General features: G+C 41.5%; 1 protein-coding gene across 1 annotated transcript; it reads left to right on the forward strand.

The window, feature by feature from the left end:
- Positions 1-10263: 10263 nt before the first annotated feature.
- On the forward strand, positions 10264-102915 carry LOC133234712 (uncharacterized). Its single transcript, XM_061395604.1, has 5 exons — positions 10264-10483; positions 10724-10864; positions 101162-101331; positions 101811-102123; positions 102645-102915. Exons 1-5 carry the CDS (start codon positions 10264-10266, stop codon positions 102662-102664), a joined length of 864 nt encoding a protein of 287 aa, XP_061251588.1. The 3' UTR covers positions 102665-102915.
- Positions 102916-144179: the final 41264 nt, after the last annotated feature.

A 144179-nucleotide genomic window follows, 5' to 3' on the forward strand; every position in this document is an offset into this window, starting at 1 on the left:
TGGCAGACAGAGTACCTGAAAAATTATGGATAGATGTTTCAGACATTGTACAGGAAGCAGTGATCAAGATCATTCCCTAGAAACAGAAATGCAAAAAGGCAAACTAGCTATCTGAGGAGGACTTACGTATAGCTAGGAATAGAAAAGAAGCAAAAGACAAAGGAGAAAAAGAAAGCTATACCCATTTGATGCAGAGTTCCAAAGAATAGCAAGGAGAGATAAGAAGGCCTTCCTCAGTGATCAATGAAAAGAAATAGAGGAAAACGAGAATTCAAAAGAATATAGATAGCTCCAAAAAAATTAGAGATACTAAGGGAACTTTTCATACCGAGATAGGCACAATAAAAGACAGAAATTGTATGGACATAACAGAAGTAGAGGTATTAAGGAGAGGTGGAAAGAATACACAGAAGAATTATGCAAAAAAGATCTTCACAACCCCAGATAATCACCATGGTGTGATCACTCACCTATAGCCAGACATCCTGGAATTCGAAGTCAGGTGGGCCTTAGAAAGCATCACTATGAACAAAGCAAGTGGAGGTGATGGTATTCCAGTTGAGCCATTCAAATTCTAAAAGATGATGCTGTGAAAGTGCTGCACTCAATATGCCTGCAAATTTGGAAAACTCAGCAGGGGCCACAGGACTAGAAAAGGTGAGTATTCACTCCAATCCCAAAGACAGGCAATGCCAAAAATACTCAAACTACCACACAATTACACCCATCTCACACGTTAGCAATGCAATGCTAAAATTTCTCAAAGTCAGGTCAAAAGTAAATGAACTGTGAACTTCTAGATGTTCAAGCTGTATTTAGAAAAGGCAGAGGAACCATATCAAATTTCCAGCATCCCTTAGATCATCAGAAAAGCAAGAGATTTCCATAAAAACATCTACTTCTACTTAGTTGACTATACCAAAGCCTTTGACTGTGTGGAACACAACAAAGTGTCTAAAATTCTTCAAGAGATGGGAATACCAGAGCACCTGACCTGCCTCCTAAGAAATCTGTATGCAGGTCAAGAAGCAACAGTTAGACATGGACATGGAAAGACAGATGGTTCCAAATTGGAAAAGGAGTAAGTCAAGGCTATATATTATCATTTTCTTTATTTAACTGATATGAAGAGTACATCATGAGAAATGCTGGATTGGATGAAGCACAAGCTGGAATCAAGATTTCCAAGAAAATATCAATAACCTCAGCTTTGCAGAGGATACCAGCCTTATGACAGAAAGCAAAGAGGAATTGAAGACCTCTTAATGAAAGTAAAAGAGAGAGAAAATGCTGGCTTGAAACTGAACACTTAAAAAAATGAAGATCACGGTATATGGCCCCATCACTCCATGGCATATAAATAGGGAAACAGTGGAAACAGTGAGAAACATTATTATTTTGGACTCCAAAATCAGTGTAGATTGTGACTGCAGCCAGAAAATTAAAAGATGCTTGCTCCTAGCAAGAAAAGTTATGACCAACGTAAACAGCATATTAAAAAGCAGAGACATTACTTTGCCAACAAAGGTCCATCTAGTCAAAGCGATGGTTTTTCCAGTTGTCATGTATGGATGTGAGAGTTGGACTGTAAAGAAAGCTGAGCGCCAAAGAATTGATGCTTTTGAACTGTGGTGTTGGAGAAGACTCTTGAGAGTACCTTGGACAGCAAAAAGATCCAACCAGTCCATCCTAAAGGAAATCAGTCCTGATAATTCACTGGAAGGACTGATGCTGAAGCTGAAACTCCAATACTTTGGCCACCTGATGAGAAGAACTGACTCATTTGAATGACCCTGATGCTGGGAAAGACTGATGGTGGGAGGAGAGGGGGATGACAGAGGATGAGAGGCTGGATAGCATCATCGACTCAATGGAGATGACTTTGAGTAATCCCTGGGAGTTGGTGAAGGACTGGGAGGTCTGGTGTGCTACAGTCCATGGGTTCAAAAACAGATGGACACAACTGAGCAACTGTACTGAGCAAGTGTACTGAACCCTAATTTGTTAGGAAATTATTGTAACAGACAATATGAAGAGTGCTGAAATACATGTGCAGGTACAAAATGAACAATGAAAGCAACAAATTTGCACCACCCCCAACACTCTGATAGGCAGAACAGATAGTAGACATGTGAAACAGCAGATATATACAAATCTCTGTCATTCCTGAAGATGTGTTCATTAAGTGAAGCCCATGGAAGGGCTTGTGTTTGAAGATGCAAATTCGATGAAAAAGCTGCCTCTAGACATGCCTACCCTAAGAAAAATTTCTACCTTGCCCCTGTCTGGATTCCACCACAAAAAATGGGGTCAACTTCACCCTTCCTAACTAGACACTTGCAAACTGTAATAAAATGGAAGGAACACAAAGGCAGCCCTGGTGCACCCGCTTCCCAGGGTGTGATCTGAGCTCACCTGTCCTTAAGTCCAGCTCCCTTTCTTGCCAACAGGGATGTGACAGCTTATGACAGGGCCACAGAGCTGTATCTGCTCAAGTATGGGTCACCCAAATGACCCGCCTGAAAGGCTGAAGTCTGAGCCACAGACCTCAGATCCAGTGTATGTCGGGAACGTTTGGTGTCTAGGACAACACATTTCCCACCAGGACGGTGGAACCTTGGACTTTAGTCATAGCCTGCTCTATTCTCCCCTCCCATTCATTTGGCAACTCTCAACTGCCATCCCAAACTCGAGTCCAGCAGGCTGTTTCAGTCCCTGAGAGCCAGGCTGGCATTGGGAACCTCTCTTCATCAGCAAGCTCTGGATGACTCAATGCACCCCTACTGGCTATGCTGCATGTCGGGAAGTGGATGAGCACCCACCACATCAGGACGGTGAGAGGCTGGTCCAGACGATGCCCTGGTGCCCAGCAAGTCTTCTTGAATTTCAGTTTCCCCATCTCTCAAAGGCAATGACCAGTTTTCCCAACACAACTTATTTAAGAGACTCTCTTTATTTCTCTATTGTGTGTTCCTTTTATATTTAATACTTCATTTTAAGGAAAGATGGGATCCTAGCTGTTAGTCTAGTCCACCTTCACTGAAAACCTATCTATAACCCATATTGATGTCACTTTTTCTATTTTTTAAATGTATTTCCAGGGAGTGAAATTCATTACAAAATTTATTCTTATTACATACACCTTTTGGAGGGTGTTTGTTGTGTCTGCATTATGAACATATTTCCTCATTGCTATACAACTTCTGACACACGATACTTGACACATGTAATTATTATGTAGGAACAGAAAATTGTACACATGATAACAGGGGAAAGTAGTGAATGTGATCAGTCAAAGAAGCTGTCATAGAAATGAATTTACCCTAGATTTACTTGGGCCTGGAGTGCTAGGCTAAAAGGTAACACTCAGTTGTTGCCATTTTCATCCCATGAAATCCTTCTATGTTTCATTGCACATTAGGTCAAGTATTAAGCAAAGTACCACCACCAAAAAAAAAAGGTATGTAAGTCAGAGAAAGGCCAATATTGTATATTAATGCATGGGTATGGAATCTAGAAAGATGTTACTGATGAACCTATTTGTAAAGCAGAGATGGAGATACAGACATAGAGAACTGAATACAGACTTGTGGACACAGTAGGGTAAGAGAGGGTGGGACCAATAGAGAGAATAGCATGGAGACATACATATTACCTTATGTAAAACCAGAGCAAGTGGAATTTGCTCTGTGATAACCTGGAGGGGTGGGATGGGCAGGGAAAATGGAGGGAGTTAAAGGAGGAAGGGGGCATATGTATACCTGTGGCTGAGACATCTTGATATTATGGCTGAAACCAACACAAGATTGTAAAGTAATTATTCTCCAATTTAAAAAATGAAAAGAAACACGATGTAGTAAACACAAAATTAAAGACTATTGAGAAAGACAGACCAGATTGCCTTTCTATCATACAAAAACATTTCTGGTGTTAACAGAACTTTCACTGCTATGTCTACATCTGAACAAGCTTTAAATAATTTAGACTGATATTCATATAACAACATTATAGGATACAAAAATTTACCTTTTTTTTTCTTTGAAGATAGTAAAAACTGAAACTTTAAGGATATATTATTTAATGTCCATAAAAATGATCAACATCAGTTTCAATACTTTTTGCTTTATCAAAGAAGGTATAAAATACTCAATTATACATATTTAAACACTATTATTTTTAGAATCAGTAATCTCATCTCTTCATACTGACAGCATGTTGCCAATGCTTCCACAGTACCATAAATAACGATATCTCTGAAAAATCGTGAACTCTTAAAAAATAACACAAAAGAACACAATTTATGCAGTGTGCCATCCTAAAGAGGTATGGTGATCCTTGTCTCCCCTAGTGATTAATGAGGCTGAGCATCTAAAATTTGTTGGCCATTTGTGTGTCTTTGGAGAAATGTCATAAAGTTGAGTTTGTCAGAAACAAATCCAAGCACCCATGGTCAACTCATTTGTGACAAAGAAGGGGAGAATATACAAATGGGAACAAGAAAGTGTCTTTGCTAAATGTCCATGGAAAAACTGGAGAGCTACATCCAAAGAATTCTATTAGTTTTTATCTCATACCACCTGAATATCCGTGAAACACATCAACCCAAAGGCTGATGTTCTGAGATTTCTAGAAATAAGCATAGGTCGTAGGCTCCTTAACATCAGAGTCTCCATCACATTTGGTGAGCAGAAGCAGAAATGGGTCTCTCTTCAAGTAAGGAAACAATAAAACAAAGTACACCAACGGGTGTCCATCGAATTGAACAGCTTTGCAATGGAAAAGCTAAGCATCACTTAAGTTCAGTTCAGTTAGTCGCTTAGTCATGTCCGACTTTTTGCAACCCCATGAATCACAGCGCACCAGGCCTCCCTGTCCATCACCAACTAGCAGACTTCACTCAAACTCACGTGCATTGAGTTGGTGATGCCATCCAACAATCTCATCCTCTGTCGTACCCTTCTGCTCCTGCCCCCAATCCCTCCCAGCATCAGTCTTTTCCAATGAGTCAACACTTTGCATGAGGTGGCCAAAGTATTGGAGTTTCAGCTTTAGCATCAGTCCTTCCAATGAACACCCAGGACTGATCTCCTTTAGAATGGAATGGTTGGACCTCCTTACAGTCCACGGGACTCTCAAGAGTCTTCTCCAACACCACAGTTTAAAAGCATCAATTATTCGGTGTTCAGCTTTTTTAATTCCAACTCTCACATCCATACATGACCACTGGAAAAACCATAGCCTTGACTAGACAGACCTTTTTGGGCAAAGTAATGTCTGTGCTTTTGAATATGCTATCTAGATTGGTCATAACTTTCCTTCCAAGGAGTAAGCACCTTTTAAATTAATGGCTGCAATCACCATCTGCAGTGATTTTGGAGCCAACAAAAATAAAGTCTGACACTTTTTCCACAGTTCCCCATCTATTTGCCATGACGTGATGGGACCAGATGCCATGATCTTAATTTTCTGAATGTTGAGCTTTAAGCCAACATTTTCACTCTCCTCTCAAGTTCATCATGAGGCTCTTTAGTTCCTCTTCACTTTCTGCCATAAGGGTGGTATCATCTGCATATCTGAAGTTATTGATATTTCTCCCGGCAATATTGATTCAAGCTTGTGCTCCTTCTAGCCCAGCGTTTCTCATGATGTACTCTGCATATAAGTTAAATAAGCAGGGTGACAATATACAGCCTTGACGTACTCCTTTTCCTATTTGGAACAAGGCTGTTGTTCCATGTCCAGTTCTAACTGTTGATTCCTGACCTGCATATACGTTTCTCAAGAGGCAGGTCAGATGCTCTGGTATTCCCATCTTTTGAACAATTTACCACAGTTTATTGTGATCCACACAGTCAAAGGCTTTGGCATAGTCAATAAACCAGAAATAGATGTTCTTCTGGAACTCTCTTGCTTTTTGTATGATCCAGTGGATGTTGGCAATTTGATCTCTGGTTCCTCTGCCTTTTCTAAAACCAGCTTGAATGTCAGGAAGTTCATGGTTCACATATTGCTGAAGCCTGGCTTGGAGAATCTTGGACATTACTTTACTAGCATGTGAGATGAGAGCATTTGTGCTGTAGTTTGAGCATTCTTAGGCCTTGCCTACCTTTGGGATTGGAATGAAAACTGAACTTTCCCAGTCTTATGGTCACGGCTGAGTTTTCCAATTTTGCTGGCATATTGAGTGCAGCACTTTCATACATCATCTTTTAGGATTTGAAATACCTCACCTAGAATTCCATCACCTCCACTAGCTTTGTTCATACTGATGCTTCCTAAGCCCCACTTGACTTCACATTCCAGGATGTCAGGCTCTAGGTGAGTGATCACAGCACCGTGATTATCTGGGTTATGAAGATCTTTTTAGTATAGTTCTTTTGTGTATTCTTGCTACCTCTTCTTAATGTCTTCTGCTTCTGTTAGGCCTATAGCATTTACGTCCTTTATTGAACCCATCTTTGCATGAAATGCTCCCCTGCTATCTCTCATTTTCTTGAAGAGATCTCTAGGCTTTCCCATTGTATTGTTTTCCTCTATATCTTTGCAATGATCACTGAGGAAGGCTTTCTTATCAATTCTTGCTATTCTTTGGAACTCTGAAGTCAAATGGGTATATCTTTCCTTTTCTCCTTTGCTTTTCTCTTCTCTTCTCAGCTATTTGTAAGGCCTCCTCAGACAACCCTTTTGCTTTTTTCATTTGTTTTTCTTGGGGATAATCTTTATACCTGTTACTGTACAATGTCACAAACCTCTGTCAATAATTCATCAGGCACTCTGTCAGAACTATTCCCTTAAATCTATTTGTCACATCCACTGTATAATCATAAGGGATTTGATTAAGTCATACCTGAATGGTCTAATGGTTTCCCCTACTTTCTTCCATTTAAGTCTGAATTTGGCAATAAGGAGTTCATGATCTGAGCCACAGTCAGCTCCCAGTCTTGTTTTTGCTGACTGTATAGAGCTTCTCCATCTTTGGCTACAAAGAATATAATCAGTCTGATTTCAGTGTTGACCATCTGGTGATGTCCATGTGTAGAGTCATCTCTTGTGTTGTTGGAAGAGGGTGTTTGCTATGACCAGTGTGTTCTCTTGGCAAAACTCTATTAGTCTTTGCCCTGCTTCATTCCGTACTCCAAGGCCAAATTTCCCTGTTACTCCAGGTGTTTCTTGACTTCCTACTTTTGCATTCCAGTCCCCTATAATGAAAAGGACATCTTTTTTTGGTATTAGTTCTCAAAGGTCTTGAAAGTCTTCATAGAACCGTTCAACTTCTTCAGCATTACTGGTTGGGGCATAGGCTTGGATTACCGTGATATTGAATGGTTTGCCTTGGAAATGAACAGAGATCATTCTATCGTTTTTGAGATTGCGTCCAAGTACTGCATTTCAGACTGTTTTGTTGACCATGATGGCTACCCCATATCTTCTAAGGGATTCCTGCCCACAGCAGTAGATATAATGCTCATCTGAGTTAAATTCACCCATTCCAGTCCATTTTAGTTCGCTGATTCCTAGAATGTTGATGTTCACTCTGGCCATCTCCTGTTTGACCACTTCCAATTTGGCTTGATTCATGGACCTAACATTCCAGGTTCCCATGCAATATTGCTCTTTACAGCATTGGACCTTGCTTTTATCACCAGTCACATCCACAGCTGGGTATTGTTTTTGCTTTGGCTCCATCCCTTCAGTCTTTCTGGAGTTATTTCTGCACTGATATCCAGTAGCATATTGGGCAGTTACCGACCTGGGAAGTTCCTCTTTCAGTATCCTATCATTTTGCCTTTTCATGGGGTTCTCAAGGCAAGAATAGTGAAGTGGTTTGCCATTCCTTTCTCCAGTGGGCCACATTCTGTCAGACCTCTTCATCATGACCCGTCTGTCTTGGGTGGCCCCTCATGGCATGGCCTAGTTTCATTCAGTTAGACAAGGCTGTGATCCATGTGATCAGATTGGCTAGTTTTCTGTGATTATGGTTTCAGTGTGTCTGCCCTCTGATGCCCTCTCGCAACACCTACTGTCTTACTTGGGTTTCTCTTACCTTGGTCGTGGGGTATCTATTCATGGCTGCTCCAGCAAAGCGCAGCAACTGCTCCTTACCTTGGACAAGGGGTACCTCTTCAGGGCCGCCTCTCCTGACTTGAATGTGGAGTAGCTCCTCTCGGCCCTCGTGCACCCTCAAACGACCTTTACTGGTGTTTAAAATACAAATCTGACTGTGCCAACCACAAGTAAAGTGAAGTCGCTCAGTCGTGTCTGACTCTTTGTGACTCCATGGACTGTAGCCCACCAAGTTCCTCCATCCGTGGAATTTTCTAGGCAAGATACAGGAGTGGGTTGCCATTTCCTTCTCCAGGGGATCTTCCCATGCCAGGGATCAAACCAGGGTCCCACATTACGGGCAGACGCTTTACCATCTGAGCCACCAAGGAATCAAGCTTTCGCAAATCAAAAAGATAGTAAACTGAACATAAGAGACTACTTGCAAGTGATGTATCTGATAAGCGGTTCATATGTAAAATAGACTAAGAACAAACATCATTCAAGTCTCCAAGAAAAAACACACAACCCTTGTCCCATCCCCCAATACCAACTCCAACCTAAACCCTTTATCTCACTCTAACCTATCCCTAAAATCTAACCCTAAGCTAACAATATACATGTGCATTCAAAGGCATCCATCCATCTACAGGAGAGACAGAAAGAGAAAAAGGAAGACAGAGACTGAATTTAGAAAGGAAAAGAAAGAGACATATCTAGAGAGAGACACTGAACAAAAGAGAGGAAATGAGTAGATTGTACAGATTTTTCATAAATCTATCTGGAAGTTAGAAGCAATGACAGTGCCCATCCACCCCAGAACGGGGAAAATGACCCAAGGTTTTGAGAGTAAAAGACAACAATGCAGGGACCCATTATAGGCTCAGCCACCCACAGAAGCCAAGATGGGGCACTTGAATCAGAATCTCAATGGAAAGAAAAGGACCAGAAAGTTGGGTCCTCTTTGATATAAGAGAAGGTGACCTTCGAGTCTTTGTTTCAGTCCTCCATTGGGGGGCGGGTTCTCAAAATCGGCAGGAAGGGGAGTGCCTTTTCCTAGGTCCCAGAGCCCATCCAGGCTGTTTCTGCCCCATTCTGTGCAAGGTCAGCCCTGTATTGAATTCTGCCTTTGGGAAGTCCCAGTGCACAAGTTCTATGTGATACCAGCCCCAGGTTGAAAGGCATATAAGTATTGCAGTTTGACAGACCTAGGCAGTAGATGCGAGACTGACCCCCACTCTGCAGATGGAGAGACTGGGGAAACCCTGAGGGGCATATGGCTTGTCCAGGGCCACATCACAGATGGGAAGAATGAGCCTGTGTGAAAGAGCTGTGTCCTCAGAGCTCAAGCCCTGGCTGCACCCAGGCCTGCCAAAGCTGTGGGGTGAGAGGTGTGGGTGTCACTGTGCCTATACATGGCCTAAGGGCATGGGTGAACAGTCAGAATCCCAAAGGTTCCCTTACAGAGCTTTGTGTAAAGGACCTCAGCAATGAACCCAGGAAATGATGTAATTCCTGGCAACAGAACCCAGCAGAACCCAGAACCCAGGTCTCCAGGCCTCACAGTGGACAGGAGCCCCAGTCAGATCACGTGCTGCCAAGAAGTTCTGATGTTTGCCCCTTCCCAGAGGCCAGGGCCTTGGGAAAGCGCACAGACAGAGTGTGTGGAAATGTGGCTGACGCTGGCTCAGGTTCCCGCCGAGAGGCCGCTGGCCCTTTGCCCGAAGGAAAAGAAAGGTAACACGGGAGCCCCAGGCCAAGCCACATCCCCTCTCCCATCCCACCCGGGTAAGCCTGAGTCCTTTCCCTATGTGTGTGGATGGGGGTTTCTCAGGGTATGTCTGCCTCAACCAAGCCCAGGCAGATGTGGGTCAAAAGTCTGTGGATCAGGTGTGTCCCCACCCCAGGGGAGAGCAGGCTGGGCGGGATGGGGAGAGTCCAGGCAGCACTGGCTGCCCAGGATGACCCCATGCCCTCAGGGGGGTCTCCTTCATCCTAGGTGGGTACCTGAGCAGACACATGTTTCTGCTGGGAACAGAAGTTCAAGCGGGCAGGAGCAGCAGCCATACTGGTCATGCTCAGCTCAGTAAACTCCAAGCGGGCCTGGCTGACGGTCACTGTCATTTCACAGCTTCCCACTGGATGTGGCCGATGAGAGGGGCACTCCGTTCACCTCCCCAAGGGGGTGTCGGACAACCACGCCCCTGCCCATGAGGCCCAATGCAGGCTCCAGGTGATCGTGCCCATGGAGGGATCAGCCCAACTGGACATGAAGAGGAAGCAGGGAAGGCCTGCTGCACAGACGCCAACCAGGACACAGCCAGGGCCCAGTCTCAGGCTGACACGGAGCTCAGCATACCCGGCTCTGACCCAGAGCCCCAAAAAATCCTGCCTCTGAGGCAGCAGGGGGACCTGGAGCCCAGCATGGTAGACCACAGAGGTAAGAAGGCTGGGGCAGTGCATGTCAGTATGTGGGGAGGGGGTGCTGAGCCACACAGGAGGAGTCCCCCAGACCTAGGGCTGGGCCTGGAGCAAAGGCTGGCCTCACATCACCCATCTTTGACACTGTAGTCAGCGTGAATCCTATGCTGAGTATTCTTCGGGATTCTCTGGGAAGCTTTCTGTCCCCGTATACGCACATCAGAAGACTGGCAATGTGTAACCTTCTCTTCTTTCACAGCTCTGGCCTCTAATTACAACCAGACTCGACTTTCAAGTCCTGTCCCTACAGCAATGGTTGCTACAGGTGCAGGATCCAGGGATAAACTGAGGGGAGATCGAGACCTGAGACTTTCCTTCCCAAAGACACCGGGCCAGCTGGGTACTGGCCACCACACTGGGCATATCGCACCTCTTTGCCTGCAGGACCCCAGACACAGGAAGCTATGTTCCACCCGCTCAACAAGAACATCCACCTCCAACTTCACCTGTACCTGCTGGGGCTTTGGCAGGAGAACCCAAGTCAGAGGATGAGTCACCACCTCTGCAGGGAGAGCCCTCCCTGGCTCCTGCCCAAGACCCAGCCACCCATGATGACTGACCCACCCCTGCAGGGAGAATGGGCCCCCGCTCTGAACAGAGACCCAGAGCCCTTTCTGGAAACACCTTGTCCAGGGGAGTGGTTGGCTCTGCAGCCTCCATCCCTGTCTGCTTCCAGTGGATGCCATCAACTTGCTCCCCACCCAGGGCAGATTGAGTTCCCTTCCCCTGAGCTTCTTTTCATCTGGTTTGTGTGTAGATTTCTTGTGATTTTTTTTTTTTTTTATGGCTTTATGTATTTTTTTCTGTTAAGTATTTGTTAATAAATTTTACTTTAATTGATGCAATTTTGGAATATTAAGGCCTTCACAATTCTGTGTAACCATCACCACTGTCTGCATTGGGACCCTCTCATTCTATCCCCCCCACTTCCCAGCAAAGCCTGGATTCATGTCAAGGATTCCCCATTCCTCCCTCCCCCGCCTGACAACATTTAGTCTTCTTCTTTCTCCATTTCTTCCCATTCTTTGGGTGTCCACAATCAAAGCCAATCACTGAAATGATAGAAAAATGGATTTTTTTCTGACTGATACTGAAAGTTATAGTCACTTAGTCTTGTTAGACTCTTTGAAACCCCATGAATTTTACAGTCCATGGAATTATCTAGGCCAGAATACTGGAGTGGGTAGCATTTCCATTCTCTAGGGTATTTTTCTGACTCTCCACATATTGAAAGACTAAACTTGAGAATTCTTGTTTTCATTTCATTTGAAGTAGCCTTTGGGTAACTGAAAGGACAGTGTAAGTACTTTCATGATATCATATGCAAAATGAAGCCCTTTGGGCAAATGTGGTCAGAACCTCCAGGTAGGCATTGATGTTGCAAGTGTGAAATCTCATCCTGAAGGGTGATGCTGAGCTCTTCCTCTTCCACAAGCAAATTCAGAGAATACGCCAAAAGAGAGAGCTGGAAAACGAACAACACCAATGACCAAAAGGTGTTCCTCATTGGACAAAGCTAGAGAAAACCCAACATCCTATGGCCCAAAAACCCTCTTGGAAATGAGTGTTCAGTAAGGAAGAGAAGAAATATGTGATGGTGGACAGGCCATGCCCATGACCAGTGTAGTTTAGAGATGGCATGACCTCTTATATGAAGACATACGCCAGTGTAAACCCTTTGCAGACAGCAGCGATGGTCATCACTGTGTAAGTGTTTACTCTGGTGACAACCTTCCCCGGGTACCACACGAGGGAACAGACCTGGGTCTCATCCTCTGCCCCACATCACTCCCTCAGGAAGGCAGCTCAGGTGCTTTCAGGACCTGCCTGCCTGTCTGGCTCATACATGAGCTGAGACCACATACAGGGTACACTTCACCTTCTCTTCTCTATGCACTGTGAACCTGCACAGTGGTCCTTCAGAACCTCAAGATGCTCTCCCAGTCCCACAATAGCCAGAAGCCACCCCAGGCATCAAAACACCTGTGGAGTCACTTTGGCCCAAGCCCTAGTTCTGGACCCCTGGAGCCTACTTCAGCCTTTACAGTGTGAATAATCAGGTCCTTTACGCAGATTCCCAGCTGTCAGATCTGAGCTTTGGATTCACAGTCAGCTCTGTCCCTCCCATGACAGCCAGGTGGGTCACAATGCAGGCAAAGGAGCACATGAGCTGAGTTTCAAGGGAGGCATTGAAAGGACAGCTGTGAATACAGCCTGTTGCAAACTGAGGGAGGGTCCAAACATGTCTAGGAAAGGCCTCTGCTGTGCAAGTGTGGAGGAGGGCCCTGATGGTGCAAAGGAAAGAGAGGTTCTCAGGGGCAAAGGCTCTTGGCCTCTCTTGTAGCAGCTCCAGTGGTAGCCTGTGAACATTGGACAGCCAATGTGGTCACATGAGCATGACTCTAATTTCCTCACAAAGCAAGAGAAAGGGGACAGGGTGTGGGAGTACCTGGAGGGTGTGGTGGGGTGGATGAAGGGAGGTGCCCTTCCTCTCTTCAGTGAAAACTGCTTTTGTGAGTCTCAGAGCTGCCAGACAGCAGTTACCACGTCAGGTCCCCACAGCACCCAGTGTGGGCTGGGTGCCTTAGACCCTGTCACACAGACAAGCCCCACCATGTGGCCTCCCTGAGTTCTAACAGCAGGAACCAGGGGTTTGTCTGGGTATGCACTTCCTTGCTATAGCTGAGTTATCCCCTTCTTAGAGCCCCAGTTTTGTCCTCTAGAATAAGGACATCGATTGCTACCTTAGCAGGTTGCTATTAATCCTGTGAAGACTCTTTAGGGTAATCCTACAATTAGTATCTGGTCTTAAGAGATATTGGGCTTCCCTGATACCTCAGCTCGTGAAGAATCCTCCTGCATTGCAGGAAACTCCAGTTTGATTCCTGGGTCAGGAATCCTGATCCGTCACAGAAGGGACAGGCTACCCAGTCCAATATTCTTGGGTCTCCTTTGTGGCACAGCCAGGAAAGAATCTGCCTGCAATGCGGGAGACCTGGGTTTGACCCCTGGGTTTGGAAGATCCCCTGGAGAAGGGAAAGGCTGCCCACTCCAGTATTCTTGCCTACAGAATTCCATGGATCATACAGTCTATGGGGTCGCAAAGAGTAGGACACAACTGAAGGACTTTTGACTTCACTTTTAAGAGATATCCCCTGAATCAAGAGTAGACTGGAGTCTCCCAGTGCCATCTGGCATGTCTTCCCTGAAGCCAGCCAAAACCCACACACTTGCATTTCCAGGGTCTCCACTTAGCCTGATGGACAGAAAACCCAGCGTGGTTCAAACTAACTCACAGAGAAGCAGGAGGACTCACAGGCAGACGACTTCCCTCAGGTCTCAGGTGGAGCTCCAGGACCACAGCAGGAACCAGTGCTCTCAATCCCTGGGCTCAGCAGCACCCTCAGTCTCAAGCCAGCGGCTCTGCCCTGATGGGAGCAGGAAGGTCACCAACTGCCGCAGGCTGGCCTCATGCCCCTCCCACTGCTGTAGACTGACCTCACCGACCCCGCCCCTTCCAGCAGAATGAGAGCTCCTCTTCCCCTTGATTCCAGCGTGAGTCCCGGCCCTGGGCCCCAATTGGTCACTGCCCCAGTCCTGAGCCCATCAAGGTGGCCAGGGAGGATGGAACACATCGATTGGACAGATCCAGGTCGTGTGACCATACTCTCCAGGACCCCTGTGAGCGCCTCACCATATGTCAGGGGTGGAGACAGTGCAATGTCCCAAGAGCAGGGCTGAGAATGCAGTCACTGTGTCCATGTGCTCAGTGTCCTGGAATGAGCTTGCACATAATCTCTACACACCACTTTGTTCTCTGCAGACAAAATATTCATGACACATCTCTTCCCTTCCCAACCGCAGTTTCACACAACTATATACAATGGAGCAAGGCCTCCTGTTTGAAGATAGGTTTGGAGATCCCCCTCCTAGCATCTAGGCTTCTTCTGTGTGTCATGTTAGAATAATTGATTCAGTCAAAAATACCCACGAGCACCACCACATGCTGCTCTGTGTTTTCAGGATTATTGCCTGTTCTGAGTAGAGGACATATCCCAGGGGCCCCTCCAATGGAGTGAATTTTGTCCAAGGAAGCACCTGAGACACTGAATCCCTGAATCATTTTGCTGTACACGTTAAACTAACAAATCTTTAAAAATCCATAATACCTGAATTAAGAAGAAAGGTATTCACTCATCAAAATTTTTTTTCAAAATTTCTTTTCAAGTTTGTTTGTTCTAAGTATGTGTCTTAATTGCTTTGGTGGTGTTTTGTGAGGCAGGGTTCCAGCTTACTTTCCCAATGGATGCAAAATAGCCCAATGGGCCTCCTCTCTCTGTTTACATATTAGTAAGCATTTTTCATAATCCCAAATAGCAAGGATTTCAGAGCTTTGGCAATTTGTGGAGCACCCTAGAAGCCAGTTTCCTTTTCTGTGTCTTCTCTTCGCATTTGGCCTTTGCCAGTTTCCAGTATACAGAAGTGCCTTCAGAAGGTTCTCTGTAGTGAACCATGCATGTTTCTTTGAGGACAGGGAATGTGAGCACAGAGGGGCTGAGTCTATAGTGGCCACTGACCATGCTGAGCAACCCAAAATTAAGTCTAGTGTGATAAAATCACATCTTATAAGGGATTTATAACTTTAACATTGAGAACTCCTGAAACAGAATATAAACAACCTGTTTAGAACATGCACAAAGAAGTTAAATAGCTGTATCTCCAAAGACACACAAATGTCCAGTAAGTTAAAGATATTCAGCCTCACTAGTCACTAGGAGAGACAAGGATCACCTTGACCTGTTATGATGGCACACTACATCAATTTGTGTTTTTTTGCGTTTATTTTTCACAGTTTACGATTTTATATATCTAAATAATATAGTAGTGGGGACAGCAATATAGGGGTGTGGGAGAAAAAAGCGTTATTATGGGAATATAGGAGATTAGGTGAAATCATGTGTGAACCTTTTGAAAATTGTAGAGCACCTTAGAATTTTAAAATCTTTCTATAAGAATATTAAAATTTTAAACACTCTTAGGTATGATATATCTTTTTTTAATTTTAAGTATTTGGTTTCGTCAAGTCTTAGTTGCTACCTGTTGGATCTTCACTACATTTTTCCAGGCCACTTGCTGTGGTGCACAGACTCCAGTTTTGCTGTACAGCCTCCAGAGTGTGCAAGCCTCAATAGTTCTGGGGCATAGACCCAGTTGCTTCATGGATGTAGGATTCCAGTTCCTGAGTCCCCTGAATTGCAAGGTGAACTCTCAATCACTGGGCCACCAGGGAAGTTCTCTGGTTTTCATCTTGAGGTGATGAAAGTTTCTGAAATTAAATACTGTAATGGCTATTTTTGAATAAAATAAAACCACTGATTTGTAAGCTCTAAATGGATGAATCACATGTTAGTATGAATTTTATCTCAATAGTGCTGTTACTTTAAGAGCCCCTTAAAAGATGAAGAGCTTGTAGGACATCAGGGGAGGCAGAGCACAGGCCAGCTCCAAGAGATTTTGATATTGAAATACTGGATAACCCTGTTGTGTGAGGTCAGTGGGTAGGGGGCACCAAGGCATCCTCCTAGGCTGCACTAAGCGCAGGCGTGTCTTGGTTTATTAAGTCTTGATTTATTGCCCTTCAAATATCATTTCCTTGAAAAAATATTTTTTAAAACAAATCTATCATTATGTTTTTTCCTATGGTCATGTATGGATGTGAGAGTTGGACTGTGAAGAAGGCTGAGCACCGAAGAATTGATGCTTTGAACTGTGGTGTTGGAAAAGGCACTTGAGAGTCCCTTGGATTGCAAGGAGATCCAACCAGTCCATTCTGAAGGAGATCAGCCCTGGGATTTCTTTGGAGGGGATGATGCTGCAGCTGAAACTCCAGTACTTTGGCCACCTCATGCGAAGAGTTGACTCATTGGAAAAGACTCTGATGCTGGCAGGGATTGGGGGCAGGAGGAGAAGGGGATGACAGAGGATGAGATGGCTGGATGGCATCACTGACTTGATGGATGTGAGTCTGAGTGAACTCCAGGAGTTGGTGATGGACAGGGAGGCCTGGTGTGCTGTGATTCATGGGGCCGCAAAGAGTCAGACACAACTGAGTGACTGAACTGAACTGAACTGATGGTTTGTAGCAACCCTTTGTGAAGCAAGTCTATTGATATCAAAGACCCTTTTCTCAGACAAGATCCCTTCACAGTTTCTGGAGCACAGATCTTTAGGGGACACCATTCAACCTGCTTTCTATAGAAAGTGACCCTCTTCTTCTAGGAACTGACTGAGTTCCCATATAAACTGGAACAACACCAGCCATGTGGGTGGGGTTCTGGGGAGAATGCGGACTCTGAAAACAAGATGGGTTGGGGCTAGGGGCTAGACTACCTCTAATCTTACCTTTTGGATTTTCACTTCAGTTCTGGGACAGGGTTGGCCTCACCACTTGGCTTCATTTTTATGCAGTCAGATTATCAGTTTGTGTGGCTTGTAGACTCTTCGCATATTTGGAAAGGCCTTCCTAGTCTAAGGATATAATAGTTGTTATCCCTTGGCTTCTACACAACTGTTTGTCTCTTGGCTTTTGGTTGCACATCTTTGGGCCAGCTGTAGGGTCTGTGTGTCTGTGTATAAAGTGTGAGACAAGAATATCTTTCCTAGATGACTACCTCGTTTTCTCACTATCAATCAAGAAAAGATATCCCTTTTCCCAACTATCTGAAATATTATGTTAATCTTCTACTAAAATTATGCATGTTTGGGAGTCTGTGTCTGGCTTTTTCATTATTTGCTTCATCTCTCTGAGAATCCATGCATCAAGGCCAGTCCAAGGCACACATGTCTTCACATTTCTGAGAAATCTGAATTGGGAGGCACCTAACAAGTCAGAACCTAAAAAATTGGCAGTATTTTTAGTGGTGGTTCATGAGGCAGTAATGCACCTTGTACTACACAGTGGCCTGAATTCTTCAACAAAATGATAATAATCATATCTTTAAAATCTGTCTCATCTCCTGGTAGGCCTTACCACACCTCATCACTTGACCTGATTTTTTCCCCTCAGGCGTTCCCTGAGGTATTCTTGCTCAGTTTTTCTGTGTGAAGCTTAGACTCAGTTTATCCTGAAAATCACTCTGAATGTTATTTAATTAGGATTGCATTAGATGTTAAACTAATAAGAAGTGACATTTCTCACATTCAATCTGATCATTAAGAACACTGTATATCTTCACAATGACTCAAGTAATTGCATGTGTATAGATTTCTCCAGAAGGTGCTGAAGTTTCCTTTATGTTCCTTCTGTTAATTCTGGGCATCTATACTGGAGATGCAGCATGAACAAAGTAGACACGATTTCCTGTCCTTGGACTTTTGCCTACCTGAGATTATAAAGATATTCCCCTATATCTTCTTCCAGGTTTTCTTACCTTCCCATTTAGATCCACTATTCACTTGGAACTGACTTTTGTGGACTGATTTTATTCCATCTACATGGGCAGTTCAGAGAAGGCAATGGCAACCCACTCCAGTACTCTTGCTTGAAAAATCCCATGGACAAAGGAGGCTGGTAGGCTGCAGTCCATGGGGTCGCTAGGAGTTGGACATGAATGAGCGACTTCACTTTCACTTTCATGCATTGGAGAAGGAAATGGCAACCCATGCCAGTATTCTTGCCTAGAGAATCCCAGGGACGCGGGAGCCTGGTGGGCTGCTGTCTATGGGGTCGTACAGAGTCGGACACGACTGAAGTGACTTAGCAGCAGCAGCAGCAGCACATGGGCAGTTAATAAAACACCATTGACTTAAAATCCACTTCACTGCTGACTGGTACTAGTAGTGTAATAAAGCAAGTACTCATATATGGGTAAGACTAGATATATTTGAAAGACAGAATCTCCTTTATTTTTCTTCAATTCATATCTTCGTATCTGGAGTTGGTGGAAAGGAAGTAGCCAATAATGACACCATTGTTTGGGCCTGAGAACAGGAAGCAGTGACAACTATGGGGGAGGCCCATGGTGGAACAGATGGGAAGTGACAAGTCATGGCTGTGGACTTGCCCGAGCTTGAGGCATCTCTTAGATATCAACATGAAGATGGGAGGTAGGCAGGTGGAGATGAAAGTAACAATTTATAACTCTGAGCCCTTTATAAAATTTTGTTATTTGAAAGCAAAAAAGTATTAAGACACCCATGGAGTCAAAAATAATGTGTACACTTTACAGTCAGCCCTCTGTAGCCTCAGTTTCACATCTGTGGATTCAAAAATCATGGGTCATGTCATAGTATGTATTTATCAAAAAACAATCCAGGTGTAACACCTGTGTTCACATCTGTGTTGGTTGAGGATTACCTATATATGTAATAGATACAGAATGCATCTATCACCCCAAATATTCTCTTGTCCTCTTCCCAACCACTTCAATCAACCCCAGGCAGCCAATAAAACTGCTGATCTCCGGAGAGTAGATCTACTTTTCTAGGATTTCATACAGATCGGATCAGGTATTTTCCTTTGTGTCTGACACCTATTGTTTGGCATAGTAAGTTTTTGGTTGCTTTTTGTTTGTTTATAAATTTCCTTAATTTATTTCTGTTAATGTTCAAGTCTTTTCCTTATAAGGAAATGTGCCCACTCTTTATAAAGTTCATTAGAAATATATGGATAACATTGTGTTTATTTATGCTGTTCGTGGTATTTGTATGTTTTAATTTAGCTTTTCATTTGGTTGCTCTGGGTATCAGTGTGGCATGTACTAGTTCCCTGAGTAGTACAGGAAACTGGGATCCCTGTATTGGGAGCATGGAATCTTCACCACTGGACCACCATGGGAGTCCTGGATATTCATCGTTTCATTTGCACTTTCTTTTTTCTTATTTCTAATTGAGTTATAGTTATTTTACAATGCTGAATTAGTCTCTGCTGTAAAATGAATGAATCATTTGTATGTGTACATATACACCCTCCCTGTTGATCTTCCACCCCTCATTCCCCTTTAGGTCATCCCAGAGCACCAAGCTGAGCTCTCTCTGCTGCCCAGCAGCTTCCCACTAGCTAGCATTTTACACATGGTAGTGTATATATGTCAATGTTACTCTATCAATTCGTCCCCTTCTTTCCCTCCCATGTTGTGTCCACGAGTTCATTTTTTAAAACTTACCTCTATTTCTGCTCTGTAAATAGACTCATCAGTACGATTTTCCTAGATTCCATAAACACACACACATACACACACACATATATATTATATATATGTATTATGTATATATGTATATTATATATATATGTATTATACATATGTGTGTATTTATATATATATATATATATATATATATATATATATATATATTCTGTTTTTAGTTGCTCAGTCCTGTCTGACTCCTAGCAACCCCATGAACAGTAGGGTCTCTCTCTCTCGCACCCCACTCCTGTACTCTTGCCTGGAAAATCCCATGGGCAGAGGAGCCTGGTAGGCTGCAGTCCATGGGGTCGCTAGGAGTCGGACATGACTGAACGACTTCACTTTCACTTTTCACTTCCATGCATTGGAGAAGGAAATGGCAAGCCAGTCCAGTGTTCCTGCCTGGGGAATCCCAGGGACGGGGGAGCCTGGTGGGCTGCAGTCTCTGGGGTCGCACAGAGTCAGACATGACTGAAGCAACTTAGCAGCCATATATATATTTATATATCCATTCTGTGGTTAGTTGTTCAGTCTTGTCTGAATCCTTGCAACCCAATGAACAGTAGGGTGCATGTATCTTTTCAAATTATGGTTTTCTAGGGTACTGCCAAGAAATGGGATTGCTGTGTCATAAGGTAGTCTTATTTTCAGAATTTTAAGGAACCTACATACTGCCCTCCATAGTGGCTATATCAATGTACATTCCCAGCAAGAGTACAAGAGGGTTCCCTTTTCTCTATAACCTCTTCTGCATTGTTTGTAGATTTTTTGATGATGTCAATTGTGACTGGTGTGAGGTAATACCACATTTGTAGTTTTGATTTGCATTTCTCTAGTACTGACAGAATAGTGAGTGATGTTGAACATCTTTTAATGGGTTTCTGGCCATCTATATGTCATCTTAAGAAGACATTAAAATCTTCTTCCATGTTCCAGCCTCCATTGATCTTTATTTCTGTTCTTGTGCTACTGCCGTAGTGTTTTGATTACTTCAGCTTTGTTGTATAGTCTGAAGTGAGGGAGGCTAATTGTTCCAGATTCATTTCTCATTCTTAAGATGATTTTAGCTATTTGGGTTCTTTTGTGTTTCCACACAAATTGTCAAAATTTTTGTTCTAATTCTGTGAAAAATGTCATTGGTAACTTGACAGATTGCATTGACTCTCTAGATCGCTTTGGGTAGTAGAGTCATTTTCAAAATATTGATTCACTCAATCCAACAACATGGTGTATCTCTCCATCTGTTTCTGTCATCTTTGATCTTTAAGCATAAGGTTTTGATATTCATGAATTTTAAAGGTGTCTGCAGTTCATTCCTTTATTAAGCTACTTCTGCATTGTTCACACGTTTATTGTTCATCTGTTGAACAATTGCTTCATTCTCCACCAAGTTTTGGCTATTTTAAGTAAAACTATTATAAACAGTTTAGTTCAGTGCATTTCAGTTTCTCAGTCATGTCTGACTCTTTGCGACCCCATGGACTACAGCACACCAGACTTCCCTATCCATCACCAACTCCTGGAGCCCGCTCAAACTTATGTTCATCACGTCGGTGATACCATCTCATCCAACCATTTCATTTTCTGTCATCCCCTTTTCCTCTCACCTTCAACCTTTCCCAGCATCAGGGTCTTTTCAAATGAGTCAGTTCTTCACAACAGGTGGCCAAAGTATTGGCGTTTCAGCTTTAGTGTCAGTCCTTCCAATGAATATTCAGTACTGATTTTCTTTAGGATGGACTGGTTGGATCTCCTTGCAGTCCAAGGGACTCTCAAGAGTATTCTCCAACACCACAGTTCAAAAGCATAAATTACTCAGAACTCAGCTTGATTTATAACCCAACTCTCATATCCATACATCACTACTGGAAAAACCATAGCCTTGACTAGACAGACCTTGTTGGCAAAGTAATGTCTCTGCTTTTTAATATGCTGTCTAGGTTGGTCATATATTTTCTTCCAAGGAGCAAATGCCTTTTAATTTCATGGCTGCAATCACGATCTGCAGTGATTTTGGAGCCCCCCAAAATAAAGTCTGACACTATTTCCACTGTTTCTGTATTGATTTGCCATGAAGTGATGGGACCAGATGCCATGATCTTAGTGTTCTGAATGTTGAGCTTTAAGCCAACTTTTTCTCTCTCCTCTTTCACTTTCATCAAGAGACTCTTTAGTTCTTCCTTGCTTTCTGGCATAAAGTTGGTGTCATCTGCATATCTGAGGTTATTGTTATTTTTCCTGGCCATCTTGATTCCAGCTTGTGCTTCATCCATCCCAGCATTTTTTATAATGTACTCTGAGAAATAGTGTCTTAGTTGCTGCTAAAAATTGACCTTTGGGGGGTGGCCAGAGGGACAGTTAAAATAAATGATGAGAGAGTTGCTTGGTAGCATAATGGTTAGGATTTTACCCTTTCTCTCTTGTGATCAGAGTTCAATCCCTGGTTGGGAAACTGATATTCAGCAAGCAGCATGGCCAAAACAAACCCCAAACAAACAAAAAACTGAAAGCTGAGTGTAAAAGTGCAGTTTGTAAGAAAAGCTCCTCATCTTTGAATTTCACTCCTCTCGCCCTCATTTTAGAAGGTTCTGAAGCATATACTCTTGTTCCTTGTAAAGATATTGTGTCAGAGTATGAGACTTCACCAGTTTTATGGGCCTAGCCCTTCATTAGCAGCATCAGAGGGGCTTGGGTTAAAAACAGAACCAAGGTAGCTATGACCGTGTCCACCCCGGGAATAAGTCCCATCAGGGCACCGTGGCTCACAAACTTAAGGGAATCTCTGCCCTCAGGACTGGCCCGCCTCCTTCTTTTCACCTGCTGATCGGAGGCCCAGACACCCCTATCATGGTTCCACCCCCTAGGGCCCGGATTTCAGATTGGCTTTGGGTAGCAGGGCTCTCTTACTTCTGTATCTGCCGGGACATGAGCATGTCTTAAAAGAGTGTGAGTGTTTCTGCTCTTGGGAAGCCTTGGCCAGCATTGCCTGAATTAGGACTTCTGTTCTGAGCCAGAGACAGAAGTCAGGCCATGGCAGTGAAAGAGTTGAATCCCAATAACTAGACCAGTGATCAGTGACAAGGCCCTGGCTGAGTGGCTTTGTAGAAATGAATTTCCACAAAGAAGCAGAAAGTTTTGAAAAAAGTAAAGTGCTTATTAGGATGAAAAACACTATGAGTGAATAAACTGTGCACTCTGAAAGAGGTTTCACCATTGTGGTGGCTTAAATCACTTATATGCAGTGTTTCTTACAGGTTTTCTGGCCAATCATCTTGCTCTGCCTGGTTCTGAGTTGGCATTTGGTTTATCTCAGGGTTCTTCCCGTGTGTGCATCTCTTAGCCAAGTCAGGTCCTAGCAAGGAAGCCTAAGGGTAGTTGATGTCACTTACTGACTGTAGGTTGGCACATTCTTGTCCTTTGACCCTTTGGAGCTTTTCTGCACATGTGTAGTGGAAAAGATCTCCTTGACCTTGAGAATGAGGATTCTGTGGTCTTTTATCTGCTATCTGAACAGAGATCAGCTCCTTTTCCCTCCTGCTATTGTCTTCATCTTGTAGTATCTGTCCACATAGGACAGCCTCTAGGTTCTCAGTCTGGGGCCTATCTCTCTTCTGCCTCATTTCCAGCTAGTGTGGGTGGAATGATGGGGTGTGAATTTACTACATCTGCATGGCATTCCAGGTATTGAGATCTGTGCATTTCCCCAGGTAGTCATCTCCCCACACCATCCTCCCAGGAAGCCTAGATACAGGATGTGGAGGGCTTATCTATATCTCTTATGTCCCCTTGCTTCTCTGTAACTTCCACTCCCACAGTGAGGAACAAGGCTCCCACCATCTGTCATTTATCTGTGCACTGTACCTTTCCAGATTATATAAACAGTGGTTTCAGAATTGTTAGCTACTTCTCTTCCCTTATGGCTCTGGTGGTAAAGAATCCACCTGCAGTGCAGGAGGCCAGGGTTTGATCCCTCGGTTGGGAAGATCCCCTGGAGAAGGGAAAGGCTACCAACTCCAGTATTCTGGCCTGGAGAATTCCATGGACTATACAGTCCACGGGGTCACCTAGAGTCAGACAGGACTGAGTGACTTTCACTTTCACACTCTGGAAAGAACTCCATAAAACAAACCTTACTGCTTATGTATAGTCCATTTTGCCTTTAATCTAGAGAGTCTGTTCATTTCAAAAGTTCACTTAGGTCAGCACCTTTTTCCCATCCCGTATAGTGAAGTTTTTCCATGCATTTCTAATACAGTTAGATTCTGTTGTATTTGGCATCCCATTCTATGTACTCCTATAGTCTGAAAAAATAAGTTTGAATAGATCATGATTGATCCCTTGAACTATATGAATTGATATGTTTAGCAAATGCATATTAACAGGTATCCATTTAAAGGATCACTTCAAATTCCCCACCCTAGGATCTGTTTTAACATCTTGTGTAGATTTGCCTTTCCAAGAATGTCATCAATGAGGTCATACTGTGCACAGCCTCTTCAGACTGGATTCTTTCACTTAGCCATATGCATCTAACACTTATCCCTGTCTTTCTTTTTTTTTTTTTTTCATTGCAGAAAGAAAGTTTTATTCAAGCTTTATCAAATGGACTGTTCAAAAAGCATATACAAGTGCAAAAAAATGTCACATGCAATCAAACTTGTCTTGCCTTTTATAGTCACTGGTTCTCTTTTGGAAAATAACACACATTTGAGTGACTTCTTCTAATTCAAACATTTCCCAACTGTTTCTATTTATTTCCTTCTTTAAAGCAAGCAACAATAGATACATTTTAAGTCACTGATCATCTTTCTCATCTTTATCCTACCTGTCTTTCAAGTGATACCTTTTCACTCCTATACACTGTTGAGTATTATTCCTTTGCATGTGTATAGGAGGGAAAACAATTTCCCTCTGCCCTTTTGGTTCTTGTTTGAGCCTTACTTCTCCAAAATTAAAGCCGAATTATCAGGAGAGAAACAGAAGTTTAATAACATATATACCTCTTGCATACATGGGAGATGCCAGGGAAAACTGAGTCACTTCCTGCAGTGACCAAAGCCATCACCTTAAATACCGTCTTCAGCTAAAAACATATGAAAGACTTTGGTGGAAAAGGGGAGACCAGTTATGGCAGGTTATCATGGAAAGCACAGTAAACAAGAATATGATTCTTTGCATATTTACGTCAGGACCTCTTCACTGATAAAGAGTTCCTTGAGATGTAACTATCCTGTTTCAGGTACAAAGAGGGACATCCCCTTACAAACAGAGACTTCCCTACTCAACGTAAATGTAACTCACAAAAGGGCAACTTCAGGCTCCCCTGGTGTTCTACTGGTTAAGGATTTGCCTGCTAATGCATGGGATAGGGTTTTATTTTTGGTCCAGGAGTATCTTACATGCCTCAGAGTAGCTAAACTCATCCAAAACAACTACTGAGCCAGCACTCTGGAGCCTGGGAGTCACAACTACTAAACACATGCACCATAACAGCTGAAGCCTGCACACCTTGATCCCGAGCTCTGCAACAAGAGTAACCCCTACTCACCAAAACTAGAGAAAGCCCTCTCAAAGCAATGAAGATCCAACATGGGAAAAAATAAATTAATAAATCTTAAAATTAAAAAGGGTAGCTTCTACTCAGCTTTTCTTTTTTCTTATTTTTTTGAATTAAATAGAGCAAAAAAAAAAAAACTATGTCAGAGACTTATCTTAGGGTGACATGTTCTGCCCCCTTGACTTTAATGTAACCCAATTTACCTACACATTCATCAACTGAAGGATATCACAATTTTTTTTTTAAATTTATAGCCATTTTGTATAGAAGTTCAGTGCAAAATTGCATCCTTGATTGCATTTGGACATAGATTTTCAGAGCAATTGCCTAAATACTGAAAGCACGATTGTCAGATCCCAAGGTGAGACTTATTTAACTTTGGGGAAAACTGCCAAACTGCCTCAGAATGTGACTATACATGCATTCCACCAGTAACGAAGGATAGGTCCTCTTGTTGCTCACCCTCCAGTGATTGGTTTTATCATATAGTTGGAGTTTAGTTGGAGTTAGTTTATCATATAGTTGGAGTTGCAGTCCTAATAGTTGTGGTGTGATATATCATGATTTTGATCTGTAATTTCCAGATCATACATGATGTTGAACTTAGGTGATATTATTAACAACTAAAGAAATTCCGAAATGTGCTGCAAAGTGAGTAAACTTTGAAGTCACTATGCTAAGTGAAACAAGCCAGGCACAAAAGGACAGACATTCTATGATTGCATTATGAAGTGTCCATGTAAGTCTACTGCAAAGACAAAGTAGAAAAAGGGTACCAGGGGCTGAGGAGAGTTAGACCTGTTGGTCTAGGACAAGGGCCAATGACCATGTATGATGGTGGTGGTGGTGGTAGTGGTGGTAGATGCTCCATCATATCTGACTCTTTGTGAACCCATGGACCATAGCCCACCAGGGTCCTCTTTCCATGGAGTTCTCTAGGCAAGAATCTGCAGTGGGTGGAATTCCCTTCTCTAGGGGATGAGCCTCTGGCAAACCTCCAACTTCACCTGGCAGAACTCTAAGCCAGATGTCATTGCCCCAGTTGAGTTCAGTTCAGTCACTTAGTGATGTCTGACTCTTCCCTCTCCAGTTGAGCCTGGACTACCTAGGAGAGATAGGACACAGCCAGTAGCAATACCTTCTCACAAAGCTTCCTGCTCAGCACCTACCACAATTTCTACACTCTTGGTCTGTCTCCTTTAGGTCTGAGAGCTCAATGCTTCTTGGAAGTTAGGTTTTTTTCTTTCCTTCTCAGAAGATGGAACCTAGCACATAGCCCCGTGCCTCATCCTGCCAGCCAAGGACATCAGCTCCTCTTACTGAAGAGCCATGTGTCACTTGTGTCCTACACAAGTCCTCAAATTAATAACAACAATGCCAAGGAGAAGACCTAGGGTCAGGGAGGGCTGAAGGTTAGTTAAATTATCACCAGATTCACCAGACTGCCAGCAGCCATGAGTGGCAGATACTTCCTACTGGCATGACATCTTGGGGATCATTTCCTCGACCTAGTGACAACGTACCTGGGTGACACTGTGAAAATATGATCAGTGGGTAGTCAGATATGGAGGGAAAAGTGGAAATGGACAGAAGGTGGATCCTGCAGCAAGAGCTGACTTTCTGGGTTGATGTGGTTGGCTTAGAATTTAAATGGAACTGTGTAGTGGTGAGGTTATTTAATCTTAGACCAAGCCCTTGGACTCCACATGCTCTTGAATGTTTATTTGTTTTGCTCTCATTAAGCTTTCTTGACTTTCCCAAAACTTCAGAAGATTAGGCAGTATGGAGCAGGAAGGGAGTGAATGATCAGAGATAATTTAAATCCTAGCTCTAAACTATGAGAGTCTAAGATATTGGCAGTTACAAAAAGATATCCCTCCTCCAAGAGTATAGTTCTGTAAATAGTTTTCAGAAGTCAGGAGGCTTTCAGAGATTGAACTTGGCTGATGAAGTAGTTGTTTGCCTATTCCATATTTCGTAGGGCACCCTCCTTACTTTTGGTCTTTAAAATCTAAATTAATGAGGAAATCTGCTCCTAGCAAACACAGTCAGTGTTGTCCTGCCACCACCAACATGCAATCTGAAAACCAAAGCGAGAAAAAGAAGAGCATGAAAGGACAACCCAGTACAGCTTACAGAAACCAGAACCTTTCTCAACTCACCCTCATTCCATCCCCATTCTGCCTCCACTGACGTGTCTCAATCTGCTGTCATAATTCAACAGCAAATATGCATGTGTGCTCAGTCGCTTCAGTCATGTCTGATGCTGTGTGACCCCATAAACTGTAGCCCACTAGGCTTCTATGTCCATGGATTCTCCAGGCAAGAATACTATAGTGGTTTGCCATGCCCTCCTCCAGAGGGTCTTCCCAACCAAGAGATCAAACCTGAGTCTCTTATGTCTCCTACATTGGCAGGTGGGTTCTTTACCACTAGAGTCACCTGGGAAGCCCCAGCTCAAAAACATTTAACAAGAAATGCGCTCCAGGCCTGTTTGTTCTGTCATCAATCAAAAACCACCAAGATTTGGTAAGAACCAAAACAAGCAAACAATGAAAATTTGTGAAGACAAACTACACTCAAGGATTCTCTATGCCCACAACCAGTTCAATCACACACAGCTCTAATGGGGAGAGTCTAACTCTGTCTGGGCAAAGGTGTGCCTCGCTCCCAGCCTGATGGTCATTAGGTCACCTTGACTTGGTTTCTGTTCTAGGCCAAAGCTGTCCATGGAATGTAATGTGGACTACAAATTCAAGCTCCATATAAAACTCCAATTTTCCATTATCCACATTTAAAAAGCAAAAATAAGCATTGGAAATTAATATTCAAATTATATTTTAATCCAACACACACAAAAAATATCACTTTAATATGTGATCAGTATGTCACAACTCATGGATGGCATGCAGATAAAGCTGTCCTTGTTTTTATGTCTAAATACGTTCCTTTTGAAGACAGTGCCTCTCTTGGGATGTGAAGTGGAAATTGGAACCCATTTTTCTTGAGAGTGAGCCTGTCACTAACACCCATCATAAGCTCTGTATATGGATAATTAATCACAGCCACTACTAACTGTGATCAAAAGTCTACAATGAACAAAAGCCCAGGGCTTCACAGGTGAATGCTATCAAAGGTTTCGTGATGAGCTAACACCCATCCTGATCAAAATTTTTCAAAAACTGCAAGCAGGAGGACACTCTGAAACCCATTCTGTGAAACTGCCATCACAGTGATACCAAAGCCAACAGAAATACCACACAGAAAAGAAAATAAAAAGCCAATATCATTGATGAACATAGATGTAAAAATCTTGAACAAAACACTAGAAGAAAAAAAATAAAACGACACACGATGCTACATAAAAGGATCACACACCAAGTTCAAGTGGAGTTTATCCCAGAGTGTGTAAATTTTTCTCTATATGCAAATCAAACTATTTTATACACTGTTAACAAATTGAAAGATAAAGATCATATGATAATCTCAATAGGTGCAGAAAAGTGTTTTGACAAAAGTCAACACCAACTTATGATTAAAAAAAAAAAAAAAACTCTCCAGAAAATGGGCACTTTCCAGAAAATAGGCTCCAGAAGGAGCCTACCTCAACATAATAAAGCTCATGTATGACAATCTCACAGCAAACATTATTCTTGATGGTGAAAACCTGAAAGCATTTCCTCCAAAATCAGGAACAACCAGGGTGACTACTCTCACTGTTATACAATATAGTTTTGTAAGTCATAGCCAGAGCAATTAGACAAGAAACACAAATTAAAACAATCCAGATTAAAAAAAAAAAAGAAGAAGTAAAACTCTCATTGTTTGCAGATGACCTGTTTCTATACATAGAAAACCCTAAAGATACAACCAGAGAATTACAAGAGTTAATCAATGAATTTAGTAAAGCACTGCTGCTACTGCTGCTAAGGCACTTCAGTTGTGTCCAACTGTACGACCCCATAGACAGCACCACCAGGCTCCACCATCCCTGGATTCTCCAGGCAAGAACACTGGAGTGGGTTGCCATTTCCTTCTCCAATGCATGAAAGTGAAAGTGAAGTCGTTCAGTTGTGTCTGACTCTTAGCGACCCCATGGACTGCAGCCCACCAGGCTCCTGCATCCATGGGATTTTCCAGGCAAGAGTACTGGAGTGGGTGCCAAGTAAAGCACAGGACACATAACATACAGAAATCCCTTGCATTCCTATACAACACCAATGAAAAATCAGAAAAAGAAATTAAGGAAACAGTATCATTCACAACTGCAAGAAGAATAAAATACCTAGGAATAAACCTACCTAAAGAGACAAAACATGTGTATGCAAGTAAGAAATTCTGTATTATGAAAGATATCAAAGATGACACAAAAGACAGGTATATGATGTTCTTGAAATGGAAGAATCAATATTGCGAAAATGACTGTAATACCCAAAGCAATCTGCAGATTCAATTCATCTCTATCAAATTACCAATGGCATTTTTCAAAGAACTAGAACATATAATTTTATAATTTGTATAAAATAAAACAAGACCCTTAATGGCCAAAGCAATCTTGAAAAAGAAAGGTGGAACTAGAGGTTTCAACTTTTCTGACATCACACGATACTACAAAGCAAGTGTCATCAAGACAGCACGCTATTGGCACAAGAACAGAAATATAAACCAATCGAAGAAGATACCAAGCTAAGAGATAAACTCATGCACCTATAGGTACCTTTTCTTTCGCAAAGGAGGCAAGAATATAATGTGGACAAAAGACAGAAAAGAGAGCCTCTTCAATAAGTGGTTCTGGAGAAACTGGACAGCTACATGTACAAGAATCAAATTAGAACACTTCTTAGCACTATACACAAAAGTAAATGCAAGATTGGTTAAAAGCCTGAATGTAAGGCCAGAAACTAAAACTTTAGAGGAAAACATAGGCAGAACCCTTTTTGATATATATCAAAGCAAGAGCCTTTTTGACCCACCTTTTAGAGTAATATAAAAACAAACCAAACACACACACACATGCACACACACACACACACGTGCGCACAGATGGTGTTTAGCTAAACTTCAAATTATTTAAGCAGCAAAGAAAACTATAAACAAGATGGAAAGACAACTGTCAGTATGGGAGAAAATAATTGCAAACAAAGCAACTGAAAAATTATTTCATTTCAAAGTTTACAGGTGGATCATACAGTTCGATATCAGAAAAAACAAACAACCAATTAAGAAATAAGCAGAAGACTTAAATAGACATTTCTCCAAGAAGACATTCAGGGGTCAACAAGTATATGTAAAGATGATCAACACTGCCCATTATTAAAGAAATGCAAATCAAAACCAAATGAGGTATCATGTCGCACCAGTCAGAATGGCCATCATCAAAAATTCTACAAACAATAAACACTGGACAAGAAATGGGAAAAAGAGAAGCCTCTAGCACTCTTGGAATAGAAATGGATATAGCCACTAAGGAGAACACTATAGAGGCTTCTTTATAAACTAGGACTAAAACTATTATATGACCAAACAATCCCCTCCTGGGCATATACTCTGAGACAATAATAATTGAAAAAAGACATATGTACCCCAATGTTCATTGCAGCACAATTTGCACACCCAGGGCATGGAAACACCAAGATGTTCATCAATAGATGCATAGACAAAGAAGTTGTGGAACATATACACAATGGAATATTCAGATCAGATCAGATCAGTCACTCAGTCGTGTCCGACTCTTTGTGACCCCATGATCGCAGCACGCCAGGACTCCCTGTCCATCACCAACTCCCAGAGTTCACTGAGACACACGTCCATCGAGTCAGTGATGCCATCCAGACATCTCATCCTCTGTCGTCCCCTTCTCCTCCTGCTCCCAATCCCTCCCAGCATCAGAGTCTTTCCAATGAGTCAACTCTTCGCATGAGGTGGCCAAAGTACTGGAGTTTCAGCTTTAGCATCGTTTCTTCCAAAGAAATCTCAGGGCTGATCTCCTTCAGAATGGACTGGTTGGATCTCCTTGCAGTCCAAGGGACTCTCAAGAGTCTTCTCCAACACCACGGTTCCAAAGCATCAATTCTTTGGTGCTCAGCCTTCTTCACAGTCCAACTCTCACATCCATACATGACCACAGGAAAAAACATAGCCTTGACTAGATGGACCTTTGTTGGCGAAGTAATGTCTCTGCTTTTGAATATGCTATCTAGGTTGGACATAACTTTCCTTCCAAGGAGTAAGCGTCTTTTAATTTCATGGCTGCAATCACCATCTGCAGTGATTTTTGACCCCCAAAAATAAAGTCTGACACTGTTTCCACTGTTCCCCCATCTATTTCCCATGAAGTGATGGGACCGGATGACATGATCTTCATTTTCTGAATGTTAACTTTTAGCCGACTTTTTCACTCTCCACTTTCACTTTCATCAAGAGGCTTTTTAGTTCCTCTTCACTTTCTGCCATAAGGGCGATGTCATCTGCATATCTGAGGTTATTGATATTTCTCCCGGCAATCTTGATTTCAGCTTGTTTTTTCCAGTCCAGTGTTTCTCATGATGTACTCTGCATAGAAGTTAAATAAACAGGATGACAATATACAGCCTTGACAAACTCCTTTTCCTATTTGGAACCAGTCTGTTGTTCCATGTCCAGTTCTAACTGCTGCTTCCTGACCTGCATACAAATTTCTCAAGAGGCAGATCATGTGTTCTGGTATTCACATCTCTTTCAGAATTTTCCACAGTTTATTGTGATCCACACAGTCAAAGGTTTTGGCATAGTCAATAAAGTGGAAATAGATGCTTTTCTGGAACTCTTTTGTTTTTCCATGATCCAGCAGATGTTGGCAATTTGATCTCTGGTTCCTCTGCCTTTTCTAAAAGCAGATTGAACATCAGAAAGTTCATGGTTCACATATTGCTGAAGCCTGGTTTGGAGAATTTTCTTTTTTTTTATTTAACTTTAAAATATTGTATTGGTTTTTCCATATATCAAATTGAATCTGCCACAGGTATACATGTGTTCCCCATCCTGAACCCTCCTCCATCCTCCCTCCCCATACCTTCCCTCTGGGTCGTCCCAGTGCACCAGCCCCAAGCATCCAGTATCGTGCATTGAACCTGGACTGGCGACTCATTTCATATATGATATTATACATATTTCAATGCCATTTTCCCAAATCATCCCATCATCTCCCTCTCCCTCTCCCACAGAGTCCAAAAGACTGTTCTATACATCAGTGTCTCTTTTGCTGTCTCGTATACAGGGTTATTGTTACCATCTTTCTAAATTCCATATATATGCGTTAGTATACTGTATTGGTGTTTTTCTTTCTGGCTTACTTCACTCTGTATAATAGGCTCCAGTTTCATCCACCTCATTAGAACTGATTCAAATGTATTCTTTTTAATGGCTGAGTAATACTCCATTGTGTATATGTATCACAGCTTTCTTATCCATAGGTCTGCTGATAGACATCTAGGTTGCTTCCATGTCCTGGCTATTATACACAGTGCTGTGATGAACATTGGGGTACACGTGTCTCTTTCCCTTCTGGTTTCCTCAGTGTGTATGCCCAGCAGTGGGATTGCTGGATCATAAGGCAGTTCTATTTCCAGTTTTTTAAAGAATCTCCACACTGTTCTCCATAGTGGCTGTACTGCCACCAACAAGTGTAAGAGGGTTCCCTTTTCTCCACACCCTCTCCAGCATTTATTGCTTGTAGACTTTTGGATCGCAGCCATTTTGACTGGAGTGAAATTGTATCTCATAGTGGTTTTGATTTGCATTTATCTGATAATGAGTGATGTTGAGCATCTTTTCATGTGTTTGTTAGTCAATGTGTTTGTTAGCCATCTGTACGTCTTCTTTGGAGAAATGTCTATTTAGTTCTTTGGCCCATTTTTTGATTGGGTCATTTATTTTTCTGGAATTGAGCTGTAGGAGTTGCTTGTATATTTTTGAGATTAGTTGTTTGTCTGTTGCTTCATTTGCTATTATTTTCTCCTATTCTGAAGGCTGCCTTTTCACCTTGCTAATAGTTTCCTTTGTTGTGCAGAAGCGTTTAAGTTTAATTAGGTCCCATTTGTTTATTTTTGCTTTTATTTCCAATATTCTGGGAGGTGGGTCATAGAGGATCCTGCTGTGATGTATGTCAGAGAGTGTTTTGCCTATGTTCTCCTCTAGGAGTTTTATAGTTTCTGGTCTTACATTGAGATCTTTAATCCATTTTGAGTTAATTTTGTGTATGGTGTTAGAAAGTGCTCTAGTTTCATTCTTTTACAAGTGGTTGACCAGTTTTCCCAGCACCACTTGTTAAAGAGATTGTCTTTAATCCATTGTATATTCTTGCCTCCTTTGTCAAAGATAAGGTGTCCATATGTTCGTGGATTTATCTCTGGGCTTTCTGTTTTGTTCCATTGATCTATATTTCTGTCTTTGTGCCAGTACCATACTGTCTTGATGACTGCGGCTTTGTAGTACAGCCTGAAGTCATGCAGGTTGATTCCTCCAGTTCCATTCTTCTTTCTCAAGATAGCTTTGGCTATTCGAGGCTTTTTGTATTTCCATACAAATTGTGAAATTATTTGTTCTAGCTCTGTGAAGAATACTGTTGGTAGCTTGATAGGGATCACATTGAATCTATAAATTGCTTTGGGTAGTATACTCATTTTCACTATATTGATTCTTCCAATCCATGAACATGGTATATTTCTCCATCTATTAGTGTCCTCTTTGATTTCTTTCACCAGTGTTTTATAGTTTTCTATATACAGGTCTTTAGTTTCTTTAGGTAGATATATTCCTAAGTATTTTATTCTTTTCATTGCAATGGTGAATGGAATTGTTTCCTTAATTTCTATTTCTATTTTCTCATTATTAGTGTATAGGAATGCAAGGGATTTCTGTGGTTGATTTTATATCCTGCAACTTTACTATAGTCATTGATTCGTTCTAGTAATTTTCTGGTGGAGTCTTTAGGGTTTTCTATGTAGAGGATCATGTCATCTGCAAACAGTGAGAGTTTTACTTCTTCTTTTCCAATTTGGATTCCTTTTATTTCTTTTTCTGCTCTGATTGCTGTGGCCAAAACTTCCAAACCTATGTTGAACAGTAATGGTGAAAGTGGGCACACTTATCTTGTTCCTGACTGAATTTTGAGCATTACTTTACTAGCATGTGAGATGAGTGCAATTGTGCAGTAGTTTGAGCATTCTTTGGCATTGCCTTTCTTTGGGATTGGAATGAAAACTGACCTTTTCCAGTCCTGTGGCCACTGCTGAGTTTTCCAAGTTTGCTGGCATATTGAGTGCAGCACTTTCACTGAGCCTCAAAAGGATCAAATACAAGTCAGTTTAACTGAGGTGGATGAATCTAGAGCCTTTGATACAGATTGAACTAAGTCAAAAAGAGATAAACAAATATCATATACCAGTGCATATATATGGAATCTTAGAAAATGGTACTGCTGAAGTTTTTTTCGAGGCAAAAATAGATACACAGATGCAGAGGAAAGACTTGTCTGCCTAGCTATGGTAGGAGAGGGTGGGCCAAATTGAGAGAATAGCATGGAAACATAGCCAGTAGCATATATAAAATAGCTAGCTAGTGGAAAGTTGCTATATTATATAGGGAGACCAACACAGTGCTCTGTGATGACCTAGAAGGGTGGGATGGTGGGAGGTGGGAGGGAGGCTCACCAAAGAGGGGATATATATATATACTTACAACTGATTCATGTTGTTGTATGAGGGAAAGCAACTAAACGTTGTAAAGCAGTTATTCCTCAATTAAAAATAAATACATTTGAAAAATTTCACTCAATATATCTGTACTGTCATCTAAACTATATGGGATCATTTTCTATTCATAGCTACTTCCCCAATATATTTTAGTGTTTATTCATTCCTTAATGATTTTGAAATATGATTTTAATAGCTACACCCTATTCCTCAATATCTTACATAAATTAGAAAATTTTCAGTCTCATCATAGAAATATAATACCAAAATAGTTTTATATTTAAAATTAAACCTTTCATGTTAAATTCAGTTTAAAGAGAATTCCTCCAAAGATCTAAAATTCTTATGAAAAGTCATTATTTGGAATTTTTTTCATCTGTTATGCTTTACTGTCATTTTTTCTAACGACTCTTTTACTCATGTAATTTTTCCTCTGACTGTACTTTTTCAGTGAATTAACATTTTAAATTTAAAGAATGTCAAGAGGGACCCTTGTGTGTGTTAGTCACTCAGCCATGTCCAATTCTTTGTGACCTATGGACTGTATCTTGACAAGCTCTTCTGTCCAAACAATTCTGCTGGCAAGAATATTGGAGCTGAATGACTTGCACAGAGTCCTGGACTCCGAGACAGGAATTCTGAGTTCAAATCCCAGCTCAAGCGATAACCTGCTGAGTGACCCTGGGCAAATCACACAATGATCTGAGGCTCAACCATTTCAACTGCAAAATGGACGCAAAACCAGTACCTCCTCCCAGGGTGGTGAAACCAAAGGAAATGCTTATTTAGACTAGGGTGTTGGAGGGTCTCCAGCAGCCTCTCCTTGTGTGAATCTTTTCTGGAACTGGGCTCTCCTTAACCTGTGGGTAAGGGTTCAGTGTGGAGCTGGGGAGCCAGATGGGGCTGGACGTGCACTGAGGCAAAAAAAAAAAAAAAAATGCTAGTTTTTTTTTTTTTTTCAGGGGGGAAGCCACATCGTTTTCAGATCGCAGAGTGGGGCCTCCACCAAGGACCCGGGAGGTGAACAATCAGAAATGAACTCCGAATACCCCACAGCAGGGATGAAGCCTTCCTGGTAAGAACCTTCTCTCCAGTCCAGGTTCTAGTGTGATATGGTGCTGGTCTCAGAGTTCTCCATGTCTCCACCAGGCAAAGAGCCCCTGGGAGCTGCTGCTGCTGCTAATTCACTTCAGTTGTGCCCGACTCTATGTGACCACATAGACGGCAGCCCACCAGGCTTCCCTGTCCCTGGGGTTCTCCAGGAAAGGACACTGGAGTGGGCTCTCATTTTCTTCTCCATTGCATGAAAGTAAAAAGTGAAAGTGAAGTCGCTCAGTAGTGTCCAACTCTTAGCAATCCCATGGACTGCAGCCTACCGGGCTCTTCCGGCCATGGATTTTCCAGGCAAGAGTAGTGTAATGGGTGCCACTGCCTTCTCCACTTCTGTATACTGGAAACTGGCAATGGTGACATGTTAGGAGAAGAGACAGAAAAGGATACCTGTCTCTTGGGTGCTCCACAAATTACCAAAGACCTGAAGTTCTTAATACTTGGGATTTTGAAAAATGTTTCTTAATATGTAAATGGAGAGGGAAACCCAGTGGGACTGTTTGGTATCCATTGGGAAAGTAAGTTGAATCCCTACCTCACAAAACACCACCAAAGCAATTAGAAACATGCCAACACTTGAAACCTTGACAAATTTTAGAACTAATTTTGATGAGCGAATATCGTGTTTTTTTTATTTGTTTGTTTGTTTTTAACTTGAGGTATTGTGTGAAGAAAGCTGAGCACAGAAGAATTGATGCTTTTGAACTGTGGTGTTGGAGAAGACTCTTGAGAGTCCCTTGGACTGCACGGAGACCCAACCAGTCCATTCTGAAGGAGATCAGCCCTGGGATTTCTTTGGAGGGAATGATGCTAAAGCTGAAACTCCAGTACTTTGGCCACCTCATGCGAAGAGCTGACTCATTGGAAAAGACTCTGATGCTGGGAGGGATTGGGGGAAGAAGGAGAAGGGGACGATAGAGGATGAGATGGCTGGATGGCATCACTGACTCCATGGACATGGGTCTGAGTGAACTCCGAGAGTTGGTGTTGGACAGAGAAGCCTGACGTGCTGCAGTTCATGGGATCACAAAGAGTCGGACACGACTCAGCGACTGAACTGAACTGAACTGATGTTCCTTCTACTCCTGCTTTGGAGAGTTTTTATCATAAATGGATGTTGAATTGTCAAAGGCTTTCTCTTCATCTACTGAGATAATCATATGGCTTTTGTTTTTCAATTTGTTAATGTGGTATATTATATTGATTGATTTGCAGATATTGAAGAATCCTTGCATCCCTGGGATAAAGCCCACTTGGTCATGGTGTATGATCTTTTTAATGTGTTGTTGGATTCTGATTGCTAGAATTTTGTTAAGGATTTTTGCATCTATGTTCATCAGTTATATTGGCCTGTAGTTTTCCTTTTTTGTGGCATCTTTGTCAAGTTTTGGTATTAGAGTGATGGTGGCTTCATAGAATGAGTTTGGAAGTCTACCTTCCTCTGCAATTTTCTGGAAGAGTTTGAGTATGATAGATGCTAGCTCCTCTCTAAATTTTTGGTAGAATTCAGCTGTGAAGTCATCTGGACCTGGGCTTTTGTTTGTTGGAAGATTTTGGATTACAGTTTCAATTTCTGTGCTTGTGATGGGTCTGTTAAGATTTTCTATTTCTTCCTGGTTCAGTTTTGGAAAGTTGTACTTTTCTAAGAATTTGTCCCTTTCTTCCAAGTTGTCAATTTAGTGGCATATAATTGCTGATAGTAGTCTCTTATGATTCTTTGTATTTCTGTGTTGTCTGTTGTTATCTCTCCATTTTCGTTTCTAACTTTATTGACTGGATTTTTGTCACTTTGTTTCTTGATGAGTCTGGCTAATGGTTTGTCAATTTTATGTATCCTTTCAAAGAACCAGCTTTTGTCTTTGTTGATTTTTGCTATGGTCTCTTTTGTTTCTTTTGCATTTATTTCTGCCCTAATTTTTAAGATTTCTTTCCTTCTACTAATCCTGAGGTTCTTCATTTCTTCCTTTTCTAGTTGCTTTAGGTGTACAGTTAGGTTATTTATCTTACTTTTTTCTTGTTTCTTGAGATATGCCTGTATTGCTATGAACTTTCCCCTTAGCACTGCTTTTACAATGTCCCAAAGGTTTTGGGTTGTTGTGTTTTCATTTTCATTCATTTCTATGCATATTTTGATTTCTTCTGTGACTTGCTGGTTATTCAGCAGTGTGTTGTTCAGCCTCCATATGTTTGGATTTTTTTTTTTTATGGAATTTTTTTTTAAATTTTATTTTATTTTTAAACTTTACAATATTGTATTAGTTTTGCCAAATATCAAAATGAATCCGCCACAGGTATACCCGCGTCCCCTATCCTGAACCCTCCTCCCTCCTCCCTCACCTACCCTCCCTCTGGGTCGTCCCAGTGCACCAGCCCCAAGCATCCAGTACCGTACATCGAACCTGGACTGGCGACTCGTTTCATAAATGATATTATACATGTTTCAATGCTATTCTCCCAAATCTCCCCACCCTCTCCCTCTCCCACAGAGTCCATGAGACTGATCTATACATCGGTGTCTCTTTTGCTGTCTCATACACAGAGTTATTGTTACCATCTTTCTAAATTCCATATATATGTGTTAATATACTGATATCCGCAAATCAATCAATGTTATACATCACATTAACAAATTGAAAAACAAAAACCATATGACTATCTCAATAGATGCAGAGAAAGCCTTTGACAAAATTCAACATCCATTTATGATAAGAACTCTCCAGAAAGCAGGAATAGAAGGAACATACCTCAACATAATAAAAGCTATATATGACAAACCCACAGCAAACATTATCCTCAATGGTGAAAAACTGAAAGCATTTCCTCTAAAGTCAGGAACAAGACAAGGGTGCCCACTTTCACCATTACTATTCAACATAGTTTTGGAAGTTTTGGCCACAGCAATCAGAGCAGAAAAAGAAATAAAAGGAATCCAAATTGGAAAAGAAGAAGTAAAACTCTCACTGTTTGCAGATGACATGATCCTCTACATAGAAAACCCTAAAGACTCCACCAGAAAATTACTAGAAATAATCAATGATTATAGTAAAGTTGCAGGATATAAAATCAACACACAGAAATCCCTTGCATTCCTATACACTAATAATGAGAAAACTGAAAGAGAAATTAAGGAAAAAACTCCATTCACCATTGCAATGGAAAGAATAAAATACTTAGGAATATATCTACCTAAAGAAACTAAAGACCTATATATAGAAAACTATAAAACACTGGTGAAAGAAATCAAAGAGGACACTAATAGATGGAGAAATATACCATGTTCATGGATTGGAAGAATCAATATAGTGAAAATGAGTATACTACCCAAAGCAATTTATAGATTCAATGCAATCCCTATCAAGCTACCAACGGTATTCTTCACAGAGCTAGAACAAATAATTTCACAATTTGTATGGAAATACAAAAAACCTTGAATAGCCAAAGCTATCTTGAGAGAGAAGAATGGATCTGGAGGAATCAACCTACCTGACTTCAGACTCTATTACAAAGCCACAGTTACCAAGACAGTATGGTACTGGAACAAAGACAGAAATATTGATCAATGGAACAAAATAGAAAGCCCAGAGATAAATCCACGAACATATGGACACCTTATCTTTGACAAAGGAGGCAAGAATATACAATGGATTAAAGACAATCTCTTTAACAAGTGGTGCTGGGAAAACTGGTCAACCATTTGTAAAAGAATGAAACTAGAACACTTTCTAACACCTTACACAAAAATGTTTGGATTTTTAATAGTTTTTCTCCTGTAATTGAGATCTAATCTTACTGCATTGTGGTCAGAAAAGATGCTTGGAGTGATTTCAATTTTTTTTAACTTACCAAGGCTAGATTTATGGCCCAGGATTTGATCTACCCTGGAGAAGGTTCTGTGTGTGCTTGAGAAAAAGGTGAAATTCATTGTTTCGGGGTGAAATGTCCTATAGATATCAATTAGGTCTAACTGGTCTATTGTATCATTTAAAGTTTGTCTTTCCTTGTTAATTTTCTGGTTAGTTGATCTATCCATTGGTGTGAATGGGGTATTAAAGTATCCCACTATTATTGTGTTATTGTTAATTTCCCCTTTTATAGTTGTTAACATTTATCTTACATATTGTGGTGCTCCTATGTTGGTTACATATATAATTGTTATATCTTCTTCTTGAATTGATCCTTTGATCATTATGTAGTGTCCTTCTTGTCTCTTTTCACAGCCTTTGTTTTAAAGTCTATTTTATCTGATATGAGTATTGCTAGTCCTGCTTTCTTTTGGTCTCTATTTGCATCAAATAACTTTTTCCAGCCCTTCACTTTCAGTCTGTGTGTGTCCCCTATTTTGAGGTGAGTCTCTTGTAGACAACATATATAGAGGTCTTGTTTTTGTATCCATTCTGCCAGTCTTTGTCTTTTGGTTGGGGCATTCAACCCATTTACTTTTAAGGTTTATTGATAAGTATGATCCCATTGCCATTTACTTTATTGTTTTGGGTTTGAGTTTATACACCCTTTTTGTATTTCCTGTCTAGAGAATATCCTTTAGCATTTGTTGGAGAGCTGGTTTTGTGGTTCTGAATTCTCCCAGCTTTTGCTTGTCTATAAACCTTTTGATTTCTCCTTCATATTTGAATGAGCTCCTTGCTGGGTACAGTAATCTGGGATGTAGGTTATTTTCTTTCATCACTTTAAGTATGTTTTGCCATTCCCTTCTGGCCTGAAGAGTTTCTATTGAAAGATCAGTTGTTATCCTTATGGGAATCCCCTTGTGTGTTATTTGTTGTTTTTCCCTTGCTGCTTATAATATTTGTTCTTTGTGTTTGATCTTTGTTAATTTGATTAATATGTGTCTTGGGGTTTTCCTCCTTGGGTTTATCCTGTTTGGGACTCTCTGGGTTTCTTGGACTTGGGTGATTATTTCCTTCCCCATTTTAGGGAAGTTTTCAACCATTATCTCCTCAAGTATTTTGTCATGGTCTTTCTTTTTGTCTTCTTTTTCTGGGACTCCTATGATTCGAATGTTGGGCATTTAATATTGTCCTGGAGGTCGCTGAGATTGTCTTTATTTCTTTTAATTAGTTTTTCTTTTTTCCTCTCTGATTCATTTATTTCTACCATTCTATCTTCTGTTTTACTAATCCTATCTTCTGCCTCTGTTATTCTACTATTTGTTGCCTCCAGAGTATTTTTTTATCTCATTTATTGCATTATTCATTATATATTGACTCTTTTTTATTTCTTCTAGGTCCTTGTTAAACCTTTCTTGCATATTTTCAATCCTTTTCTCCAGGCTATTTATCTGTGATTCGCTTTTAATTTCAAGATTTTGGATCATTTTCACTATCATTATTCAGAATTCTTTATCAGGTAGATTCTCTATCTCTTCCTCTTTTATTTGGTTCGGTGGGCATTTATCCTGTTCCTTTACCTGCTGGATATTCCTCTGCCTCTTCATCTTGTTTATACTGCTGAGTTTGGGGTGGCCTTTCCGTATTCTGGCAGTTTGTGGAGTTCTCTTTATTGTGGAGTCTCCTTGCTGTGGGTGGGGTTGTACAGGTGGCTTGTCAAGTTTTCCTGGTTAGGTAAGCTTGTGTCGGTGTTCTGGTGGGTAGAGCTGGATTTCTTCTCTCTGGAGTGCAATGAAGTGTCCAGTAATGAGTTATGAGATGTCAATGGGTTTGGAGTCACTTTGGACAGCCTATATATTGAAGCTCAGAACTGTGTTCCTGTGTTGCTGGAGAATTTGAGTGGTATGTTTTGCTCTAAAACTTGTTGGCCCTTGGGTGGTGCTTGTTTTTCAGTGTAGGTATGGAGGTGTTTGATGAGTTCCTGTTGGTTAATGTTCCCTGGAGTCAGGAGTTCTCTGGTGTTCTCAGGATTTGGACTTAAGCCTCCTGCTTCTGGTTTTCAGTCTTATTTTTACAGTAGTCTCAAGACTTCTCCATCTATACAGCACCACTGATAAAACTTCTAGGTTAAAGATGAAAAGTTTCTCCACAGTGAGGGACACCAGAAAGGTTCACAGAGTTACATAGAGAAGAGAAGAGGGAGGAGGAAGAAAGAGGTGACCAGGATGAGATGAGGTGGAATCAAAAGAGGAGAGAGCAAGTTAGCCAGCAATCACTTCCTTATGTGCGCTCCACAGTCTGAACTACTCAGAGATGTTCTCAGAGTTATACAGAGAAGAGAGGAGGGAGGAAGGAGACAGAGGTGGCTAGGAAGATAAAGGGGGGAATGAAAAGGAGAGAGACAGATCCAGCCAGTAATCAGTTTCCTAAATGTTATCCACAGTCTGGAACACACAAAGAGATTCACAGAGTTGGGTAGAGAAGAGAAGGGGAGGGAGGAGATAGAGGCGACCTGGTGGAGAAAAAGGAGAGTCCAAAGGGGGAGAGAGCAGTCAAGCCAGTAATCTTGCTCCCAAGTAAAAATGGGTACTGAAGATTGGGTTCTTAAAGGTACAAAATTGATAACAAATACCAAAAAGCAAAGATTAAAAATCTAGAGTAGAGGTTGGATTTTCAAAAATACAATATTTAAAAAAAAAGGCAATATATATATATATATATATATATATATATATATATATATATACACACACATACATATATATATATATAAAGTTTGACACTAGGACCACCCAGAGGGATGGTATGGGGAAGGGAGGAGCGAGGAGGATTCAGGATGGGGAACACATGTATACCTGTGGCAGATTCATGTTGGCATATGGCAGAACCAGTACAATATTGTAAATTAAAAAAAAAAATTAAAAGGGTCTTTTTTTTGAAAAGTAATAGTAGGTTATAAAAATGAAAATTAAAGGAGTAATAGAGGACTTAAAAATAAAATAATAATAACAATAATAAAGAATGATTGTAAAAATATATCTAGGACTTTCGCTGGTGTTGTTGGGAGCAGTGTGGGGTCAGTTCATTTTCAGATAGTTCCTTGGCCTGGCTTATATTTCTCAAGATCTATAGGCCCCTTCCTATGTAGTCGGTACTAACTACAGAGTTTTAATCTATTGCACCTGTCACTTCCAAGGCAGTTCCCTCTGTTTTAGCTTCTTGTTTGCTGGTCTATTCAGTGTCTGTTTTCCGCCCTGACTCAAGGCGGGTGGTGGTGGACACTTTTTAGGCTCACTTGTTCAGTCGTGCTGTGGGGAGGGAGGGATACTGCAAACAAATAACACCAGTGTGTGCTCACAGTGTCTCAGCCACACTGGGCCTGCCCCCGCTCATGGCGTGTGTGCCCTCCTTGCCCACACTTCTCAGTCTCTATGTTGCTCCACCGGGAACTGTCCAAGGTTGGCCCTGGGCTGCATGCACCTCCCAGTTTTAAGCCGCTCAGGTTCAGGCACTCAGGAAGCCCTCAGAGGTGCAGACTCGGTTGGGCCTGCGTTTTGTGCCCTTCCCAGGTCCGAGCAGCTCAGGTGATGAGGTGTTTGGCTAGTGTGGTAGCTGCGACTTATTGCCTCCCCCATCCATGCCACACGGTTTTCTGGGTGTACAACCAGCACACCTTCTCAGGTGGATGTTGACTGTCCAGAACATCAAGAAGTCTTAGCAAAGAAGCCTGTTTGCTGTTTTGTAGATAATGTCTCTCTGGGGCTGTGGTTGCCTCCTTCTGGCTCTGGCTGCCTGTCACCGGAGGGGAATGGTATGCAGGCGACTAGATCTGTACAGTCCTTTGTTCTGTGAGTGGGCCTGGTGGTATCTTAAATTAGGGCTTTTCTTGTGGTAGCTATCCCACAGTCTTGTTTGCTAGCCCAAGTTAGTTCCCTCAGATTGCCCTCAGGGCATTCAGGCCTGGTCCTTACTCTAAGCAATGCAGCCCATGCCTCCCTGCCCAGCCCCCGCTTGCTAGTGGTGGGTGCAGGCGTCTGCACTGCTTCTCCATTGGGGGAGTTACCATTGGGCACATAATCTGTGGGTTTTAATCATTTATTTTTCCTCCGAGTTATGTTGCCCTGTGTGGTTCCAAGGCTCACCACAGACTCAGCAGGGAGAGTGTTTCCTGGTGTTTGGAAACTTCTCTCTTTTTAAGACTCCCTTCCCAGGATGGAGCTCCATCCCTACCTCTTTTGTCTCTTTTTTTGTCTTTTATATTTTTTTCTACCTCCTTTCAAAGACAATGCGATGCTTTTCTGGGTGCCTGATGTCCTCTGCCATGATTCAGAAATTGTTTTGTGGAATGTATTCAGCGTTTAAATGTTCTTTTAATGAATTTGTTGGGGAGAAAGTGGTCTCCCCGTCCTATTACTCCGCCATCTTAGGACCGCCTCCGAGGCTCTGTCTTGAAAGCAGGACTCCATGTTGGGCCACACTGTGGACTTTGAGCTATATGCCTAGTGTCTATGGAGACAACATATCAACTGGAAAACCAGAACCCTCAGACAAAAGAGCCCAAGGGCTTGTACCTAGACTCTCCATTGCCTAAAAGAATATCCTAATTATCTGTGTAACCAAATAGAATTATAAATTCTACTATGCTTATTGATGTATGACCACAGGCCTATTGATGATTGTCCACTGTTAACTACCTAGGCTTAAGGCATATGAACCACGGGTTAACTTTGATTGTATCTTTTCCTTTGTTCAGGCTAGTTTCAGGGAATTTGGGGAGGTGGGTTACAGCGTGTACACTTAAGAGTAAATAAGACTTTCACAAAAACTGGTCAGGGTCCTTGGCTACAAGGAAACTCTGCCTTGGGATTACCAGTGTAATAAACTGCACTCCACTATCCGCATTGTCCCTCTGAGTGAGTCTGTTTCCTGGAATGCATGGCTACAACAACGAGAGAGAAGTATTGTGTCCAATTTATTAGATATCCCTTTGTCTATTCCAAGTGAGAGTGCTGAAATATGCCCCCACCAAATTCCTAAATATTTCAAAACAGTACCTGATTAAACTAAGGGGCATGGTGGTCACAGAACTCTGGGGGAGATGTGTTTCAGGTTGATTTAGTGTTGAGCACGTGTAAGGCATGGAGGAATTCTGATACATTAGATCAGGCTGGAAATTGAGAATCTCCATTTTTAACCACTTCCCAGGTGATGCTAACACTGCTGGTCCAGTGATGACACTTTGAGTACCACTGACTTACACAAGGAGAGAGCTTCCACAGAAATTGAAACAGTACTTTTTGAGACATTTACTCTATTCTTAGAGTTTCCTCACAAAGAAAACCCAGATGTCAACCTGAAAACTAGCAGAGTAACTCTTCCACAACTAAGGATGTAAAGATAAAACTACATGGAGATGCATGGGAAGGGCAGAGATGCAGTCTAGTCAGGACACATACTGGTGATGGGTAACCCAGAAGCAGGAGGGGACATTACAAACTTGGTATCTTCCCTGGGGAGGATATTTTGAACACCTGAGCCCTGGTAACCTGAATCAGGAAGATGAGCCCCCATAATATCTGGATTTGAAACCAGCAGAGCTATGTCTAGGAGAGAGCTGTGGTAAGTCAAAACCCCATGATTAATAGGTTTGTGCCAAACTTACTGATGCTGAATGCCAGCTCAGAGGCAGCAGCTTGAAAAGTGCATGCATCATATGGGAATCAGAATTATGGACTAATTTTAGGGCAAGTGCCAAAGGGGCAAGGAATTGTTGGAACTTTCTCTCCAACCTGCCCAAAACAACGTTCATACATCCAACAGGACACCACACTCAGCCTACATAGGAGACACCCTGGATTTCCTGTCTCTGCTTACTTGGAGGAACTGTTCTTCTTGGCCACACAGGAGACACTCTACAGAAGTCCACTCATTCAACATGGAGACATAGTTCATCTACCTAATATTAATGCATAGAGAAAAAATAAGATAGGCAAAATGAGACAAAGAATATATTCCAAATAAACACTCAAGACATAACCTCAGAAAAAGAACTAAACAAGATGGAGATTAATAATCTATATCAAATGAGTGCAAAGTAATGCTCATAGAGATATTTACTGGGTCTTTCCTGCTGGATCATTGGTTAAGATTTTCCTAACAATGTAGGGGACAAGGGTTCAATACTTGGCCTGGGAACTATGATCCCAGGCGGCAGGGAAACTAAACCTGCATGTCACAGCTATTGAACTCATGCACCCTAGAGCCTGTGCTCCACAATGAGAGAGGACAGAACTGTGGGAAGCCCACACACCAAAACTAGAGTGCAGCTCCCACTCTAGGCAACTAGAGAAAGCCAATGACACAACAAGATGCAGTGGACCCATGAAATAAGTAAATAAAAGGTATTTACTCATCTCAGGGGAAGAAGGAAAGAAAGGAGTGAGAACCTCCACAAAGAGGCAATAAGTATATAAAGGAACTGATTATAATTGAAGAATACAATAACTAACTTGAAAAATACAGCAGATGCATCAATAGATTAGATGATTCAGAAGGACACATCAGTAAGCTGAGATACATAGTAGTGGAAATCACCCAATGTCAACACCAAAAAGGAAAAATGAGCCAAAAATTTGACGATAGGTTAATGCATTTGGTGGATAATATCAAGCATACCACCATTCCCATTATAGGTATTCAAGGAGAAGAGAGAGAGAGAAAGATAAAAACTCACTTGAAGAAACAATGGTTGAAAATTTCCCTATCTTGGTGAAGGAAACACATGTTGGTCCAAGAAGCACAGAGAGTCCAATACAGGGTAAACCAAAGGAGAAACATGCCAAGGCACATATTAATCAAACTAAGAAAAAAATTAGAAAAAGAAAAAAATATTCAAAGCAGGAAGGGAAAAGCAACAAATAACAAGGGAATCCACATAAGTTTAACAGCTGATCTTTCAGAAGAAACTCTGCAGGCCAAAAGGGTGTGGCATGATATACTTAAATTTATGAAAGGGAAAAACATACCAGCATGATTACTGTGGCCAGCTAAGATCTCACTCAGATTCAAAGAAGAACTCATTAGTTTTACAGATAAGCAAAAGTTCAGAAATTCAGCACCCCCAAAGGAGCTTTACAACAAAAGTTAGAGGATGTTCTCTAGGCAGAAAATAGAAGGCAATGAATAGATCTGAAAAAAAAAAAAAGAACAATAAAGTAAATAATAATAATTTCATGCATATAAATAATTAACTTAAATGTAAATTGATTAAATGCTCCAACCGAAGCAAAGGTTGGTTGAATGGAAGCAAAAACAAGATCCATATAAATGCTGTCGATAATACCTGTACTTCAGACCTAGGGACACATACAGACTAAAAGTGAGGGCCTGGAACAAGATATTCCATGCAAATGGAAATTAAAAAAAAAAAAAAAAAGCTGCAGTATCAATTCTCATATCAGATAAAACAGACTTTTAAATAAAGACTATTACTAGAGACAAGGAAGGACACTAGATAATGATAAAGAGATAGATCCAGGAAGGAGATATTGCAATTATAAATACACAGGCATCCAACATAGGAGCACCTATATACATAAGACAAATACAAGTAACCATTCAAGGGAAATTGACAAAAAAAAAAATAATAATAATAATAATACTAGGGGACTTTAACACCCCACTTATAGCAATGGACTGATCATCCACAGAGAGAATTAATATTGAAACAGGCCATAAATCACACATTAGATTGACTGTACTGATAACTTTAGCATATTCCATCACCAAACAGAAGAATATAGCTTTCTTTTCAAGTGCACATGAAATACTCTCTGGAATGGAGCACACTTTGGGTCACAAATAAAACCTTGGTAAAATTAAGAAAATGGAAATCATAGCAAACATCTTTTCTGATCACCATGCGATGTGATTAGGGACCATTTAAAGGAAAAAAATGTAAAAAACACAAACACATGGAAAAATCAAACAGTTCACTGAAGAAATGAAAGAGGAAATTTTAAAATAACTAAAAAAAAAAAAAAAGGCAATGAAAAAATGTCAACCCAACATCTATGTGATGCAATAAAAGCAATGCTAAGAAGGAATTGTATAGCAATACAAGAAGCCTACCTCAAGACATGAAAAGAACATCAAATAAACAACCTAATCTTACACCTAAATAACCTAGAAAAGGAAGAAAAAGAGTCACAAAACTTCCAAAGCTAGCAGAAGGAAAGAAATTATAAAGATCACAGCAGAAATAAGTCAAAAATAAATGAAGGAAACACTAGCACAGATCAATAAACAATAAGACTTGGAGAAGATGAGAAAAATGCGTAAATCATTAGCCAGATTCATCAAGAAAAATAGGGAGAAGACTCAAATCGATTCGAAATGAAAAAGCACACATTACTACAGACAACACAGAAAGAGAAAGGATCATAAGAGACAATTGGAAATAACTGTATGCCAATAAAATGGACAACCTGCAAAAATGGACAAATTCTTAGAAAAGTACAATCTTCTAAGATTAAACCAGGAAGAAACAAAAAATATGAATAAATCAATCACCAATCATAAACTCTGAACAGATCAATCACACGGACTACTAACTGTGATCAAAAGTCTCCAACAAACAAAATCCCAGGACTTCACAGGTGAATGCTCTCAAATGATGGAGATGTGACAATCCCTATCCTGATCAAACGTTTCCAGAAACGTGAAGGGAGGGACATCCCCAGCTCATTCTGTGAGGCCACCATCACCATGAACCTAAATGAAGCAGAAATGCCACACAGAAAAGAAAATTAGAGGCTAACATCACTCATGAACATAAATGCAAAAATCTTGTGGAAAACACTAGCAGAAAACACACACACACACACACACACATTAAAAGGATCGTACACCAAGTTCAAGTGGGGTTTATCCCAGAGATGCAAAGATTCTTCACTATATGCAAATCAATCAATGTGATACACTATATTAACAAATTGAAAGATAGAAACCATATGATAGTCTCGATAGATGCAGAAGACGACTTTGAGAAAATTAAACACCAGTTTATGATTTTAAAACGCCCTGTAAATGGGCATAGAAGATACCTACCTCAACATGATAAAGGTCATACAGGAAAATCTCTCAGCAAACATTATTTAAGTGGTGTCAAAATTTAAGCATTTCCTCTAAGATTAGGATCAAGACCATGATGCTCATGCTCACTCCTATTATTCAATATAGTTTTGTAAGTCACAGACATAGCGATCAGAGAAGAAAATGAAAAAGAATGCCTATTGGAAAAGAAGAAGTACATCTCTCACTGATTGCAGATGAGCTGTTTATTCACAGAAAACCCTAAAGATAGAACCAGAATATTACTAGAGCTAATCAATGAATTTAGTAAAGCACAGGAAACAAAATTAATACACAGAAATCCTTTGCATTCCTATAGCACAACAAGAAAATCAGAGAAAATAAAGAAACAGTGTAATTTCCCACTGCAACGAGAGGAATAACATAGCTAGGAATAAACCTGCCTACACAGACAAAACACGTGGATGTGGAAAGATAGGCTGTATGATGAGAGATGTCAAAGATGAAACAAGCAGATAGAAAGACATGCCATGTTCTTGAATTGGAAGAAATCAATATTGTGAAAATGACTACACTACCCAAAGCAATCTGCAGGTTCAATTCATCCCTATCAAACAACCAACAACATCTTTTTAAAGAACTAGGAGTAATAATTTCACAATTTATATGGGGAAAAACAGACCTAGAATGGCCATAGCAATCTTGGAAAGAAATGTGGAACTGGAGGAATCAACCTTTCTGACTTCAGACTATACCACCAAGCTAGAGTCATCAAGACACTATGGTATAGGCACAAAAACAGAAACATAGAGCAATGGGCCAAGATAAAAAGCTGAGAGATAAACCGGTGCTCCTATAGGCACCTTTTCTTAGACAAGGAGAGCAAGAATGTACAATGGGAAAACAACAGAAAGAGAGCCTCTTCCATAATTGGTGCTGGGAAATGGGACAAAAACATGTAAAATAATGAAATTAGAACACTTCTTAACACTATACACAAAAATAAATTTAAAATGGATTGAAGACCAAATGTAAGGCCAGAAAGTTTAAATTCTTAGAGGAAAACAGAGGCAGAACACTCTTTGACATTTATCATAGCAAGATTCTTGTTGACCCATCTCCTAGAGTAACTGAAGTATAAACAAAAAATGGAATCTAGAGAAACTTCAAAGTATTTAAACGGCAAAGCAAACTATAAACAAGATGAAAACACAGCCCTCAGAATAAGAGAAAATATTTCTAAATGAAGCAACTGACAAAGGATTATCTGCAAAGTAATCAAGTAGATCATAAAGCCTAATATCAGGAAAAACACAACCAATTAAAAAATGAGCAGAAGACTTGAACTCATTTCTCCAAAAAAGACATTAAGAAGGCCACCAAACACATGAGAAGATGCTCAACATCACTCATTATTATGGACATGCAAATCAAAACTACATGAGGTATCACCTCACACCAGTCAGAATGGCCATCATCAACAATTCTACAAATAATAAATGCTGGACAGGACACGGAAGAAAGGGAACCCTCCTGCACTGTTGTTAGACATGTAAATAAGTACAACCACTATGGATAAGAGAATGTAGATTTCTTAAAACACTAGGAATAAAGCTGACATATGACCCAACAATCCCCTACTGAGCATATACCCTGAGAAAACCATAATTCTAAAAACACATATGGACCTGAATGTCCATTGAAGCACTATTTAAAATAGCCAGGGCATGGAAGCAACCTAATGTTCATCAGTAGAATAGTGGATAAAGAAGTTCTGGAACATATACACAATGGAATTTTACTCAGTCATGAAAAGGAAAAAAAAATATGAGTCACTTTAATTAGGTGGATGAACCTAGAACCTGTGATAAAGAGTGAAGTAAGTCAGAAAGAGAAAAACAAATATAGTATATCAATGAATACATCTTGAAAAATGGTACTGGTGAACATTTGAAGGGCAGAAATAGATATACAGATGTAGAGGAAGGACTTGTGAACTCAGCTGGAGAAGGTGAGGTTGGGGCGAATTGAGAGAGTACCAATGAAACATTGGAGAAGGCAATGGCAACCTACTCCAGTACTCTAGCCTGAAAATTCCTATGGATGGAGGAGCCTGGTAGGCTGCAGTCCATGGGGTCGCTAAGAGTTGGACACAACTGAGTGACTTCCCTTTCACTTTTCACTTTCATGCATTGGAGAAGGAAATGGCAACCCACTCCAGTGTTCTTTCCTGCAGAGTCCCAAAGACAGGGGAGCCTGGTGGGCTGCCGTCTACGGGGTCACACAGAGTCGGACATGACTGAAGTGATTTAGCAGCAGCAGCAGCAGCAGCATTGAAACATAGCCACTACCATATGTAAAATAACTAACTAGAGAGAAGTTGCTATATAACATAGGGAGCCCAGCATGGTGCTCTGTGATGACCTAGAGGGCGGGATGGCAGAAAGTGGGAGGCAGGCTCACCAAAGAAACAGTGGATAATATACTTATGGCTGATTCATGTTGTTGTATGAGGAAAAGCAACCAAACATTGTAAAGCAGATATTCTTCAATTAAAAATAAATAAATACAATCCAAAAACTATCATTCAATACATCTGTACTGTCATCTGATGCTATATGGGGTCATCTTCCATTCCTAGGACTTTTCCACTATATATTAATGCTTATAAATGTCATGAAAGGTTTTGAAAATATGATTTTAATAGCTACACAGTATTGCTTAGTATCTTATACATAAGTTATAAAAATCTCAGTCTCATCATAGAATCATAATACCAAAAAAGATTTACATTTTAAACTAAAGCTTGCATTTTCAATTCAGTTTAATGAGAATTCCTCTGAAGATCTAAATTCTCATGAAAAGTAAATTATTTGGACTCCTTCTTGATTTCATCTGATAGCCTTATTGTCCTTTACTTCTATGGACTCTTTGACTTTTAACATTTTTGGCTTTGACTGTACTGTTTCACTGAGATAAAATCTTAAATTTAGATATTAAGAATGCCAAGAAGAACCCTAGTTAAATATGAGTCACTCAGTCATGTCTAGTTATATTGAACCAAGGACTGTAGCCCACAAGGTCCTCTGTCCATAGAATTTTCCAGGCAAGAATACTGGAGTGGGTAGCCATTCCTTAATCGAGGGGATTTTCCTGACCCAGGGGTCAAACCCAGGTATCCCGCATTGCAGGCAGATTCTTTACCACATGAACCACCAGAGAACCCTAGTGTACATGCATGTACAAATCTTCAAAAGAATATTAGCATGAAGAATACATTAAAAGAATCAATGAAATATGTATAATATCATATATGAAACGAGTCGCCAGTCCAGGTTCGATGCACGATACTGGATGCTTGGGGCTGGTGCACTGGGATGACCCAGAGGGATCGTTTGGGGAGGGAGGAGGGAGGAGGGTTCAGGATGGGGAACATATATATACCTGTGGCAGATTCAATTTGATATATGGCAAAACCAATACAATATTGTAAAGTTAAATAAAATAAAATTTTTTTAAAAAAGAATCATACACTATGATCAAATGGAATTTATCCTATCCCTGCAACGATGATTTATTATCTGCACATCAATCAATGTGATACACAATATGAGCAAAATTAAGAAGAAAATCATGTGATCTTCTCAATAAATGCAGAAAAAGCTTTTGACAAAGTGTAACATCAATTTTGATACAATCTCTCAATACAGTGGTTATACAAGGAACATTCTAAAGGGTATATAACACAAGCCCACAGCTAACATCTGATCCAGTGGTAAAAAGGTGAAAGATTTTCTTAAAAGATCAGGAATAGTACAAGGATGCACACTCTCACCAATTTTGTTCAACATAGTAATGGAAGTGTCCTACCCAGAGTAACTAGGCAAAAAAAGGAAATAAAATGCATCACCAGTGGAACAGAAGAAGTAACACTGTCACTATTCGATTATGACAGGATTTATATGAAACACTTAAAACTTCACCAAGTAACAACTATTAAACTAATATCAGCAAGATAGCAGAATATGAACCATCAGAGAGAGAACAGTACCATGTACAAATGCATCAAAAAATACCTGTAATAAATATAACCAAGAAGCAGAAACACTTGTACAGTCACGGACTCCAAGACATACAGTCTGGGTTCAAATCCCAGCTCACCCGCTGACCTGCAGAGTGACCCAAGGCAAATCACACAATGGTCTGAGAAACAACATATTCAACTGTAAAATGGACACAGACCCAGTATCTCCTCTCAGGGTTGGGAAACTCCAAGGAAATGCTTATTTAGGACCCACTGGATGGAGTATCACCAGGAGTCTCTCGTTGTCTGAAACTCCTCTAGAACTGGGCTCTCCTGATCCTGTGGGTGAGGGTCCAGGATAGAGCCTGGGAGCCAAATGGGACTGGACAAGGACCAGGACAAAATATTCTAGTTTTGTGTAAGGAAGGGAAGCCACCTCCTTTCCACATCTCAGAGTGGGGCCTGCACCAAGGGCCTGGGGGGTGCACAATCATAGGTGATAACTCTGAGGCCCCCATAGCAGGGATGGAACCTTCCTGGCAAGAACCTTCTCTCTTGTGCAGGCTCCAGTGTGATGTGGTGCTGCTCCCAGAGTTCTCTATGTCTCCACCAGGCAAAGAGCTCTTGGGAGCTGGAGGTCTATTAAATCACAGGTGCTTGAGTGTCAGAATGACACAAGGACTAACAACACTGAAAATTTGCTATATTTTAAAAAAATGACCTAAGTACAGACAAGGCAAGGAATGGGAAGCAGAAGGATTGAGTATCTCTCAAGCCTTTAGCAGGAATATTTCCACACCAGCTCAGCAGAACCCAGAGGAGGAAAATACAATGGAAAAGCAGGCTATGGGTCTATCTCTACACCTCTGGACCCAGAGACCCAAGTCCCAAATTACCAACATTATTTTGCACATCCAGACACCAAGAGGAAGAAACACAGACCTTGCCTTAGGAAGTGTCAGTCAGATTTAATGTTGGGGTTGCTGAGCATGGTCAGTGGTACTATGGACTCAGCCCCTCCTCCGTGCTCATATACCCTGTACTCATGGAAACATGCATGGTTCACTACAGAGAACCCTCTGAGGGCACTTGTGTATAATAGATACTGGCAACGGCCAAATGCGACGAGAGGACACAGAAAAGGAAATCTGCCTCTGGGGTGCTCCACAAATTACCAAAGACCTTAAGTTCTTGATACTTGGTATTTTTTTAAGAGCTTCTTAATATGTAAATGGAGAAAGGACATTTACAGGAGAAAGGAAAAAGGAATCGTCCCATTGGGCCAATTTGGTACCCATACAGGAAAGTAACTTGGATCCCTACTTCACAAAACACCACCAAACCTATTAGACATGCACTAAGAACCAACACTAGAAGGAAAACTTTTACAAATTTTAGAACAATTTTTGATGAGGGAATATCCTTTTTTTTTAATTTTTAATTGAGGTATTGCTGATTTACAGCAATGTGTTAGTTTAAGGTGTACAGCAATGTGATTCAGTGTCTCAGGTGCTTCCTTGGAAAAAAATTCACTCCCTTTGGGAGGTCCCTGGGCCATGTCCTCTATTAAGAAAATCTAACTCTGTGAAGAATACTGTTGGTAGCTTGATAGGGATTGCATTGAATCTATAAATTGCTTTGGGTAGTATACTCATTTTCACTATATTGATTCTTCCAATCCATGAACATGGTATATTTCTCCATCTATTAGTGTCCTCTTTGATTTCTTTCACCAGTGTTTTATAGTTTTCTATATATAGGTCTTTAGTTTCTTTAGGTAGATATATTCCTAAGTATTTTATTCTTTCCGTTGCAATGGTGAATGGAATTGTTTCCTTAATTTCTCTTTCTGTTTTCTGTGGGAGAGGGAGAGGGTGGGAAGATTTGGGAGAATGGCATTGAAACATGTAAAATATCATGTAAGAAACGAGTTGCCAGTCCAGGTTCGATGCACGATACTGGATGCTTGGGGCTAGTGCACTGGGACGACCCAGAGGGACGGTATGGGGAGGGAGGAGGGAGGAGGGTTCAGGATGGGGAATACATGTATACCTGTGGCGGATTCATTTTGATATTTGGCAAAACTAATACAATTATGTAAAGTTTAAAAATAAAATAAAATTTAAAAAAAAATAAAGAAAGAAAATCTAAGAATCATGAAACGAAAAGCAGGATGTGGCGGTGCCCGTGGGTGTTTTTGACTAAATATAATATGACAAAAAACCACAAACCTAGATGCTAGGAGGAGATCTCCAAACCTATCTTCAAACAAGAGGCCTTGCTCCCTTGAATGTGGGTGCTTGAAACAGGGCTTGGGAAGGGAAGACATGTGTCATGAATATTTTGTCTGCAGAGGACAAAGTGGTGTGTAGAGAGGATGAGCAGGCACATCCCAGGATACTGAGCACACGGAAACAGTGACTGAATTCTCAGCCCTGCTCTTGGGGCATCGCACGGTCTCCACCCCTGACACATGGTGAGCTGCTCACAGGTGTCCTGGAGAGCATGGTCACATGACCTGGATCTGTCCAATCAGTGTGTTCCATCCTCCCTGGCCACTGTGATGGGCTCAGGACAGGGGCAGTGACAAATCGGAGCCCAGGGCCAGGACTCACGCTGGAATCAAGGGGAAGAGGAGCTCTTGACCCAATTGTGACATTCTTGGAAAGACAAAGCTACATAGATCATAAGCAGATCATGGGGTGGGGAATTGGAAGTGTCATTTAGGATGGATACCTGTCAATTTGCATTGGCCTAAGTGTATCGATTTGTGTAGCACAAGGGGTCAATCAGAATATATTCAAATATACTTATTTATTGTATAAGTTATAGGATGGAATACCAAACACAACAGAATCTTAACATAACTCACTATTCTTTCACCATTAGAGAAATGCAAATCAAAATTTCAAATGAGGTATTACCTTCAGTTCAGTTCAGTTGCTCAGTTGTGTCCAACTCTTTACGACCCCATGAACTGCAGCTCACCAGGCCTCCCTGTCTATCACCAACTCCCGGAGTTCACTCAGACTCATGTCCATCGAGTCAGTGATGCCATCCAGCCATCTCACCCTCTGTCGTCCCTTTTTCCTCCTGCCCTCAATCCCTCCCAGCATCAGAGTCTTTTCCAATGAGTCAACTCTTCTCATGAGGTGGCCAAAGTACTGGAGTTTCAGCTTTAGCATTATTCCTTCCAAAGAAATCCCAGGGCTGATCTCCTTCAGAATGGACTGGTTGGATCTCCTTGCAGTCCAAGGGACTCTCAAGAGTCTTCTCCAACACCACAGTTCAAAAGCATCAATTCTTCGGCACTCAGCTTTCTTCACAGTCCAACTCTCACATCCATAAATGACCACCAGAAGAATCATAGCCTTGACTAGACGGACCTTTGTTGGCAAAGTAATGTACATCAGTCACAATGCCCATCATCAAATAAACCTACAAACAATGCTGGAGAGGATGTAGAGAAGAGATCCCTCTTGCACTGTTGGTGGGAATGTAAACTGATATAGCCACTATGGAGGGCAGAATGCAGGGTCCTTAAAAATGGAAAACAGAACTACCATATAATTAAGTAATCCCACTGTGTATGTTGAGACTACCATAATTCAGAAAGACAAATGCACGTTTATATTCACTGCAGTGTCAACACCGAAATCAGATTGATTATGTTCTTTGCAGCCAAAGATGGAGAAGCTTTATACAGTCAACAAAAACAAGACCAGGAGCTGACTATGGCTCAGATCATGAACTCCTTATTACCAAATTCAGACTTAAATTGAAGAAAGTAGGGAAAATCACTAGACCATTCAGGTATGACCTAAATGAAATCCCTTATGATTATAAAGTAGAAGTGAGAAATAGATTTAAGGGCCTAGATCTGATAGATAGAGTGCCTGATGAACTATGGAATGAGATTCATGACATTGTACAAGAGACAGGGATCAAGACCATCCCCATGGAAAAGAAATGCAGAAAAGCAAAATGGCTGTCTGGAGAGGCCTTACAAATAGCTGTGAAAAGAAGAGAAGCGAAAAGTAAAGGAGAAAAAGAAAGATATAAGCATCTGAATGCAGAGTTTCAAAGAATAGCAAGAAGAGATAAGAAAGCCTTCCTCAGCGATCAATGCAAAGAAATAGAGGAAAACAGCAGAATGGGAAAGACTAGAGATCTCTTCAAGAAAATTAGAGATACCAAGGTAACATTTCATGCAAAGATGGGCTCGATAAAGGACAGAAATGGTATGGACCTAACAGAAGCAGAAGATATTAAGAACAGGTGGCAAGAATACACAGAATAACTGTACAAAAAAGATCTTCACGACCCAGATAATCACGATGCTGTGATCAATCACCTAGAGCCAGACATTCTGGAATGTGAAGTCAAATGGGCCTTAGAAAGGATCACTACGAACAAAGCTAATGGAGGTGATGGAATTCCAGTTGAGCTATTTCAAATCCTGAAAGATGATGCTGTGAAAGTGATGCACTCAATATGGCAGCAAATTTGGAAAACTTAGCAGTGACCACAGGACTGGAAAAGGTCAGTTTTCATTCCAATCCCGAAGAAAGGCAATGCCAAAGAATGCTCAAACTACCACACAATTGCACTCATCTCACATGCTAGTAAAGTAATGCTCAAAATTCTCCAAGCCAGGCTTCAGCAATATGCGAACCGTTAACTTCCTGACATTCAAGCTGCTTTTAGAAAAGGCAGAGGAACGAGAGATCAAATTGCCAACATCCGCTGGATCATGGAAAAAGCAAGAGAGTTTCAGAAAAAACATCTATTTCTGCTTTATTGACTATGCCAAAGCCTTTGACTGTGTGGATAACAATAAACTGTGGACAATTCTGAAAGAGATGGGAATACCAGACCACCTGACCTGCCTCTTGAGAAATCTGTGTGCAGGTCAGAAAGCAACAGTTAGAACTGGACATGGAACAGCAGACTGGTTCCAAATAGGAAAAGGAGTACATCAAGGCTGTATATTGTCACCTTGCTTATTTAACTTCTGTGTAGAGTACATCATGAGAAACACTGGAATGGAAGAAGCACAAGCTGGAATCAAGATTTCCAGGACAAATATCAATAACCTCAGATATGCAGATGACACCACCCTTATGACAGAAAATGAAGAGGAACTAAAAAGCCTCTTGATGAAAGTGAAAGTGGAGAGTGAAAAAGTTGGCTTAAAAAGTTAGCTTAGAAAACTAAGATCATGGCATCCAGTCCCATCATTTCATGGGAAATAGATGCGGAAACAGTGTCAGACTTTATTTTTGGGGGCTCCAAAATCACTGCAGATGGTGATTGCAGCCATGAAATTAAAAGACGCTTACTCCTTGGAAGGAAAGTTATGACCAACCTAGATAGCATATTGAAAAGCAGAGACATTACTTTGCCAACAAAGGTCCGTCTAGTCAAGGCTATGGTTTTTCCTGCGGTCATATATGGATGTGAGAGTTGGACTGTGAAGAAGGCTGAGCGCTGAAGAATTGATGCTTTTGAACTGTGGTGTTGGAGAAGACACTTGAGAGTCCCTTGGACTGCAAGGAGGTCCAACCAGTCCATTCTGAAGGACCGGCCCTGGGATTTCTTTGGAGGGGATGATGCTGAAGCTGAAACTCCAGTACTTTGGCCACCTCATGCGAAGAGCTGACTCACTGGAAAAGACTCTGTTGCTGGGAGGGATTGGGGTCAGAAGGAGAAGCGGACGCCAGAGGATGAGATGGCAGGATGGCATCACTGACTCGATGGACTTGAGTCTGAGTGAACTCTGGGAGTTTTTGATGGACAGGGAGGCCTGGCGTGCTGCAATTCATGGGATCACAGAGAATCGGACACAACTGAGCAACTGAACTGAACTGAACAGAACTGATTCATTTCAGCCCTGTTTACAATAACTAAGACATGGAATCAACCTAATGTTCATCAAGAGAGAAATGGATAAGGAAAAATGCTACATATGTGCTCTGTAACATTCAGTTCAGTTCAGTCGCTCAGTCATGTCCAACTGTTTGCTACCCCATGAACTGCAGCACGCCAGGCCTCCCTGTCCATCAGCAACTCCCAGAGCTTACCCAAACTCATGTTCATTGAGTCAGTGATGCCATCCAACCACGGCTTCCTCTGTCGACCCCTTCTCCTCCTGCCCTCAAGTTTTCACAGCACCAGGGTCTTTTCAACTGACTCAGCTCTTCGCATCAGGTGACCAAAGTACTGGAGTTTCAGCTTCAACATCAGTCCTTCCAATGAACACTCAGGACTGACCTCCTTTAGGATGGACTGGCTGGATCTCCTTGCAGTCCAAGGGACTCTCAAGAGTTTTCTCCAACATCACATTTCAAAAGCATCAATTCTTAGGTGCTCACCTTTCTTTAACTCCAACTCTCACATCCATACATGACTAATGGATAAATCATAATCTTGACAGGACGGACCTTTGTTGGAAAAGTAATGTTTCTGCTTTTTAATATGCTGTCTAGGTTGGTCATAATTCTGCTTCCAAGGAGTAAGTGTCTGTTAAGTTCATGGATACAGTCACCATCTGCAGTGATTTTGGAGCCCCGCCCCCACCAAAATAAAGTTTGACACTGTTTCCATTGTTCCCCCATCTATTTGCCAAGACGTGATGGGACCAGATGCCATGATCCTAGTTTTCTGAATGTTGAGTTTTAAGCCAACTTTCTCACTCTCCTCTTTCACTTTCATCAAGAGGCTCTTTAGCTCTTCTTCACTTTTTGCCACAAGGGTGGTGTCATCTGCATATCTGAGGTTATTGATATTTCTCCCGGTGATCTTGATTCCAGCTTGTGCTTCTTCCAGCCCAGCGTTTCTCATGATGTACTCTGCATAGAAGTTAAACAAGCAGGGTGACAATATACAGCCTTAACGTACTCCTTTTCCTATTTGGAACCAGTCTGTTGTTCCATGTCCAGTTCTAACTGTTGCTTCCTGACCTGCACATAGGTTTCTCAAGAGGCAAGTCAGGTGGTCTGGTATTCCCATCTCTTTCAGAATTTTCCACAGTTTATTGTGATCCACACAAAGGCTTTGGCATAGCCAATAAAGCAAAAATATATGTTTTTCTGGAACTATCTTGCCTTTTCCATGATCTAGCAGATTGCAATTTGATGTCTGGTTCCTCTGCCTTTTATAAAACCAGCTTGAATATTTGGAAGTTCACAGTTCATGTATTGCTGAAGCCTGGCTTGGAGAAGTTTGAACATTACTTTACTAGCATGTGAGATGAGCGCATTCTTCAGCGTTGCCTTTCTTTGGAATTCGAATGAAAACTAAATTTTTCCAGTCCTGTGCTCACTGCTGAGTTTTCCAAATTTGCTGGCATATTGAGTGCAGCACTTTCACAGCATCATCTTTTAGCATTTGAAATAGTTCAACTAGAATTCCATCACCTCCACTAGCTTTGTTCATACTGATGCTTCCTAAGCCCCACTTGAGTTCACATTCCAAGATGTCTGCCTCTAGGTGAGTGATCACAGCATCGTGATTATCTGGGTCATGAAGATCTGTTTGGTACAGTTCTTTTGTGTATTCTTGCCACCTCTTCTTAATATCTTCTGCTTCTTTCAGGTCCACACGATTTATGTCCTTTATTGAAATCATCTTTGCATGAAATGTTCCCCTGGTATCTCTAATTTTCTTGAAGAGATCTCTAGTCTTTCTCATTCTATTGTTTTCCTCTATATCTTTGCACTGATCACTGAGGAAGGCTTTCTTATTGATTCTTGCTATTCTTTGGAACTCTGCATTCAAATGGGTATATCTTTCCTTTTCTCCTTTGCTTTTCTCTTCTCTTCCTTTCACAGCTATTTATAAGGCCTCCTCAGACAACCATTTTGCTTTTTTGCATTTCTTTTCCTTGGGGATCATCTTGATCCCTGTCTCCTCTACAATGTCATGAACCTCTATGCATAGTTCATCAGGCACTCTGTCTATCAGATATAGTCCCTTAAATCTGTTTCTTACTCCCACTGTATAACCATAAGGGATTTGATTTAGGTCATACTTGAATGGTTTAGTGGTTTTCTGCACTTTCTTCAATTTAACTCTGAGTTTGGCAATAAGTGCAATATTACATAGCCATCAAAGTGGGTCCTTTGTAGAGATGTGGATGGACAAACAGTCAGTCACACAGTGAAATAAGACAGGGGAAAAAAAGCCTAAATATTGTATATTAACGTGTGTGTGTGTGTGTGTGTGTGTGTATGGGCTTCCATTGTAGTGAAAAGGAAAATTTAAAATTTTACATAACCACCTTGTCCTTCTGCCTGTGTAACTCAGCTGGCCCCTTGCAAAGTCTAGATCCTGTAGGTACATAGTCTCAGAAATTTGGTACTTCCAATACTAGGAACTGGAGTTTATCTCAGTCACCTTGTCCTGCTCTTTGCAACTGCTCAGCCACTGCAAACCTGCTTCATCATGCTTGTCTAAGCCAGGCATCTCCCTCCCTATCTTGACCACTGTTCTTGCCCATGTGAATCCCCTTAGTTTAAACCAGCCTATTAAGAGCTAGTGTCGCCCACTACAGTCTGTCTGTAAAAGCCCTGTAATCTCTTTGTTTGGGACTCAAAGCTTGGAGTGTTAACTCCTCTGGGCCCGCCAGTATAATAAACCTGAGTTCAACTCTCCGAATGTGGCACTTGGTCTCCCAAGTACTGGTTTCTGCAACATTTCTGGAGGCCCCAGCGAGATTACATCCACATTGGCCCCCGAGCTGCCGGACTGGTGCTTGGCCCGGCTGGAGTGAAGGAACCTGGAGATGAACGAGGAGGCACAAAACCTGATGGTATCCTGCATTCTATTTCCGATCACTGTTCCGAATCTCTGGACAGCCGAGCCCCAACTGGACTCACTGGAGGGATGGACCAACTCACCAGGAATGGCCACATGATAAGGTAAGGCTCTAGGGCCAGTCTCTAGGCAGGAACCTACCCCAACTGGTAGAAGAGGAGCCTGATGACCTCCTTGGGCTCCCAGGAAGGCAGCAAGTTAAGGAAACCTGGGGACTTGGAAGAAGGGAGGTATCATGATAGCCTCTGAATGACTGTGAGTATTTGACTGCTGATTGCTGATTTCTGGAGTGAGAGAATTTTTTCTTTTTGGAAACTACAAAACCAGTTATTTCTGCATATGCAATTAAAAACAACTAGCTTGTTAAAAAGACCTGTTGAGGGAAAAGCTTGAAGTTAACCCTTTCCATGTCCTTGAAATACACAGTCAGCTTTGCCCGAGACTTCAGCCTTGGGCAAATTAGAACTTCAAGGGAAGAAAAAAAGGGGTGGTGGTGGTTGGTGATCAAAGAGATATTTTAAATCTCAAACAGAAAACTATAAGATCACTGTCAGTCTGTCTGTCTGGATTTATGTATGTCTCAGTATATGTCTTTTTTCTTCTGATAATATTGATAAAGTTGTAAATGAATTCTAATTTAACTGGCCAAAAGAACAGCAAGTGCTTACAAATAAAACAATTCTAAATACAAGAAAAAGTAACTAAATAAATTTCAGACTCACATGATCTGTAAAATATTCAATATTAAATATCTAGCATTAATTTTTGTTTGCTAATCTAATAAGGAAATAGGATGTATTTTTTTTAATGAAGATATAAAAATTACATTTTATAAAGGGAAAAGAAAGTAGGTCTGACTTACAGGTGGCTGTAACAGAAAGTGATTAAAAGGTTTATTTAAGGTGGACCCTGAAAAAAAGCTTTGTGCATGGTTAGGACTAAGTTTAAAATAAATCACTGCAGATGGTGACTGCAGCCACGAAATCAAAAGACACTTACTCCTTGGAAGGAAAGTTATGTCCAACCTAGACAGCATATTCAAAAGCAGAGACATTACTTTGCCAACAAAGGTCCGTCTAGTCAAGGCTATGGTTTTTCCTGTGGTCCTGTATGGATGTGAGAGTTGGACTGTGAAGAAGGCTGAGCGCCGAAGAATTGATGCTTTTGAACTGTGGTGTTGGAGAAGACTCTTGAGAGTCCCTTGGACTGCAAAGAGATCCAACCAGTCCATTCTGAAGGAGATCAGCCCTGGGATTTCTTTGGAAGGAATGATGCTAAAGCTGAAACTCCAATACTGTGGCCACCTCATGAAAAGAGTTGACTCATTGGAAAAGACTCTGATGCTGGGAGGGATTGGGGGCAGGAGGAGAAGGGGATGACAGAGGATGAGATGGCTGGATGGCATCACTGACTCGATGGACGTGAGTCTGAGTGAACTCTGGGAGTTGGTGATGGACAGGGAGGCCTGGAGTGCTGCGATTCATGGGGTCGCAAAAAGTCGGACACGACTGAGCGAGTGAACTGAACTGAACTGAACTGAAGTGAGTTTAAAGTAAGCTGGTGCAAAAACTTAAATTTGGCCTTTCTCTCTGTTAAGAGTACATACTTTCTTCAGATGTTGAGCTGCTTTTAATAACAGATATGTGTTTTTTTTTCTCTCTTAGTTGATCTGTTCTATATTTACCTTTGAAATATTTTGTTAACTTTGGATAAGTAAATAATTATTATTTCACAATAACATATTATCCTACCTGACTGAATGTTATAAACCCTTTTATATTTATGACAAAACTTTCTAAATAACTGGACTTCTAGCTATCTTTGGGATGCTTCAGAGGGCCCCTGAGACATCCCAAAGAGCTATTAAGCTACTGGGGTTCATTGGAATATGTTAAATTATATGGGAAGTACTGTTAAAGTGGTAAGGAAAAAAATCTTTTCAGGTTATACTGTATGGCTGATGTTACTAATATAGATATCCTAAAATTATGTGAAATTCATATAGATCTGATATGGCCTGATAAAATATGGTCAACTATAATTCTAGTTATCATGTTTCTGTGTCAATTGCAATAGAATCAGATTTTAAACATGCCTTCTTTAGAAGAATACTGCTAGTTCTTCAAGATTTACAGAAAAGACTTTCTAAGATTTAACAAATAAACAAATTTGGTTATTAACAGTAAGCTGGAACCAGACTGGGATTTGGTCTTCTCTCTGTTTAGAGAACAAAGTTTTCTTAAAATGTAGCTTTCAATAACAGAGTATAAATTTCTTTCCATTTAAGCGATTTATGTTTGTTTTTAAAATTTTTTTTTTGTTGTTATTTTGGAGTTGGTGATGGACAGGGAGGCCTGGCGTGCTGCGATTCATGGGGTCACAAAGAGTCGAACACGACTGAGCGACTGATCTGATCTGATCTGAAGATTATAGTATGTGTAGACAAAGCTCATTCTGCTTCTACAAAAAATAATCCCTCATGGTTAGACTTTTGCTATCTTGATGTCCTTAAAACATGGCGAGAGTCTGCTCTTAAATCAGGAAATTAAAAATAAATAAACAACAGCTTAAAATCAAAGAGCCAGGGTGATGGGAAATGCAAGATGGCTGCCTGACAGACCTATTTTTATTTGATGGTTTAAAACCTTACCTGGCTACTGTGTTAATGCCTTCATAATGAGTTCTCCAAAAAGAAACAAAATCATGTTTCACTAAATATTAAGTTCTAATTTTGTTAATTAGGGTCTGTGCTTACTAAGATTCACTTCTGAGATAGTTCCTTGTTATATTTTTAAAAGGCTTAATTAAGTTATTAAAAAGGACACTTTTAAGATTGTTTCTAAAGCTTATCTCAGTAACCAGTCTTTGGATAAAAGCCAGATGCTCCATGATGTACAACCAGGAGATTAACACTTGGCTGCTGTTGCTGGTAAGTCACTTCAGTCGTGTCTGACTCTGTGCGACTCCATAAACGGCAGCCCACCAGGCTCCCCCGTCCCTGGGATTCTCCAGGTAAAAACACTGGAGTGGGTTGCTATTTCCTTCTCCAATGCATGAAAGTGAAAAGTGAAAGTGAAGTCCCTCAGTCGTGTCTGACTCTTAGCAACCCCATGGACTGCAGCCTACCAGGCTCCTCTGCCCATGGGATTTTCCAGGCAAGAATACTAGAGTGAGGTGCCATTGCCTTCTCTGTAACACTTGGCTATAATCATTTAACTGAGACAGATGACCTGGGGTATACCCAATGAAAGTTCTTGACTTGATTTCTTGCCTGTGACCTTACTAATAACTGCTAGGGATATAATTTTCTATGTACCTTGCTTCAGAAGATTATTTCTTATGTTACCATATGTGTGACTGAGCCTGTGATAAAATGCTGATACGGAGTTCCATATGAGATCAGTAATTGTAATAATGTAACTCTAGATATGGGAAGAAGCAACAAGAGGAAATATTTTCCTGGACCAAGAAGTTAGTAAGACAGATATGGTCCAGATACTTTTGCTACTTACAAGTCCTGGTCTAGTGACAACACATTAAGTGGCCTGTCAATGGAATTTTTGTTAGACTGGGAATGAGCCTTCCCAGCACCACGGGACACAATGACTGTGAAATGCCCCCAAAACATGGTCAAATATGACAATGAAGGGGCCCTGCTGACTGGAAGTTGGCCCTTGCCAGCTCCCTCTACAAAGGTTAAGTCATGACCACTAAAAGATGCTGTCCTTCAACACCCCCTTGAAAGGAGTTCAGGGTGGAGACAAAAAATAAGACACTCTGTGATCTGGAAAAACCCAGAAAAACAGGCCTTCAGATAGTCAGATGTTTTCAGGTAAAGATTTTTACGAATCCAAATTCTTGCATCTTCTCATACCTAGAGAAACACTAATGTCACAAACCAAGGTCTGGACCTGGTTCTCCTGGCTAGCCCCTCAGCAGCTTCCCTACATCTATTAATCTTTGAGCCAAATATCTTTAACTTTCTTGTTGAGTTTGTTTCTCCAAGTAGTAGTATGAGAAGAATATCCCCCAGCCAACATCCAGACAATGCTAGAACAAGCTGCCTTATCATTCTGTGCATTCTCATGTCCCTCTGTAAATGCACCCCAAGGTCCTCAGGCTATTCTCCCTTTGAGATCTTACATGGGAGAACCACCCCAGTGATAAAACAGCTCAAGGGAGACCACCAACAACTAGCTGACCTGGAGATGTCCCGACACCTCCAGGCCTGGGAAAGTCTTCCTCCATATCACCCCAGAAACCTAAGAAAGGACACCTATTCCACTGGGCAACTGGACTCATCCCTGTTAGCTGGGAGATGAGGTATGAGTTAAAGATTAGGAAAACAAAACCCCCACTTCAGCCAGTTTGGACAGGCCCTCACACAGTCGTCCTGGCAATCCCTACTGCTGTTGAAGATATAGGTGTCATCCCTTGGATCCACTACACCAGAGTCAAGAAGGCAGTGGCTTCCTGTGATGAGGACACCTGGAAAGCAGTTCAGGACCCCCAAGACCCCCTCAAGGTCTGGTTCCAAAAACAATGGGCCTCACCCACAAAGGACGCTGAGCCCTGCTCTTGTCACTCTGGAAGCTGACTAGTCCGTGCATGGCAGAAGCTTGAAGATTCTTCAGCCTTGCTCCAGCCACACTCTGGCAGCTGGCTGGTCAACACAAGGCAGAAGCTTGAGGGTCTGACTATCAAAATAGCAGTGGATTTTCATTGTCAACCCTGGCCTCTATCCATGATTGGTATTACTGCTCTGCTTTTTGCTACAGAACTAGCTTCAGTCGCATCCCAGGACACCCAGGATTTGGGTCAGAAGCTGCAGCTAACTGTTATCTCATTGTAGTGGGAAGCCTCATTCTTATTAGACGTCTCTTATGATTGATTCTCCCTACTACCTACATTGCTCCACAGTATGGCTGACCCCCCCCTTCACAACAGGCTCAGTTGCTACAGCCATGACAACCCAAAGACGGGGAGGAAACCTTTTGCCAGTGCTCAGTTATCTGCTACGTGCAGGCTGCTATGCAGCCTTTTGGTGTCCCTTGCTGTAATGAATGGTGCCACCCCCATCGAGGCCTTTTCTTTGTTCGTGGGACAGATGCTTACTCATGTCTACCAGTCAACTGGATGGGTATCTGCACCTTAGCCTTCCTCACTCCTCAGATGAATATTGTTCCTAACAGCCAGACTCTCACCATACCTCTGGCAGCACATACGTGTACAAAAATAGCCATCCAGTTTATACCCCTACTAGTTTGTCTGGGAATCGCGGCTGGGATAGGTATGACAGGAAAAATTGCTTCATCAACAACCTTTTAACATACACTATTCAAAGACTTCACAGACGACATTGAGAGAGTGGCCAAATCTTTAGTGGCCTTACAGGACCAACTAGACTCCCTGGCCAAGGTGCTTTTAGAAAATAGGAGGGGGCTAGACCTACTTTGGAAAACTCAGCAGTGGCCACAGGACTGGAAAATTAATTCACTGGTGATCTTCTAATTATTTCTAGTGATAAGGATAATAGATACCCTCGTACTCTTTCAAAGGGGAAAAGAACTTCAATTTAATTTGATTTATATTCATTATGGTTCAGCTAGCAAAATAGAATAAATACAGCAGCAGCAAAACCTCAACTCTGCCATTCAAACAGCAATTTGGAATCTAAATGATCCGCAGTTATTTAAACAGCATGTTTCAGGGGGTTTATGATCGCGCTCACAGGGAAAAAACGGTCCCCTTACATAGGCCAACTTTGACACTGGGTATAGCTAAATTGAGGCACTATAGAAATAAAGCCAAGAGTGGAATCGGAAACAGCTATATGCCACTAATCACAGAGGGGTCAGATGGTTCTGAAACAGGCCAGAAAGACAGGGATAACATAGCAAAGCAGGTTCTGGGGCAGCTAGAGAGTTGGCTCACTAATTCAGTAAAGAATCCACCTGCAATGAAGGAGATGCAGAGACACGAGTGATCCCTGGGCCAGAACGATCCCCTGGAAGAGGAAATGGCAACCCACACCAGTATTCTTGCCTAGGAAATCCCATGGACAGAGGAGCCTGGCAGGCTACGGTCCATGGGTTTGCAAAGTGTTGGAAACCACTGAACAACTTAAAATGAAAAAAAACAAGGTAAGAATAGTCACGAAAATGAAGAGCCAGTGTTAGCTCTTTTTGTGAGTAGCCTATGCTTACTTAACCTGCTCTTCCATTATGCACTATTCTGTGCACATATTCATCAGTGTTCCAGGGAAAATTGTAATTACGTATGTGTGACATTATGGACATCAAGACCACGAGATGCTAAATTTGTAGCAATCAGTATTTGCATTTTTCCCAAAGAGTAAAGTTAAAAAAATTTAGGCTCATTCTGGTAGAAACCAACCCAAGACATATCTGTTGGCTAATATCTAATCTGGTGAACTACTACTAATATTAAAACACTTAATGAAAATGGGATGTGATGGTTATAGTCTTCAATATTGTGCTGGCAAATTACAACACAATAGATACCACATTCAAATGGTCCTGGATCATCTGAACCATTCAAAGATATATGCCTTTCAGGTACATTAGGAGAATGTCTCCCACTGCCAACTATTACCTTAATATCCAAGTTTAAACATTAGCCTGAGATATTTCTCAAAATGTGATTAATATTCAGAACTCTAACATTTACAGTTCTTGGATCTGCAAATGAGGGCAGATCTCAGAAATGGATTCTATAAAATGTGCTATCACTCAGGCAAGCCCAGGCCTTATACAGTTTTAAACTGTAATATTGTATAACTGTAGCTGGTACAAAGTTTTTAAATATTCTCTGTTGATCAGTCTGTTCTCTGTAACCATGCAGAAACCACTGATAGACATGGATACCCAGGTTGCTTGATAAATGATCAGCCCTGAAGCAAAAGATAAAGTCAGAGATCTATGTATTTATTCTTTGTTTTTTTAAAATAAATAAATTTATTGATTTATTTTTGGTTTCACTGGGTCTTGGTTGCTGCGTGTGGGCTTTCTCTAGTTGAGGCAAATGGGGGTTACTTTTCCTTGTGGTGTGCAGGCTTCTCATTGCAGTGGCTTCTTGTGTTAAAGAGCACGGGCTCTAGGTGCATGGGCTTCAATAGCTGCAGCACATGAGCTCAGTAGGTGTGGCTTGGGAGCTTAGTTGGCCGGCGGTATGTGGGATCTTTCCAGGCCAGGGTTGGAACCCATGTCCCCTACATTGGCAGGTGGATTCTTAACCACTGGACCATGATGGAAGCCCCTGAGTGATTATTCTAATATCACCATCAAGTCATTAGTTTTACTTTCATTAGCAGGAGTCTGAAGTAACATATTGGGATATGAATTAAGAGTTTGGTTTTGGATATGTTAACTTAGAGATTCTTATGATATATTGAAATGAATATTGAGAACATAGTTGGATATGGGTTTAGAGATCAGAGGTTCCGTTTGGACTGCATGTAAATATAAATGGCATTGATGATGGATGAGACCATCTAGATAAGAGAGTGTAGATTCATTTCTCATTAATCAGTGGTCATTGATCATCTGATGTGCTAAGTGTTCTAGGTGTCTGAGATCTATTCTGCACCTTATAATCATGTAGGACAGACATGCTCTTAGTAACAAATGGAAAACAATTATCTTGTAAAGCAGAAAGCAGTAAGTGCTGTGGTGAAACATGAGAGGGTTCAGGCATGCTGTTTGTATAATACTCTCTGGGAACCGAGTTCCAGAGAAGATTCCAAGGAGACAATAGCTATCTTAAGCAGAGGAATACAGCTGGGAAGTCTTGGAGCTTGTCAGGGGTGATCAAACCATGCTTCTCTCACATCAATTGCTCTCTCTCTATATATATATATATAAAAGGAAGAACATTAAGCTCATGACCCTCTTACTTACTTATATTTTATGCACTAAAAAGTAAGCAGAACTCATTCCAGCTGTAAAACATCTGAAGACTAAAAAATAGTAATAGATTTGAAATATGATACATCTTGAATATCCAAACAATTTCTTAGAACACAATCTATGTTTCTTAAATAAACAAACCCAAGAATTTTTTAATTTATCCTTTTTCAGAACCTCAAGAAATAAATGCTGTTTTTAGATTTTGGCACAAACTTTTTCTTGAAAAACTCTGCAAAATTCTTTTGTTTCTAAGTTAGTTAGCTGCTGTAACAGATGTATACGAACATATTAGTTGAACTTTTTATAAACTTCTCTTTACTTCATATAACACACCTCAACAGAGGCTCTCAAATAACAAATGATTCTGCTTGTTGATTTCATTCAGGAAGAAAATTAGAGATACCAAGGGAATATTTTATGAGAAGATGGGCTCGATAAAGGGCAGAAATGATATGGACCTAAGGGAAGCAGAATATATTAAGAAGAAGTGGCAAGAATACACAGAATAACTATACCAAAAAGATCGTCATGACCCAGATAATCACGATGGTGTGATCACTCACCAAGGGCCAGACACCCTGGAATGTGAAGTCAAGTGCACCTTAGAAAGCCTCACTATGAACAAAGCTAGTGGAGGTGATGGAATTCCAGTGGAGCTATTTCAAATCCTGAAAGATGATATTGTGAAAGTGTTGCACTCAGTATGCCAGCAAATTTGGAAAAGTCAGCAGTGGCCACGGGACTGGAAAAGGTCAGTTTTCATTTCAATCCCAAAGAAAGGCAATGCCAATGTATGCTGAAACTGCTGCACGATTGCACTCATCTCACACGCTAGTAAAATAATGCTCAAAATTCTCCGAGCCAGGCTTCAGCAATACGTGAACCCTGAACTTCTGGATGTTCAAGCTGGTTTTAGAAAAGGCAGAGGAACCAGAGATCAAATTGCCAACATCTGCTGGATCATCGAAAAAGAAAGAGTTCTAGAAAACCATCTATTTCTGCTTTATTTACTATGCCAAAGCCTTTGACTGTGTGGATCACAATAAACTGTGGAAAATTCTTCAAGAGATGCAAATACCAGGCCATCTGACCTGCCTTTTGAGAAACCTATATGCGGGTCAGGAAGCAACATTTAGAACTGGACATGGAACAACAGACTGGTTCCAAATAGGAGAAGGAGTATGTCAAGGCTGTATATTGTCACCCTGCTTATTTAACTTATATGCAGAGTACATCATGAGAAACGCTGGGCTAGAAGGAGTACAAGCTGGAATCAAGATTTTCAGGAGAAATATCAAAACCTCAGATATGCAGATGACACCATACTTATGGCAGAAAGAGAAGAGGAACTAAAAAGCCTCTTGATGAAAGTGAAAGAAGAGAGTGAAAAAGTTGTCTTAACGCTCAACATTCAGAATACTAAGATCATGGCATCTGGTCCCGTCACTTCTTGGGAAAGAGATGGAGAAACAGTGGAAAGAGTGTCAGACTATTTTTCTGGGCTCCAAAATCACTGCAGATGGTGACTGCAGCCATGAAATTAAAAGACACTTACTCCTGAGAAGCAAAGTTATGACCAACCTAGGTAGCATATTCAAAAGCAGAGACGTTACTTTGCCAACAAAGGTCCGTCTAGTCAAGGCTATGGCTTTTCCAGTGGTCATGTATGGATGTGAGAGTTGGACTGTGAAGAAAGCTGAGCACTGAAGAATTGATGCTTTGGAACTGTGGTGTTGGAGAAGATTCTTGAGAGTCCATTGGCCTGCAAGGAGATCCAACCAGTCCATCCTAAAGGAGATCAGTCCTGGGTGTTCATTGGAAGGACTGATGCTGAAGCTGAAACTCTAATACTTTGGCCATCTCATCCAAAGAGTTGACTCATTGGAAAAGACCCTGATGCTGGGAGGGATTGGGGGCAGGAGGAGAAGGAGACAACAGAGGATAAGATGGCTGGATGGCATCACTGACTCGATGGGCATGAGTTTGGGTAAACTCTGGGAGTTGATGACGGACAGAGAGGCCTGGCCTGCTGCGATTCATGGGGTTGCAAAGAGTCGGACACGACTGAGCGACTGAACTGAACTGAACTGAGCCAGTGACCTTCAATGTTTGGATGCACATTAATCAACATGTGACTTCAACTCTTGTTGCATTGGTTGGGTTTATTCCACTTAGTCCTAAGGGGGAAATGAGCCTGTACATGGTTTCTACCCCCATTGCCTCACTGAGAACTACTTACATGTAAAATTATGTTTGCCCTCTGGAATCCAGAGGATATGAGATACTTAAGAGGCTGCATGCAGGAACACTGCAAAGAGTTTGCCTCCTGAGCAGAACAGAGCCCTTGGTCCAGGGTGCATGTCTGTGCAAGGAGGTAGGTTTCAGATGCACTCACTGTTGTGGGGTCCGCCCATGGCCACTTGTTTCAGCTGCGACCTCGGCAGGAGTCCTGGCCACTCCTGCTACAGATCTACCTGCATCTGCCCACTTTAGGAGGCCTGTGCACCTGTGTCTCCTGAGCCCACACACACACCAGCAACACATCCAGTGTTGATGGAGCCTAAGAATATGCCCACCCATGCATGTGCTTATGCAATTCTCTGTCCAAACACTCTGTATAATTGGGAAACTGAGATCTCCAAGAGGTATAGACTGGTTTAGGGCTCAGTATGTGGGCAGAGGGGGCTTCCCAGCTGGCTCAGTGATAAAGAATTTGCCTGCCAGTGCAGGAGATGCAGGAAATGCAGGTTCAGTCCCCGAGTTGGGAAGATTCCCCTGGATGAGGAAGGGGCAACCCATCCCAGTATTCTTGCCTGGAGAATCCCATGGACAGAAGATGCTGGCAGGCTGCAGTCCATGAGTTGCAAAGAGTTGGACACAACAGAGCGAGTGAGCATGCATACACGTGTGTGGGCAGAATCCAGAAGAAAAGTGATGATTCCAGCTTCATAGGCCACTACTCAATCTCTCCATCATATTTAGTTTAGAAATGAAAATCCTTAAGATCTTGGTGAACATGAGCCATCCCCTTACATTTCAGGCCATTTAACTCTCTGCATTACCATAACTGCAGAGGTGTGCACAAACAGAAACAGACTCTGCAGTTGGGGACCATGGGAGGGTAGTTAAGGAAGAACAGACACAATAGAAGTGACAAGTGAGAGAGGAGAGAGAAGTTGCAGACAGCTCTGCCATGGATCAGGCACACCTACTGCCCTGGCAATCCGTCTGGAGGTCCACAGCATGACAGGGATTCTCAAAATACTTATAGTCCTGCCTGTGCTTGGGCCATTTCCATAGTGTCCTCCAGGGGACAGGGCCTGGGGCTTTACAATCCACCACTTTCAAATCCAAGAGACTGAACACACACCCTATCTCCTAGGATAGACAAGCTACACGCAAGAGGGACTGTTTCGTTCCTTGGATGCTTATGTTGTCTGACCCCAAGGGTTCTGTGTGCTTGAAAGCTCTGTTAACCTTAGTTCTCCAACCATGACCCACTGTGCTGTGTGAGCTTGGGAAAAATGCTTTCCGCTCATGTAGGTCCCTCAGAGGAAAGAGAGCTTGGGGCCTGGGGAACCAAGAGTGTGCAAAAGCAGAAAGGAAGGCACACACATGGAGTGGTGGGACGGAAGTGGTCACCTGCCTTGTCAGCCAGGTCAACTTTGATGATCACTAGGGTGACTGGTGTGCCAGTCAGCTGGCCCTCACATCCGGAGGTAAGACTTTGAATTCATGGATATCATTGATAATAAAGGTTAGAAAGTGCTCCCTGGGGGTCACAGTAAGAGTCACATTGGGCAGAACCTAAAACTACATTAAAGATAATTTTAAGGCCCAAGGGCAACAGTGGAGTTTAATAATATGAAAGAAGACATACCTGGCTTTCTCTCCAAACTAAAGGTACTGTTCATGACATTTTATGTGTAGAGAAACTCACTTAAAGAATTCATATTATGGCTATACACATCTGGCTTCTAGATTCTACAAGGCTATATCTTAATAATTTTAAAACGTCTTTTTAATCAAGTGGGCAGTTGCTTATATGCCCACTGAATCTCAGAAGCACAAACTTTTGGAAAATATTTAGCATCCCTATCCACCTCAATTTTACAGATAATTAGTGCAGTCACCACTTTAAAAATGACACAAAGTTTCCTGACACAAGGATTATGTTCCTTGATCACTGAGGAAGGAAAAATGAAGAACTTTCCTTTTTCAAAGTTCAATGGACATATCCTTTAGTGAAAGGATATGTGTCTTATTTTAAAAAGACTGACATTCAGTAAATATTTGAAAGATACAAACATATTGTCTTAAAGAATAGTTAAGATTTGTGGGGTTTTTTTCCCCAAAACACAAAAACGCAAGACAATTTTATTCTTCCTATTAGCATTGAAACAAAATGGGTTATTTGAGATGTGGGAACTCTCACTAAATGTTGACATTTTCAGTTCAACCCTCAATAGGTGTTTTTGTTTATTTATTTTATAACTTTCTAATATTCTTTTGGTGTTTTCATTTATTTATTTATTTTATAACTTTCTAATATTCTATTAAGCTTTTTTTAACTTTAAACTTTTTATTTTGTATTGAGGTACAGCCAACTAACAATGTTGTGGTAGTTTCAGGTGAACAGAGAAGGGACTCAACCATATATGTATGTGTATCCACTCTCCCTCAAACACCCCTCCCATCCAGGCTGTCACACAACATTGAGCAGAGCACCACACGCTGTACAATAGGTCTTTGCTGGTTATCCATTTTAAACACAGCAGTGTGTACATGACCTTCCCAAAGTCCCTAACTATCCCTTCTCCCCCACAATCATGAGTTCGTTTTCTAAGTCTGTGAGTCTTTTTAATAGGCGTTTTTAAATGTCCTCAATTTCAACCCCCATGCCCTTTGTGTTAATTATGGGCATCATAATTGGATTGTGAGGCACTTCCCTGGCGGTCCAGTGGTTAAGATTCCATGCTTCCACTGCAGGGAGTGTTGGTTCCATTCCCGATCAGGGAAATAATGTCCTGTATGCCATATGGCCAAAACAAACAAAAAAATAACTGGGTTATAGCACAGTTTTTCCTTCAATATGAGTCACCTTACTACTACAGGTGTACACCTGATGCCACCTGTAAGTCTCTTCTCAGTTTCCCATTGCACGTGGCACAATCAGTGGTGGGAGGATGGTTTTACCTTTAGTGACACCGATCAGTTCTTTCACCTACAGGGTGATGGGGATCAGTGTCCATATCACATTCATAGAGGAGAAATGGCATGGTATCTCACCTTTACATATAAGTTCATCTCTCCCATGTACAAACTAGAAAAAATCAGTGAAAAAGAACAGGGGCTGATGAGCCAATGTCTCAAGTTCTCACCTGAGTCCAGCTTTGTTGTTGTTCAGTCACTCAGTTGTGCCCGACTCTTTGCAACCCCATGGAACGCAGCATGCCAGGCTTCCTGTCCATCACCATCTCCCAGAGTTTGCTCAAAGTCATGTCCATTGAGTCAGTGATGCCATCGAACCATCTGATCTTCTGTCATCCCCTTCTCGTTCTGCCTTCAATATTTCCCAGCATCAGGATCTTTTCCAATCAGTCAGTTCTTCACATCAGTTGGCCAAAGTATTGGAGCTTCAGCTTCAGCATCAGTCCTTCTAATGAATATTCAAGATTGATTTCCTTTAGGATTGACTGGTTGGATCTCCTTGCAGTCCAAGGGACTCTCAGGAGTCTTCTCCAACACCACAGCTCAAAAGCATCAATTCTTTGGTGTTCAGCCTTCTTTATAGTCCAACTCTCACATCCATACATGACTACTGGAAAAACCATAGTTTTGACTAGACGGACCTTTGTTGGCAGAGTAATGTCTCTGCTTTTTAATATACTGTCTAGGTTTGTCATAACTTTTCTTTCAAGGAGCAAGTGTTTTTTTTTAGTTTCATGGCTGCAGTCACCATCTGCAGTGATTTTGGAACCCAAGAAAATAAAGTCTCTCTCTGTTTCTATTGTTTCACCACCTATTTGTCATGAAGTAATGGGACCAGATGCCATGATCTTGGTTTTTTGAATGTTGAGTTTTAAGCCAGTTTTTTCACTCTCCTTAGCATGTGAATAACATGCAGTTCATCCTTTGGGCTTGAACTGGGTCTCTTCCAGTCATTCTAAACTCTTTTAAAATTGACTCCATACACTGGATACATCATACTGAGGAGGATCATGGGTTCTTGGATTTTAGGAGTCACCCCACATTCTCATTATTACCCTACAGTTAAGGGATAAGCCCCTTCTCATGGGATTAAGAAACTCTACGCATCAGTGTAATCAGTGAAATGAATGGCTAGCTTTGAAGATGAGCTGACTTGGGGACAATTCCAGCTGTGTCTCTCACAGCTCCCATCATTATGTAGAGAGTATAAACACTGGAGAAGCTACCATTCTCTGTGCACATCTCACACTTGCCCACCAAGCATATTCCTCTCACCATGCTGTCACAAGTCATGGCCCCATTCCTCATGCCACTGGCTCTAGAGGCTACTGTCATACTGCACCAACCAAACTTTTTTTTTTCTTTAATATCTGGAAATTAAGTTCAATAGTAATCATTTTTAGCAACTTGACAAAGTAGGCTTTAGTAATGATTTAATGGATAGGACACCCTAGACACAGGCCATAAAAAATTTTAAATGCACACACTGGACTTCATAAATATTCAAAAACTTTTGTGCCTAAAGACATTATCAACCAAGTGAAAATGCAACTGATAGAATGAGAGATCATATTTACAAGTCATAAATTTGATAAGGGCTTAATGTCTGGAACAGAGAACTTCTAAACTTAACTGAAAAAAATCAAACAATGTGAAAAGACATTTTCTTAAAGAAGATATATGCAGGGTTAATAAGTGTATGAGAAGATGTTCAACAGGACTTCTCTGGCAGTCTAGTGGTTATGACTCTGTGATTCCACTGCATGGGGTATGGATTTGATCGCTGGTCAGGCAACTAAGATCCAACATGCCATAAGGTGTGGCCAAAAAGAAAAAGAGTGAGAGAGAAAGAAGTATTGGCAAAGGTGTGGAGAAACTGGCACCCTTGTGCATGGTGGTGGAAACATAAAATGGTACAGTTTTGTGGAGATGAGTATGAACATTTCTAAAAAGAAATTTTAAAAATTGCCATATGATCAAGCAATTCCACTTATGGATAGTGTAGTGTTTAGTCACTCAGTCGTGTCCAACTCTTTGCAACCATATGAACTGTAGCCCACCGGGCTTCTCTGCCCATGGGATTTCCCAGGCAAGAATACTGGAGTGGGTTGCCATTTCCTTCTCCAGAAGATTTTCCAGACCCAGGGATTGAACCCTGATTTTCCACATAGGAGGCAGGTTCTTTACCATCTGAGCCACCATGGAAGCCCCAAACCTCATGTACGGATATACACCCCAAATAATTGAAAGCATAGTCTTGAAGACATAGCTGAACACCGTGTTTATAGCATCACTATCCATAATAGCTAATAGATGGAAGCAATCCAAGGATAAAACATGGAAGCAATCATCCAGGGATGAATGGATAAGTAAAACATGGTATATGCATACAAATAATGAAACATTATTCATCTTTACAAAGGAAGGAAATATTGACACATGCCACAACATGGATGAACCTTTAGGTCGTTATGCTAAGTGTGCTGAAGTCACAAAACACAAACTTGTGTGATTCCAATCGTAGGAGGAACCTAGATAGTCAAATTCACAGAATCAGAAAGTAGAATGCATGATGCTGGATGCTTGGGGCTGGTGCACTGGGACGGCCCAGAGGGATGGTATGGGGAGGGAGGAGGGAGGAGGGTTCGGGATGGGGAACACATGTATACCTGTGGCGGATTCATTTTGATATTTGGCAAAACTAATACAATTATGTAAAGTTTAAAAATAAAATAAAATTGGAAGAATAAAATAAAATAAAATAAATAAAAAAAAAAGAAAGAAAGTAGAATGGTATTTGCCAGGGGGCTGGGAGGAGAGTGTAATGGAAAGTTGCTGACTAAGTGGTATACAGTTTTAATTTTGCAAGATGAGAGTTTTGAAGATCGATAGTGGTGACGGCTGCACAGCAATATTGATGTATTTAGTAATTCTGGAGAAAACTCGTGAAAGTCCCCTGGACAGCAAGGAGATCAAACCATTCAATGCTAAAGGAAATCAAGCCTGAATATTCTTTGGAAGGACTGACGCTGAAGCTGAAGCTGAAGCTCCAATACTTTGGCCACCTGATGCGAAGAGCCAACTTATTGGAAAAGACCCTGATGCTGGGAAAGATTGAGGACAGGAGGAGAAGGGAACAACAGAGCATAAGATGGTTGGATGGCATCACTGACTCAATGGACATGAGTATGAGCAAATTCTGGGAGATAGTGAAGGACAGGGAAGCCTGACATGTTTCTGTCAATGGGGTTGCAAAAAGTTGGACACAAATTAGCAATTGAAAAACAACAATATACTTAAAATGTACGTAATGAATTGTACACATAAAATAAGATGATAAATTGTACATTATGTGTATTTTACATCAACAAATATATTATTTTAAAAGTACAAATACAGAGATATGAGGCTAGGAAAATTTAGTCTTGTCATTTTCATTCTTCTATTTTGACCCTGCTGTTTCACCTGAGCTTTTTTACTTGAGACAGCTTTGATCAAACAAAGTATTCCGATTCTGTACCTACTAAAATCTTAAAATTAGAATTATATAAAGGAGTAAAATATTTGTTGAAATTTTATTTTTCAAAGGTAACAATAAAACACTTTAATTCATGGATCAAATTTTTTCCCTAGCTAACATACACTATTTATGTCTTATACAGAATAAAACACAAGCTTAAGGAAATTGGCTTAGGTATTCAGTCATATGTTCAATATAAATTTCACACACTATCAAAGTAATGCTCAAAATTCTCCAAGCAAGGCTTCAACAGTATGTGAACTGAGAACTTCCAGATGTTCAAGCTGGATTTAGAAAAGGCAGAGGAAACAGAGATCAAGTTGCCAACATCCATTGGATCATAGAAAGAGCAAGAGTTCCAGAAAAACATCTACTTCTGCTTTACTGAATACACCAAAGCCTTTGACTGTGTGGATCACAACAAACTATGGAAAATTCTTCAAGAGATGGGAATACCAGACCACCTGACCTAACTCCTGAGAAATCTGTACACAGGTCAGGAAGCAACAGTTAGAAGCGGACTGGTTCCAAATTGGGAAAGGAGGATGTAAAGGCTATATATTGTCACCTTGCTCATTTAACTTATATGCAGAGTACATCTTGCAAAATGCCGGACTGGATGAAGCATAAGCTGGAATCAAGATTGCAGGGAGAAATATCAATAACCTCAGATATGCAGATGATACCACCCTATGACAGAAAATGAAGAGGAACTAAAGAGCCTCTTGAAGAAAGTGAAATAGGAGAATGAAAAAGCTGGCTTAAAACAACTCAACATTCAAAAAACCAAGATCACAGCTTCCAGTCCCATCACTTCATGGCAAATGGGGAAACAATGGAAACAATGACAGACTTTATTTTCTTGGGCTCCAAAATTGCTGCAGATAGTGACTGCAGCCATGAAATTAAAAGACACTTGCTCCATGGATGAAAAGCTATGACCAACCTAGATGGCATATTAAGAAGCAGAGACATTACTTTGCCAACAAAGTTCCGTCTAGTCAAAGCTGTGGTTTTTCCAGTAGTCATGTATGGATGTAAGAGTTGGACTGTGAAGAAAGCTAAGTGGTGAAGAATTGATGTTTCGAACTGTGGTGTTGGAGAAGACTCTTGAGAGTCCCTTTGACTGCAAGGAGATCCAATCAGTCAAACGTAAATGAAGTCAGTCCTGAATATTCATTGGAAGGACTGATGCTGAAGCTGAAGCTCCAATATTTTGGCCACCTGATCGAAGAACTCACTCATTGGAAAAGACCCTGATGCTGGGAAATATTGAAAGCAGGAAGAGAAGGGGACTACAGAGGATGAGATAGTTGGATGGCATCACCGACTCAATGGACATGAGTGTGAACAAGCTCTGGGAGTTGGTGATGGACAGGGAAGCCTGTTGTGCTGCAGTCCATGGGGTCTCAAAGAGTCGAACATGACTGAGCAACAGAACTGAACTGATACCAAAAAGTTAATATTAATAATAGATTATTCATTCTAAATTTGATACAATTTGTCCTCATTGTTAAAATGTATAATTCTGGCCAAAGTAGTTAGTTGATACTTGAGTACATTATATATTGCAGCAAATTCTAGATTAATAAGATAGTGTCTTTTTTGTATTACCTTTCAAATATGTTGAATAAATCTTTCCCTTACTATTTTTTGGTTTGGGGCATTTTGATTAACCATATCATAATGCTTGATTTATTATTAGCTTAAACTTTTCTAAAAACATTCTGTTGAAAGATGTAAATTCTGTTAAACTAAGACAGCATTAGAGAGAATACCCTGAGTGTTCAGTGGTTAGGACTCGAGGTTTTCACTGCTGGGACCCTGGTTTGATTTCTGGTCTGGGAAGTAAGATGCCTTAAGCCACACACAGAGATTTTAAATAAAAGGCATTAGAAATTTATAGAGCAGTCCCTAAATTTTGATGATAGACTTGCTTTTACAGTTATGGTTCAAATATATCATTAAGTCACTTTCAGTTACAGACAATGATATAATATACATTTCAATTTTGCATGGTTAGTGTACTATTTCTGAAAAAAAATTGCAGTTTATGACCATATCTAAATAAAAAACAATCTAGGAATCTTTGTAATAACTGATTCATTCTTTATTCACTTTGTTGTCTTAGAACAGATCTTAATAAGGTCAGTTTTCCTAGAAACAGACCATCTCATAAAGTGTTTGAAATAATGGTGAAATGAGCATGAGAATCAAATGATGCTCCTTTTGTTATATCTATTATTTCCCTTGTCTTTTTTTTTTTTTTTACAGAATATAATATAGTTGATTTACAATACTGTGTTAGTTTCAAGTGTAGCAAGAATGATTCAGTTATATATATTTCAGATTATTTTTCATTATAGGTTTTTATAAGATATTGAATATAGTTCCTTGAACTATAAAGTAATGCCTTGTTGCTTATTTTATATATGGTAGCTTGTATCTATTTATCCTATACTCCCAATTTATCCTTCCTCATAAGTTTGTTTTCTATGGTGGCCAATCTGTTTCTGTATATAGATTCACTGTATATATAATCATTTGCATTATTTCTTTAGATTTCATATATAAATTACATATATATATATATAATTTGCCTTTCTTTGTGTGACTTATTTCATCTAGTATAATAACCTCTAGATCCAATTTATTGATGAAAATAGCAATATTTCATTTTTTTATTGTGTGCATGTAAAGTCACTTCAGCCATGTCTGGCTCTTTGCTATGCTATGGACTACAGCCTTTCAGGCTCCTCTCTGTCCATGGGATTCTCCAGGCAAGAATACTGGAGTGGGTTGCCATTTCCTTCTCCAGGGAATCTTCCCAACCTAGGGATCCAACCTGAGTCTCTTATATACTTTTTATGCTGAGTAATATTCTATTTTGTGTATGTGCATATATGCATGTATGTATATGTATGTACGTGTGTTTGTGTGTATATATACACATTTCATACATTCTTCAACCAATCATCTATTGATGAGCACGTGGGCTGTTTCCATATCTTGGCTATGGTAACTAATGCTGCTATGAACATGAAAGTGCAAGTATGTCTTCTCCATGGTTATTTTCATTTTCTTTGGATACAATATCCAGAGGTGGAATTGTGAGATTATATAGTAGTTATGGGAATAGTGGAGAAATAACTCCAGAAAAAATGAAGAGATAGAGCCAAAGCGAAACAGTGCCCAGTTGTGGATGTGACTGGTGATGGAAGTAAAGTCCGATGCTCTAAAGAGCAATATTGCAAAGGAACCTGGAATGTTATTTTCATGAATCAAGGCAAATTGGAAGTGGTCAAACAGGAGATGACAAGAGTGAACATCAACATTTTAGGAATCAGTGAACTAAAATGCACTGGAATGGGCAAAATTAATTCAGATGACTATTATATCTATTACTGCAGGAAAGAATCCCTTTGAAGGAGTGGAGTAGCCCTCATAGTCAACAAAAGAGTCCGAAATGCAGTACTTGGGTGCAACCTCAAAAATGACAGAATGATCTGTTTTCAAGGCAAACCATTCATTATGACAGTAATCCAAGTCCATGCCCCAACTAGTAATGCTGAAGAAACTGATGTTGAACAGTTCTATGAATACCTACAAGACCTTCTAGAATTAACACCAAAAAAAAAAAAAAAGACTTTTTCATCATAGGGGACTGGAATGAAAAAGTAGGAAGTCAGGAGATACCTGGAGTAACAGGCAAATTTGGCCTTGGAGTATAGAATGAAGCAGGGCAAAAGCTGACAGAGTTTTGCCAAGAAAATGCACTGGTCATAGCAAACACTCTCTTCCAACAACACAAGAGATGACTCTACACATGGACATCACCAGATGGTCAATACGGAAATCAGACTGATTATATTCTTTGCAGCAAAAGATGGAGAAGCTCTATACAGTCAGCAAAAACAAAACCAGGAGCGGACTGTGGCTCAGATCATGAACTCCTTATTGCCAAATTCAACTGAGGAAAGTGGAGAAAACTACTAGACCATTCAGGTATGACCTAAATCAAATCCCTTATGATTATACAGTAGAAGTAATAAATAGATTCAAGGGATTAGATCTGATAGATAGAGTGCCTTAAGCACTGTGGATGGAGGTTCGTGACACTGTACAGCAGGCAGTGATCAAGACTATCTCCAAGAAAAAGAAATGCAAAAGGCAAAACTGTTGTCTGAGGAGGCCGTATAAATAGCTGAGTAAAGAAGGGAAGCTAAAGGGAAAGGTGAAAAGCAAAGATATACCCATTTGAATGCAGAGTTCCAAAGAATAGCAAGGAAGGATAAGAAAGCCTTCCTCAGTGATCAGTGCCAAGAAATAGAGGAAAACAATAGAATGGGAAAAAACAAGAGATCTCTTCAAGAAAATTCAGTTCAGTTCAGTCACTCAGTCATGACCAACTCTTTGAACCCCATGAACCATAGCACGCTGCTGGGAGCGAGCTTCGCCCATGGCAAAGGTCATGAGGAAGGAGGCTTGGCATATGCAAAGGCGGGATCGAGCCTCAGGAGTTCCCCTGGAAATTCTCGAGCAATCTACCCCCAAAACCAGAGTCTGCCTACTTTCTGCTTTGTGCTTTCACCTACACCTCTGACTTTACAGGGGGCTGTCCCCCACTACCTCCCTCTGAAAAAAGAGTTAGCTTACAGCTCCAGTTAATAATTCCTGGGTGTGACAGTGTTTCAACCTACAAACTCCTTTGGAAGTCCTCTAGCCTGCCTGAATAGGTTTTTCCGGCCACATGTGATTGCTCAGAGCCTCCCAACTGTGAGAGGCATGAGATGTTCTAAACTGTCTAAATACAGATTCCTTTGAGCAGTTAAAAGATTGATTAGAAATTGTATTGGTGAAGGGATTTTCACTTGTTGGGCCAATGTTTGCTGCTAAGTCTCCATATCCCTTACCTGCTGTGTCCCTGGCAGTGTATTGATTAATATAATTGGTGTAAGTAGTAGCTTTAATGTTTGTAACCTGGGACCCTTGAGTTAATTCTTTTTCTTGTTATAGCCCACCACACCTTTGCTCTGTAGGAATGCAACTTTATCTAATGCTTTTGGAGGGTGGCTTCTGACCAATCACCTTTAGAGAAAAATAAGTTTTCTGAAGAAAGGGTCTTAAAATGTTAATAGGCCTCCGGGCCAGAAGATGATGCAAATCACCTAAGCTTTTGCATATGATAAGTTTGCAGGAAGAAAGCCTGGCTTGCTGCATGACTCAACCCCTTCCCTCATTATCCTCTATGCTTATAGAGGATAACTCTATAACTTAAGGTATAAAAACTACTTTGGAAAATAAAGTGCGGGCCTTGTTCACTGAAACTTGGTCTCCCCATGTCGTTCTTTCTCTCACCTTCTGGCTGAATTATTCAGCCTCTTTTCTCCACCGAATTTCCTCACTGAGCTATCCTTATTTCAGCCTCTTTTCTTCACTGAATTTTCCTACTGAGCTATCCTTATTCTGTTACTCTTTATATCCATAATTAACATTTAATTAAGCAGTTGTTTCCTGATCCTCGCTGACGCCGTCCCCGCTTCAAATTCCCTGGATCCACCCGGGCTGGACCCCGGCAAGTGGCGCCCGGAACAGGCTAATTCGAAGGTAGGTACCTCAGAAAAAGTGTTGAGAAAGTGTTGAATTGAAAAAGTGTTGAGAAAGTATTGAATTTATCGGACGGATAGGCCCCCACCGAGGGTGCCGCGAACCCCCCTGTAGGACAGACAGGGCGAGTAGAGGTGGGAAGTGTTAAAGGGGTTTGAGAGAAAACCCAGTTTCTAGAGTTAAAAGGTTGAAAGAAACCTGATCTTTGAAAATTAAAACTACATCTTCTACTATACTTAATTTTCTGACATGGGTAACACTGAATCAAATGAAAGACAGCTCTTTATAGGAGTAATTTTGCAGTTATTAAGTAAGAGAGGAATCAAAGTTAAAAAATCTACCATTCAATTATTTTTTTCATTTGTACAAGAACAGTGCCCTTGGTTTCCAGAAAAGGGTACTGTTAATTTAGATACTTGGGTGAAGGTAAAACAAAACAAAACAACAACAACTAAAAACTTATCCTATAAATATGATTAAAAATGTTCTGGACCCCCATCATGAGGCTGTGGGATAGCCTATGGGAGAGGCTATAGCAGTGGATGGTAGTGGGTCTCCACCTTCTGCGCAGATCATATTTTCTGCCATTGACGAAGGAAAGGAGGGAGACTGTGCTGTACCTCTGGAGGAAGGAGAGGGCTTACAGGACGCTGCAGCCGGGCGCCCTGGCGAGCCCCCTCCCCCTCTACACAAACCTTTAAAAATTTATCCAACAATTTCTGATTTAAGGTGACTACCCCACCTCCGCTTGCACCTCCAAGGGCCTAGGAATTCCCAAGTTTACATCCAAAGCCTCCCAGACCATTGCCTAAGGCTGAAAAAGATTTTAAAAATTAATTCTTTTAAACAAAGGAGCTTTTAAAAAATACACAATATACAGAGCCTGCTCCTTGCAGAAAACCCCCTCAGGGGGGCCTCACCCAAGCAAAAAAAGAGAGAGAGAGAGAGAGAGAAAGTGAAAAAAAAGGTGAAAAAGAAAAAAGGAAAGAAACTAGAGAAAGAGCTAAAGATAAAGAGCTAAAGAGTGAAAAGGAGAGAGGAACGGAGAAGGAAGGAATCAGGGAACACATCAAGATAGAGAAAGGAAGAAAGGAAGTTAAAAAAAAAAGAGAGAGACAGAGAAAAAGAGAGGGAGGCGGGAAGAAAAAGAGAGAAAGAAGGTAAAGGGAAAGAAACGAAAGAAAGAGAAGGGTAGCAAAAAAGGAAGGTGGAGAGAACAGTGAGAAAGGCAGGAAGAGAGGGAGAGAGAGAGAGACTGTAAGAGATGTTGTGACCAGGCGCCCTGGTGAGCTCCCTCACCCTCTCTGCAAACCTTAAAAAAAAAAAAAAAACTTATCCACCACTTTCTGATTTAAGGCCATTGCTGCCGCCTCCGTTTGCGCCTTCCAGGGCCCAAGAGTTCCCCACTTTGCCCCCAAAGCCTCTCAAAGTGTTGCTTAAGCCTGAGGAAGATAAAAAGTTTTTTGAACAGTGGAGCTTTTAAAATAGACTGTATGCAGAGGTGCTCCTTGGAGAAAACCCCCTCAGGGGGGTCTCACCCAGGTTAAGAGAAAAGCAGAATAGTAAGGGTATTTAGCAACAGTATTAACCCCTGAAGTGCTGGTTGCTCCGATTCCAACGGGAGTGGCTGGCCCCCTGCCTGAGGGCATTGTAAGATTTGTGCTGAGACATAGTTCGCTTTCTTTTCAAAAAATTTCGGTGGTGCATGGTGTAGTAGATTCTGTTTATATTGGAGAAATTAAAGTTTTGATCTCGCCGCCTACCAAAACTGTGCAAATTAATAAAGGTCAAAGAATAACACAGTTTTTGCTTTTACCTTACTATCAGACAAGAAAAAACTTGACTTCTCAAGCTAAGAGCCACAGAGTGTTTAGATCTAGTGATCTAGCCTTTTGTGTGCAGGAAATTACAGCTCCAAGCCCTTTAAAAGATCTTTTAATTCAAGAAAATAAAATGTCAGGGCTATTAGACACAGGAACAGACGTCTCTTAGCATTGCTGGGAAAGACTGATCCAGCTCCTGGCCAACACATACTAATGAAAATGAGTTGAGATTAGAGAAAGTGGTATGCGGGGTAGGAATGCTGTAGAGAAAAGGGTGAGGGAGAGCTTAAAACCTTGAAGAGTAGTGAGTTCCCCATTGCTGGAAGTTCAAGCAAATATTAGATGGTTTCTTGTCATCTAAAAAGCTAACCAGATTTAGGTTACAAAACGATAACTGGAGAAGCTTATAAACATGTTGTGCAACACGTCTTTACTTGCTTCTCATATTTAGGTCTGCCAAAAGTTTTAAAAACTGATAATGCCCCTTTGAAGCTGCGGAGAGATTGTTTACTAATTTTAAATGAATTCCAAAAATTATTAGGGGACATTCATTGGCTATGCCCACATTTAAAACTGACTACTGCAGATTTAAAGCCTTTGTTTGATTGCTTAAAAAGCGATCCTAATTCCAGTTCTAAGAGAAAGTTGACTAATAAGACAGACGGCTCTTGTTAGAGTAGATGAGACTTTAAATGATCAGTTAATTAGGATTAATATTACCAAAAGATGAGATTAAATTATTCTTGCCATAAAACATACACCTACAGGGTGATTGTGACAAAAAGGCCCATTGGTTCCATCTACCAGTGACCCCAAGAAAAATAGTTTTATCTTATCCCAGCTTGGTGGCACAATTAATTATAAAAGGAGGAAAAAAGAAGTGTGGAACTTTTTAGAAAAGAAGTAGCAAATATAATAATTTCACTCAATAAGGATCAACTGCAAGTCTTTTACAAAATAGTGATAATTGGCAAGTTGCCCTGACAGATTTCAGGGGTCAAATTTTGTTTCATTTGCCCTCAAGCCCCCACAGTAGTTAAAAGTTCAAAAATGTTAGATTGGCACTTTGAGGATACCTGTGGAACTTTCCAACCCTATGTAGTTCCTACGCTCCCCTTTACCCTATGGGGGAGGGACGTGCTGTCTCAAATAGGAAATACTCAGAGAAGGGTTTTCTCAATTTCTTAGTTATCAACAGGTGGTACAATTAACAATACTTTATATACTGTTATAAATACGTAATACAAATATATTTGCCTAATTACGGTTTGCCTAATTAGGTATGGGTATAAATAAAATATAATAAAGGTATATCTAATTCTATTTATAGATATATACTTAATCAATTTGTATATAAATTAATGTGTATACTATGTATGCATATTATATATATACTGTATAAATACATATTGCAGTAATATAATGTGTGTGGCTGATATTAATTGGTATGGATTGATGTGCTGTGATGATATATGTTCTATATACTGTATAATTATATATGTGTGACATGTACTATTGCAGTACATTGGTTTGTGTTGGTTGGTATTAGCTGTGTACATGTTGTATTGCTGTAATATATATATTAGTTAATATATTAATTATAAAGATTAATTCAAGCATATTGATTTATATATATGTCAATAAGTTTATACTTGTAGCCATATATAAATACATATATAAATACATTTTGCATTTAGGTATATCTGTATACCAAAATGAGATAAGGAGGTTATACATTTATTATTTAAATTTATACAGAGACCTAAACTAAACATTACACCTAAATTAACATATCTCTAAATTTATGTTGTTAAAATGTAGATTTTAAAAATTTAAAAAATTAAATTGACAACTGCTTGACAATTCCTTTGCCATAAAACCCCCCATAGGTGTAATTTGGGTAGCCAGACAAAAAATTGGTTTTATGGCAAAACGGCCCCCTAGAGTGGGTCCATCTTCCCACTCAAACTAAAAAAGTAGTGGCTTCTTATCCAGGATTGATAGCTACTTTGATATTAAAGGAAAAAAAAGGAGCATTGAATTATTTGGTAAAAAGCCATCAGAAATTGTAATTCCATATAATAAGGAACAACTTGATGCTCTTCTAATGTTTGATGAGGATTGGCAGATTGCTATAGGAAGCTATTTTGGTCAAATTTTTACATCATTTACCTTCACAAGTTTTGCTAAATTTTATATCCAGACATCCAGTTATTTTTCCTGTGAGATGTAAACAATCTCCTGTTCCAAATACTCAAATAGTTTTTACTGGCGGGTCAACAAACGGTAAAGCCTCCATAGTTACTAAAAATCAACAAAAAGTTTTAAAAACACAAAAAACTTCAGCTCAAAGAGCTGAAATAACAACAGTCATAAAGGCTTTCGCTATGTTTGCAGATGCGGAATTTAACCTTTATTCTGATTCTCAGTATATTGGCAGGTTGTTTCCACACATTGAAACTACGGTTTTTGTCTGAGAATAAAACTACCATATTTCATTTGTTAACTAAATTACAGCAACAAATTTGGAAAAGAAATAAAATATTTTTCATTGGACACATTCGGGCTCATTCCAGATTGCCTGGCCCTTAAAATGCCTTTAATGATTTGGCTGACTTGTTAACCAGAAATACAGTGGCTACTGTGATTGAGGAGGCCAGAGCCTCTCACTCACTTCATCATCAGTACGCTACTGCTTTAAGATATCAATTCCAAATTCCCAGAGAGACTGCTCGAGAAATTGTGTGTTCTTGCTTATATTGCCCCACTGTTCATAATAGTCTACCTATGGGAGTTAATCCTTGTGGTCTCAAACCTAACGTACTCTGGCAAATGGATGTAACTCATGTCTCTTCATTTGGAAAACTGTCCTTTGTTCATGTAACTGTAGATACCTTTTTTCACGTTATTATTACAACTGCTCATACCAGAGAGGTGGTTAAAGATGTGATACAACATCTCTTTACTTGTTTTTCATATTTGGGCCTACCAAAAGCTTTGAAAACTGACAATGCTCCTGCTTATACTTCTAAGTCTTTTCAGGAATTTTGTGTAAAGTTTCAAATTAAACATAATACAGGGATCCCTTATAATCCCCAGGGACAAGCCATTGTGGAAAGAGCACATCAAACATTAAAAATCCAAATTCAAAAAATTAAAGGAAGGGGAATTTAAGTATAGTTCTCCCCATCAAATCTTGCAACATGCTCTTTTTGTAATAAATATTTTAAATACTGATTCAGCCGGAACTACTGCAATGATTCGCCATTGGTGCCCAGAGCAATTGAATGCAAAACCATTAGTAAAATGGAAGGACCTCCTCTCAAGACAATGAAAGGGTCCTGACCCATTATTAACTAGCGGTCAAGGATGTGCTTGTATTTTTCCACAGGATGCAGATTCTCCAGTTTAGATCCGGGACAGGCTGATCCACCATGTTGCAGTCCCCCAGACATCCAGTTCCCCCATTGCTTCGATCACAAAAGAGGAGCCGGCCGGAAGGGGAGGCAAGATAAACATCGAGATCTCAGTGAGACTGACGTGGCTGCTGCAGTGCGAACTCCAACCAGAAAATAATTCTACTTATTCTGTTTTGGCTCGTCTACCCTCTCCTTATGTTTTTCTCTTTACCAATGATTCTGGAAAACTTAATGTACATGTGACTTTCACTGGTGGACCCAATGTAGTGACTTGTGAACAATGCATGCTCTCATCTTGTTTAAACCCTCAATATAATGTTTGCTCCTTTGTAGTGTTACAACATCCACCTTATCTTATGATGTAACCACTTATTGATATAACTATAGTCTTGCTGTGTTACAACAACTACAAGATTTAATGTGATCGCGACGATCTGTGGGCCTACTTATTTTAGGAATATCAGCTTTAATAGCAGCAATTACTTCTGTTACTGCAGCAGCAATATCATTGACTCAACAAGTGCATACTGCCCAATATGTTGATACCATATCTAAATGTGTTTCTTTAACTCTAGCAACACAGGAAGCTATAAAGTTGGAGATGAGGGTAGATGCCTTGGAAGAGGCAATGATGCATATTAGGACTGAGTTACAGGCTTTAAAAGTGAAAATGGCTCTGTGATGCCATGCTGATTACCAGTGGATATCCATGACATCTTTAAAAGTAAATGAGACAGATTATAAATGGGAAAAAAAATTACAAATCGTATTTCAGGTGTTTGGAACAGCTCTGATATTGGTCTGGACTTAGGGAAACTTCATAATCAAATACAGACCTTGGAACACTCTCGAATGGATTTTACCACTGCTGGAGCAGCTAATGACTTTTTTCACACCTTCTCTAACTTTATTTCTGGAAAAAACATTCTGTCTAATCTCATAATCATTCTTCCTTGTATTGTCAGGATTATTTGGCAGAACATTCAGAAGCTCACAACTGAGCTGCATCTGGCTGTTTTAAGAAATAAAAAAGGGGGAGATGCTGGGAGCAAGCTCCACCCGTGGCAAAGGTCATGAGAAAGGAGGCTTGGCATATGCAAAGGCGGGATCGAGCCTCAGGAGTTCCCCTGGAAATTCTCGAGCAATCTACCCCCAAAACCAGAGTCTGCCTACTTTCTGCTTTGTGCTTTCACCTACACCTCTGACTTTACAGGGGGCTGTCCCCCACTACCTCCCTCTGAAAAAAGAGTTAGCTTACAGCTCCAGTTAATAATTCCTGGGTGTGACAGTGTTTCAACCTACAAACTCCTTTGGAAGTCCTCTAGCCTGCCTGAATAGGTTTTTCCGGCCACATGTGATTGCTCAGAGCCTCCCAACTGTGAGAGGCATGAGATGTTCTAAACTGTCTAAATACAGATTCCTTTGAGCAGTTAAAAGATTGATTAGAAATTGTATTGGTGAAGGGATTTTCACTTGTTGGGCCAATGTTTGCTGCTAAGTCTCCATATCCCTTACCTGCTGTGTCCCTGGCAGTGTATTGATTAATATAATTGGTGTAAGTAGTAGCTTTAATGTTTGTAACCTGGGACCCTTGAGTTAATTCTTTTTCTTGTTATAGCCCACCACACCTTTGCGCTGTAGGAATGCAACTTTATCTAATGCTTTTGGAGGGTGGCTTCTGACCAATCACCTTTAGAGAAAAATAAGTTTTCTGAAGAAAGGGTCTTAAAATGTTAATAGGCCTCCGGGCCAGAAGATGATGCAAATCACCTAAGCTTTTGCATATGATAAGTTTGCAGGAAGAAAGCCTGGCTTGCTGCATGACTCTACCCCTTCCCTCATTATCCTCTATGCTTATAGAGGATAACTCTATAACTTAAGGTATAAAAACTACTCTGGAAAATAAAGTGCGGGCCTTGTTCACTGAAACTTGGTCTCCCCATGTCGTTCTTTCTCTCACCTTCTGGCTGAATTATTCAGCCTCTTTTCTCCACTGAATTTCCTCACTGAGCTATCCTTATTTCAGCCTCTTTTCTTCACTGAATTTTCCCACTGAGCTATCCTTATTCTATTACGTTTTATATCCTTAATTAATGTTTAATTAAGCAGTTTTTTCCTGATCCTTGCTGACGCCGTCCCCACTTCGAATTCCCTGGATCCACCGCACCGGGGCTGGACCCCGGCAGCACGCCAGGCCTGCCTGTCCATCACCAACTTCCAGAGTCCACCCAAACCCATCATCCAACCATCTCATCCTCTGTTGTCACCTTCTACTCCTGCCCTCAATCTTTCCCAGCATCAGGGTCTTTTTAAATGAATCAGCTCTCCACATCAGGTGGCCAAAGTAGTGAAGATTCAGCTTCAACGTCAGTCCTCCCAATGAACACCTAGGCCTGATCTCCTTAAGGATTGACTAGAGACACCAAAGGAATATTTCATGCAAACATGAGCACAATAAAGGACAGAAACTGTATGGACCTAGCATAAGCAGAAGATATTAAGAAGAGCTGGCAAGAATACACAGAAGAACTGTACAAAAAAAGATCTTCATGACCCAGATAACCATGATGGTGTGATCACTCACCTAGAGCCAGACATTCTGGAATGCGAATTTGAGTGGGCTTTAGGAAGCATTACTATGAACAAAGGTAGTGGAGGTGATGGAATTCCAGTGGAGCTATTTCAAATCCTGAAAGATGATGCTGTGAAAGTGCTGCACTCAATATGCCAGCAATTTTGGAAAAGTCAGCAGTGGCCACAGGACTGGAAAAGGTCAGTTCTCATTCCAATTCCAAAGAAAGGCAATGCCAAAGAATGCTCAAACTACCACACAATTGCACTCATCTCACACGCTAGCAAAGTAATGCTCAAAATTCTCCAAGCCACGCTTAACTAGTAGGTGAAATGAGAACTTCCAGATATTCAAGCTGGATTCATAAAAAGCAAAGGAACCAGAGATCAAATTGCCAACATCCATTGAGTTATCAAAAAAGCAAGAGAGTTCCAGAAAAACATGTACTTCTGCTTTATTGACTATGCCTAAATCTTTGACTGTGTGGATCACAACAATCTGTAGAAAATTCTTAGAGATGGAAATATCAGACCACCAGACGTGCCTCCCGAGAAATCTGTATGCAGTTCAAGAAGCAACACTGAGAACTGGACATGGAACAACAGACGGTTCCAAGTTAGGAAAGAAGTATGTCAAGGCTGTATATTGTCACCCTGTTTATTTAACTTATATGCAGAGTAAGTGTAAGTAAGTGTTAGTTGCTCAGTTGTGCCCAATTCTTTGCGAGCCCATGGATTGCAGCCCACCAGGCAGGCCCCTCTGTCCATGAGATTTTCCAGGCAAGGATACTGGACTGGGTTGCCATTTCCTTCTGCATATATGTGCAGTACATCATGTGAAGGGATAGGCTGGATGAAGCACAAGCTGGAAACAAGATTGCAGGGAGAAATATTGATAACCTCACCTCTACAGATGATACCACCCTATGATAGAAAGTGAAGAGGAACTAAAGAGCCTCTTGATGAAAGTGGAAGAGGAGAATGAAAAAGCTGGCTTAAAAACAACTCAACATTCAGAAAACTAAGATCATGGCACTTCATGGCAAACAGATGAGGAAACAATGGAAACAGTGGTAGACATTATTTCCTTGGGTTCCAAAATTGCTGCAAATAGTGACTACAGCCATGGAATTAAAAGGCGCTTGCTCCTTGGAAGAAAAGCTATGACCAACCTAGATGACATATTAAAAAGCAGAGACATTACTTTGCCAAAAAACGTCCATCTAGTCAAAGCTGTGGTTTATCCAGGAGCCAAGCATGGATGTGAGAGTTGGACTATAAAGAAAGCTGAGCGCTGAAGAGTTGATGCTTTTGAACTTGGTGTTGGAGAAGACTCTTGAGAGTCCCTTGGACTGCAAGGAGATTAAACCAGTCAATTGTAAAGGAAGTCAGTCCTGAATATTCACAGGAAGGCCTGATGCTGAAGCTGAAGCTCCAATATTTTGGTCACTTGATGTGAAAAACTCACTCACTGAAAAAGTCCTTGATGCTGGGAAAGACTGAAGGAGGGAGGAGAACAGGACTACAGAGAATGAGATGTTGGATGAGATCACTGATTCGATAGACATGAGTTTGAGCAAGCTCCGGGAGTTGGTGATGGACAGGGAAGCCTGGCATGCTGCAGTCCATGGGGTCGCAAAGATTCAGACACAACTGAGCGACAGAACTGAACTATGTTTTTAATATTTTGACTGTTATCCGTAGCATTTGCAGCAATTTACATGCCTACCAACACTGCAAGAGCGTTCCCTTTGCTGCACGTTATTGCTAGCATTTATTTCTGATCATTTTTATGACAGCTATTGTAAGAGGTGTAAGATGATCACTCAGTAGGGTTTGATTCGCATTTCCCTGATGGTTAGTGATGTTGAGCACCATTTCATGTATCTGATAGCCATTTATATAATCAGGTTAATGATCCAGTGGAAAATCTGATGGTGAAAATGTGCAGCTCTTTTCTAGGGACAGAATAGAGGGGATTTTTTTCAGGTGGCATAAAAAGCTAATGACTCTTGTTCTCTACGCTGTGGTTCCAAGGGGTGAGACCCATGTCCAGCAGGAAAGCAGGCATGACGGGAGCAGGGCATCACCAGTGTCATCAGCAGAGAGGTTGGGACATTGATACATTTAGTAATTTTATCAACCCTGGACAAGCGGCGTGGGGTGAGGGTGGGGAGCATGTCCCTCTCCAAATGCTGTTCTGAGCGTCCTGCTCTGCCATAAGATGGCCGGCAGGGGGCGCAAGAACCCGTCCTTTCTTCCGTGTGCAGGGCTCCAGAGCAATCTGTCCACTTACTTGCAGGCCATTCTTCCCTGCAGCCAAGAGATTTTTCTTCCCCCAGCTCAGGATGACTGAGGGGACATCACAGTGCCTTTGGGACAAGTGCCTGCGTGTGGCCACGTCTGAAGGAAAAGAGATCTCCCTGTTGGCGCCACAGCACCTGAGGAGAAGCTGTGGGGCTCTTGTCCAGGACATTATTTTCTTAAACAGCAGCACAAAATCAAGATTGTTTGGAGAAGTATCAATAACCTCAGATACACAGATAACAGATGACACCACCCTTATGGCAGAAAATGAAGAGTAACTAAAGAGCCTTTTGTTGAAAGTGAGAGAGGAGAGTGAAAAAGCTGGCTTAAAACTCAACATCCAGAAAACTAAGATCATGGCATCTGGACCCATCACTTCACAGCAAATATACGGATAAACAATGCAAACAATGAGAGACTTTATATTTTCTTGGGTTCCAAAATCACTGCAGATGGTGAATGCAGCCATGAAATTAAAAGATGCTTGTTGTTTGGAAGAAAAGCTATGAGAAACCTAGACAGCATATTAAAAAGCAGAAACATTACTTTCCCAACAAAGGTCTGTCTAGTATAAGCTATGATTTTTCCAGTAGTCATGTATGGATGTGAGAGCTGGAGTATAAAGCTGAGAACCAAAGAACTGATGCTTTTGAACTGTGATGTTATGAAAGATTCTTGAGAGTCCTTTGGATAACAAGGAGATCCAACCAGTCCATCCTAATGGAAATCAATCCTGAATATTCATTGGAAGGACTGATGCTGAAACTGAAACTCAAATACCTGATGCAAAGAACTGACTCATTGGAAAAGACCTTGATTCTGGGAAAGAGTGAAGGAGGGAGGAGAAGGGGACGGCAGAGGATGAGATGGCTGGATGGCATCACCAACTCGATGGACATGAGTTTGAGTTGGTGAAGCACAGGGAGGCCTGGCGTGCTGCAGTCCATGGGGTCGCAAAGAATCGGACATGACTTAGCGACTAAACTGAACTGAACTGAGCAGCACAGAGCTTTCCTTTCCTGGAAGCTCCCTTGTGTTTTCCTTTCTACTTTCTATATTACTGTTTAAATTTTTTTTCATTTAAAATCTTTTTTTTATTGAAGTATAGATGATATACAATAAAGTCTGTGAGACAGTGATTCACAATTTTAAAAGTATATACTCCATTTATGGGACGTGCCTCAATGGATAAAGAAGCCCCTTCAATGCATTAGATGCAGGAGATGCAAGTTCCATCCTTGGGTAGGGACAATCCCCAGAAGGAGGAAACAGCAACCCACTCCAGTATTCTTGCCTGGAGAATCCCATGGACAGAGGATTCTAGCGGCCTACGGTTCATAGGGTCACAGAGTCAGAGGTGACTGAGCATGCACTCTGTTTATAGTTATTGTAAAACATTGGCTATATCCCCTGTGCTGTACAATACTTCCTTGTAGCTTAAACATAAAATTTTGTACCTCCTAATCCCCCAGTCTTATACTGCCCTTCCCTCTTCCCTCTTCCTACTAGTTTGTTCTCTGTATCTATGAGTCTTTCTTTTTTTTCTTTTTTTTTTATTCACTAGTTTATTATTTCTATTCAGGTAATATGTTAACAAAGCTTATTTTACAGCTGGAGCTGGTTTTAAAGGGCTGGTTGGGAGGAAACTCATGCTCTGGGGTCCGTTACAGACTCAGGGTTGTCTTGTGGGAGGAAACCCTGCATGATTCAGAGACGGAAACACATGTGTAAGGAAAGGAAAGAATCAGTGACAAGGACCTTCCACTCCAGGGAGTTGAATGAGATGGGGACAGGGAGGGTGGGTGGGCCTGGTGAAAGACACATAATCTCTTACAATTATGAACATGCTGTCAGTATCTTTTTCTTCACATGCCCTTTGTCAGGTTATAAAAATGTCTATTATCACTAGTGGCATAGAAGAGAGTTTTCCTCCCTGATCCTCAAGGGTACTGAATTATTCACTTATTCACTGCTGCAAAGATCTTTTATAAACATATGCTATGGGCAGACAATATGCATAGAATGTAAAAGTGATTGGGAAAAAAAATTTAAAAAAACACCTAAAATGGAAGTGTATGAAAACACATTAATGTATTCATATTTTTAATATCTCAAAATCAGAATTTTTTTAAATTCTACTTTCATGGCTTTAAAAGAATACAAATTATCTGGAGCACATCTAAAATATACTTTTTAGCTTGTTTTCAAATTACAATATTGCCATGCTTGATATTTTCTCATAGCATAGAGATAAATACTTGTAGATATTAGTTTATTGAAACACGTTTTGCAACATCTAATATGATTACTATTGTTAAAAATAAAAATACCAAGGTCACTACCAAAATTTTTGGAGATTAACAAAAATACCATCAATCAGTTTAGAATATCCAAACAGTTGTAATCTTTAAAATACTAGCAATTGCACACTACTTTAGACAATTTAAGACAAAATACATTAAAACCTAAAATTTAAGCATATTTTAAGAGCCAAGACAATGACTCATGGCTGTTGTTCAGTCACTGAGTAGTGTCTGACTCTTTGCAATCCTGTGAACTGCAGCAAGCCAGACTCCTCTGTCCTCCACTATCTCCTGCAGTTTGTTCAAATTCATGTCCACTGAGTCAGGGATGCTATCTTACCATCTCATCCTCTGCCCCCTTCATCTCCTTTTGCCTTCAATCGTTCCCAGCATCCAGGTCATTTCCAATGAGTTGGCTCTTCGCATCAGGAGGGCAAAGTATTGGAGAATCAGCTTCAGCATCAGCCCTTCCAATGAATATTCAGGACTGATTTCCTTTAGCACAGGCTGGTTTGATCTCCTTGCTGTCCAAGAAACTCTCAAGAGTCTTCTCCAGCATAATTTGAAAGCATCGATTCTTGGGCGCTCAACGTTTTTTATGGTCCAACTATCACATCCATATAGTATGACTACTGGAAAAACCACAGCTTTGCTATATGGACAACTGCTGGCAAAGTGGTGTCTCTGCTTTTTAATACAGTGTCTAGGTTTGTTATAGTTTTCCTTCCAAGAAGCTAGTGTATTTAAATTACATGGCTACAGTCATCATCCACAGTGATTATGGAAGCCAAGAAAATAAAATATGTCACTGTTCCTACTTCTCCCCATTCATTTTCCATGAAGAGATGGGACCAGATGACATAATCTTAGTTTTTTCAATGTTGAGTTTTAAGCCAGATTTTTCACTCTCCTCTTTCACCTTCATCAAGAGGCTCTTTAGTTCCTCTCTGCCTTCTGCCATTGCAGTAGTATCATCTGCGTATATGAGGTTGTTGACAACCTGTAATCCTCCTCTTTCTCTGTTTCTTCCCATATTCTGGATGTCTCAAATAAATGCCTACCAAAGAAACCATAGAAATGGTGGCTTTTTCTGACTGCCCACATAAATTAAGACTGGACTAGGGTACTCTTGTTTTGATTTCATTTGAAATAGCATCTTGGTGTCAGAAAGGGCAGTGGAGGTGGTTTTGAGATGTCATCTGCAAAATGAAGCCTTTTTGGCAAAGATGGGTATGCACTGCTGTTGTAAGTGTGACACCTCACCCAAAAGGGAAATGCTAAGTTCTTCTGCTGGCACAAACAAACTCACAAAAATAAACCAAGCAGGAGAACTGGAAAGATAAACCCACACCAAAAAAGGGACAAGTGTCCCTCATAAGACAAGGCCAGAGAAAGACCCAACATCCTCGTGGCCCCCAAATGCTCTAGAAAATCAATATTCTGTAAGGAAAGAGAAGAAACATGTGCAGGTCCAATGAGAGGCAATGCACATTTCTAGTGTAGCTCAGAGATGGCCTGATGCTTCAGATGTACATGCGGGCAAAGGTAAACACAGTGCAGAGAGCAATGGTCATCACCTCAGCGCTAGGTGCTCAGGATGGTGACAGCCAGCCTTCAGGACCACAAGAGGGAGCAGAGGGCCTAGCAGAGCCCATAGACATCTCTCTCTCTCTCTCTGGGACAAGAGTGTGCAGGATGCATCAAGGTACCACAGGTGCATCTCTTTACTATCAGTGCCCATCCTCAGGGTGGATCCCACTCCACTTCTGGCACAGTTTTTCCTATCATCTGAGATCCTCACCTTTGGTGGTCCAAAGCCGAAGGCCTGGTGGGCACCTGTGGAGACTAAACTCCCTTCAGCTGCTAACACGGCCAAGGGCACAAAAAAATGCCTGTGACCTGTGGCTCACAGATGTAAGATCAGTGCCCTGTCAACTCGACCTGGAGGTTGGTGCTGAAAGTGAGGCCACACCTGACTCACCTTTCACTGGACACAGCATCCCTGCTGGTAGAACTGCTGAATCCATTAAACTGTGGAAATTATAACTGAAAAACAACCATCTTTCTGATAAGGTCTCCAAAAGAGTTTAGGAGCAATGAACTTGGGAACCAGAGGTGATGACATGAATGTAGATGGCAACTTGACACCTTACAACAAATTCACTTCAAATTATTCCTAGACACATTTTCCATGCAAAACATATCACAAATCCAGAAGGAAATCGAGCAGAAATTAGACATGAGCTCTGAGTCTTCACACACAATACAAAAAGGCATTACACAAAGAATAACAAAGGATTACAGTGAACTTTGTAAAATCAAAGATTTGTACTCTGGTAAAGACCTTATGAAAAACGCAAAGGACACAACACAAACTGGGAGACAAATATTTGCATACACAGAGCTTATAAAGGATTTGTTTCCTAATACACAAAGAACATTAACACAAACAAGCCTGAAGGAAAGGTCTGAAGGGACACCAGGCTAAGGAAGGTACACGGAGAGTACACCAAATGATGCCCAGCACTGAGGGCCTGAGAAACACGGTCTAGCTCCACTCCCTGAGCCCTGTGTGACCCTGAATGGCCTGTTCTACCTGGAGGTTCAGACAGATGGACAGGGAGGAAGGGGAAGAGAAATCATTTGTATTTCTAACACTCACAGCAAACACTTAGAATGAGAAGGCAAGTATCAACCCCACTGACAATGATATTCACTGAAAGGAAATACCTAGGAGTCCATCTAACCTAGGAGGGAAGCACCTGTTCTCAGGGAACTGCAAGAGATGGGTGAAAGAAGGTGAAGCCCACACAATCCAATGAAAAATAAGCTGTGCTCATGGATCAGAAGAATTCCTATTGGTGAAATGATGTCACCCATCCCCAACCCCGCTGTGGGGCAATCCAGAGGGTCCATGCTACTCCTCTCAAAATACCAACGGATGTTCTTAGGGCATTGTAACCAAAGAATTCCAAAATTTGTATGGAAACACAAAGGAGCCAAAATAGTCAATACATTCTGATGAAAATCCCTGAAATGGACACACCAGGCTGCCTGATGGCCAATTAGACTATAACACTAGGACTATCAGGACAGCATGGTACTGGTAATAAATAAAACACACAGAACCAGATCCATGGAATAGAGTTGAGAGTCCAGAAATAAACCAAAGCTTCTATGGTCAATTCATCTATGACAAAGGAGGGGAGAAGATACAAATGGGAACAAGAGTTTCTTCAATAAAAGGCCATGGGAAAACTAGATGGTTACATCTGAACAATCACATTGGCTTTTGGTCTCATAACACCTCAGATTCAGTGAAACATATCAATGCAAAGCCTGAAGTTATGAAACTCCTTGAAATAAGCTGGGCCATAGGCTCCTAAATGTCAGGGGCTTCTGAACATGTGGTGGGGGGAAGCCAAAATGGGTCTCTTTAAGTAAAGGAAACAGGGAACCAAAGTACACCAATGGGCTTCCATCCAATTGAACAGCTTTGCAACAGAAAGCTAAGCATTCACAAATCAAAATGGTAGCAAACTGAACATGAAAGAATATTTGCAAGAAGAATATCTGATAAGGGGTTCATACGTAAAATAGACTAAGAACTCACACCACTAAGTCTCCCAGAAACACCACCACACCTATCCCTTCCCCTAACACCAACTCCAATCCCAAACCTTTATTTCACTCTAAACTAAACCCTAAAGCCTAACCCTAAGTGAACAATATACATGCATACATGCATGCATGCATCCACAAGAGAGACAGAGAGGAAGAGACAGACTGAATTTAGAAAGGCCAAGAAAGAGACGGATCTAGAGAGACTGGATGATGGAGACAGGAAGTGAGTAGATTTCACAGAATTTGCATGAATCTGTCTTGAGGTTTGAACCAATGACAGTGCCTATTCACCCTGCAAGGGGAGAAAAGACCCAAGGTGATGAGAGTGAAACACAAGGATGCTGGGAGCCATTGTAGGTACAGCCTCCCCCTGCCCTAGAGACTGAGATGGGACACATGAACCAGAATTTCAATGGAAGAGGAGGACGAGGAAGGTTGATATCAGAGGGGGCAGTGTCTGAATATTACTTTCCGGTCCTCCCAATGCGGGGATCAAGAAATAGGCAGGAAGGGGAGTGGCTTTTCTAGGTCCCAGAGCCCATCCAGGCCTGTTTCTGTCCCATTCTGTGCTAGGTCAGCCCTGTATTGAATTCTTCCTGTGTGAAGTCTCAGTGCACAAGCTCCATGTGATACCACCCCATGGGGTAACCAGGCACTGGAGCTCTTTGTAGGCCAAAAGACCTAGGCAGGAGATGGGAGAATGACCCCTACTCTGCAGATGGAGAGACTGGGGAAACCCTGAGAAGCACATTGCTTGTCCAGGGCCACATCACAGATGAGGAGGAGGAGTCTGGTCTGACAGCAGCTGTGTCAACAGAGCTCAGGCTCTGGCTGCACCCAGGCCTCCCAAGGCTGAGGGGTGGGCTGTGTGATAGTCACTTTGTCTGCACATGGCCTAAGGGTGTAGTGAACAGTCAGAAACCCAGAGGTTCCCTTGGGGAGCTTTGTGTAAGGGACCTCAGCAACGAACCAAGGAAATGATGTCACTTCCTGGCAACAGAACCCAACAGAACCTGGAACCTGGGTATCCAGGCCTCCACAGTGGAGAGGTGCCCCCAGCCAGATCGCTTGCTTCCAAGATGTTCTGCTGTTTGCTCCTGCCCAGAGGCCAGGGCCTGGAGAGAGCTCACAGGTAGAGTGTGTGGGAATGCAGTCAACCCTGCCTCAGGGCCCACAGAGAGGCCTCTGGCCCTTTGCCTGAAGGAACAGGAATGTAACATGGGAGCCCCAGGCTGGGCCAGGTCCTCTCTCCTATCCCACACAAGTAACCCTGAGACCTTTCCCTGTGAGTGTGGATGGGGGTTTCTCTTGGTGTGTCGGCCTCAAGCAAGTCCAGGTGGGTGTGGGTCAGAAGCCTGTGGGCCAGTTGTGTCCACACCCCAGGGGAGAGCAGGTTGGGCACGATGGGGAGAGTCCAGGCAGGGCTGGCTGCCCAGGCTGACCTCACACCCTCAGGTGGGTCTCCTTCATCCTGGGTGGGTATCTGACCAGACACTCATTTCTGCTTATTGTGGGAGCAGAAGTTCGAGTGGGCAGAAGCAGTAGCCACACTGGCCAGGCCCAGCTTGGAAAACTCCAAGCAGGGCTGGCTGATGGTCACTGTCATTGCAGAGCTTCCCACTGGATGTGGCCAATGAGGGGGACACCCCATGCACCTCCCTGAGGGAGGGGTTGGACCACCACCCCTCTGCCCGTGAGGCCCAGTGCAGGCTCCAGGTGAGCATGCCCATGGAGGGGTCAGCCCAACTGGGAATGAAGAGGAAGCATGGAAGGCCTGCTGCCCAGACACCACCCAGGACACACCCCAGGGCCCAGTCTCAGGCTGCCACAGAGCTCAGCACACCCGACTCCAACCCAGAGCCCCGAGAAGCCCTGCCTCTGAGGCAGCAGGAAGACCTGGAGCCCAGCATGGCAGAGCACAGAGGTGAGGAAGCTTGGGCTGTGCATGTGAGTATATGGGGAGGGGTGCTGAGCCACACAGGGAGAAGTCCCGCAGAGCTGGGGCTGGGCCTGGAGCAAAGGCTGGCTTCACACCACCCACCTTATAGACTGCAGAGAAGACTCCTATGCTGGGTATTCTTTGGGAATCTCTTGGAAGTTTTATTTCCCAGTTAGGAACATGGCAATGCTGGCCTGGGGGCAAACTTTTCTTTTCTCCCAGCTCTAGCTCTGACCTTCAAATTCAACCAGGCTCCACTTCCAAGACCTGTCTCTATAGAGGTGATTACTCCTGGTGCAGGACCCAGGGATCCACTGAGGAGAGATAGAGACCTGAGATTTCCCCTCCCAAACACACCAGGCCATCTGGGTACTGGCCAGTACCCTGAGAAGATTGGATCTCTGTGCCTGCAGGACCCCCAGCCCCAGGCACTGATGTCCCACCCTCTTAATGAGAACGTCCACCTTGACCTGCACCTGCATCTGTACCTGTTTGGGCTTTGGCAGGAGAACCCGTCAGGAGATGAGTCACCACCTCTGCAGGGAGAACCTGCCCTGGCTCCTGCCAGAGACCCAGATGCCCATGATGACTGACGCACCCCTGCAGGGAGAACGGGCCTCCACTTTGGACAGAGACCCAGAGCCCTTTCTGGAAATACCTTGTCCAGGGGAGGGGTTGGCTCTGCAGCCTCCATCCCTGTGTGCTCCCCATGGATGTCATGAACTCGCTCCCCACCCAGGGGAGACTGAGTTCCCTTCCCCTGAGCTTATTTTCATCTGGTTTTTGTGCAGCTTTCTTGTGATGTTTTATTTTTTTTATGGCTTCATGTATTTTTTTCTGTTAAGTTTTTGTAAATACATTTTACATTAATTGATGCAATTTGGGAATATTAAGGCCTTCACAATGCTGTGTAACTATCACCACAGTCTACATTCAGACCCTCTCATTCTATTCCCCCCACTTCCCAGCAAAGCCTGGATTCATGTCAAGCACTCCCTGTTCCTCCCTCTCCAACCTGACAACATTTAGTCTTCTTCTTTCTCCATTTCTTCCCGTCCTTTTGGTGTCCACAATCAATGCCAATCACTGAAATGATAGAAAACTGGAATTTTTTCTGATTGAATGTGAAAGTTATAGTCTCTCAGTATTGTTAGACTCTTTGCAACCCCATGAATTCTACACTCCATGGAATTCTCTAGGCCAGAACACTGGAATGGGTAGCTTTCCCCTTCTCCAGGGGATTTTTGGACTCTCCACATATTGTAAGACTAATCTTGAGAATTCTTGTTTTTATTTCTTTTGAGGTAGCCTTTGGGTATCTGAAAGGACAGTGTAGGTACTTTCACGATATCATCTGCAAAACAAAGGCCTTTCGGCAAATGTGGTCAAAATCTCCAGGTAGGCATTGCTGTTGTAAGCGTGACATCTCAGCCAGAAGGGAGATGCTGAGCTCTTCCTGTGGCACAAACAAATTCACAGAATAAGCCAAGAAAGAGAGCTGGAAAAATGAACCACACCAACAACCGAAAAGTGTTCCTCATGAGACAAAGCTACAGAAAACCCAACATCCTTGTGACCCAAAAACCCTCTTGGAAATGAATGCTCAGTAAGGAAGAGAAGAAACATGTGAGGATCCAAGGACAGGCCATGCCCATGGCCAGTGTAGTTAGAGACGGCCTGACCACTCAGATGAAGACACATGCCAGTGTACACCGTTTGCAGAGAGCAGTGATGGCCATCACCATGGTAAGTGTTTAGTCTGGTGATAACCTGCCATGGGCACCACACGAGGGAGCAGACCTGTGTCTCTTCCTCTGCCCCACACCATTCACTCATGAAGGCAGCTCAGGTGCTTTTGGGACCTGCCTGCATGTCTGGCTCATCCATGAGCTTTGACCACCTCCAGGGCAGGTCTCCACCTTCTCTTTTCTATGCACCATGAACCTGCACACAGTGGGCCTTCAGAACCTCAAGAAACTCGCCACACCCCCACTACAGCCAGAAGCCTTCCCAGGCATCAAAACGCCTGTGGAGTCACTTTGGCCCAAGCCCTCGTTCTGGATCCCTGGAGCCTACTACACCCTCTATGGCAAGAATAATCAGGTCCTTTAACACAGATTCCCAGCTGTGAGATCTGAGCTTTGGATTCACAGTCAGCTCTGTCCCTCCTGTGGCAGCCAGGTGGGCTGCAATGCAGGAAAAGGAGCTCATGAGCTGAGTTTTAAGGGAGGCATTGAAAGGACAGTGGTGGATACAACCTGTTGCAAACTGATGGAGGGTCCCTGCATGTCTCAGAAAAGGCCTCTGGTGTTCAAGTGTGGAGGAGGGTCCCGATGGTACAAAGGAAAGAGAGGTACTCAAGGGCAAAGGCTCTTGGCCTCTCCTGTAGCAGCTGCAGTTGGTAGCCTGTGAACAGTGGACAGCCAATGTGGTCACATGAGCATGACTCTAATTTCCTCACAAAGTAAGAGAAAGGGGACAGGGCGTGGGAGTACCCAGAGGGTGTGGTGGGGGTGGAAGAAGGGAGGTGCCCTTCTTCTGTTCAGTGCAAACTGCTTTTGTGAGTCTCAGAGCTGCCAGATGGCAGTTACCAAATCAGGTCCCCATAGCACCCAGTGTTGGGCTGAGTGCCTTAGCCCCTGTCACATGGACAAGCCCCACCACGTGGCCTCCCTGAGTTCTACCAGCAGGAACTGGGGGTTTGTCTGGGTACACACTTCCTTGCTGTAGTTGCGTTACACCCTTCTTGGAGCCCCAGTTTCGTCCTCTAGGATAAGGACATTGATTGCCACCTTAGCAGGTTGCTACCTTAATCCTGTGAAGACTCTTCAGGGTAATCATGCAATAAATAGCTGTCCTTAAGAGATATTGGGCTTCCCTCATACCTCAGCTTGTAAAGAATCCTTCAGTGCGGGAGACCCCGGTTTGATTCTGGGGTGGGGAATCCTGATCCGCTCCACAAGCGACAGGCTACCCAGTCCAGTATTCTTGGGCTTCCCTTGGGCTCAGCTGGTAAAGAACCCGCCTGCAATGCAGGAGACCTGGGTTCGATCCCTGGGTTTGGAAGATTCCCTAGAGAAGGGAAAGGCTGCCCGCTCCAGTCTTCTGGCCTTCAGAATTCCATGGATTTTGTAGTCCATGGGGTCCCAAAGAGTTGTACATGACCGAGCGACTTCCACTTCACTTTCAAGAGATATCACTGAATTCAGATTAGAGTAGAGTCTCCCAGTGACATCTGGCATTTCTTCCCTGAAGCCAGCCAAAACACACACACTTGTATTTCCAGAGTCTCCATTTAGCCAGCTGGACAGAAAATCCAGTGGGGTTCAGACAAGCTGACAAACAACCAGGAGAGAACTCACAAGCAGATGGCTTCCCTCAGGTCTCAGGTGAAGCTCACGGACCACAGCGGGAACCGGTGCTCTCAACCCTTGGGCGCTGCAGCTCCCTCATTCTCAGGCCCGAGGCTCTGCCCTGACGGGAGCAGGAAGATCACCAACCATCCCAGCTAGACCTGACGCCCCTCTTATTGCTGTAGACTGACCTCACCCGGCCCCACCCCTTCCGGCAGAACGAGCCCGCCTCTTCACTTTGATTCCAGCCCTGATTGGTCACTGCCCCAGTCCTGAGCCAATCACGGTGGCCAGGGAGGATGGAACACACCGATTGGCCAGGTCCAGGTCATGTGACCATACTCTCCAGGACACCTGTGAGCCGCTCACCATATGTCAGGGGCGGAGGCAGTGTGATGCCCCAAGAGCAGGGCTTAGAATCAATCCAGTTACTGTTTCATGGGCTCAGTGTCCTGGGAAATGCCTGGGACACATCCTCTCTACACACCAGTTTGCCGTATGCAGACAAAATATTCGTTTCACACTTCTTCCCTTCCCAAGATCTGTTTCATGCATCCACATTCAAGGGAGCAAAGACTCCTGTTTGAAGATAGGTTTGGAGATCCCCTCCTAGCATCTAGGTTTGTTTTTTTTTTTTTTTTTTTTGGTCGTATTATATTTAATCAAAAACACCCACGAGCACCACCACATCCTGCTTTGCATTTTCAAGATTCTTAGCTGTTCTGAGTAGAGGACGTGGCCCAGGGGCCTCTCAAAGGGAGTGAATTTTGTCCAAGGAAGCACCTGAGACACTGAATCACTGACTCACTTTCCTGTATACCTTAAACTAACAAATTACTGTAAATTAGTAATACCTCAAGTAAAATAAAAGATATTCCCTCATCAAAAATTGTTCTAAAATTTGTAAAGTTTTTCTTTCAAGTGTTGGTTCTTAGTATGTGTCTAATTGGTTTGGTGGTGTTTTGTGAGGTAGGGATCCAACTTACTTTCCTGTATGGGTACCACATCGGCCCAATGGGATGATTTCTTTCTCCTTTCTCCTGTAAATGTCCTTTCTCCATTTATATATTAAGAAGCTCTTTTAAAAAATCCAAAGTATCAAGAACTTCAGGTCTTTGGTAATTTGTGGAGCACCCCAGAGGCAGGTTTCCTTTTCTGTGTCTTCTCCTTGTATTTGGCCATTGCCAGTTTCTATTATAAAGAAGTGCCCTCAGAGGGTTCTCTATAGTGAACCATGCATGTTTCTTTGAGGACAGGGAATGTGAGCATGGAGAAGGGGCTGAGTCCATAGTACCACTGACCATGCTCAGCAACCCCAACATTAAGTCTGACTGACACTTCCTAAGGCAAGGTCTGTGTTTCTTCCTCTTGGTGTCTGGATGTGCACAATAATGTTGGTAGTTTGGGATTTGGGTCTCTGGGTCCAGAGGTGTAGAGATAGACCCATAGCCTGCTTTTCCATTATATTTTCCTCCACTGGGCTCTGCTGAGCTGGTGTGGAAATATTTCTGCTAAAAGCTTGAGAGGTACTCAATCCTGCTTCCCATTCCCTGCCTTGTCTGTACTTCGGTCATTTTTTTTTTAATATAGCTAATTTTCAATGTTGTTAGTCCTCGTGTCATTATGACACTTAGGCACCTGTGGTTTAATAGACCTCCAGCTCCTCAAAGCATTTTGCCAGGTGGAGACATGGATAACTCTGGGAGCAGCATCACATCACACTGGAGCCTGGACCAGACAGAAGGTTCTTGCCAGTAGGGATCCATCCATGCTGTGGGGGGCTCAGAGTTATCACCTCTGATTGTGCACTGCCGCCCCGCCCTCCCCCGCTCCTCCTCACCGGCCCTTTGTGCAGGCCCCACTCTGAGCTTTGGAAAGGAGGTGGCTTCCCTCTCAGACACAAAACTATTATTTTTTTGTCCTGGTCCTCATCCAGTCCCACTTGCCTCCCAGCTCTATCCCGGACCCTCACCCACAGGATCAAGAGAACCCATTTTTAGAGGAGTTTCATACAAGGAGAGACTCCTTGTGATACCCCATTCCCCTGGGCCTATATAAGCATTTCCTTGGAGTTCACAACACTGGGAGGAGATACTGGGTCTGTGTCCATTTTACACTTAAATATGTTGTGCCTCAGATCATAGTGTGATTTGCCCTGGGTCACTCTTCAGGTCAGTGGGTGAGTTTGGATTTCAACCCAGACCTTATGTCTTGGAGTCCATGACTGTACAGATGTCTCTGTTCCTCGGTTAAATTTACTTCAGGTATTTTTTTTAATGCATTTATATATGGGACTCTTCTCTCTTTGATGGGTCATATCCTGCTGTCTTGCTGAATTTATTAGTTTTAATAGTTGTTACTTGATGGAGTTTTTATGGTTTTGTATAAAACCTGTCATAATTGAATAATGACTTTTTCTTTTCCAATGGGGATGTCTTTTATTTCCTTTTCTTGCCTAGTTACTCTGGGTAGGACACTTCCACTACTATGTTGAACAAAATTGGTGAGAGTGGGCATCCTTGTACTATTCCTGGTCTTTTTGAAAGATCTTTCACCTTTTTACCCCTGAGTTGGATATTAGCTGTGGGCTTGTCTTATATACCCTTTAGTATGTTCCATGTATAACCACAGTATTGAGAGATTGTATTAAAATTGCTGTTACACTTTGTGGAAAGTTTTTTCTGCAATTGTTGAGAAGATCACATGATTTTCTTCTTAATTTTGCTTATATTGTGTATCACATTGATTGATGTGCAGATAATAAATCATCCTTGGTCATAGAATAAATTCCATTTGATCATAATGTATTATTCTTTTCATGTATTCTTCAATTTGGTTTACTAATATTCTCTTGAGGATTTGTATATCCATGTACACCAGGGTCAGGATTCTCTGGTGGTTCATATGGTAAAGAATCTGCCTGCAATGTGGAGACCTGGATTTGACCCCTGGGTCAGGAAGATCCCCTCAAGAAAGGAATGGCTACCTACTCCAGTATTGTGCCTGAAAAATTCTGTGGACAGAGACCTGGTGGGCTGCAGTTCACGTATCACAAATAATTGGACATGACTGAGTGACTCACACTTACCAGGGTCCTTCTTGACATTCTTAATATCTAAATTTAAGCTTTTATCTCAGTGAAAAATTATAGTCAAAGGCAAAAATGTCAAAAGTCAGAGTTCTTAGAAGTAAATGACAATAAGGCATAAGAGATGAAAGCAAGCACTCCACATAATTTATTTTCCATAAGAATTTTAGGTCTTCAGAGGAATTCTCACTAAACTGAATTGAAAATGCAAGCTTTAGTTGAAAATATAAATCTTTTTTGGTATTATGTTTCTATGATGAGACTGAAACTTTTATAATTTATGTATGAGATATTAAGGAATACTGTCTAGCTAATAAAGTCATATTTTAAAAACCTTTAATGACATTTATAAACACTAATATATAGCAGAAAAGTAGCTAGGAATAGAAAATGATCTCATATGGCTTTAGATGACAGTACAGACGTGTTGACTGTTAGTTTTCAGATGGTACTTACTTATTTTTAATTGAAGAATATCTGCTTTACAATGTTTGGTTGCTTTTCCTCATACAACAACATGAATCAGCCATATGTATATTATCCACTTTGTGGTGAGCCTCCCTCCCACTTCCTGCCATCCCACTCTCTAGGTCATCACAGAGCACCATGCTGGGCTCCCTATGTTATATAGCAACTTCCCACTAGTTAGTTATTTTACATATGGTAGTGGCTATGTTTCAGTGCTCCTTTCTCAGTTCGTCCCACCCTCTCCTTCTCCAGCTGAGTTCACAAGTCCTTCCTCTACATCTGTGTATCTATTTCTGCCCTTCAAATGTTCACCAGTACCATTTTTCAAGTTTCATATGCATGAATTAATACACTATATTTGTTTTTCTCTTTCTGACTTACTTCACTCTGTATCACAGGTTCTAGGTTCCTCCACCTCAGTTATTCTGACTTGTATTTGTTTCTTTTCATGGTGGAGTAATATTCCATTGTTTATGTGTTCCACAACTTCTTTATCCACTGTTCTATTGATGGACATTAGGCTGCTTCATGCCCTGGGTATTTTAAATAGTGCTGCAATGAATATTGGGGTACATGTGTCTTTTTAGAGTTATGGTTTTCTCAGGGTATATGGCCAGTAGGGGATTGTTGGGTCATATGGCAGTTTTATTCCTAGTTTTTTAAGAAACCTATGTTCTGTTCTCCATAGTGGCTGTATCCATTTACATGTCTATCAACAGTTCAAGAGGGTGCCCTTTTTTCCATGTCGTGTCCAGCATTTATTATTTGTAGAATTGTTGATGATGGTCATTCTGACTGGTGTGAGGTGATACCTCATGTAGTTTTGATTTGCATTTCCTTAATAATGAACGACCTTGAGCATCTTTTCATGTGTTTGGTGGCCTTCTTAATGTCTTCTTTGGAGAAATGTGTTCAAGTCTTCTTGAACGTTTTTTAATTGGTCTTTTTTTCCTGATATTAGGCTGTATGATCTACTTGTGTATTTTGCAGATAATCCTTTGTTATTTGCATTGCTTACAATTATTTTCTCCCATTCTGATGTTTGTTTTTTCATCTTGTTTATAGTTTTCTTTGGTGTTTAAATACTTTGAAGTTTCTCTAGATGCCATATTTTACTTTTTGTTTTTATTTCTGTCACTCTAGGAGGTGGTCAAAGAGGATCTTGCTTTGATAAATGTCAAAGAGTGTTCTGCCTATGTTTTCCTCTAAGAATTTTAGTTTCTGGTCTTACATTTGGTATTCAATCCATTTTGAATTTATTTTTGTGTATAGTGTTAAGAAGTATTCTAATTTCATTCCTTTACATGCATTTTTCCCTTTTCCCAGCACCAATTATTGAAGAGGCTCTCTCTTCTGTCCTTTTTCCATTGTACATTCTTGCTTCCCTTGTCAAAGAAAAGGTACCTATAGGACTGTGGCTTTATCTCTCAGCTTTGTATCTTGTTCCATTGCTCTATGTTTCTGTTTTTTTGTGCCTGTACCATAGTGTCTTGATGACTCTAGCTTGGTAGTATAGTCTGAATTCAGAAAGGTTGATTTCTCCAGTTCGACATTTCTTCCCAAGGTTGCTATGGCCATTCTGTGTCTTTTTCTGGCCCATATAAATTGTAAAATTATTAGTCCTAGTTCTTTTTAAAATATCCTTGTTTGATAGGAATGATTGAATCTGCAGATTGCTTTGGGTAGTGTGCTGCTGCTGCTAAGTTGCTTCAGTCGTGTCTGACTCTGTGCGACCCCATAGACGGCAGCCCACCAGGCTCCCCCGTCCCTGGGATTCTCCAGGCAAGAATACTGGAGTGGGTTACCATTTCCTTCTCCAATGCATGAAAGTGAAAAGTGAAAGTGAAGCTGCTCAGTCGTGTCTGACTCTTCGCGACCCCATGGACTGCAGCCTACCAGGCTCCTCCATCCATGGGATTTTCCAGGCAAGAGTACTGGAGTGGGGTGCCATGTAGTCATTTTCACAATATTGATTTCTTCCAATTCAAGAACATGGCATGTCTTTCTGTTTGTTTAACTTTGATATCTTTCATCATACAGCCCATCTTTCTGCACACACTTGTTTTTGTCTGTTTAGGCAGGTTTTTTCCTAGCTATGTTATTCTTCTTGTGGGGAATGACACTGTTTTCTTAGTTTCTCTTTCTGATTTTTCTTGTTGTACTATAGGAATTCAAAGGATTTCTGGGTATTAATTTTGTATCCTGTGCTTTACTAAATTCACTGATTAGCTCTCATAATTTTCTGTTTCTATCTTTAGGGTTTTCTGTGAATAAACAGCTAATCTGCAATCAGTGAGAGATGTACATCTTCTTTTCCAATAGGCATTCTTTTTCTTTTTCTTCTCTGATTGCTATGTCTATGATTTACAAAACAATATTGAATAATAGGAATGAGAGTGGGCACCATGGTCTTGATCCTGATCTTAGAGGAAATGCTTAAATTTTGACACCACTGAGAATAACGTTTGCTGAGAGATTTTCTTATATGACCTTTATCATTTTGAGGTAGTTTTCACAGGGGCATTTTAAAATTCATAAACTGGTGTTTAATTTTTTCAAAATCTTTTTCTGCATCTATTGAGATTATCATATGGTTTTTATGTTTCCGTTTGTTAATATAGTATATTACATTGATTGATTTGCATATAGTGAAGAATCTTTGCATCCCTCAGATAAAACCCACTTGAACTTGGTGTACAATCCTTTTAATCTGGCATTTTTTATAGTGTTTTCTTAGGAATTTTGTGTTTATGTTCATAGTGATATTAGCCTGCAATTTTCTTTTCTGTGTGACATTTCCGCTTCATTTTGGTTCATGGTGATGGTGGCCTCACAGAATGAGCTGGGGATGTCCCTCCCTCCATGTTTCTAGAAGCATTTGATCAAGATAGGTATTATCACACCTCCACCGTTTGAGAACATTCATCTGTGAGGTCCTGGGCTTTTGTTTGTTGGAGACTTTTGATCACAGTTATTAGTGCTTGTGATTGATCTGTTCACAGTTAGAGCTTATGATTAGTGTTAGTGCTTGTGGTTGATTTAGTCCTATTTTCTATTTCTTCCTGGTTCAGACTTAGAAGATTGTAGTTTTCTAAATATTTGTCCATTTGTTCTATGTTGTCCATTTTATTGTCATATGGTTGTTTCTAATTGTCTCTTATGATCCTTTCTATTTCTGTGTTGTCTGTTGTAATTTCTGCTTCTTCATTTCTAATTGATTTGAGTCTTCTCCCTATTTTTCATTTTGAGTCTGGCTAATGATTTCTCAGTTTTGTTCATCTTCTCCAAGACTTTTCTTATTGTTTATTGATCTTTGCTAGTATTTCCTTCATTTCTTTTTCATTTATTTCTGCTGTGATCTTTATAATTTCTTTCCTACTGCTAACTTTGGAGGTTTTGTGGCTCTTCTTCCTTTTCTAGGTTCTTTAGTTGTTAGATTAGGTTGTTTGTTTGATGTTCTTTTCATTTCTTGAGGTAGGCTTCGTATATTGTTATTAAATTCCCTCTTAGCATTGCTTTTAGTGCATCACATAGGTTTTGGGTTGTTATTTTTTCATTGCCATTTGTTTTTAGGTATTTCCACTTTGATTTATTCAGTGACATGTTTGATTTCTCCATATGTTTGTGCTTTTTACAATTTTTCCTATAAATGATCCATATTCACATAGCACTGTGATCAGAAAAGATGTTTGCCATGATTTCAATTTTCTTAAATTTACCACGATTTGATTTGTGATCCAAGAGGTGACCCATTCCAGAGAACCTTTCATGTGCACTTGAGGAAAAATAAATGTATTCTGCTGTTTGGGATGCAATATGCTAAAGATATCAGTAAGGTCTATCTAGTCTAATATGTGATTTAAGGCCTATGTTTCTGTATTAATTTTCTGTGTGGATGATCTGTGCACTGGGGTGGACACCCCATACAAGTTGTGTGTTAATATCCCCTACTATTATTTTTTTACTGTAGATTCCCCCTTTTATTGTTGCTTGTATTTATCTTATGTATTTATGTGCTTCTATATTGGATGCATGTGTATTTACTGTAATATCTTCCTCCTGGATTATCTCTTTATCATTTTGTAGTGTTTCTCTTTGTCTCTTGTAATAGTATTCATTTAAAAGTCTGTTTTATCTGATATGAGAATTGCTATTGCATGGAATAGCTTTCTTTTGCATGGAATATGTTTTCCCAGGCCCTCACTTTTAGACTGTATGTGTCCCTAGGTCTGAAGTGCATGTATTATCGACAACATTTATATGGATCTTGGTTTTGTTTCCATTCAGCCAGTCTGTGTCTCGGTTGGAGCACTTAATCAATTTATATTTAAGGTAATATTAATATGCATGAGATTATTATTATTTACTTTATTGTTGTTTTTTTTAATCTATTCATTCCCTTCTAGTTCCTACCTAATGAACATCATTTAACATTTGCTGTAAAGCTACTTTGATGGTGCTGTATTTCTTTTTTTTTTTTTTTTTTTTTTTGGCTTTATAATTTAATGAATCAAAGTAGAGATAAACTATCTTCTGGTTTCCTGGTACCCAGATTTCCTGAGCCCTGTCTTCAGTTCGCTGGGATGTGGCATCTCCTTTCAGGCTGTTCAGGGAGTCGCTGGGAGGTGTGACCTTGACAATCACTGACGGCACACGGGGTGGTGGTGGGGTTCTGCTTTCTGGACCTGTTTCTGTCCGTGAGGTCGAGACGTGGAGGCCGGCGAGGTGCTGGTGCAGTGTCCACGCTGGGCAGGCCTGATGCAGCGTCCCTACCCGAGGACCAGCCACAGGGCAAGCGGGGCCAGCAGGGCGAGTGGGCCAGGGACGGGGCTCGAGCCGCGGGCTCTGAGCTCGATGCCGGGCAAGGCCCGGCTCTCTGAGATGTTGCCCTCCGGGGTCAGGGTCGCGGTCGGGGTGGGCGCGCTGTTCGTGGACTCCGTGCAGGTCTGCGTGGGCAAGAGCAGCGCCAGCAGCAGCAGCAGCAGCACCGTCATGGGCGGGGTCGCCATGGCCGTGAGCTCAGGCACCTCCCAGTCAGGCCAGCGGGACGCGTCAGTGCCCGGTGAGTCTGCAGAGACCTTTCGGGGTCCTTTCACAAAGTATTTCTTAACTTTTGTTATCTGTAAAAACTACTGATTCTTCTTTGAATCTGAGTGAGAACTTAGCTGGCTAGAGTAATCTTGCTGGTAAGTTTTTCCCTTTCATAAATTTAAGTATATCATGCCACACCCTTTTGGCCTGCAGTGTTTCTTCTGAAAGATCAGCTGTTAAGCTCATGGTGATTCCCTTGTTTTTTGTTGCTTTTCCCTTCCTGTTTTGAATATTTCCTCTTTTTGTTTAATTTTTCTTAGTTTGATTAATATGTGTCTTGGCATGTTTCTCCTTTGGTTTACTCTGTATCGGACTCTCTGTGCTTCTTGGACCTGGGTGTGTTTCCTTCAACAAGATAGGGAAAATTTAAGCCATTATTTCTTCAAGTGAGTTTTTATCGTCTCTCCCTCTTTTCCTTGAATCTCTATAATGTGAATGTTATTATGCTTGATATTATCCACCAAATGCATTAAACTGTCCTCAACTTTTTGGCTTATTTATTTATTTTTTTGATGCTCAAATTGGGTGATTTCCACTACTGTGTATTTCAGCTTACTGATCTGTCCTTCTGAATCACCTAATCTGTTGATTCATCTGCTGTATTTTTCATCTCAGTTATTGTATTCTGCACTTATAATCAGTTCTTTTTTTATACTTATTACCTCTTTGTGGAGGTTTATACTTCGTTCTTTCATTTTTCCCGAGATGAGTAAATATCTTTTATTTACTTATTTCGTGGGTCCACTGGGTCTTGTTGTGTCATTTGCTCTCTCTAGTTGCCTACAGTTGGGGCTGCATTCTACTTTTGGTATGTGGGCTTCCCACAAACCATTGTGGAATGGTGGAGCACAGGCTCTAGGGTGCATGAGTTCAATAGCTGTGACATGCAGGTTTAGTTGCCCCGCCACCTGGGATCTTAGTTCCCAGGCCAAGGGTTGGACCCTTGTCCCCTACATTGTCAGGAAAATCTTAACCAATGATACAGCAGGGAAGACCCAGTAAACATCTCTATGACCATTAGTTTGCATTCATTTGATATAGATTATTAATCTCCATCTTGTTTAGTTCTTTTTTCTGAGCTTATGTCTTGGCTGTTTATTTGGAATATATTCTTTGTCTCCTCATTTTGCCTATCTTTTTTTTTCTATGTATTAATATTAGATAGATGAACTATGTCTCCATGTTGAATGAGTGGACTTGTTTAGAGTGTCTCCAGTGTGGCCCAGAAGAACAGTTTCTTCAGGTCAGCAGAGACAGGAAATCCAGGTTGTCTCCTAAGTAGGCTAAGTGTGGTGACCTGTTGGATGTACCAACATTGATTTGGGCAGGCTGGTGGGTCTGGTTGACCACCAGTGCAGCTGAACATGAGCCCCACCTCAACAGTTGCAGATGTGCTTCTGGCTGGGGCTCACTTGGAGTGGGAACCACCTTGAGGGGATGCGAGTTATGGCTGAGTCCACCCACCGTGTGTGGAAGGGAAGGAGGCTCTTGTGTGGGAATCCAGGCCCTCGGGGGGGGAGCCATTTTGGAGGAGCGTTGTGGGCATGACTGGGTTGGATATGTGTGTTCCACAGGGAACAGAGAGACATAGTAGGGCAAGCAGTGCTAGCAAGGTAAGTGAGGAATGACAGAAGTGTCTCCTGCTAGCACTGGGCCAGCTGGGTACAGGGAGGATTTTTTTAAGTGTCATCAATAAGTGATTTCATCCCTAGAGAAAGTTCCAACAAATCCTTGCCCTTTTGGCACTTTTCCTAAAATTGGTCCATAATTATCCTTCTCATATGTCGCATGCACTTTTCAAGCTGTGTCTCTGAGCTGACATTCAGGATCAGTAAGTTTGGCACAAACCTATTAATCATGGGGTCTTGATTTACCACAGCTCTCTCCCAGGCATAGCTCTGCTGGTTTCAAATCCAGATATTATGGGGGCTCATCTTCCTGATTCAGGTTACCAGGGCTTAGGTGCTCAAAATGTCCTCCCCAGGGAAGATACAAGGTTTGTAATGTCCCCTCCTGCTTCTGGGTCACCTACCAGCAGTATATGTACTGACTAGACTGCATCTCTGCCCTTCCCATGCTTCTCCATTTGGTTTCATCTTTACATCCTTAGTTGTGGAAGAGTTACTCTGCTAATTTTCTGGTTGACATCTGGGTTTTCTGTGTGAGGAAACTCTAAGAATAGGGTAAATGTCTCAAAAACTGCTGTTTCAACTTCTGTGGAAGCTCTCTCCTTGTGTAAGTCAGTGGTACTCAGTGTCATCACTGGACCACCAGTGTTATCATCACCTGGGAAGTGGTTAAAAATGGATATTCTCAATTTCCAGCCTGATCTACTATGTCAGACACTCTTAATCATTCCTCCGAGCTTTACACGTTCTCAACACTAAATTAACCTGAAACACATCTCACCCAAGGTTCTGTGATGACCGTGCCCCTTAGTTTAACCAGGTACTGTTTTGAAATGTTTAGGAATTTGGTGGGGGCATATTTCACCACTCTCACTTGGAGTACACGAAGGAATACTTAATAAGTTGGACACAATACTTCTCTCTCATTGTTGTAGCCATGCATTCCAGGAAACAGACTCACTCAGAGCGACAATGCCAATAGTGGAGTGCAGTTTATTACACCGGCAGTCCCAAGGCAGAGTTCCTTGTAGCCAAGGACCCTGACCAGTTTTTGTGAAAACCTTATTTACTCTTAAGTGTACATTCCCAAACCCACCTCCCCAAATTCCCTGAAACTACTCTGAACAAAGGAAAAGAAATATACAGTCAAAGTTAACCCCTGATTCATATGCCTTAAGCCTAGTTAGTTAACAGTGGACAATTATCAATAGGCCTGTGGTCATACCCCAATAAGCATAGTAGAATTTATAATTCTACTATGCTTATACAGATAATTAGGGTATTCTTTTAGGCAATGGAGACTCTAGGTACAAGCCCTTGGGCTCTTTTTTCTGGGGGGTCTGGTTTTCCAGTTGATATATAGTTTCCATAGACACTAGGCATATAGCTCAAAGTCCACAGTATGTCCCAAGATGGAGTCCTGCTTTCAAGACAGAGCATCTTCTGTCTGTTTCCTCCTTCACTGTCACCCATTGTGTGAGTTCTTAGTACATAAAATAAAAATAAAGGAAAATTTATTGGGAAAGAAAATCCACAGCAGGTTGGAAAGTTGTAAATGCTGCATTAAGATCAAGGTCCTGCACAAGGTTCATGGAAGTATAGGATGTACGAATATCTTGTAAACTTCATGGAAAAGAAAGAAGGGTGGAGCAGAGTAGCCACTAGGCCTTTGCAACCACTGCTGCTCAGCTGTGCACCTTCTTATAGGTGTGGTCACCACTGGACTCTGGGAAGAGTGCTTCACACCTTGAACTGTGCCGCTCCCCAGCAGGCTAGCCTCTGACCTTCTTGGAAACATCACCTTCTGCTGCTTCCAGAACTGGCCACGTTTTCTTCTTTGGCCTTCATCTCCTCTGCCTTCATCTGCTTCTCCTTTGTGGGGTTACCACTACCTTGTGATCTGTTCTGGGGCAAGGAAGACACACCTATACCCTTCCTGCCTCAACTGGCCACATGATGACACATCATCCTCCAATGACTTTAACTCTGGCCCTGATGGGAGGGAGCTGTGTGCACTCACCACTGATGTACTCTCTTTTAGCTAAGGAAGGAATCAGTTCTAATCATGCCTTTTAGGTGGCTGGATTTACCAAATAGAAATACAGGCATACCAGTTAAATTTGAATTTTGGGAAAACAATGAAAACATTTCCTTTTTTAGTAGAAGTCCATCCCCTGGAATGCTTCGGATGTACTTATACTAAAAAATTATTCATTGAAAATCAAATTTAACTAGGTATCTTGTATTTTACCTGACAGGCTTACTCCCAAGGAAAAGGGGTTCCCATTTCAGCTTCACATCCTAGGAGTGGCACTTTGTCTTAGAAAGGAAAGTATTTAGTCATCAAAATAAGGTCAGACTTATCTGCATGCCACCCATGACTTGTGACATATTGATCACATATTGAAATGATAACATTTTTTGTATACTGGATTAAAATATAAATTGAAAATCAATTTCATCTACTGTTTTTGCTTTTAAATGTGGTTACTAGAAACTTAAGGTTTTATATGGAGCTTGAATTTGTAGTCCACAGTACACTTCACTGGGCAGTTTTGGCCTACAGTGGAAACCAAGGTGGGGGACCTCATGACTATCAGGATGAGAGCAGGGTAACCTTCTTCCCAGAAAGAGTTAGACTCTCCCCATTTGAGTCATGTGTGGCTGAACTGGTCAGGGGCATACAGAATCCTTGATTGTAGTTTGTCTTTACAAGTTTTTATTGTTTAATTTTTTTCGGTTCTGACCAAATTTTGGGAGTTTTTGATTGATGGCAGAGCAAACAGGTCTGGAGTACATTTCCTGGTAAGTATATTTGTATCAGGGTGATACCCAGGTAACTCTAGTTAAATAGAACCTGTCTGCCAATTCAGGACACATAAAAGACTCGGGATAAAAGTTTGTTCCCTAGTCAGGAAGATTGCCTGCAGGAGGGCAAGAAAACCCACGCCAGTATTCTTGCCTGGAGAATCCCGTGGACAGACAATCCTGGTGGGCTGTAGTCCATGGGGTCGCTGGGAGTCGGACACGACTGAACGACTTCACTTTGACTTTTCACTCTCATGCATTGGAGAAAGAAAATGGCAACACTCCAGTGTTCTTGCCTGGAGAATCCCAGGGACGAGGGAGCCTGGTGGGCTGACGTCTATGGGGTCGCACAGAGTCGGACACGACTGAAGGGACTTAGCAGCAGTAGCAGCAGCAGGACATGACTGAAGCGACTGAGCACACACATGTATTTGCAGTTGAATTATGACAGCATTTTGAGACACGTCGGAGGAAGCAAGATTTGCGTGGAAAAGTGGTGATTTGGGAAAGGTTCTGGTTTCGGAATCTGTACCTTGTCCGTTTTTATTCTTTTTCTTTCTTTGCTTTTATGACTGCATACTGGTGGTGGCAAGACAACACTGACTGCATTTGCTAGAAGCAGATGTCACCACTAATTTAGATTTTAGAGACTGAAAATTAAGGACGGTGCACTATGCAATATGCAAGAAGCAAATATAAATTTCCTCAGCCATGTTCAAACTCTGAATATCTGATTTCTCAAGACTATTTTCAGAACTGAGTTCTTGGAGGTGGACGTCTTTTTATAACTGACAATATCCTAGGATTACAATTCTCCTTGATCATTCACTCCTTTCTTTCCTCTACCCTCTGACCTTCTGAAGTTCTTGGAAAGTGAGGAAATAGTAGTGAGAGCAAAGCAAATAAAAATTAAAGAGCTTTCAGAGACCAACGGCTTGGTCTCTGGTCAAATAACCTGACCTTTACTCAGTTCCATTTACAATCTCTTCTGGGGAGGCTCAGATGGTAAAAGAATGCCTGCAACGTGGGAGACGTGGGTTCGATCCCTGGGTTGGGAAGATCCCCCACTCCAGTATCTGGCCTGGAGAATCCCCATAGATAGAGGAGCCTGGAGGGCTAAGAGTTCACGAGGTCACAAAGAGTCGGACACGACTTAGCAACTAAGCACAGCATATGCCAAGCATAGCAACCTGGAGAATCAGCTGTTGCCGCAGGATCCACCTTCTGTCAATTTCCACTTTTCCCTCCAGGTCTCACCACCAGCTGATCATATTGCCACAGCGTCCCTCACAGGAGTCTTCTTACCAGTTTGAGGACATGAACTCCCACATGTTAGGCCAGTGGGCAGTTACTGTCACATGCCTTAGCAGCTGGCAGTCTTGTGCATTTTGTGATAATTTCATTAAGCTCAGGCCTCCCAGACCCTAGGTCTTCTCGCTGGCATTGTTGTTGTTCATTTGAGGATGTCTATATGATGACATGTATGACACTTGGTTCTTCAGTAGGAGGAGCTGACAGCCTTGTCTGGCAGAATGAGGCATGGGGCTGCATGTCAGGTTCCACTTTCTGAGAAGGAGAAGACCTCACTTCCATGAGGTCCATGAGGTCTTAAGCTCTCAGACCCAAAGGAGACTAGCCAAGGGTGTAGAAAGGGTGACAGGTGCTGACTGGAAATCTGTGTGAGTTGGTGTTGCTGCTGGCTGTGTCCTGGTTCTCATGGGTAGTCTGGGCTCTTCTGGAAAGTGGTCTGGGGCAATGGCCTGACTTAGCATTCTTCCAGGTGACACTGGAGATTTGCCAGAGGCTCATCCCCTGGAGAAGTTAAGAGAAACCCACACTAGGCATCTTGCCTAGAGAATTGAATGGAAAGAAGAGCTTGTTGGGATACAGCCCATGGGGTCAGACATGACTTAGATACTAACACTACCACCACCATCATCATACAGGGTCATTGGCCCTTGTCCAAGTCCAACAGGTCCAAATCTGCTTATCCCCTGACACCCTTATTCTCCTTTGTCTTTGCTGGATACCTCACAGTACAATCATAGATTATTTGTCCTTTTCTGTCTGGCTTGTTTCACTTGGCATAGTGACTTCAAACTTTACTCACTTTGCAACACATATCAGAATTTCCTTCCGATCAGATCACATCAGTCGATCAGTCGTGTCCAACTCTTTGCGACCCCATGAATAGCAGCCCGCCAGGCCTCCCTGTCCATCACCAACTCTCAGAGTTCACTCAGACTCACGTCCATCGAATCAGTGATGCCATCCAGCCATTTCATCCTCTGTCGTCCCCTTCTCCTGCTCCCAATCCCTCCAAGCATCAGAGTCTTTTCCAATGAGTCAACTCTTCTCATGAGGTGGCCAAAGTACTGGAGTTTCAGCTTTAGCATCATTCCTTCCAAAGAAATCCCAGGGCTGATCTCCTTCAGAATGGACTGGTTGGATCTCCTTGCAGTCCAAGGGACTCTCAAGAGTCTTCTCCAACACCACAGTTCAAAAGCATCAATTCTTCGGCACTCAGCCTTCTTCACAGTTCAACTCTAACATGCATACATGATCACAGGAAAAACCATAGCCTTGACTAGATGGACCTTTGTTGGCAAAGTAATGTCTCTGCTTCTGAATATGCTACCTAGGTTGGTCATAACTTTCCTTCCAAGGAGCAAGCATCTTTTAATTTCATGGCTGCAGTCACCATCTGCAGTGATTTTGGAGCCCAGAAAAATAAAGTCTGACACTGTTTCCACTGTTTCCCCATCTATTTCCCATGAAGTGACGGGACCGGATGCCATGATCTTCATTTTCTGAATGTTGAGCTTTAAGCCAACTTTTTCACTCTCCACTTTCACTTTCATCAAGAGGCTTTTGAGTTCCTCTTCACTTTCTGCCATAAGCGTGGTGTCATCTGCATATCTGAGGTTATTGATATTTCTCCTGGCAATCTTGATTTCAGCTTGTGTTTCTTCCAGTCCAGCGTTTCTCATGATGTACTCTGCATATAAGTTAAATAAACAGGGTGACAATATACAGCCTTGACGTATTCCTTTTCCTATTTGGAACCAGTCTGTTGTTACATGTCGAGTTCTAACTGTTGCTTCCTGACCTGCATACAAATTTCTCAAGAGGCAGATCAGGTGTTCTGGTATTCCCATCTCTTGAAGAATTTTCCACAGTTTATTGTGATCCACACAGTCAACGTCTTTGGCATAGTCAATAAAGCAGAAATAGATGTTTTTCTGGAACTCTCTTGCTTTTTTCCATGATCCAGCAGATGTTGGCAATTTGATCTCTGGTTCCTCTGCCTTTTCTAAAACCAGCTTGAACAACAGGAAGTTCACGGTTCACGTATTGCTGAAGCCTGGCTTGGAGAATTTTGAGCATGACTTTACTAGCATATGAGATGAGTGCATTTGTGTGGTAGTTTGAGCATTCTTTGGCATTGCCTTTCTTTGGGATTGGAATGAAAACTGACCTTTTCCAGTCCTGTGGCCACTGCTAAGTTTTCCAAATTTGCTGGCATATTGAGTGCAGCGCTTTCACAGCATCATCTTTCAGGATTTGGAATAGCTCCACTGGAATTCCATCACCTCCACTAGCTTTGTTTGTAGTGATGCTTTCTAAGACCCACTTGACTTCACATTCCAGGATGTCTGGCTCTAGGTCAGTGATCACACCATCATGATTGTCTGGGTCATGAAGATCTTTTTGTACAGTTCTTCTGTGTGTTCTTGCCATCTTTTCTTAATATCTTCTGCTTCTGTTAGGTCCATACTATTTCTGTCCTTTATCAAGCTCATCTTTGCGTGAAATGTTCCTTTGGTATCTCTGATTTTATTGAAGAGATCCCTAGCCTTTACGATTCTGTCGTTTTCCTCTATTTCTTTGCATTGATCGCCGAAGAAGGCTTTCTTATCTCTTCTTGCTATTCTTTGGAACTCTGCATTCAGATGTTTATATCTTTCCTTTTCTCCTTTGCTCTTGGCTTCTCTTCTTTTCACAGCTATTTGTAAGGCCTCCCCAGACAGCCATTTTGCTTTTCTGCATTTCTTTTCCATGGGGATGGTCTTGATCCCTGTCTCCTGTACAATGTCACAAACCTCATTCCATAGTTCATCGGGCACTCTATCTATCAGATCTAGGCCCTTAAATCTATTTCTCACTTTCACTGTATAATCATAAGGGATTTTATTTCGGTCATACCTGAATGGTCTAGTGGTTTTCCCTGCTTTCTTCAATTTAAATCTGAATTTGGCAATAAGGAGTTCATAATCTGAGCCACAGTCAGCTCCTGGTCTTGTTTTTGCTGACTGTATAGAGCTTCTCCATCTTTGGCTACAAAGAATATAATCAATCTGATTTTGGTGTTGACCATCTGGTGATGTCCATGTATAGAGTCTTCTCTTATGTTGTTGGAAGAGGGTGTTTGTTATGACCAGTGCATTTTCTTGGCAAAACTCTATCAGTCTTTGCTTTGCTTCATTCCATATTTCAAGGCCAAATTTGCCTGTTACTCCAGGTGTTTCTTGACTTCCTACTTTTGCATTCCAGTCCCCTATAATCAAAAGGACATCTTTTTTGGGTGTTAGTTCTAAAAGGTCTTGTACGTCTTCATAGAACCGTTCAACTTCAGCTTCTTCAGCGTTACTGGTTGGGGCATAGACTTGGATTACTGTGATATTGAATGGTTTGCCTTGGAAACGAACAGAGATTATTCTGTCGTTTTTGAGATTGCATCCAAGTACTGCATTTCAGACTCTTTTGTTGACCATGATGGCCACTCCATTTCTTCTGGGGGATTCCTGCCCGCAGTAGTAGATATAATAGTCATCTGAGTTAAATTCACCCATTCCAGTCCATTTCAGTCCGCTCATTCCTAGAATGTCGACATTCACTCTTGTTTGACCACTTCCAATTTGCCTTGATTCATGGACCTGACATTCCATATTCCTATGCAATATTGCTCTTTTACAGCATCGGACCTTGCTTCTATCACCAGTCACATCCACAGCTGGGTATTCTTTTTGCTTTGGCTCCATCCCTTCATTCTTTCTGGAGTTATTTCTCCACTGATCTCCAGTAGCATACTGGGCAACTATTGACCTGGGGAGTTTCTCTTTCAGTATCTGCTGACAATTTACGACCCTCTCCTTGTGACAGCGGTCAGTCAATCAGGACACTTATTTCTCCAGGGCTGATTATTCTCAAAACAGACGCCACCCAAATAAAGTTACATTCCTACAGGGTGAGGGTGTAGTGGGTTTTAGTTAAGGAAAGAATTTACTTAGCCTAAGGTCTAACGTGATTAATATCAAAGGTTAATTCTATATATTCATTAATGTGTGTAAGGGCAGGGGATGTGGAGACTTAGCAACAAACATTGGCTCAACAAATGAAAAACCCTTCATCAACACAATTTCTAATTAGCCCACTCACTATACTTATAGTTTTCTAACTTCTCTAAAGAACCTGTTTTTAGAGGGTTTAAAGCATCTCGTGCCTCTCACGGTTGGGAGGCTGTGAGCAATCACATGTGGCCCGATGAGCCTGTCAGGCAGACTAGAGAACCTTCAGAGGAGTTTGTAGGTTAAAACACTCTTGTCACACCCAGGAATTATTATTAACTGGAGCTCTAGGTTAACTCCTTCTCCGAAAGAGGTGGTGGGGGACAGCCCCCCGTAAAGTCAGAGATGTAGGTGAGAGCACAAAGTAGTAAAGTAGGCAGGCTCTGGTAATGGGGGTAGATGCTCGAGGAGTTCCAGGGGGACTCCTGAGGCTCGATCCCGCCTTTGCGTATGTCGAGCCTCCTTCCTCATGACCTTTGTCACGGGCGGAGTACCTCACTCTGGCCCCCAACATCTCCCCCTTTTTTATTTCTTAAAACAGCCAGATGCAGCTCAGTCGCGAGCCTCTGAATGCTCTGCCGAAGAATCCTTACAATACAAGGAAGAATGATTATGAGAAGTAGAATTAGAGACTAGGGATATTAGACAGAATATTTTTTCCAGAAATAAAGTTAGAGAAGGTGTTAAAAAAATCATTAGCTGCTCCAGTGGTGGTAAAATCCAGTCGAGAGTGTTCCAAGGTCTGTGTTTGATTATGAAGTTTCCCTAAGTCCAGGCCAATATCAGAACTGTTCCAAACACCTGAGATATGATTTTTAATCTTTTCCCATTCATAATCTGTCTCGTTTACCTTCAAAGATGTCATGCATATCCACCTGTAATCAGCGTGGCATGTCAAAGCCATCTTCACCTTTAAAGCCTGTAACTCAATCCCAATATGCATAATTGCTTCTTCTAAGGCGTCTACTCTCATCTCCAATTTTCTATCTATAGCTTCCTGAGTTGCTAGAGTTAAAGAAACAATTTTAGACATGGTATCAACATATTGGGCAGTATGCACTTGTTGAGTCAATGATATTGCTGCCACAGTAACAGAAGTAATTGTTGCTATCAAAGCTGATATTCCTAGGATAAGCAAGACCACAAACTGTCGCGATTGCATTAAATCCTGCAGTTGTTGTAACACAGTAAGACCATAGCTATCATATAGGCACCATAAGATAGGATGGGCATTGTAACACCACAAAGGAGCAAACATTACATTGAGGGCTTAAACAAGATGAAAGCATACATTGTTCACAAGTCACTACGTTAGGTCCACCTGAATAATTCATGCCTACATTAAGTTTGTTGGAGTCATTAGTAAAAAGGAAAACATAAGGCAAGGGTGGATAAGCTAAAACAGAATAAGTAGAATTATTTTCTGGTTGGAGTTCACGCTGCAGCTGCCCTGTCAGTCTCGCCGGGATCTCGATGTTTATCTTGTCTCCCCTGCCGGCGGGCTCCTCTTTTGTGATCGAAGCAATGGGGGAACTGGATGTCTGGGGGTCTGCAACATGGAGAATCAACCTGTCCCGGATCTAAATTGGAGAATTTGCATCCTGTGGAAAAATACAAGCACATCCTCGACCGCTAGTTAATAATGGGTCAGGACCCTTTCATTGTCCTGAGAGGAGGTCCTTCCATTTAACTAATGGTTTTGCATTTAATTGCTCCAGGCATCAATGACGAAGCATTGCAGTAGTTCCAGCCAGATCAGCATTTAGAATATTTATTACGAAAAGAGCATGTTGCAAGATTTGATGGGGAGAACTATACTTAAACTCCCCTTCTTTTAATTTTTGAATTTGAAGCTTTAATGTTTGATGTGCTCTTTCCACAATGGCTTGTCCCCGGGGATTATAAGGGATGCCTGTATTGTGTTTAATTTGAAACTGTAAACAAAATTCCTGAAAAGACTTAGAAATGTAAGCAGGAGCATTGTCAGTTTTCAGAGCTTTTGGTAGGCCCAAATATGAAAAACAAGTAAAGAGATGTTGTATAACATCTTTAACTGCCTCTCCGGTACGAGACGTTGCAATAAGGACATGAGAAAAGGTATCTATAGTTACATGAACAAAGAAAAGTTTTCCAAATGAAGAGATATGAGTTACATCCATTTACCAGAGTATGTTAGGTTTGAGACTGCGAGGGTTAACTCCCATAGGTAGACTATTATAAACAGTGGGGCAATATAAGCAAGAACGCACGATCTCCCTAGCAGTTTCTCTGGGAATTTGGAATTGATATCTTAAGGCAGTAGCATATTGATGATGAAGTGAGTGAGAGGCTCTGGCCTCCTCAATCACAGTAGCCACTGTATTTCTGGTTAAGTCAGCCAAATCATTAAAGGCATTTAAAGGGCCGGGCAATCCGGAATGAGCCCGAATGTGTCCAGTGAAAAATATTTTATTTCTTTTCCAAATTTGTTGCTGTAATTTAGTTAACAAATGAAATATGGTAGTTTTATTTTTAGACAAAAACCACAGTTTCAATGTGTGGAAACAACCTGACAATATACTGAGAATCAGAATAAAGGTTAAATTCTTCATCTGCAAACATAGCAAAAGCCTCTATGACTGCTGTTATTTCAGCTCTTTGAGCTGAAGTTTCCTGTGTTTCTAAAACCTTTTGGTGATTTTTAGTAACTATGGAGGCTTTACCATTTGTTGACCCGTCAGTAAAGGCTATCTGAGCATTTGGAATAGGAGATTGTTTACATCTGACAGGAAAAATAACTGGATGTCTGGATATAAAATTTAGCAAAACATGTGAAGGTAAATGATGCAAAAATTTTGACCAAAATAGTTTCCTAAACATTAGAAGAGCATCAAGTTGTTCCTTATTATATGGGATTACAATTTCTGATGGCTCTTTACCAAATAATTCAATGCTCCGTTTTCTCCCTTTTAATTTCAACATAGGTATCAGTCCTGGATAAGAAGCCACTGTTTTTTTTTTTTTTTTTTTAGCTTGGGCGGGAAGATGGACCCATTCTAGGGGGCCGTTTTGCCATAAAACTCCCGTAGGCGTGCAGTTGGAGTAGCTAAGCAGAGGAATTGCCAGTTTGTCTGTAAATTAACTCTTTTTACATAGCCTGAAAAAGATAAAAAGTTTTTTAAATAGTGGAGCTTTTAAAACAGACTGCATGCACAATATGCAGAGCGTGCTCCTTGGAGAAAACCCCCTCAGGGGGGTCTCACCCAGGCTAAGAGAAAAGCCAAACGGTAAGGGGATTTAGCAACAATATTAACCCTTGACGAGGTTACTCCAATTCCAACGGGAGTGGCTGGCCCCCTACCTGAGGGCATTGTAGGACTTGTGCTAGGGCGTAGCTCACTTTCTTAAAAAAAAAAAAAAAAGAAAGAAAGAAAGAAAGAAAAATAAATAAATAAATAAAAAGAAAAAGAAAATTTCGGTGGTGCACAGTGTAGTAGATTCTGATTATATTGAGAAATTAAAGTTTTGTTCTCACCGCCTACTAAAACTGTGCAAATTAATAAAGGTCAAAGAGTAACACAGCTATCAGACAGGAAAAAACCTTGACTTCTCAGGCTAGGAGCCACAGAACATTTGGATTTAGTGATCTAGCCTTTTTGGGTGCAGGGAATTACAGCTCCAAGGCCTTTAAAAGATCTTTTAATTCAAGAAAATAAAATGTCAGGGCTATTAGACACAGGAACAGACGTCTCTTAACATTGCTGGGAAAGACTGGCCTAGTTCCTGGCCCACGTATAATACCGAAAATGAGTTGATGGGATTAGAGAAAGTGATATGCGGGGTGAGAATGCTGTAGAAAAAAAAAAAAAAAGGGGGGTGAGGGAGAGTTTAAAACCTTGAAGAGTAGTGAGTTTCCTGTTGTTGGAAGTATTCAAGCAAAGATTAGATGGTTACTTGTCATCTAAAAAGCTATAGACCAGATTTGGTTTACAAAACTAACTGGAGAAGCTTATAAACATGTTGTGCAACACCTCTTTACTTGCTTCTCATATTTAGGTGTGCCAAAAGTTTTAAAAACTGATAATGCCCCTTTGAAGCTGTGGAGAGATTGTTTACTAACTTTAAATGATTTCCAAAAATTATTAGGGGACATTAATTGGATACGCCCTCATTTAAAACTGACTACTGCAGATTTAAAGCCTTTATTTGATTGCTTAAAAATTGACCCTAATTCCAGTTCTAAGAGAAAGTTGACTAATGAGACAGAGTTAGCTCTTGTTGAAGTGTATGAGACTTTAAATGGTCAGTTAATTAGGATTAATATTACCAAAAGATGAGATTAAATTATTCTTGCCATAAAACATACACCTACAGGGTGCTTGTGACAAAAAGGCCCATTGGTTCCATCTACCAGTGACCCCAAGAAAAATAGTTTTATCTTATCCCAGCTTGGTGGCACAATTAATTATAAAAGGAGGAAAAAAGAAGTGTGGAACTTTTTAGAAAAGAAGTAGCAAATATAGTAATTCCATTCAATAAGGATCAACTGCAAGTCTTTTACAAAATAGTGATGATTGGCAACTTGCCCTGATAGATTTCAGGGGTCAAATTTTGTTTCATTTGCCCTCAAGCCCCCACAGTAGTTAAAAGTTCAAAAATGTTAGATTGGCAGTTTGAAGATACCTGTGGAACTTTCCAACCCTACGTAGTTCCTACGCTCCCCTTTACCCTATGGGGGAGGGACATGCTGTCTCAAATAGGAGGTATTCAGAGAAGGGTTTTCTCAATTTCTTAGTTATCAACAGGCGGTACAATTAATAATACTATATATATCATTATAAATACATAATATAAATATATTTGCCTAATTGCAGTTCACCTAATTAGGTATGGGTATAAATAAAATATAATAGAGGTATACCTAATTCTATTTATGGATCTATACTTAATTAATCTGTATATAAATTAGTATGTATACTGTATATGCATATTATATATATACTGTATAATCAAATGTATATTGCAGTAATATAATGTGTGTGGCTGATATTAATTGGTATGGATTGATGTGCTGTGATGATATATGTTCTATATACTGTATAATTATATATGTGTGACATGTATTATTACAGTACATTGGTTTGTGTTGGCTGGTATTAGCTGTGTACGTGTTGTATTGCTGTAATATATATTAATTAACATATTAATTATAAAGATTAATTCAAGTATATTATGTCAATAAGTTTATACTTGTTGAATTGTATAAATACATATATAAATACATTTTGCATTTAGGTATATTTGTTTACCAAAATGAGAAAAGGAGGTTATAAAGATTTTAATTCATGAAATTATCCCCAGGTTTGGGCTGCCACGGAGCCTTCAGAGTGACAATGGCTCCGCCTTTAAAGCTGCTGTAACTCAGGGGGTATCTAAAGCTCTAGGAATAGAATATCACTTACACTGTTCCTGGAGACCCCAATCCTCCGGGAAAGTTGAAAAAGCTAATGACATTATCAAAAGGCATCTGCGCAAATTAACTCAAGAGACGCAGGACAAATGGATTAAAGTCCTACCCATAGCTTTAATGAGGGCTCGAACTACTCCCAAAAAGAGGGACTGTCCCCCTTTGAATGTATTTATGGAAGGCCTTTCTTACGCACAGACATTGTTATAGACCCTGAAGCCTTGGAATTAACTAATTATGTAACTCAGCTCTCAGCTTTTCAACAGACATTAACAGAACTCCGGGAGAAGACTCCTGACCCAGCCTCCGAGTCAAGCAGGCCTCTATTTGAGCCAGGAACCGAGGTCCTCATAAAAACAGTGGGATCTGGGGGGCCATCCCTCGAGCCTCTCTGGGAAGGTCCTTACCAGGTTATTCTTTCCTCTCCCACAGCTGTCAAAGTGCCAGGAATTGATTCGTGGGTACATCATACTCGAGTTAAGAGGTGGCACCCTGACCAAAATTAAGTGACTTCATTTTATGTCTTTACTTTCTATGCTCTGACTTTGTACCTTTTAGATGGGCCTGATAACCTATGTGAGCTTACTTCTGCTGACTCCAAATATCCTGAGTCTGCCGTTGGATCCTCAAGACAATGTCTTCCTGTCCTGGGCTCACTCCTATGCTGCATTCCACAATCGGTCTAACTGCTGGGTCTGCGGAGCGCTCCCCTCTTTGTCAGTGGAAGGCTTCCCGTGGTGGACATCCCCACTTCAAGGAAAAGACTTTCTCCAAGTCTGTGAATACCTTCGACAACAATCACATGCGATGCCTCTTCTTCATCTGATGACATCTACCAACCCTAAAATGGACTGGTGCAACACTTTGTACTCTAACTATGGACATAATGTGACTTTTAATTTTGATTCTGGTTGTTTTGTTCTTCTTGTTTGCTCCCTGCATCTGTAATTGTATAACTGGATTTGTTTCTAGCCGCATGAAAGCTTTTAAGTTACAAATGGTTGCTCAAACTCCTGCTACTACTGTAGCTACCTCCAGCTACTATTTGGGGCCCCTGGATCAGATATCCTCAATATGAGGATTAGGAGAATATGTTGCCTCACCAATTTAGGGACAACGCCCCTTGTCAGCTCGGAAGTAGTTATGGAATGAGAACGACGCCCCTTTTCCCTAGGCAACATAATTCTCCTAAAAGAAAAGGGGGAATGAGAGGGTAACAGGCAGGAAGGCCAGGGGTCTCCAAATAGAGGAAATAGCCTGCAAGTGTCAGACATTTTTATCTCTCTTAAGCGGCAGGAGGAAACAAACTAGCAATATTTTTTCCTTCTCTATACAAATTTAAAGGGAGGTTTCTCTTAAAATATTGTGTTGCCATAATGACACCCGGTTTTGCCTGAAGTTAGCTATTCTCGAGTCTAGAGATAACCAATGCCTTTTTCTTATGGAAATGTTTGTCTTAAGCTATGCTAATGTACTATGCCTTTACCCCAAAACTCTGTCTCCAAGTCGGTTCCGCCTCTTGGCCCAGAACATACTTGACAAACCAGTATGGATATTGTTCCCCTAATCTATGTAAATGAAACTATTTGTATGGTGGTCTGCCCTTCTTCAAGATTCAAGTTAATCATTTTATGGCCCAGGATAAACCATTTATCCCAAAATGCATCTTATGGGTGAGGGGCCTGGTGCCATTCTGAATTTTAAGACATTCCTTTCTTTCATTAACAGACTGCTAGTGACTATATAACATCCAGCTAAACACTAGCAGGGGGGTACTCTTTCTGCCCCCTTCTGATGCCTATGTCAGAAGCTTTCTCTATCTTCTTTATACTTTAATAAAACTTTATTACACAAAAGCTCCGAGCTATCAAGCCTCGTCTCTGGCCCCGGATTGAATTCTTCTCCTCCGGGGGCCAAGAATCCTGGTGTATTCGCGTGATTCAACAACAACCTTTCATCTTGGGGGCTCGTCCGGGATCCTTCAGGACAAGGTAAGGATGCTTGCAGCTTTAGTTCTTTGTTCTCTTAGCGAACACGTTTTCTGCTATGCTTTACTAACTCTACCGTGTGCTTGTGTGAATGAATGGCATGCCCTGCGTGAAACAAGTAAGGAGCCCTGCTCTGCGGTTCCACGGTGATCTCATACGGCTCATGGCAGAAACCTGTCAGGGCGTTATACCGACCTGCCAATGCCAAGAGACACCCAATGTCTCCTTCGGGAACCGACCAGAAATGAGCAAAGCGTGTGGACCGAACTCTCCTTTCTCGGTCAAACTTTTCGGTCTCTTTGACCATTTCATAACTCCTTGGGAATTAGAAGTACTAACCTAATCTATCGGATCATAGACTTTCAAGGGACTTGTGATCTATACTGTTACTGTGTATTGTGGCTTAGGTCCCAAACTTGGATTGGTAGTCAAGAAAGTGTCTAGTCTCGCTAGGAATCGAAAGTTCGGAAGCTAGATGGAGCTCTAGCTCCCAGAACATCTCTGAGGTTAAAGGTTACTCAGATTGGGACTGCGATGGGTTTTTTTTTTTTTTTTGTTCCTTTGGTAATGCCGGCTCTTAATGGATCAGAGGAGGCTGTTATACTGGTGTGGTGATGCTTGGAAAGAACATCTCAGTTTAATGTTCGCGTCGGTCTTATTGTGGTCAGGAAATACTCAGGGTTGTGCACAGGCACTCAGGTAACGAATGTTTCCCCCGGTAGTCTTAGCTTGGGAGGCATTCCGGAAGGTTACTCTGATTCACCCCGGGTGACATCAGAGGCAAGCAAGGTTAAGGGTGAAGAGCTGGACGTCAAGTAGGGATGCTATCAAGTCTACCCCTGGTACATCCCCACCCCATCTCGGTGGTAGAACTGGGAGGGACGAGTACGGCGCCTGCGTCGGTAAGGGACAGACTAAGTCCGACCAGGAAGAAAAAGCTTTTGGTGTAACGTCTGTCTACACCCCCATCTAGAGCAGGGAGGGAGGCCTCCGGTAGAAAAAATGGTGCTGGTCGCTTTTTTTTTCTCTCTTACAGATGGGAGCTAACAATTCCAGCCTCACTCCTTTGAACTGTATCCTGAAAAACTGGGATAGATTTGATCCCCAGGGCTTAAAGAAGACACACCTGGTCTTCCTATGTGATACTGCATGGCCACGGTATCCATTGGAGGACGGCGAACGGTGGCCAGTTGGAGGGTCTCTTAAGTATAATACTGTTCTACAATTAGACCGGTTCTGTAAGGAACAAGGGAAATGGGTAGAAGTAGCATAAGTGTTGCCCTTTTTCTCTCTGCGAAATATGCCAAACTTATGTCCTAAGGGTATAGATTTGGGCGTGAAACCTTCAGCTCCCTCCTGTCCTCTTACTTTGCCCCCGTACCGGGGACTCCAAACTGGGATTCAAACTGCCCACATGGAGGTCCAAACAACTCCTGTCTCAGTACGACCTCAGACTACTCTGGTTTCAGTAGAAACTCAGACCATCGAAGTAAGCAATGAGATGGAGGACAGGAGACAAAGAGAAGAGGAAAAACAGGTTTCTCCAATCTATCCCTGGGATCATATGCGCAGAGCAGCCAGAGAGACTGAGGAACAGCCACACAAGCTGTTGCCTCTTTATGAAACACCCACCGGGAGAAATAATCAGTCTGTGAGAGTTAATAAGCCTTTTTCTTATCAAGAAATACAAAGAATCAAGGAGGATCTGGGAGACTATTTAGAGGACCCAGAAAAATATATCAGAGCTTTTAAAGGTGTTACTTTGCTTTATGACCTCACTTGGAAGCATGTGATGTATATCTTGGGACAAACGCTGACTCCCAAGTCAAAGACTCGAGTTTTGAGAAAAGCGGTTGCTTATGGAGATGAGTGGCTTGGTAATGAATCAGTAGGGAAGAGGGAGAACGAGATAGCGGCCCTCCCCACTGGGAATCAGGCGGTCCCAACTATAGAACCAGACTGGGACTACAACACAGCTAAAGGAAGATGGGATCAGTTTCTCGAAATACTGGTCTCCCCATGTCGCTCTCTCTCTCACTCTGGTTGAGTCTCCATCTGGAGCGCGGAACCCACCATGCTTACTAATTATGCCTGGGCTTCTAAGATCCGACCGGGGAGGCCTCAGTGTCTCCTCTCCTTCGGGAGAACGGAAGGACGCCTGCGGCCTACGTAAGTGGTGCAAACTTCTTGTCTTGAAGTTTTATTGGTCTCCCGCGTAAACCAAGCTACTCAGCCTCTTTTCTCCACTGAATTTTCCTACTGAGCTATCCTCATCCTATTACTCTTTTTATCTTTGATAAAATATTTAAATAAATAGGTCGCCGACGCCGTCCCCGCTTCGAATACCCTGGATCAGCCGGGGCAGGACCCCGGCAAGTATCCTATCATTTTGCCTTTTCATACTGTTCATGGGATTCTCAAGGCAAGAATACTGAAGCTCTTTGCCATTCCCTTCTCCAGTGGACCATATTCTGTCAAATCTCTCCACCATGACCCGCCCGTCTTGGGTTGCCCCACGGGCATGGCTTAGTTTCATTGAGTTAGACAAGGCTGTGGTCCTAGTGTGATTAGACTGACTAGTTTTCTGTGAGTATGATTTCAGCGTGTTTGCCCTCTGATGTCCTCTTGCAACACCTATCGTCTTATTCAGGTTTCTCTTACCTTTGACGTGGGGTATCTCTTTACAGCTGCTCCAGCAAAGCGCAACCATTGCTCCTTACCTTGGACGCAGGGTATCTCCTCACCGCTGCCCTTCCTGACCTTCAACGTGGGATAGCTCCTCTAGGCCCTCCTGCACCTGTGCAGCCACGGCTCCTTGGACGTGGGGTTGGTCCTCCCGGCCACCGCCCCTGTTGTTAGTAATAACACATACACTCACCATCATGTACAATCAGGGAATTATAAACTAAAATCATGATATATTTCTCCACACCTATCAGGACTGCTAAACTAAAAATATAAGATAATACTGATCGCTGGAGGGTGAGCAACAACAGGAACCATTCCTCATTGCTGGTAGGATGCATGTACAGCCACCATGAGAGACAGTCTGGCAGTTTTCCCCAAAGCTCAACAAGAGTCACCTTGGAATCCAGCATTCGTGCTTTCAGGATTTAGGCAGTCACTCTGAAATTCGATGTCCGGTGAGAACAAGGATGCAATTATGCACAGCAGTTCTATTCATAATGGCTACAAACTTGAAATCAGGATATCCTTCAGTAAATGAATGTGTAAGCATATTGATGTACACAAATGTCAAGGGGATCAGAACAAGCCACCCCAATTTATGTCTCTTTGACCTTTGAGCTATTTTGGCGTGGTTAGTTTAAAATTATAATAATTTTTAAAGCTAAGTAAAGGTTGCCCTTTTATTTATTTATAGTCCGTTGCCAGAGGAGCCTTGCAGGCTACAGTATGAACAGGATTGAACAACTAAGCACAGCATATATAGAAAAATGTTACTGATGAACTTACCTGCAGAGCTCAAACAGAGGCACAGATATAGAAAACGAACTCGTGGATATAGCAGGGTAAGGAGAGGAGGGGACAAACTGAGAGACTAGCATTGACATATATACACTACCATGTGTAAAACAAATAGCTAGTAGAAAGTGGCTGTGTAGCATATGGAGCTCAGCTTGGTGCTCTGCATTGACCTCAAGAGGAGGAATGGGGCGGGGGAGGGAGGCTCAAAGGGGAGTGGACATATGTATACATATAAATGATTCACTTTATTGTACAGAAGATAGTAATGTAACATTGTAAAATGATGATAACACAAATTATAAAAAGGAAAAAAAGAGAGAACAAATAAAAATATGAATATCCAGAATCCCCTGGTGATCCTGGTGCTACAATTCCACACTCCCAAAAGCAGGGAGCCCAGATTCGATTCCTATTCAGGGAACTATACCCCACAGACCACAACTGAGACACAGAGAAGCCAAATTTTAAAAAAATCATTAAAAGATATTAATGCCACAGACAGCATAAAAAATAAAATTATATACATATATTTTTGACAAATGTTATAAAAATAGGGACATTTCATTTCCAGGAAAAGACCTGAAGATTGTTAGAAATAAGGAAATTTAAAAACAAACAAAAAGCAACAATAGAAAACTGATTATGCCAAACAAAAGAAGTCAGACACAAATGAAAACACATGATCCGATTTTTATGAAATCCTAGAAAAGAGATCTCATCTCTGGAAACCAGCAGATCATTGGCTGCCTGGTGTTGATCGATGTGGTTGAGAAAAGGATAAGAGAAAATTTGGGGTGATGGAAACATTCTGTATCATGCCTGTGGTCTCTGAACCTGGGTGTATTCATGTCAGAAATCATAAAACTATAGCATTACATTAAGTTTTCTTGCATGTAGATTATACTAAGATCATGAAAAAATACTTAATATGATTTGTCATTAGAGAAATGCAATTAAAAACCACAATGAGAAACCACCTCACATTAAAGATAGCTTCAATGTAAAGATCAGAAACAACAGAATATAACAAGAGTGGAACAGATTAACAAGTGGAGGGAGAACGTGGAGACACTGGAACCCTGTATCTTGCTGGGAAGAATGGAAGATGATGTGGCCACTGTGGAAAACAGTTCACAGATTCCTAAAAAAATTTAAATTACCATATGACCCTGCAATACTCCTCCTAAATCTAAACCCCAAAGAATTTCCAGTAGGGTCTCCAACAGATACTTGTACATGAATATTCAACCCAGCACCATTCACAACAGCCAAAAGGGAGATGCAATCTATCGTTCATCAATGGTGCAATGGATAAACAAACTGTGTTACATACACAGTTACCCCTCAAACAACAGATTTGAACTGCACAGGTCCACTTACAACTGGATTTTTTTCAGTAAATACATACTATGACATGTTCCATGGTTTTTGAATCCACAGAAGTTAAACCGAGGTGATTGAGGGCTGACTGTAAAATGTCCACAGATTTTTGACTACATGGATGGTCTTAATACTTTTTTGCTTTCATAGACCTAATTTTGTAAAGGGAATGATGCTCAGAGATACAACTTGGTACTTTCATCTCCATCTGCCTACCTCCCATCTTCATTATAAATTCTAAGAGCTGCCTCAGTATCAGCAGGGCCCACAGCCATGACTTTCCACTTCCACTCTGTTCCTTCAGGTGCCCCCCCACCACCCGCCATAGTTGTCACAGCTTCTAATATCTCAGATCCAAACAACGATTCTATTCTTGGCTCCTTCCTTTTCCACCAACTCCAGACATGAATTGAAAATAAATAAATATTCTATCTTTGAGATACATCTAGTTCTACCCATGTATTTATTTTTTTCTTTATTACACTACTAGTACCAATTACTTCCCTGAGAGCTCAGATGGTAAAGAATCTGTGTGCAATGCAGGAGACCCCACATCAAATCCTGGCTTGGTAAGATCTGCTAGAGAAGGGATAGGCTACCTACTCCAGTATTCTTGCCTGGAGAATTTCATGAACTGTACAGTCCATGTGCCTGAAAAGAGTCAGACATGACTGAGTGACTTTCATACATTCACTCACTGAGTCAGTACCAGAGACAGGGAAGTAGATTTTAGGTAAATGCTGCTTAATTAACTGCCCATCTAGACGGAATAACATCAATCCACCCAAAGTCAGTTCCTAGTGAATAGTGAATCTAAATGGAAAAGTAAGAAAAACCGGTAGATGACATAGGGGAATATCTTCATGATCTCAGGTAGGCAAAAATCCAAGGAGAGGAAATCTTGTCTGCTGTGTTCATGCTGTATGTCCAGTGTAGATGTCCAGTACTTACAGAGGACACATAAAGGAAACTTCAACACCGTCTGTAAAAATCCACACATGCAAGTACTTGGCTTATTGTGAAGACACAGTGTTCTTAATGCTAAGATTGAATGTCATATAAATGTCACTTCTTCTTAGTCTAACATCTAATGCAATCCTAATTAAGAACCACTCAGACCGATTTTCAGGATAAACTGCTTCTAAATTTCACATAGAATAATAAGCAAGAGTACCTAGGTAAGCCCTGAGGGAAAACAAGCCAGGTCCAATGATGAGGTGTGATAAGACCTACCAGGAGATAAGACAGATTTTAAACCAGGGTTGTTGTCAATTTTTTGAAAAATCCAGGCAACTTCTATTATAAGCGCCATTACTGGCTTAGGTATAACTACAAAAAACACTATTACTAAGGCTGACTTGTTAGATTCCTCCTGATTCCGAATTCTCCACTCTTTTTTATTTCTTGTTTCACAATCAGATCATGTATTAAGAGTGAAAGCTGGGCCACCTCATTTAGGCTTATGCAACACAAAATGTAATACACATACTGAGAGTGTTAATAGCCTCTGTAGGCAGGTCAGAGGTGCCCAAATGGCAGGACAAAATAAAACAGCAATTGGTGGACTTTTTTTTGTTCCTTTTATCTGTGAAAATTCTGTGTTGTCATGACAATACATCATTCTGTGTGAACTTAACTTTATCTAAAATCTTGAGCTTACCAATGTGTTTTTCCTCATGGAAATGTCTTTCTTAGACTGTGTTAATGTGTTTTAAAAATATATGTATTTGCTTGGAAATATGCCCTTCTTCAAGATTCCTGTCACCTGTTTTATAGCCAGGCATGACTCACGTTGTTTCAATGCTGTCTCAAAATAAATGTTGTAGGTGAGGTGCCTGGTGCAACTCTCTCAGTTTAGGCGTTACCTTTCTCTAATGCGGATTTGTAATAGGTATGTAACTCCTTGTTAGAAACTAGCAAGAGGGGACACCTCTTGTGCCCCATTCTGAGTTCTATGTCAGAAGCTTTCTCTATCTCCTTTATACTTTAATAAAACTTTATTGTATAAAAAGTTCTGAGCAACCAAGCCTCATCACTGGTACCGGATCAAATTCCTCATCTCTGGAGGCCAAGAATCCCAGTATTATTCACAGCTCATCACAACAATATTTCAATACAAAAGGGATCCTTCCAGAACTAAGAGTCTTTTAGTAGTACAGAGCTATAGATTACAAATTAAAATACAAAGCACCCCCCTAATTTGTGTGGCTTCACAGGTGGCTCTATGTGGTTCAGGAAGATCCCCCAGAGGAGGGCATGGCAATCCACCCCAGTATTCTTGCCTGGAGAATACCATGGACAGAGGATCCTGAAAGGCTACAGTACACAGGGTCAGACAGAGTGAGACACGAATGAAGTGACTTTGCACTCACACACCCTAATTTGTCAAGAAATAGCTGGAGCAACAGGATAATTTGACCTTGGAGTACAGAATGAAGCAGGGCATAGGCTAACAGAATTTTGCCAAGAGAACACACTGGTACTACCAGACACCCTCTTCCAACAACACAAGAGATGACTCTGCACATGAACATCACCAGATGGTCAATAACAAACTCAGACTGATTATATTATTTGCAGCCAAAGATGGAGAAGCTCTATAGAGTCAGCAAAAACAAGACCAGGAGATCACTGTGGCTCTGATCATGAACTCCCTATTGCCAAATTCAGATTTCAATTGAGGAAAGTAGGGAAAACCAATAGACCATTCAGGTATGACTTAAATCATATCCCTTACAATCACACAGTGGAAGTGACCAATAGATTCAATGGATTGGATTTGGTAGACAGAGTACCTGAAAAACTATGGACAGAAGCTGCTGCCATTGTACAGGAAGCAGTGATCAAGATCATCCCCAAGAAAAAGAAATGCAAAAAGGCAAGCTAGCTATCTAAGGAGGCCTTACAAATAGCTATGAAAAGAAGAGAAGCAAAAGGCAAAGGAGACAGACAAAGATATACCCATTTGATGCAGAGTTCCAAAGAATAGCAAAGAGAGATAAGAAAGCCTTCCTCAGTGTTCAAAGCAAAGAAATATAGGAAAACGAGAATACAAAAGAATAGAGATAGCTCCAAAAAAAATTGGAGACAGTAAGGGAAATTTTCATACCAAGATAGGCACAATAAAAGACAGAAATTGTATGGACATAACAGAAGTAGAAGATATTAAGAAGAGGTGGCAGGAATACACAGAATTATGCAAAAAAGATCTTCATAACCCCAGATAATCACCATGGTGTGAACACTTACCTAGAGCCAGACATCCTGGAATTCGAAGTTAAGTGGGCCTTAGAAAGCATCACTATGTATAAAGCAAGTGGAGGTGAGCTACTTCAAATTCTAAAAGATGATGCTGTGAAAGTGCTGTACTCAATATGCCTGCAAATTTGGAAAACTCAGCACTGGCCACAGAAATGGAAATGATCAGTTTTCATTCCAATCCCAAAGAAAGGCAATGCCAAAGATTGCTCAAACTACCACACAATTGCACTCATCTCACACGTTAGCAACACAATGCTAAAATTTCTCCAGGTCAGGTCAAAAGTAAATGAACTGTGAACTCCAGATGTTCAGGCTGTATTTAGAAAAGGCAGAGGAGCCAGAGATCAAATTTCCAGCATCGATTGGATCATCAGAAAAGCAAGAGAGTTCCAGAAAAACATCTACCTCTGCTTAATTGACTACACCATAGCCTTTGACTGTGTGGAACACAACAGAGTGTCTAAAATTCTTCAAGAGATGGGAATACCAGAGCATCTGACCTGCCTCCTGAGAAATCTGTATTTAGTTCAAGAAGCAACAGTGAGACCTGGACATGGAATGCAGACTGGTTCCAAATTGGAAAAGGAGTAAGTCAAGGCTATATATTATTATTCTCCTTATTTAACTGATATGCAGAGTACATCATGAGAAATGCTGGATTGGATGAAACACAAGCTGGAATAAAGATTGCCAAGATAAATATCAAAAACCTCAGATATGCAGAGGACACCACCCTTATGACAGAAAGCAAAAAGGAACCGAAGAGCCTCTTAATGAAGGTAAAAGAGAGAAAAAGCTGGCTTGAAACTGACTATTTAAAAAAACAAAGATCATGGCATGTGGTCCCATCACTCCATGGCACATAGATAAGGAAACAGTGGAAACAGTGAGAAACTTTATTTGGGGCTCCAGAATCACTGCAGATTGTGACTGCATCCAGGAAATTAAAAGACTATTTTTCCTAGGAAAAATAGTTATGACAAACATAAACAGCATATTAAAAAGCAGAGACATTTCTTTGCCAACAAAGGTCCATTTAGTAAAAGCTATGGTTTTTCCAGTAGTCATGTATGGATGTGAGAGTTGGACTGTAAAGAAAGCTGAGCGCCGAAGAATTGATGCTTTTGAACTGTGGTGTTGGAGAAGGCTCTTGAGAGTCCCTAGGATAGCAAAGAGATCCAACCAGTCCATCCTAAAGGAGATCAGTCCTGAATTTTCACTGGGAGGACTGATGCTGAAGCTGAAACTCCAATACTTTGGCCACCTGATGAAAGAATTGACTCATTTGAATGACCCTGATGCTGGGAAAGACTGATGGTAGGAGGAGAAGGGGATGACAGAAGAGAGCCTGGATAGCATTACCGACTCAATGGAGATGACGTTGAGTAATCCCTGGGAGCTGGTGGAGGACTGGAAGGTCTGGTGTGCTGTGGTCCATGGCTTCGCAAACAGCTGGACACAACTGAGTAACTGAAGTGAACTGAAACCGAATTTGTTAGGAAATTATTGTCACAGACAATGTGACAAGGGCTGAAATACATGTGCAAGTACAAAATGAACAATGAAAGCAACAAATTTGCACCCCCCAAACACTATGATAGGCAGAACAGATAGTAGACATGTGAAACAGCAGTTATATACAAACCTCTGTCATTCCTGAAGATGTGTTCATTAAGTAAAGTCCATGGAAGGGCATGTGTTTGAAGATGCAAGTTCAATGAAAAAGCTGCCTCTAGACATACCTACCCTAAGAAAAATTCCTACCTTGCCCCTGTCTGGATTCCACCACAAAAAATGGGGTCAACTTCTTCACCCTTCCTAACTAGACACTTGGAAACCGTAATAAAATGGAAGGAACACAAAGGCAGCCCTGGCGCACCCGCTCCCCAGGGTGTGATCTGAGCTCACCTGTCCTTCAGTCCAGCTGCCTTTCTCACCAACAGGGATGTGACAGCTAATGGCAGGGCCACAGAGCTGTGTCTGCTCAAGTCAGGGTCACCCAAATGACCCAACTGAAAGGCTGAAGCCTGAGCCACAGATCTCAGATTGAGTGTGTGTCATGAACGTTCAGAGTCTAGGACAATACATTTCCCACCAGGACGGTGGAACCTTGGACTTCAGTCATAGCCTGCTCTATTCTCCCCTCCCATTCATTTGGCAACTCTCAACTGCCATCCCAACCTCGAGTCCAGCAGGCTGTTTCAGTCCCTGAGAGCCAGGCTGGCCTTGGGAACCTCTATTCAGGGACAAGGTCTGGATGACCTGATTCACCCCTAAAGGCTGGGTTATGGCTGTGCTGCACGTCGGGAAGCAGATGAGCACCCGACATGTCCGGAGGGCAAGAGGCTGGTCCAGATGATTTCCTGGTGCCCAACAAGTCTTCTTGAATTTCAGTTTACCCATCTCTAACAGTCAATGACCAGTTTTCCCAACACCACTTACTGAAGAGACTGTCTTTATTTCTCCATTGTATGTTCCTTTTATATTTAATTCTGCATTTTAAGGAAAGATGGGATCCTAGCTGTTAGCCTAGTCCACCTTCACTGAAAACCTATCTATAACCATATTAATGTCACTTCTTCAATTTTTAAAATGTATTTCCAAAGAGTGAAATTCATTACAAAATTTATTCTTATTACATACACCTTTTGGAGGGTGTTTGTGGTGTCTGCATTATGAACGTATTTCCTCATTTCTATACAACTTCTGACAGATGATACTTGACTCATATAATTATTATGTAGGGAACAGAAAATTGTACACATGAAAACAGGAGAAAGTAGTGAATGTCATCTGTCAAAGAAGCTGTCATAGAAATGAATTTACCCTAGAATTACTTGGGCCTGGAGTGCTAGACTAAAACGTAATACTCAATTCTTTGGTGCTAAACCTTTTTTATGGTCCAACTCTCACATCCACACATGGGTACTGGAGAAACCATAGCTTTGACTAGATGGACCTTTGTCTGTAAAGTACAATCTCTGCTTTTTAATATGCTGTCTAGGTTGGTCATAGCTTTTCTTCCAAGGAGCAAATGTCTTTTAAGTTCATGGATGCAGTTACCATTCTGCAGTGATTTTGGAGCCCAAGAAAATAGTCTCTCACTGTTTCCATTGTTTTCCTCTATTTGCTGTGAAGTGATTCAGTCCAAGTAACAATCACAGATGAGAGGTGGTGCTCCCCCAAGAGACTGTGCACCATGCCAATTTCCACCCTGTCTGTAGAAAACTCTTTGGTCTTTAAGGAAAAAAAAAATTCTACAAGAAACAGCAGGCAGGCATATTTTTCTCATTTAGAAAGGGAGCTGCTTAAAGAGAAAAAATAATATGTGCCTCTCTTTGCCGGCGGCTTGCTTTGACTCCACAAGCGCTGATGTCATTGTCACTAATGGCAAGTCTTTCTGTGCACAATGCCCGGCTGGGCAACTGGAGAAATCTACTGAAGGCCACAGTTTCAATCTCAAGAGAACTGTTACAGATCAGCCTGGCTAGTTAGCAACTATATGTGTCCTCTCAAGGGAAGACTCTTGAGAGTCTCTTGGACTGTAAGGAGATCAAACCAGTCAATCCTAAAGAAAATCAATCCTGAATATTCATTGGAAGGACTGATGCTGAAGCTAAAGCTCCAATACTTTGGTCACCTGGTATGAAGAGCTGACTCGCTGGAAAAGCCCCTGATGTAGGAAGGATTAAGGACAGGAGGAGAAAGGGGGGTGACAGAGAATGAGATGGTTGGATGGCATCACTGACTCAATGGACTTGAGTTTGAACAAACTCCAGGAGATAGTGAAGGACAGGGAAGCCTTGCATACTGCAGTCCATGGGGACACAGAGAGTCAGATACAGCTTAGCAATGGAACAACAAGCTAGCAACTACAAACACCATGAATGACAATGTGTTCTCTGACATATCTCACTGGAGATTTCATTCTGAAGCACATGAAAAAATGGTTCCCTTTCCCTGATTTCCCCATTTCCTCACCACCTCCCCAGCATGTCTCCACGTTCCTGAAGTAAGCTGCAGAACCAGCATAAGGAGAACAGTGCAAATGAAAAAGGTGCAGTCTGATAGAAAGGCCCTTCCTCTCTCCCCGGGATAGTGGCAGGGATTTATTTACTCAAAAGATAAGGCAATAAGAAGTTAGGTTAGATCTGCCTATCTCATCACAGCATCATTCAGGCAGTTTCTGAAATTAGGTCTCCTGGTCTCTATAAGCACCCTATGTTTATATCCACAACCCTGGTGCCTTTTAAATATGTACAAAGTGTCATAGCAATCAGTAAAAATCCAGCTGCTCCTGGGTCCCATTTCTACCCAAGGAACATGGTTGTACATAGGTAATGAAACTCTGACTGACAGGCTGTCAAAGGATCATTTATTTTCATTCTCTGCACATTAAAGAAAGAGCTTACGAACCTATGAAACATGCCAATATGTGCATTAAAGTAAAATCTTCCCCATTAGAAGTTTGACTTTCAAAGCAGTGTAAAGGTCATATTTCAAAATTAAGCAGATGCAAAGAATCTCAAGACATTTGCAATTCAACTCTAGAAACTGTAAATGGTTCAATAAAATGAAATATCCAAATTAAAAAAAATAGAATAAAATGTAATACTCAGTTTTTGCCATTTTTGTCCCATGAAATCCTTTTATGTTTCATTGCAAAATAGGTCAAGTATTAAAAGTACAACCAAAA

The sequence above is a fragment of the Bos javanicus genome, chromosome 21 (genome assembly GCF_032452875.1).
Source record: "Bos javanicus breed banteng chromosome 21, ARS-OSU_banteng_1.0, whole genome shotgun sequence".
Classification (NCBI taxonomy): Eukaryota; Metazoa; Chordata; class Mammalia; order Artiodactyla; family Bovidae; genus Bos; species Bos javanicus.

Excerpts from the sequence above, each read along its gene's own strand:
- LOC133234712 (XM_061395604.1), top strand. The coding sequence starts at position 10,264 with ATGCAGGCTCCAGGTGATCGTGCCCATGGAGGGATCAGCCCAACTGGA. Across the intron at positions 10,865-101,161 it reads AAAGACACCGGGCCAGCTGG|CAACGAACCAAGGAAATGAT; the intron begins GTACTGGCCACC and ends AAGGGACCTCAG. Across the intron at positions 102,124-102,644 it reads CAGCATGGCAGAGCACAGAG|GAGAACCCGTCAGGAGATGA; the intron begins GTGAGGAAGCTT and ends GGGCTTTGGCAG.